Source organism: Xenopus laevis, chromosome 3L, assembly GCF_017654675.1.
Source record: "Xenopus laevis strain J_2021 chromosome 3L, Xenopus_laevis_v10.1, whole genome shotgun sequence".
Taxonomy (NCBI): domain Eukaryota; kingdom Metazoa; phylum Chordata; class Amphibia; order Anura; family Pipidae; genus Xenopus; species Xenopus laevis.
This window is the reverse complement of record NC_054375.1, coordinates 21,572,228-21,715,875: the sequence shown is the minus strand read 5'-3', so window position 1 is coordinate 21,715,875 and position 143,648 is coordinate 21,572,228. Positions and strand designations below refer to the sequence as shown.

The window sequence follows — 143,648 nt, the reverse complement described above, 5'->3', positions numbered from 1 at the left end:
TGCCATAGTATTGCTGGACTATATGTTCTATCGTAATGAACTGTTGGGCCAATTAGCAGACACATTAACATACAGACCTCTCCCTGGTGACCCCACTGGCAATTTCAAAAAGGAATTGGATGGGATTCTGTCCAGCGCCTTGTGTGCTGGGTGGATCGATCAGACCACCTTGGACTATCTTGTCACAGACTATCCACGTACCCCAATTATCTATACACTGCCAAAGATCCATAAGTCCCTATCAGCCCCGCCAGGTAGGCCCATCATCTCGGCAGTTGGCTCCCTCTACCAATCCATATCAACATTTATTGACCACTTTCTACAACCGATAGTACAATCCATGCCATCTTATACACAGGACTCTAGCCATGTAATTAGAAGACTTAAGGAGTTGGCTACCATCCCCCCTAACTGCATACTTGTGACTATGGATGTGAAAAGTCTATATACCATTATTCCACACGCTCAGGGGATCGCTGCCTGCAGGAGAGCATTGCTCTCACCACACTCGAGGACTGTACCCACTGAATTTCTCCTCCACTTGCTTGAATTAACTTTGACTCGGAATTTCTTTCGCTTTGAAAAGTCCTACTACCTCCAGGTGTCAGGGACTGCCATGGGAAGTGCACTCGCGCCTTCCTATGCGAACATCTATATGCTTGAATTCGAAACTACCCATATTCTACCGCTACTAGGGAAAGAAATACTCACATATTTTCGCTATATTGACGATCTGTTCCTAATATGGTGTGATACTGAGGAGTCTTTGCTGTCTTTCCACCAGGATTTGAACAAGTTGGACTGCCCAATCAAACTGACCATAAACCATGATAAAAACAACATTGACTTTCTTGACCTTAATATTTTCCTAGAGAATGGACATCTAGGGACCAGACTCTTTCGAAAAGCCACAGATCGGAATTCAATTCTGCATGCACGGAGTAACCATCCCCCAACTACCATTAAAGGTATTCCCTACTCACAGTTCCTGAGAGTAATACGTAACAACAGTTCCAAAGAAAACGCATTATTACAAGCACAAGAAATGTACTCCAGATTCCTTGAAAGAGGATACTCTGAGAAACTACTGAATACTCAACTTTCTAGGGCCCTCAAGAACTCGCAGATGACTTTGCTAGCCAAACAACCTGCAAAGGGTGATTCAGCCCCTCCATTAATCTTTACCACCACTTACAACTCTGCATCCCAACAACTATCGACAAGCATCAAAAGAAATTGGCCCATGCTCAATATGGATGAGACGCTAGCCCTGTATCATATGGATAAACCAATGATGGGCTATAAAAGAAACCGGAGCTTAAGAGACCTCCTAGTTCGCACTGACTTTTTGAAAATGTCACCTACCTCCACGAATTGGCTTAACAAACAAACAAAACTTGGCTGCTACAAATGCCCGAATTGTGTCACCTGTAGATGCCTACTCACGGGCATCGACTTCCCCCATCCCCACACAGGGAAAAGATTCAAAATTCTACACAGACTAAGCTGCACATCATCCTTTGTTGTTTACTTCATCACCTGCCCATGTGGCTTCTATTATGTTGGCAAAACAAGCACCACCTTGAAGGAACGCATCAGTAACCACAGATCGGCCATCAGTAAAGCACTGAAGGAGGGAATAGCTTCACAACCTGTTGCTAAACATTTCCTACAACAAGGACACTTACTACCTACCTTTAGATGCATGGCAATTGACTTTCAGCCACCCCTGGATAGAGGTGGGAACCGTGATCTGGCATTGCTAAGAAGAGAGTCCAGATGGATCCACAGACTGGACACAGTGACCCCTCGTGGTCTTAACGAGACTTTACCCTTAGGATGCTTTATGTAACATAACCTTCCCTTCTATGCATTACCCTCTAATGTGCCCCTCCGTTTGTGTATTGGGTCCCGTTTGTCATAGAAGATAACAGTCCACGCTCTTTACCGCTTTTATACTACAGCACTGTCATGCATAGGTGAAGCTATCAGGTTTGAGTTTGCCCCAATACCGATGCTTATGCTATTTGTGCCTTCAGCTAAAGCTTTCCATGAATACCCATACCCTATATGTGGATGTATTACAGCCTATGAGAGAGAGCGCATTTCCCAGCAATTGTTGTCTCCTTTTGCCCCCTTATTACTGGCATGGGCACAGGCGATATGGAGAAGGGCTCATGGCTTGCTTTAACTAGCAGACCGTGTCGCCCCCACTCTCCACCTTTAAGCCTAGCCAGGTGCAGTAGTGAAATACAGGAGTTTGGCGCTGACACGGGTTTTTCAGGCACTGGATGAGGAAGACGGTCAGCTTTAACTAGCAGACCGTGTCCCATCCATGCCACGCTAGGTACCCTCTGAGTTCGGCGCACCTGTACAACTGCACACCCTTAGGCTTCTGCCTTAACTATGGAGCAACCGCTGTCACGAGCGTTCCGGATCGCGTTGCCTAGCAACGCTACTATACGCTTTCTCTCTGCACTGTACGGAGCTTTAATCAGTTCCGGTCCACCGCTATGGGTGCAGGTCGGGTTGCGATTCCAGATCTTGGGGGCTACAATACTCACCGGCTTCAGAAGACTGGCAGACACATGTATAGCGGTATTGTTTTTAACGCTTTTCTATACACTTGGGTGCTTCTTGGTATACACTGTTCAATGTTTGGTGGTTGCTAGGCAAGTCTAGCAACCAATTTTGGCGCCAATTTGTGTTTAAATGAGCGCCATGTTTGTGCACTGTTTGGTTTCTGTTCCCTGAGGAAGGTTCTAATATAGAACCGAAACGTCGGATAAATTAAACCTGCTTTAATCAGCACCTTTGCCTCTTTGACCTTGATGTTTTGGGAGTGCCGACACCAGCGCTATTGTATATATATATATATATATATATATATATATATATATATATATATATATATATATATATACAGTGAGTGATAAAAATTGATGAGTGAAGCAAGGAGGTAATACGATGTGACAAGACACACACATGGATTATATTAGCTCATTGAAGCCTCATCAAGAACACTAAAAGTGTGCTGTAAGGAAATGTTCACACCCAGTGATTCAATGGACGAGGTGAAGTCTAGGTCCGGAGAACTAAATGTGCTGCTAGCTACAGAATTACTGCTCCAAAGACTATTAAAGGGGATGCAAACCTTCCCAACAACATTGCTCAACTATGGGCTAACTGCAAGGGCTGAGTTCTTGAAGGGGACCTGTCACCCTAAGAAATAATTCCAAATCCTATTTTATGATGTTAGTCAAGCAAAATACTCACACTATATAAATTATATAAATCTTGTTTCTTTTAGTCTTGGAATTCACAATCACTTGAAACAGGCAGCAGCCATTTTGTGGACACTGTTATTAAAGGGATACTGTCATGGGAAAACATGTTTTTTTTTTCAAAATGCATCAGTTAATAGTGATGATCCAGCAGAATTCTGCACTGAAATCTGTTTCTCAAAAGAGCAAACAGATTTTTTAATATTTTATTTTAAATCTGGCATGGGGCTAGATATATTGTCAGTTTTCCAGCTGCCCCTAGTCATTTGACTTGTGCCTGCACTTTAGAAGAGAAATGCTTTCTGGCAGGCTGCTGTTTTTCCTTCTCAATGTAACTGAATGTGTCTCAGTGGGACATGGGTTTTTACTATTGAGTGCTGTTCTTATATCTACCAGGCAGCTGTTATCTTGTGTTAGGGAGCTGCTATCTGGTTACCTTCCCATTGTTCTTTTGTTTGGCTGCTGGGGTGAAAAAGGGAGGGGTGATATCACTCTAACTTGCATTACAGCAGTAAAGAGTGATTGAAGTTTATCAGAGCACAAGTCAAATGACTTGGGGCAGCTGGGAAATTGACAATATGTCTAGCCCCATGTCAGATTTCAAAACTGAATATAAAAAAATCTGTTTGCTCTTTTGAGAAATGGATTTCAGTACAGAATTCTGCTGGAGCAGCACTATTAACTGATTCATTTTGAAAAAAAAATGTTTCCCATGACAGTATCCCTTTAATAAGTTAAGTTTTAGATCATGCTAAAATCTTGTTTATGCACCAGAATGGGGCACCTGATGTCCTTGCACTGGCTACACAATTAGATGGTGAGAAGGGAGGGGGAATGTGAGGAGTGCAATGCCATCTAGTACAGTGCAGAATAGAAAGTGAATGTTATTGGCTAAGGCATAGAGAAGGGGCACGCAATATATGAATGACAGCTGGGTATATAACAGGTAGAGATGTTTTCATAAAAAAAAATCATTTGAGTTTCATGTATGTTTAATTTTAAGAGGACTTTTATTATACAGCTTTTTATGTTTGGGTGACTGGACAGGACAGGTCCCCTTTAAAGCCATACTGAAAATACTGAGGCAGGCAGTGGGCTAGAGAGGGTGAACTTCCCAACATTCTGGCCCCCCTGTCCCCAACCCCAGTGCTTAAACTTTAAGTATACTATAGAATGGCTTATTCTAAGCAGCTTTCCAATTGGCTGTCATTCTTTATTTTATTTTTTTATAGTTTTTGGGTTATTTGTCTTTTTCTTCTGCCTTGTTCCAGATTTCAACTGGAGGTCACTGACCCAATCTAAAAAACAAATGTTCTGTAAGGCTACAAATGTATTGCTATTGCTTTTTATTGATCATATTTATATTCAGGCCCTCTCCAATTCATATTCCAGTCTCTTATTTAAATCAGTGTCAGGTTGCTAAGGAAAATTGGACCCTAGCAACCTGATTGTTGTAATGGTAAACTGGAGAGCTGCTGAATAAAAAGCTTAAAAACTCAAAAAACCCAAATAATAAAAAATGAAACCCAATTGCAAATTGTTTCAGAATGTCACTCTCTTGTCTACAGCATACTAAAAGTTAATTTAAAGGTGAACAACCCATTTAATGCCCAACGAATACTCCAATTAGAATCTCCCTATTCTGTGTACACCTGTATCTCTGGGTTTTTAGCTAATCCATATTAGTCATAGAACCTCTAGGACTGAAGATGGCCCACAGAACATGATTAGCGATGCTCCTTTGAGCTACAGTGGAACAGTGAATGTGCAGTGAAAATAAGTTATTGTGCTTAAACCTACTCCAGCACGTGATTAGAGATATGTCAACTCATAATAAAGCTACTGTTCAATGATTTTGACATTTTGGTTCCATAACCTTCAATGGTCCTTGTGTTCAAATGAAGTAGCTGATATTGGGATAAAAATATTTATAAAACTGCAGAGCAGGTGTTACTGGTTCGTAATGCGCAACTAAGATTCGCAATGCAATAAAAGGCTAACAAAGAATATTACATTGCGACATGTGAATTTTTATTCACAAAGTTTTTTTTCCACATATCACACAACACAGATACCTTTCTGTAGCCTCTACAAGCTGATATAGATCAAAAAAACATGGTGCAGGCTGGAGGAGCTTCCCACTGAGGCCCATGTGAAGAGATTTGTGGAGAGTCATGGGGGTGTGTTACTTGTGGATAACATGCCACAGGCCCTGTTCTTTTATAAAGCTTGCATTACAGCCCTACAATGTCAGTTATGGATTCTCAGAAGAAGCACATGCAATGCAAAGTATAACAGTCACATGGACTTAAATAACCTATAGACTTTTTTTAGTCTTATTAAATTATCATTATGACATTTCTGCTGTCAAGTCCATTATGCTTTGTTAATGTTTTAGCAACTATAACTTGCAATGCAGCTATGGCATTTATGGTATCAATCTGTCCTATTATATAGTACAAGAACATTGCTTTTATTTTACCTCTAGTGGCATGCTTAGAAGCTTAGAAAAGAGCAGAAAGGGGCAGCAACCAGGCAGATAAGCTTAACTAAACAGAAAGTGATACATGATGTGACATCTCTCTCTCTCTCTCTCTCTCTCTCTCTCTCTCTCTCTCTCTCTCTCTCTCTCTCTCTCTCTGTGTGTGTATATATATATATGTGCTGCAGCGACGGGCGCTGCTTTGATCAGCCAGGCGAGGTGCGCACAGCTTGGTGCGGATCCCGTGTGCTAGCGTCCGGTCCGGATGCCGACAGCCTGCAGGTGGTGTTGCCTGCTGATGGAAAACTGAGCACGGGGGGCGCGATCGGAAGTGAGGCATTCGCATTGGAGGTTGACGCATCACGCCCTGCTTTCTCCCTCTGCCAAGCCGGGTTAACGGATGTCACCGCCGGTTGCGGACATTGAGTGATATCGCGTCTGCAGATTGCGGCGCGCCTCCCTGCTTACTTCAAGTGGGGATAACAGCTGCGAGTTGAGGCTGACAACTGCCTTTGGGAGAGCGATGCCCAGTGCGGCCTGATTTGTAAACGGGAGAAACCCTAACCGACAGGCTGTTCAATCGTGACTAGCAACGTGGAGACACTTGTAGCTTCTATGGGTTTGGATTTTTTACCCGAAAAACAACAACAACTAGTGCCTTAGGACACTGAGTCCCACATGATTGGTGGTGTGAACGCAAGTATTACTTGCCAGTCATCTTTTGTTACGGAAGATATTAAATGTGGCAGTGATCTATAGGCTTTCTATGTACAAGTTATAAAGGGTCACAGTTTGATCCTTGGACAGGTGACCCATGAAGCTATGAGTCTATACTCCGTTTTATAGAATTCAAGTGTGCCTATAAGGTTCCTCTATATATATGAATATAAGTGAAATGGGTGTTTGCTTGATTGCATATCAGGTGACCGTTTAATTATCTACGCAGGGCCTGCTATCTGGGCCCCAACCTGTCTGGTTGACACGGACTGTTACAACTTGCTTGAATGATCTCTATTTTGTCTGTACTCTGCTAACACTGTACCCATTTTTATTTACAAAGTGTCAATATAGCACTGTATTACTTTGCGCAGCAAGCCAATGGATGAAGAAATAAGAGCCTCCTCTTTCGATGTCGATACCACCAGTGAATTTACATTCACACAGGAAGATGTGACTCGAATACTTTTCACGGATTCGACTGCCTCTGAAAGGGTGGGTAAGTTGCCCAAAGATTTATTTAATCAGTTGAATGGTCTCAAAAAGAGGGAAGTGGATTTTTATTTGCACGGTTTATATCTCTCTGATTACTACAGGCAACGTAAGATTCCAAGGGGTTTCAGGATTCGAAACGTACCTACCATTGGTCGTTCCAGCCCTGACTTTTGCAGCCGCTGGTGTGGCATTTTGAATAAATGCTCCTTGGATCTTATGTTGCTAGTGGTTGAACAGTCTGGGAAAGAACTCAAAAAGATAAGAGCTGAAATTGGTGAATTGGAATCAACCGCTATACCTTTAATGGTGGCTGACCAGTCCACGAATTGGAAAGCTAAATTAGAAACTAGCATTGAGAAATACCGACAGGAACTTATTGCATTCAAACAAACTAAAATTATCAAGGTGGACGCAGATTATAGGGATCGCCGTGTCTACGGGTGGCTAATAGGGAAACAAGACACTGAGAGGTGGTCTAGACGGAGAACACATAGGAGAAATTTCTCCACGGTAGACAGCTCTGGTGACTCACCCTCTTCGGACATTGATACACCGAAAGAGCCGGCGGCATGTGCCTCTCAAGAGAACACCCCCGGTGGAGTTGTCACCCGCACTCATTTTTTAGGGGATGCCAAAGGAAAAGGAAACATACCAGGAGGGGGGGTACAAACCGCCGAGGGAGACCACCGAGAAAGATGAACATGTAATATTCAATCTGAGTAAACACGTGCTGACACAGGGTGAGGTCTCTCTGCTGAGTAGGGGTTTATCATTTGTTCCGGTCCAGCGGACGGATGAATTTAACTTGGAAATCGATTTGTATCGTTTTCAGAGAAAATTGAAATTAAAGGACTACTATAAGGAGAGGCCCGATACTCAGCCTGAGAGATTTCGCCCTGTCAGCAAGTTTGATCCCCCCAACACACCGACCTCAGTGAAAACCTACTGTGGTATAGTGCAGAGAGATCTTAAAAATATCGTATCCAAACAAGAAAAGTTCTATTCGAACTTGAGTAAGTTAGAGAGGGATGCTATACAGACCCTCAAGAAGGACCCCGAACTCATTATTCGGCCGGCCGATAAAGGCGGTTCTATAGTTCTATTAGATCGCTCATTCTATAGAAATGAATTACTTGGACAATTGTCTGAGAAACATACATACATGCAATTACAAGGTGATCCAACTGTGAAGTTTAAAAAAGAAATAGATTCCCACCTTAATGCAGCTGTAGTGTCAGGATGGATCAGTGAAAAATGTTGCCAATATCTTTCCGTGGAATTTCCCAGATGTCCAACCATATACACGTTGCCGAAAATTCACAAATCCATCACTGCACCCCCTGGTCGACCTATTATTTCTGCACGTGGTTCTTTACTTTCCAATATTGCTTGTTATTTGGATTCTTTTCTACAACCACTCTGTCTAGCGATGCCGTCTTACATAGCTGACACCCCGGCCATACTTCAAATTCTTACTACACTTGGCCCACTTCCAGATGATACTATTTTTGCCACACTCGATGTGTCCAGTCTATATACCATCATACCACTTGAGCAAGGGGTCTCGGCATGCAGGGCGGCATTGATAAAGGGATATACTGGGGTTCCACCAGTTGAATTTCTTTGTTCTTTATTGGAAAGGGTACTCACCCGGAACTATTTCCGTTTTGAAAACAAGTTCTATTTACAATTGACGGGCACGGCAATGGGGTCCAACGTGGCCCCCTCTTATGCCAATCTATTTATGGATTTTTTTGAAAAGAAGCACATCCTCTCTAAGTATTCTGATCAACTATTTTTATATAAGAGATATATCGACGATGTGTTTCTGATTTGGCGGGGGGGCCACATTGGACTCCAAACATTTGTTGCCGAGTTGAATGCCCTAAATACTCCGGTTAAGTTCACACTAACGTTTGACCGTGATACGGTAGACTTTCTGGATATTCGTATTTTTCGCACACCTAATGGTGTGGGTACCACACTTTATCGTAAAGATACTGATAGAAACACCGTTTTGCATGCGCACAGTTTTCACCCGCCCTCTATTTTGAGATCTATACCATATACACAGTTTCTCCGAGTTTTTCGGAACAATTCTGATATTGGGCTGGCAAAGCAACAGGCGCATGAGATGCGTGAGAGGTTTTTACAGCGCGGCTATCAAGGAGAGTTTCTGGACACTGCATTGGAAAAAGCACTAGTAAAAGAAAACTTAGGTGCACCTAGAATGGCTCCAGGAGAACAGGATAAGGAAGAGACCTTAACTTTTGTCTCTAACTTTTCCCCTGTAAGCGAACAAGTTGGCATAGTGCTCAGAAAAAATTGGCCTATACTACAAATGGATAGCAGTTTACCATTTACCAAGGTGAAACCGCCGAGATGCGCATATCGCAAAGGTCGGGCTTTACGTGACATACTGATGGTCACGGATTTGCAGAGTGGACGGGAAACCCCTCCATCACAGCCCTGGCTGAAAGTTAATAAGCTGGGTTGCTTCAGGTGTAGTGGATGCATTACATGCGGGTTTCTGCTAACGGGTTCGCATTTTTCCCATCCACATAGTGGCAGGAGATACGAAATTAGGCATAGGTTAACTTGCCTGTCTGAATATGTGGTGTATTGTATTAGTTGCCCATGTGGCCTGTATTATGTGGGGAAATGCACTACAACTTTTCGGATCCGCATGAACAATCACAGATCCACTATACGTACCGCCCTGACCTCTGGCAGAGCAGAGACTCCACTTGCCAGACATTGTGTTAACTTTGGACACTCACTTCCATCTATTCGATGTGTACTAATTGATCATGTCCCTCCACTAAAACGTGGAGGTGACAGGGGAAGAATATTACTGCAAAAAGAGGCTAAGTGGATTCGGACTCTGGACACAGTGGCTCCTAGGGGCCTCAATGAGATGTATTCATTGGCTTGCTTCATTTAAATCATACATTTGTCTATTCTTTTTACAGGTCTAACCAGTGCTATACATCCGTGTAAGGATTGTTAGCACAACCTTTTTCTTTTCTTTTCCTTTTTTTGTTTTTGACGTTCTCTGACCCCTTATGGGTCAGTGGCAGTAGATTGGTTTACAAAACTGGTGTGCATTGGAAATGGATACACAAGGTCACATTTTTCTGAAAATGTTTTAAACACTCATGTAGAGTATACTTTGTAACTGTTGACTGTGAACTAGGTTTCTTGGGTGCCTTCAACAATTGACTCATTCGAGGAAGTTAGCCAAACAAGTGTGTTCAGAACTGACGAACATTGCCCCTGGCCCAAAAATTTCGTCACTCTATAGGCAACATGAACATATGTGAGAGTGACTATTTGACAGTCCTTTGTGGTATGTAGATGCAACTATGGGGTGTGAGTGTCCCAGAATTTTGACTTACAATTTGGTGGGTACTGAGGTTGATAGATATTGGGATTTGGACCGATCCATATCCTAATGTAATCTGACTCTAACGGGAAGGTCGTGTTTTATACACAGCTTCTATTTGTGCCACTAAATTTTAAATTTTAAAATCTGATAGTGCAGTCTTTTTAATGTCTTAAGGTTTTTTCAAAATTGCTTCAAGTTCCGTATAGCGCTATATTTGAATGGCACCCATGATAACCTTGTTCAGCCTTTTATTCCTTGCACAAAAGGTTTGCATGTAAATAATGTTCTGTAGTTTTACAAGTTTGCACTTTATAATTGCAGTTTTCAACAAGGTGGTTAATATTTTTACACACTTTTTTATACAATTTTAATTCACATTTATACTGTTTTTATCAGTATTACACTTGTTATTAACACTTAAATGTTGAACAGGTTTAATGTCATGAATATTTAATTGATGATCTACACTGATTGGTGGATTCCTGTATTAAAGCATCATGTGATGACCACTGGGTGCATCCTGACGACGGTTCTGAGGGAACCGAAACGCGTTGATGTGGGGTAATTTGTAACACTCCAATAAAAGACTTTTTTATCACCATACCCGTGAGTGCTCCTATCTGTACACATGTGTTTCCCCCTGAGAAGCACCCGGGATGTGATCAATTGAGGGTGAGTGCCGGAGAATCGTTTGACTATATATATATATATATATATACATACACACATACACACACATATATATATATATATATACAGTATATACAGTCATAGTAACATAGTAAGTTAGGTCCAAAAACGTCCATCAAGATCAACCTTTGACCAGTATTTTAACCTGCAAAACTGCTAGTTGATCCAGAGGAAGGCAAAAAAATCCATCTGAAGCCTCTCCAATTTGCCTCAGAGGGGGAAAAATTCCTTCCTGACTCCAAAATGGCAATCGGACTAGTTCCTGGATCAACTTGTACTATGAGCTATTTTCCATAACCCTCAATTGCTAAACACCATCCAACCCCTTTTTAAAGCTATCTAATGTATCAGCCTGTACAACTGATTCAGGGAGAGGATTCCACATCTTCACAGCTATCACTGTAAAAAACCCATTCTGGATATTTAGGCGGAACCTCTTTTCTTCTAATCGGAATGGTTGACCTCATGTCAGCTGGAAAGACTACTGGTAAATAAAGCATTAGAGAGATTATTTTATGATCCCCTTATATATTTATAAATATTTATCATATAACCCCTTAAGTGCCTCTTCTCCAGTGTGAACATCCCCAATTTAGCCAGTCTTTCCTCATAGCTAAGATTTCCGATACCTTTTACCAGCTTAGTTGCCCTTCTCTGTACCCTCTCTAATTCAATAATGTCTTGTTTGAGCACTGGAGACCAAAACTGTATGGCATATTCTAGATGGGGCCTTACCAGTGCTCTATACAGTGAAAGAATGACAGCTTCCTGCCGTGACTCTATGCCCCTTTTAATGCGGCTCAAAACCTTATTTTCCCTTGATGCTGCTAAATGGCATTGCTTTCTACAGCCAAATGTATCATCTACAAGGACTCCAAGGTCTTTTTCCATAATGGATTTTCCTAGTGCAGTCCCATGAAAGTCATATGAAAAAGTTTGGGAACCCCCTCAGCCCGTATAATAATTTACTCCACTTTCAACAAAAAAGATAACAGTGATATGTTTTTCATTTCCTAGGAACATCTGAGTACTGGGGTGTTTTCTGAAAAAAGATTTTTAGTGAAGCAGTATTCAGTTGTGTGAAATTCAATCAAACGTGAAAAACTGGCTTTGCAAAAATGTGGGTACCCTTGTAATTTTGCTAATTTGAATGCATGTAACTGCTCAATACTGGCGACACCAAATTGGTTGGATTAGCATCGTTAAGCCTTGAACTTCATAGACAGGTGTGTCCAACCTACCTGTAGGAGGGAGGTTTCTCAACTGGCTAGTGGTAGTTTGACCTGTTCCTGCCTTAAGTATAACAAGAAGGTGCACATGGTTCATACTCTTTGGTCTCAATTCATGGGTGGATGTGGTGGGAGCCTGGAGCAGAAGGCCCCAGTATCAAACTTTGAGCCTTAAGGTAATCAGCAGAGAACTTGGGGAGAAGGCGGCCCTGTAAATGGTGGTGATGGTGGTTTTTGTTAGCTTAATTATTCCTTAGACATTGTAAGATTAGGGTTTCCACCTTTTCTGAAAAAGAATACCGGTCTTCCTATATATTTATCTTTTTTCCCTATTATTAACATTGGGATCAGCCAACATGTTTACTGGCCAGGCTGGTAAAATACCAGCCAGGTGGTGTAAGGCTCTGCTGGGATTCTAAACAGGGACCTATGTGTTTCTGATTCAGTGTCTTTACCACTGGGCCAGGTGAGCAGCTTGCAAGGTTGCTCGCTATATATTACCTGGCCTTTGCAGCCCCAGCCCAGTAGCAGCCTGATTGGTTTGTAGTCAGGGCTGACTCTGCCCTATTTAAGGCCAGCCCACTAAACACTCATTGCTTGATTATTGTTTCCCAGACTATCAGTGTGGCATTGTTCTTAGCTAAGGGTTTCAGTTCTAGCCTCCTTTCCTTGCCTTGTCTTCTCTGAATTCTTGCCTGTCTTGTCCTGCCTGGCTCTGAACCTTGTCTTGTCTTGTTCTGCTTTACCTTCTTGTTCTGCTCCAGGCCAGCTGTAAACCTTGTTTTCTCCTTGCTTTAACCTTGTCTTGACCTTGCCCTGCCCAGCTTTCCTTGCTATTCCAAATTTTGCTCTCTTCCTCACTCCAAACCTGATCTTGCCTTAACTTTATTCTGCCTTGACCTTGCCTTCTGGTTCCTGCTTCCTGTTCTGACCTGTACCCTGTCTATATCTTCCCTCGTCTCGCTTTGCATCTTGCCCTGCCTTTTTGTCCTCTCTAGCTATCTGATCCAGTCCTCTCTCGCTATCCGCTCCAGTCTCCTTCTGCTCCAGTCTCCTTCTGCACTCTATCCCCAGTTTGATCTGGCCTATGCCCGCACCATCCTGTCCCATCCAGTCTGTTCCTGTTCCACTCCTGCCCCATCCAGTCTGTTCCTGTCCTGAGTCATCGTCCTCTTTTTCCTGCCTAGTCCAGTCCTGATCTTCGCACATCCTGTACTATTCTGCTCTGCACCTGATCCAGTCTGACTCATCGCCTCGTCACCCTGTTCCTGCCCTTTGTTTGTCTGTATCCCGTGGGTTCTGCCAGCCCTAGCCTGAAAGACTCGCTTTCCTCCAGCTGTCTCAACAGCGCCCCCTACGTTATCCCTTACAGATGGCAACCCTATGTAAGATATACAGGTCAGGTCAGTGTTTTTTCTACACTGTGGTATAGTGGTGTGAAGTTAGGATTCCCCAGGGGAAGTGGAAGTGTAGGGACCACAGTCCCTGAGAGGTGTCTGCTATTATTTGAAACTGCTTATTCTTGCTATACCACTACTCTTATTTGAAATTGCCTCATAACTGTTGTACTTAGGAATGATGAAACCATTGAAAACACTGCTATTTAAGTATTTTTACATATGTTATGTATTGTGGTAAAAGAAGGAAGATCATCCAACCCCCTTCCCAAATTCTACACATTACATGGTTACAGGGTGAGGGTGAGTTGCCAACCTAGCCTCAGGTGGCACTGTTGCAGGGGTGGCAAATAACTGCCCAAAGGAGTAGAGTCACAAGTGACAACCCCATCTACCAACACCATCTGAGACATCTCTTACCTTACATAGGAAAGTAAGTCAGGAAGTCATACATAGGGATGGGCGAATTTTTTCGCCTTGTTTCGCCGCAAAAATGACTCCCATAGACTTGTATGGCGTCGAAAAAGAAGACTCATCAAATGCGTCGAAAATAAAGACTTGTGTAAAAAAAAAATTTTTGACGCCCATAGCCGGCGGCGAATTTTTGGCGAAATGAAGTGGATCAAATTAACCCATCCCTAGTCATACAAAACATAACCCTTCCCTCCAGTCCCATTTTCACCCCTTTTAAAGTATGTGCCTCAAACTAAATCTTCAAGTTATCATCCTGCTGTCATCTCACTGTTATGTAAAATAGAGAGATAATTAAGTTAGTTCTGCTTTGCTGATAATATACCGGCAAGGCACTCCAACCTTGATGTTATTAAACAACAACTTGCAGCATGGGTCAGTCACCTGATATTATATTGGAATATTCTGGAATCTGAATCCAGCAAAATGTAAGTGGAGCAACACTGGGAGGTTTATGTTCCCTTTAATGGTGGCAGTGCCAATAGCATAATCAAAGAACAGGGAAATTAGTGTAAACTAGCCTGTATAGTTTTGTAATGTGGGATGAAACTGCAGTGCCACCCAATGTGTCACTTACATAAAACTATAAGGGAAAACAAAAACAAAGACATAGTGTTTTTTAATGAATAGGACTGCTGGCAGGTGAAAGCACCACAGCAGATAATATGCCATAATATTAATTTACTTTAAAAGGGATAGGCAGCCATGTGGAGGCTATGTACCTCTGCTGCCTTCATCCCACTATCTTGTGTAATGTTGAAAAGAAAAAAAAACAATATAATATATATATATATATATATATATACATATATATATACATATATATATATATATATATACATATATATATATATATATATATAATATATATATATATATATATATATATATATATATATATATATATATATATATATATATATATATATAGACAAAATGCAGGGATTGACAGCACTCCAAGGAAATACATCAAGTCAATAATTCAAATGAAAGTGGAGATTTATTGGTGATCCAACGTTTCGGCTCCGCACAGAAGCCTTCGTCAGGGAAAGAAAAGCAGTGCACAAGTGTTTGGGGGTTTAAATAGGGTAAAAAATGTTAGCCAATTGGTTTCTTTATGATCAACAAAGAACAACTTTCATCCAGCATCAGAGAACATTGGCCCATGCTGAGTATGGACGATTCGCTGTCTCTCCATTTAGCCCCAAGGCCCATGATGGGATACAAGAGAGACAAAAGCTTAAGGGACTTATTGGTCCGCACAGATTTCAAGGGACATGATCATAAAGAAACCAATTGGCTAACACAGAATAAAAAGCTGGGATGTTATAAATGCCCGAATTGTGTGACGTGTAGATGCCTGTTAATTGGACCAGATTTTCCACACCCCCATACTGGCAAAAGGTTCAAAATCCATCACAGACTTACCTGTACCTCATCTTATCTTATATACATCATTACTTGCCCATGTGGACTATATTACGTGGGAAAAACTTGTACGACTTTAAGGGAGAGAATAGCAAACCATCGGTCTGCCATCAGCAGGGCTCTTAAAGAGGGTAAGGCTCTACAACCAGTGGCAAAACATTTTCTCAATAAAGGACACTCTCTCCCTACATTCAGGTGCATGGCAATTGACCATCAACCCCACTTGGTAAGAGGGGGTGATAGGGACCAGGCCCTACTGAGAATGGAGTCCCGCTGGATTTTGAAACTGGACACAGTTGCTCCCCGAGGTCTCAATGAGACCCTGCCTTTGGGTTGCTTTTTGTGAAACAATATTGACTTTTACTACCTTGTATCCTGTTTTGTTGCCATATAGCTTGCTACAAATGTTGCTTTTTTGTCCAATTATGTTTATTGTCATTTTGGTTTACCCATTTGTCCTCCCCTTCTTATGTAAACACAGCGCAGTTCACTCTGACTATATGCATCTGTTATTTTTCCATATTTGCCCTGTCTGTCTGTTCCACTGATGACCACTGGGAGGTTAATTGGCTTAAGGACGCGGTGGTGCTTTAGTCAGTTCCCCTAACATAACTCTGCATGGCCCTAACGTGTTAGTACTACCCTGCCCTGCATGTGGGTCCCTATACCAAGGTGAGCTGAGCACAAGTAGTACGAAGGCCGGTGGCACCCATGTAACCCTAATGATGCGGCTGGGTAGAACCGCTGGCAGTAGGCAGCCGTTGGTTTCAGTGACTGCACACTCCACAAAAACCCTCCGCTAACATTCGCCCACAAGCGCTGTCCCTGCTGGCTCCCCTTTGCGGTTGCTAGCAGTTGAGTGCTCGGCGACGGACATGGGTTGCCTAGCAACTGTACAACACCGCTCACTGTGGGTTTGTGGTGCATTTCCAGCCCATCTATACAGGGCATAGGACGGGTAGCTCGCTACACATCAGAATAATGTGACAGAGTGGGGTAACAGTAGGACGCACCCTGTGTATAAGCAGAACTCTCCCATACAAAGGGGCATACCTAACATGGATAACAACATTTGCCTTTGTATCCACATGTATATACTACTTTGCATAACAAACGATGAGTGACAGGCATCGTATACAGGTGTCTTGGAGCCATTTTTTACCCTATTTAAACCCCCAAACACTTGTGCACTGCTTTTCTTTCCCTGACGAAGGCTTCTGTGCGGAGCCGAAACGTTGGATCACCAATAAATCTCCACTTTCATTTGAATTATTGACTTGATGTATTTCCTTGGAGTGCTGTCAATCCCTGCATTTTGTCTACATACTTCCCAGACTAGCACCCAGGTTTCTGCATACTAATGGTTGTGCATTCCATTCTGTTTGATTATATATATATATATATATATATATATATATATATATATATATATATATATATATATATATATATATATCCCCCCCCAAATAAAGTAACATGAATGAAATCAGACAAGGAGGCTCTGTTGTTGATGAAGGAATTCTTAAACCCAGGTCATGTATCTGATTTGAAGGACAAATGTTCTTGCTCCAGAGCTTTTCCTGATAAAATTATTGTTTCTTTCCATCCCATCACAGATCATTCCACTGAAAAGTATATTCAAAAAGCTAAACAGAATAGCTGATGCCTTGCGCTCCTGACACAACCAGTGTTTGTCTTCAAAGGTATGCGAGAGAGAATCACACGCTGTCTGGTGCACTCTGAGGCACTGAGTGCACTACAATGTGCTCTACTCATAGTAATAAAAAAACCTTGAATGGGATAAGACTCAAGCAAATCCCACCCATAAAGTGATGCAAGGGATGGGGGGGGGGAAATGCTGGCATGTTAAACATATGTTTCTAGGAGTTACACAGTTGCATTACTGTCTCATGCCTGATGCTGATAAATTGCTTGGCTCACTGACTAGGAAATGCCTTGACAGCAACCAAAACATTTTCCAAGGTATTTGACCAAGGGATTAGGAAGAGTACATTTGATCTAGAGCATGGACAGTTGACAGTGAAATGGAGGAGGAGAGAACGACACAGAGGAACATCTCAGGGGAGTTGAAGGATGAAGATGATGATTATCCCACCTGGGCGGTCAGCACTCTTACCACAATCCTGGTGGTCACCATTAGTGGAGATATTGTGGGTAACCTTCTGGTCATCACATCTGTCTTTAGGAACAAGAAACTTCGCAAAGCAGGTGAGAGAGGGAGACTTGGTGGGTGATTGTCAGTGGGTGTTGGTGCATATAGACTTCACAACTTGGAACAGTGATCTTCAACCTTTCATGGGAGGCTGAAGGTTGTAGGTTAGCAGCAAAGGGTTGAAGATCACTGTTTGCAAGCATAAATATCAATTTAATTATATGATAGAACTATAGAAGTGACACAGAACATTTCGCAGATAGGGAGGGGTGTTACTAGGACCCAGAGAGAACTTTCTATAGCTCAAAACACAAAAGGATGCAATCATTTCCTTCACTTATAATGCACACTGATCATTATTAAAGCTCTTCCAAACACAATTAGCTCCTTGCTAAAGCCCAGCACTTGCGGACTTCAATAGAATTCAAATCAGGTTATCTTCCACTTATTTCCCAATCCATAGGAAATGTAAGTTTGTACAATATGCTTATCAGGAGAAGGCTTTATTTATAAGTACTGCCTACTTTTTATTTTCTGTATTTCCCCTTGCATAGAACATTAATAAACATGGAATAATTTGTGCCTACAGATAAAGCTATTAGTGTATATTCTTCCTGGGGGCTGACTGACTTGTTACCACAATAGAGGAACCCTCCGTAGACTTTAAGAAAACATTCCATCTAGAAGACTACTAAAGGATGCTTTTGAAGTCTAATGGATGCTATTAAAGTGTCTCAGCTTGATACAAGCAGCATGGCATCTCCCAATATTTTAATTATACAAATATTTATAGAATAATGTTCTCTTCATAGAGTTAGATACGTGCCCCTGTTCCTAAATTGAAGATAATTTCCCCTTGTGAGTGGAGATTATTTTACAACCGTTTAATGCTAAGAAAGTTTAATTCACTGCACATGGAGTGCAGGTCCTTCTGAGCTATTTTTCAGGGATAGAAGAAACAAGAAACCTTTGTTCTTTTTCACTATTAAGTCTAAGTCTTGACAAAATCTGATACCACCCTGGGATTCGTTATCTGGAAATCCGTTATCCAAAAAGTTCCGAATTACGGAAAGGCTATCTCCCATAGACTCCATTATAATCAAATAATCCAAATTTTTTAAAATTATTTCTTTTTTCTTTGTAATAATAAAACAGTAGCTTGTACTTGATCCAAACTAAGATATAATTAATCCTTATTGGAAGCAAACCCAGCCTATTGGGTTAATTTAGTGTTAACATGATTTTATAGTAGTCTTCAGGTGTGAGAATCCAAATTATGGAAAGGCCCGTTATCCGGAAAGCCCCAGGTCCCAAGCTTTCTGGAGTCCCATACCTGTACAGTGTGCAAAGTGCAATTTCAAAGTGCATTCAAATCACTGTTTATTATATCCATAATGTTTCTTTTCCTTACCATAATTCCAGCATTATGCTGCCAGTTTGCCGCTATTGCACCTGATGTATCAAAGACCCAATTGCTCTTAAATTTTTATGAAAATCAGTAGCAAGCTGTGTCTAGCATTTTTAAAGTGGGGGTTGCATTACTCCTGGAGTGCCCGTTCGAAATTATGTTTGCGTCTGCTTCACTAGATGTAAGTCTGGTGTACCTAGCAACACAACATGCTGGTGGACCTACCTAGCTCCCCAGCGTCAATAGGTGCAGTTGTGCACCAGTCATCAGAATAGGCAGGGCCGATGCATTGGCAACCATGTGGAAGTGCAGGCATATCTTAATAAATGGCATTGATGCCTTCTATCCATTGTATTCATTCTGGAGCACCCATATTGGTAAATTACCCATTCTTCTTCTGTTACTCTACTTATGTTATCGGGTCTACTCCTACTATCTCAGTACTAAGGGAAAGGAAATAAACATTACATAAAATTAAAGAAGAAATATGCTTTGCTTTTAAAGGAAAACTATACCCCCAAACAACGTAGGTCTTTATAAAAAGATATTGCATAAAACAGTTGATATGTAAAACCCTGCTTCATTTAAACAAACCATTTTCATAATAATATACTTTTTTAGTAGTCTGTGCCATTGGGTAAACAAAAATAGAAAATTGCAATTTTAAAAAAGAAGGGCCGCCCCCTGGGATTGTAGGATTCACGGTGCACAAAAACAAACCTAACAAACCATACATGTTAGGTCACATTAGGTCACAGACAAAGTTCTGTCTTTTGCTTCCCACACTTCTTTCTGTTACAGTTGTAATATTTCTGGTCAGGTGATCTTTGAGGCAGCACAGAGACCATCACAAAATGATGGTTCAAGGCAAGAGATGTAAAATGGCAATATTTACTTAAATATATATACCAGTTTTCTAAGATGTTTTAATATGTCACTTTGTTTAATATAAACTATCTCTTGCTTAAATATTCATTTTGGGGCTATAGTTTTCCTTTAAGTAGGACTTATACTGTATATGCATAGTATATAGTTAATCCTGTACAGGAAACCAAATTTGCTGCCATAGTGGTTATAGCAGAGTCCCAGTTTGGCAACTTATTGTTAATAATATTATATTACATGGTTGCTTGCCATTCCTATATAAAATATAACAGTGTGTAACAGAGTACAACAAGTGTAGAAATAGTTAGCCTTTCAGGATGTCTGTTCCTTTTCGGTCTGTCAACTGCACCAAAAATGTAACGAAAAAAAAAGAAGAAAGATATTGCTACTAAAAAATAAATAATAAATAATACCAATATTGCCATTACTAAGCAGAAACTATGAAAACTAAGCATCTCTTCAATGTCACCATATGGGAATGTGTGTGGAGGCAAATAAAGGGACCTATAGGAGGGGGGATACAGGGGAATTAGTTAAAATTAACTTAAAATAAGGATATATTGGAAAGCAGTTTAATATATTAAAGTTGAACTTTAAAGTTTTTGTTGGGCACTATGATAATACTTCTTACTTAGACCATTGGCTAGTCTTTTCTGGCCATTTTGCACCCTAATATTTCCTATAATTGTATATGGGCTGTGTGTGTGTGTGTACAAACATTAGCTTTTATGTCACCTTTAATACAGAAGTACAGAAGTCCAAACACACGTTATGGGTGCAGAAGAGCACAGCTTACAGAGAAAATCCCCCTATAAGCAGAAAAGAAGATGGGAAGCTACTAGAGCATCTCTGGAGACACAGATCTTTACTGCTAAAGGGCTGTTTTGCCTTGGGCTGGTACAGAAAACATCATGTACAATATTTCTACCTACTTCTTTAGTTAGGCTTTAGTTCTCCTTTATGTTAAAGTCAGCAGAAAAAAGGGAAGCTACTGGGGGCATCTTCATAGGCACAGATCTTCACTGCTAAAGGCATGTGGTTGTCTTGGGCTCATACAAAAACCCTAAGGTGTAGCATATGTTGACCAATCCTTTGCTGAGCCTTAGTTAACTTTAAGCACTATCCATTTAGTCAATGACAGGTGTAAATACAGGGTCACAACATTAGCCAAGGTTCAAGAAATAGTTGCAACAGAAATATTGACCCTAGGCACTACATCAACAAGACACATGTGATTTCTGTATTGTATACACAATCTTTTGCCTGCCTACCTGACACTATGCCTGCTATAGGTGAGGCCCACTGTGTTAGTTTTCTAATTGTCAATGGGCATCTTCTGTAAGCCATGGTATGCACTGTTAGCTCCCATAAAATTCAACAGGAAAGAATATTACTCTTGCGGGGGTGCTGCTGTGAACAGGGTGCTTCTGTGCAAGGAGTTCTGCTGTGCAAGAGGTGTTGCTGTGCGTGGTTCACTGCTGTGTAAGAGGTGTTGCTGTGCGTTATTTGCTGCTGTGCAGGCTGCATGTGTCCTCAGTGCGAGAGCCTAAAAGTCATGGGGGTAAATTTACTTACCTCCGAAATTGCACTAGTGATGGATTCACTGGCATCACAACACTTCGCCAGGAGTAGATTCGAGAAGACAACGCTAATTCAGCAAAATCCGAAGTTGCGTCCAGGGTTCCGAATGCTTGTGAAGTTGCACTAGCGATAATACGTTAAGCAGTTCGAAGTTACGCTAGCGATGCCTAATTAGCATATGGCGTGAAATTAAAGGACAATGGACGTATATGTTGAAGTTTAACATAGAAGCAGGTTTATCATGACAAAATTAAAAAAGGTCTGCTTGTGTAATGAAAACAGTTAGTCAGAGGTTGTCCATGGCAGCAAAGAGAGACCAGCAAACAGCAACAAAAATGAAGAGGTCAGAAACTGAAGGCTTTCACATGGCAGTGCTCACCATGGGGCAAATTTACTAAAGGGCAAAATGACTAACAGTGGTGAAAATTCACCGATTTACTAACGGGCGCTGGCGTAAATTCGCTAGCTAAGGAGACAGACTCTAGCGCTACTTCACTCTCAAACGTCTGCCGAATTTGTGCTCTGGTGAATGGTTGTAACTACGCAAATTCACGAAGATGCAGATTTTACTGAACGTTACCTCTTGTGCCAGACTTGCCATTGCGTCCTCAGTCCAGCCGAAGTGCAATAGAGTAGATAGGAGTTCCTCAAAAAATAGTTGAACATTTTTCCCAGTCCCAAAAAACGCTAGCGTCCTTTTTCAGGGTAATAGGCTGAAAAAGAGGTAACCGGCTTCCCCCCTACATTTCTTAACATATGGCACATAAACTATACACTAGGCTCATGTGTAGGGCAATATAACAACTTTATTTTCTTTTATTAAAGGGATTAAAGGGATCCTGTCAGTTAATAGTGCTACTCCAGCAGAATTCTGCACTGAAATCCATTTCTCAAAAGAGCAAACTGTTTTTTTTATATTCAATTTTGAAATCTGACATGGGGCTAGACATTTTGTTAGTTTCCTAGCTGCCCCCAGTCATGTAACTTGTGCCTGCACTTTAGGAGAGAAATGCTTTCTGGCAGGCTGCTGTTTTTCCTTCTCAATGTAACTAAATGTGTCTCAGTGGGACATGGGTTTTTACTATTGAGTGCTGTTCTTAGATCTACCAGGCAGCTGTTATCTGGTTACCTTCCCATTGCTCTTTTGCTTGGCTGCTGGGGGGAAAAAGAGAGGGGGGTGATATCACTCTAACTTGCAGTACAGCAGTAAAGAGTGATTGAAGTTTATCAGAGCACAAGTCACATGACTCGGGGCAGCTGGGAATTTGACAATATGTCTAGCCCCATGTCAGATTTCAAAATTGAATACAAAAAAATCTGTTTGCTCTTTTGAGAAATGGATTTCAGTGCAGAATTCTGATGGAGCAGCACTATTAACTGATTCATTTTGAAAAAATGTTTTTTTCCCATGACAGTATCCCTTTAAGGTTTCCCGGGCTTGTGTAGTGTAATGTATTTACTGCAACATATACGTCCATTGAACTTTAACTTCCCGCCGTATGCAAATTAGGCAACGCTAGCGCAACTTCGCCAGCGTTTGGCGCCCTGGACGCAACTTTGGATTTTAGTGAATTAGCATTGACCTGGCGAATCTACGCCTGGTGAAATGTTGCGATGTGAGCAAAGCCATCGCTGGTGAATTTTCGGAGGTTAGTAAATTTTCCCCCATGGACTCAAGGTGACAAGTCTGGCAATACCAAATATTGGAATGTCCACCTGGCAGAATCAGCACCAGCAACCATACTTATGTTATAGAAACTCGTCTGACCCTGGAGCCCAGATATATCCACACGTCACTAAATGGCACTAATATAAGGACAATTAGTGAAAGACTGTATGTAATGAAAACTTCATAAAGCAATGGGGGGGGTTATAGAAACACACAGCAGTTAACTTAAAGGTGTAATTTGGGTGTAAAAAATTAACAAATCATATTTTGTTAGTTAAAGTGGGTCATTTATTGCCATATTTCACAGATTTGCCAAATTGTGTGAAGAAGATGGGAGTGTGAACTCTGCATTGGCAGTTCTAGATGGGACTGATCTCTCTAACAGCCTGGAGATCAATTTCTCAAGTAATGGTGGGGAAGAGAGTAGAGTCGGGTCTAAACATATCGTGGTTACAGGGAATTTGATTATTAGGAAACTGGATAGTGTAATCTGTTGTTCAGATCTCTACAACCAAACTGGCTAAAAGATAGATTACAAAGAGTGGTGGTAAATGGAACATTTTTTCATTGGACCAGTGTTATTAGTGGAGTATTGCAGGACTCTGTACGTGGTCCTTTGCTTTTCAACTTGTTTATTAATGACCTGGAGGTGGGCATTGAAAGTATTGTTTCTGTTTATACTGATGATACAAAATTGTGCAGAACTATAAGTTCCATGCAGGATGCTGCCACTTTGCAGAGTGATTTGACTAAATTGGAAAACTGGGCAGCAAACTGGAAAATGAGGTTCAATGTTGATAAATGCAAAGTTATGCACTTTGGCAAAAATAATATAAATATGAGTTACACACTAAATGGCAGCGTGTATGTGGGGTTTCTTTAATTGAGAAAGATATGGAAATTTTCATAGCTATTCCAGGCAGTGTCATTCAGAAGATACTAGAGCAAATAAAGTTCTGTCTTCTGTCTTAAGAGGGGTTGGATAATTTCTTGAACAAGCATAATATACTGTAAAAAACTATTTTGGTACTACAATCTACAGTTAGTATAGATATTGGTATATATAGTTTATGTGAGTGTATAGAGGGGACAATGTGAGTGTGTGTGCATATGTGCTCTGGGGTTCATTTCAACTTGATGGACTTTGGTCTTTATTCAACCCAACTTAACTATATAAATATATAATCCATCAAATTATGATCATTTTGCATTTATCACTTACAAGACCAACTTTTATAGATATAGTAGAGCAACTTACAGTGACCCAATTATGTGAAAAATCAGGGCCAATTCTGTTAAATTAATTTGCTGTGTGCACATATTGCAGACTGATTAGATTTGATATACACCAATTTGTGGCTGGATTTTCTAACAGCGACCCTCATGTTTCTATATAATATACAATCTTACACTTTCTTGATTTTCCCTTCAACACCAGTGCTGTCAGGCAGAAGAAAAACTAATCATTCAGTCAATTATACCCAGGCTACGCCAACGACTTTAGTTCAACAATAGGATACATTTCAATAAATCTTGTCATGCATTCCCATACACCTCAGTTGACCTAGGCAAAGAAAAAGGACTTCTTGTTAACTGATTATATGTCACTGACACTCTCAGCATTTTCAATAACAGTGCCATTTCACTGGGCAGGGATTCTATGATAAGCTCTTCTGTAATTACTTGGATTCTTACATTTGGCTACCTCTGGGCTTTTAATGGGCCAGGGGATGTTTACAGGGACCTTGGAAAATATAAACTATCAAATTTCATGTATAATTCTTTGAAAAGAAGAAAGCAATACTAGTAAATATATGTGCATCACAATTAAGGATGCACCAAATCCAGGATTCGGTTCAGGATTAGGCCAGGATTCGGCCTTTTTCAGCAGGATTCAGATTTGGCCGAATCCTTCTGCACGGCCAATCCTAATCCGAATTTGCATATGCAAATTAGGGGCGGGTAGGGAAATTTTGGGACTTTTCGTTACAAAACAAGGTAAAGTAAAAAATGGTTCCCCCTTCCCACCCCTAATTTGCATATGCAAATTAGGGCCAGGATTTCGCAAATGATTCAGGGGTTCGGCCGAATCCAAAATAGTGGATTCGGTGCATCCCTAATCACAATAAGAGGACATAATAACATAGAAGGATAGGGGTGTTTCTATAACAGCAACAGAATTGTCATTAGGCATAGTAAGATGCAACTGAATGGGATATTACAGTCTCACAATACATACCTACATATCCACCCCTGATAACTACAGCACTGCCAAAAGGCAGGCAGGGTTGTATTCATGGAGCTCTGCCCTGGAACAGAGTGCAGAGACCTGCAGAAATTCATATATAGAGGAAATCAGTCTTAAATGACCCCTAAGTGAAGTACTATAAAAGGTCTAATGCTATGATTGGATTGACTACAGGTTAAGCAGGCAATAAATGTGCAGATTTTATTATTTGTGCGACGAACACTCATTCGTTTCAGTCTAACAATCTACCATTATTCATTCAGATTTAAATAAGCAGAAAAAATAACAAATCAGATGATGTTCTGGCCATTAATTGACAGACAGCAATCATATCAAAGTTATGACCGACAAATAGTAGTGACAGTCACCCACTGATTTTGTCAATAGAGATAGGCAATACATGCAGAGATCTTATAGGTAGCTGATATAAATCTTTTAACCTGTCTGATCGACTGAAAGACTGATCGCCATGGTATGAAAAATATCTTGACACTCTACACCAGTGATCCCCAACCAGTAGCTCGTGAGCAACATGTTGCTCTCCAACCCCTTGGATGTTGCTCCTAGTGGCCTCAAAGCAGGTGATTATTTTTGAATTCCAGGCTTGGAGGCAAGTTTTGGTGCATAAAAAACAGGTGCACTGCCAAACAGAGCCTCAATATAGGTTGACAATTAACACAGGGGCTACAAAATTGCCAATCACAGCACTTATTTGGCACCTCAAGAACATTTTTCATGCTAGTGTTGCTCCCCAACTCCTTTTACTTCTGAATGTTGCTCATGGGTTCAAAAGGTTGGGGACCCCTGCTCTACACACTGTCTGAAAATGTACGAATCTGTGTTTCGTACGACAGTATGTTTGCGTCTATGGCCAGCTTAAATCTAGACCACTGAAATGTCTGAAGATCTGTTCAGTTACTGGTTGGTCTAGTTCTATGGATGCTTTAACGTGATTGATGATCTGGTTGGTTCCAGGGTGGTCTAGCTTAGAGAAAATGCTAATGTTTTAATGTTGCATGAAGGTGCTAGCACTGTGAAAGATTTGATGTCAGTTTTATGCACCAGTTCAAGATGCACAATGATTCATAAGAATAGTTAAGTAACACATAAATTAACATTTTGGGGGCAATATTCCTCTTCATCCTGCATGAAGGGGGCACAAATGACTGTGCACCTTTGCTTTAGCTCATGCCCTGTACTCTGGAACAGGTTGGCCTATCACGTTATCAGAGGACATTTCTATGAGCTCAGCCATTCAGGATCCCCCGGATAGTAGTTGAAGGGTGTACAAAAATTGTATACAGCTTGGTTCTACACATTTGCTTAGAGACTAGTGAAACACAACAAAATATTAAAAGGCTAGCATGGAGTTGACGACTTGTGTATGCAGGTTCTAAATTCATTGGAACTGGCCACAATACTGATGATGAGTACTAAGCTGGTCATAATATACTTATTGTTTATGTAGGAATCTGGTAAATTAGCCACCCTTGATAATGTGGACAAATCCTCAGTGTTATAGACACCTAAATGGGTCCTAATGGGGGTTCTATTTTATTATTCTGCCTTAAGCTATGCCCCTTGGTGTTCTCCTCGTGAGGCAACTTGATTTAGAAAATCGAAGCGCCGCGAGTGCCATTGTGATGGCGTTTTCTTATTATAGCAGACGGAAGGCAGTTCGGGGAGATTGTCGCCCCGCAGAAGAGGCGATTAGTCGCCAGGCAACTAAATCTCCACGAATCTGCCTGTGTGCCCCTGCCTTAAGACAGTTTAGATGGTGTTGCCACTAATGAATTATATCCTGATACTCTTCCATTCCATGTACATCCTAAACTGTAAATAACTGTATATCAGTCCATTGCTGGACTTCTGCTGTAATCTTGTTTGTTTATGTAAAACACAATAAAAATGCGTTAGATCTCTTAAACTTCTCAAGAGAGCACTAGTGAATCACTATATGGATGAGTAACCCCGTCACTTGTTTGTTTTTTTAAAATTAGCTTTTTAGGGACACAAGGCCATTTTAAGAAATCAGTGACCTAGATAAACGAATCCAAAACAATCAGAAAAAATTTATTATTTTAAAGAATAGTTCTTTGCCATGAGATACGAAACCAAAAACTATGCAAATATTGCCACAATTGTCACATATGGACTCCTTTCTCTACTCTATATTTTAGGTGCAACAGGCAAGCAAACATGAAAAAACATGAAATCCAGAATCCTGATAACGAGAAGTATTTAGGCAAATGTCATAAACTAAAGTCAAACATCATTTATGGCTAATTGGTACTAATTAATTAAAAGAGGCAAAAAAATCTATTTTGTAAGTAACAGCCTGTTGCATACTGAGAAAAGGTATTGTTAATTAACATGTAAAGCAATGTGCAATGCTTTTAACCTCTGCATGTGGTCTGTTTAATACTGAAAGAAAAAACCCTGATATATACATATTCCCATACTGCCTTTTGGTTACTCTGATTATATTTAACATTCAGCTCACTGGTCTAGAAAATGTAGCCTTTATTTCCTATACAATATTTCACATAATTATTCTCCTTTGAATGTAAACAACATTGCATCTTGCAATATTTATTCCAACCTGGACACAAAAAAATAAAAAAATTGGTATTTAGTGATGAGGGACTTTTTTGTCTCAGCGGCATTTTTGACTGTGACTTTTTTTTGTCATTAAGGTTCTTCTGACCTTAATGCTTGTCTTTTTAGAATGTAGCAGCTCACATGGGTGTGGGTGAAATTCCACGTGTTTCTTACCCTCACACTGAAACTCTGGAACATCTCTAGCCCTTGCTTGATGTTGCATTGACAGCTGATTCCATTCCTCGGCCGCACTATAAGAGCTTAGATTTAGTTCTGATGTTGCAATTAGTCTTCAAAGGCTCTGGATTAGTGGGAGACAAGTGTGCCTTAACTTTCTGATTTAATGGACAGAAGATTAGTCTTCCTTTAAGGTGCAATCAAGAATGTGATTTTCTGGCCACCTCTCCGGTAACAGAAGAATCCCTAACAAGCTGCCCTTCCCCTGATGTCAGAACACAAGCGCAAACCTCTCATCCTGTTTGTCATCCAGTTTAATTAAAGGTGGCAGGATCTTTACTCATTCATATGTAACAATGTATTTATATATGTAACAATGTATGGAGTTGCCCCTCTGGGAAAGAAACAATTCCTGTCTTTTTTATGTTCACCTTATTTGGCCCAGCAATCCTGACTGATATCCATGTTCTATGAATATAAGTTGGTTCGGGAACTGGGCAGTTTTGGAAATTTTCATATCATGATGCACCATTTTGGCTAGAGCAGAGACACTATGGCACCTCTTCTTCAGGGACACCATCAGAAAGGCTACATGGGGTATTGCTGTTAGGGACAGAGAGGGCACAAAGAGACATACAAGAGCAATTTGATGATCAGGAAAGGAGTGAAATTTGGGCAGATTGTAGGTGTGGTTTTGTCTTGGGGCTTGGATAGGTGGATCAAGGTCATGGTGGCACCCACAGGTCATATTTATTTTTTCATTGGAGCCCTATTTTACATTTTGGTAGGTGGCCAGTAGGTTGGAACTCCCTGGGGGAAGAATGCAACTTCAGTGTAATCCCCTGCCATGCAAAATAGGTCTTCATGAAACCCTTTTCCCAATGGATGTCAATTTTAGCATGCTCTCTTTGGTGTCAGCTAAGTGGTTGGCCTGGTCAATGGTCCAGTATTCTGCATAGCGAAATGTATGATTTAAAAAGAAGGTAAACCGCCAGTGTACACCTCCAACAACAACTGCATAAAAAAACCAAAACATGGAGCTGAGTGGTACATAAAGGAGTATTGCTTGTCCCTGCACTGCTGGTCTTGATTCTATGAAACTAGGTTTCTTTCAATGCTTTAAGTACTACTTCACAGATCTGATAATCAGCTTGCTTCAAAAGTCATAGCAATTACATTTACGAATATCTTGAATGTTATTGAAAATGTGCTTTAAATGACATTTTATTTTACATTAAGTAGGATAATATTTCAACTAAATTTCAATTCGATGTGGTCTTCCTGACAGAAATCTACAGGTATTTGTAAGCATTTTGGAGCCTATACCTTAGTGTCCATGTGCCGCAATACCCTCCAATCTAATTTGCCTCTTTTCCCTTTATCTAGGTTGCCAGGAACTTTTCAGTAGTCAATGTCTCGTGACATCACTGATGTCCTTGTGTGGAACAGCCTATGGCTAGATGATATATTAGTACAACAGTGTGGAATGGAGGTGTTTTGGCAACCACTTTGGATATTGCTGTGTGCATTGCCCCAAGACAAAATTAAACTACTATGTGCCCTAAAGGCTGATCTACCTAAGTAGGTAGAAGGAGACAATATGGTAGCTCTGCTTTCGAAGAACACTAATTGTAAAATGGCCCATCATGGGGACAGACTAAAGCAGTATTTATAAATATCTAGGAAGTTACTGGGTGCCCAATGGTTACCATGCTCAAGAGAAGACCATGGCCTGACTAGTATGGAGCTCGAACTTTGAATCACATGCATAATTATGTTCTGTAGAATTGCATTATTAGTAGCAATCAGCATGGCTTTATGAAGGATAGGTTATGTCAGACAAATGTGATCGCTTTTTATGATGAGGTAAGTAAGATGCTGGACAGTGGGGGAACAGTAGATGTGATCTATTTGGATTTTGCCAAAGCTTTTAATACAAAAGTGCCCCACAAATGACTGCTTTGTAAACTAAAGTCGTTTGCACATGGATAGGAAACTGGATAAAGCATTATGTACAGAGGGTGGTTGTTAAAGGGACCCTGTCATTGGCAACCATGTTTTTTTCAAAACGCATCAGTTAATAGTGCTACTCCAGCAGAATTCTGCACTAAAATCCATTTCTCAAAAGAGCAAACAGATTTTTTTATATACAATTTTGAAATCTGACATGGGGCTAGAGATTTTGTCAATTCCCCAGCTGCCCCTGGTCATGTGACTTGTGCCAGCTAGAGAAGAGATTTTGGTACCTTTTGGTCACGGTAGAATGTCTGTGTCACGGCCTCTGTCCCAGGTAGAGGCTGGTGCAAATGCGAAATCTTTAGAGTTGTGAACAAACAGGCTCCAAACTGCAGAAACTGTGCTGCAAGTTTTTTATTTAACACAACATGTTTCGAGCTGTGTGGCTCTTTTTCAAGTGTTAATCAGTGCAAATTACACACAAGGTTTTAAATCCAAAATGTCTCCACCCCCCTGACGTGATACGTTGCTGAAAAAGATTGACATCATGAGGTCACTGCGTTGGGGATTTCATCGCCTAACCCCACATTAGATTCTGTGTTCTGTGTAGACTGCCAAGTCCAATAAAAGTCCATAATGTCCAAAGTCCGCCAAATAGAAAAATAGAAAAATTGGCCCAAAAATATATACAAAAACAAACACACTTTACCCCTTGTATTGCGGTTAAGCCTACAAAAGAGTCCAAGTAGCTTCAAACCAACATTTCCTATTTCATTTATATGAACATCTACTTTACATAAGTAATCAACATATTACATTAGTAAATATCAACCGTAAGATTTTACATCAATTAATAGCGGTACTGCCCCTTGTATCTTACCCATCAGAGGTTCTGCTATTGTAGATACTCAATTCTATCTTACTCTCAGACAATAGGGCAGTCGCTTCAACTCTTGCTGAAAGGGAATGGAGAAACGGTTAATGAGGGTAATCTGTTGCACAGTTTATACTTTATAAGAAGCATGCGACGCTCCATTGATCATTCATACCCGCTGGAGTAAGGCTATTAAGTTTCTTAATCCATATTGCTTCTCTTTGTAGCAATATTTTCCTAACGTCACCACCTCTATGTGGTGATTCTATTACTTCCAACACCAACCATTTTAACTGAGATACGTGATGTTTGTTCGTATAAAAATGGCGTGAGACTGGAGTGTCAGTGTTTGTTTCTTTTTTAAAATTACGGATATCCCCCTTATGTTCTTTTATCCGTTCTTTTACTTTTCGTATGGTTTGTCCCACATATACTATGCCACACGGACACTTTAGCATATAAACGACATGCCCTGTCTCGCAGGTCGCATAGCTGTGTAGTTTGATGTTGTTGCCTTTAGTTGGGTGCTGTACTTTATCACCTTTTATAATGGAGGAACAACACACACAGTTTAGACATGGAAATGTTCCCACAGTAGGTTTACCCTTGAAAATTTTTTGCATCCGTTTTTCTCTTGGTTCTGCTGGACATAGCAGATCTCTTACCGTATAACCACGTTTATAGCAAAACAGTGGCATATCTGTAATGGTTTTGCTTATGATCTTATCATTCTGTACAATTGGCCAGAATTTTTTAACTATTTTTTCCACTTTCTTACTGTGTGTCCCATAAGTACTGACTAAGGGGATTCTATTTGGTTCTTTTATTTTAGGTTTCTCTATTAGCAATGTCTCCCTTGGGATATGTTCAAAACATGTTGTGTTAAATAAAAAACTTGCAGCACAGTTTCTGCAGTTTGGAGCCTGTTTGTTCACAACTCTAAAGATGTGACTTGTGCCTGCACTTTTAGGGCTATTCCACACGGGGAGATAGCCTTGCGTTTGCGGTCGCGGCGACAAAGCGCCGCGCCAGTCGCCGCGACCGGCGCAGGCGACAGTTTTGTATGGGCGCCTATGTAAAAACGCCTGTGCTAACCACACGAGGCGATGCGCTTTTCAACAGTCGCCTGAAAATGCCTCGCCAGGCTTTTTCAGGCGACTGTTGAAAAGCGCATCGCCTCGTGTGGTTAGCACAGGCGTTTTTACATAGGCGCCCATACAAAACTGTCGCCTGCGCCGGTCGCGGCGCTTTGTCGCCGCGACCGCAAACGCAGGGCTATCTCCCCGTGTGGACTAGCCCTTAGGAGAGAAATGCTTTCTTGCAGGCTGCTGTTTTTCCTTCTCAATGTAACTGAATGTGTCTCAGTGAGACATGGGTGTTGTTCTTAGATCTACCAGGCAGCTGTTATCTTGTGTTAGGGAGCTGTTATCTGGTTACCTTCCCATTGTTCTTTTGTTTGGCTGCTGGGGGGGGGGAGGGGTGATATCACTCCAACTTGCAGTACAGCAGTAAAGAGTGATTGAAGTTTATCAGAGCACAAGTCACATGACTTGAGGCAGCTGGGACATTGACAATATGTCTAGCCCCATGTCAGATTTCAAAATTGAATATAAAAAAATCTGTTTGCTCTTTTGAGAAATGGATTTCAGTGCAGAATTCTGCTGGAGCAGCACTATTAACTGATTCATTTTGAAAAAATGTTTTTCCCATGACAGTATCCCTTAATGATACATTCTTTACTTTGAATACAGTTCTTAGTGGGGTCTGACAGGGTTCTGTACTGGGTCCACTTTTATTTGACTTGTTCATTAATGACTTAGGGGAGATTGTAAGTAAAGTAAAGTGTTTGCAAATGGCACAAAATCTATCTAGGATGTGGAATCTTTGCAACATGATCTTGACAAACTAGCAATCTGCGCGGCTATGTGGCAGATGAGATTCAATGTTGATAAATGTAAAGTCATGCACCTGGGATGCAAAAATATGCAAACCACTTATTCCCTTAAAGGAAAAAGAAAGCTTACTTTTTAATCTTTTCCCAAAATGTTCATTAGGTGGGGCTCAGAGAAAACTTCACTGTGCATGCGCATGCCCAGATCTACCATTTTTAGTGAAGCAGAGGAAGTCACAATTTCATTTGCATTTTGCAATGATAATGGCCTTTTTATTGGCATTGTATTTTGACTTTCCTTCTGCACTAGGCAAATCCATAAGGACCTTGGAGTCCTTGTAGATAATAAACTTGGCTGTAGCAAACAATGCCAGTCAGCAGCATCAAGGGCAAATAAGATCTTGAGCTGTATTAAAAGGGGCATAGATTCACGGGAAGAAGGTTGTAAGGAACTTACCCTGGTGGTCTAGCAGCAGCGGGGTCCACGCAGCGTCCTCGGCGTGGACGCCCGTCGCGCTGCTTCCTTCTCCTGTGCCGGCTTCCTCTAGGGCGTGCGCCGCGCGCACGTTCATTATTTAAAGGTGCAGTCGGTATATAAAGCCCATTCAGATTACAGGACCTTGCCCGTTGTTAGGTTCAATTAGCTTGTTCCTGGGTGTTTATTGTGATTCCTGTCTGGATCTACTGTGTTTGACCCTTGCCTGCCTGCTTACTACGCTGACCTCTCCAATCCTGACCCTTGCCTGCTTGCTTACTATTCTGATCTCTCCAATCCTGAAACCTTGCCAGTTCTCCAACTATTCTACGATCTCTAATCCTGATACTGGCCTGTCTGACTATTCTACTGCTTGAGCTGGCCCGGCCCGCCTGTTCCTCGTGGCTTCCTATCTTCCAGCATCCTAGTAAACAGTCGTGCCCCATTGCCTGCCAGAACTTACGCCTTGCACCTCTCGTTAAGTCCAGGTGGCATCTGAGTAAGCCGAGGGCTCCTCCCGAGGCCAAAGGCGGTCACTTAACTGGTGAAGTACGAGCCGAGACCAGGGCGCTTGGCATCTGTTCTGGTATAGGGTGCCGACAAAGGTGTTATTCTTTCACTTTACAAAGCACTGGTAAGGCCTCATCTAGAATATGCAATGCAATTTTGGTTTCCAGTGCTCAAACAAGATATTATTGAGAGAGATCCCAGAGAAGGCCAACTAAGCTGGTAATGGGTATAGAAAGTCTCAGTTATGAAGACTGGCAAAGTTGGAGTTCACGCAGGAGAAGAGGCACTTAAGGAAAGATATATAGTAATAACTATATAGTAATAACTATGTATAAATATATAGGGGGATCATATAATAAACTCTGTAGTGGTGTATTTACCAATAGGTAATTCCAGCCAATATCAAGGCCTCCATTCCAATTAGAAGAAAGGAGGCTTGTTTTGCGCGACAAAAGAAAAAGACATGCAACAAATGCATATGCCATTTTATCCTTCCCCCTATATACACATAAATATATGGTTTATTTATTTTAATGTGGGATACACAGCACCCAGATATTATCTGTTGGTGGTCAGATGTATTATTAGTTGTGCCTGTGTTTGTAAGCAAGTTATATATAAACTATAGATGATACTTCTTGCTTAAACAGCAACATAGTGTAGTAGTAGGTACCATTACCAGTCAACCAGAGGTAATGTCAAAAATCACAGGCATGTTTTTAAGAAATTGGAAACACAGGAGCACTTTGTTCTATTGAAAACTCAGTTGTAGCCTAGTGGATATGAGATTCTATAACAATGTAGGGGCAGGGCATGTGTGTAGTAGTATACTAAGCAAAAAATACCTGTGATTTTGCTTTCCCAATTTTAATTGGCAGCCCTAAAGCAGAAACAAGGTGCCATGGAAAAATGCCTATAGACATTTGCAGTTGCAGCAGTTTGCTACAAAAATGACACGCAAAAAACAAGACAAAAGTTTTGCAAGTTTTTCAGTGAAGTGAAATGGGACAGATTTGCTCATATCTGGTCTAGAAGGGATTGGATGGCTATTTAGCAAGTGAGAAAATGTAGGGTTCTTAGAAATAGCTCTTAGTACAAAGTTGATCCAGGGACTGATCTGATTGCCATGTGTTTTGCAAATTTTTCACTGCTTCGCAACTTTTCTCATAGTTTCATGAATGTATTGGTGAAATGGGACAGATTTGCTTAGAACTAATAGGAACATAAAAGTTTTAAAGGGGGAGGAGAGCCGCAATTCTTTTAGGGATTTGGACTAGATAGCCCACAGGAGTCCATACAGAGGTATTTGGACTGGTTTGTCAGTCCAAATATTTCCATAAATAACCATCCCTATATATGTAGCATCTAACAATTTATTATAGACACAAAAATATTATTTTAACTATACATATTTTTTATCCTCTGCAGGAAATGCATTTGTGGTCAGCTTGGCAGTGGCTGACTTGCTGGTCGCCTGTTACCCATACCCCTTGGTTCTGTTGGCAATTTTCAACCATGGCTGGAGGATGGGCCACTTGCATTGCCAAATGAGTGGATTCTTCATGGGACTCAGCGTGATCAGTTCTGTATTCAATATCACGGGGATTGCAGTCAATCGCTACTGCTATATCTGCCACAGCAGCTGGTACAATCGCCTATTCTCTAATTCCAGCACAATTTGCTATGTGGGTCTTGTATGGGTGTTGGCCCTGGCGGCCATTTTGCCAAACCTCTTTGTGGGATCCCTACGATACGACCCTCGTATATTCTCCTGCACATTCGCTCAATCTGTCAGCTCCTATTACACCATTGCTGTTGTGATCTTCCATTTTTTTTTGCCTATCGGGGTGGTGAGCTACTGCTATCTACGCATCTGGGTGCTTGTTCTCAATATTAGGCACAGGGTCAAACCAGATAGGCACCTCCATCACCAGACATGGCCTTACAATATCCATGGGTTTATCACCATGTTTGTGGTGTTTGTCCTCTTTGCAGTATGCTGGGGCCCGTTGAATATCATTGGACTGACAGTGGCCATCTATCCACCCCTTGGAGATTCTATACCTCAATGGCTCTTTGTAGCTAGTTACTTCATGGCCTATTTCAACAGCTGTCTCAATGCTGTGGTCTATGGTGCTCTGAACAGAAATTTCCGTAGAGAATATAAGAAGATCCTGTTAAACATCTTCCAGTTGACCTGAAGAACTGTAAAACATTTAGCCTTTAGTTAATTTAACGGATGTATGTACAAAAGAAATTAAAAAAATTTTTGTATGTAAATAAAGATACCTGCACCTTCCATGAATAGCTGAGCGAGTCCTGAAAACGTTTTTGCACTATGGGAATAAAGCTAATTGCAATTCACTGAATACAACTATAGAAATGGTGCAATTATGGGATTAAATTCAGCATGCAGTCTTGCAAAGGACATTCACGTGCCTGTTTAGTATAAATTGACGGCTTCTCAGCAAATTCTTAAAATAACTTCTATTTTAGATTCATGGCATCTTGAAAAATATTCTGTCGTACATTATTGATAGGCTGGGGAGAAAGGAGTTTGGTCCAAATTACATTTAAAAAAAATTACATAGCACCTGAGGTTACATTTAAAGAAAAACTACATAGCACCTAAGGTTGAAAAGAATTGTGTCATTAGTCATGAAGAAACATAGAACTTCATAGTTATACTTCCTAACAGACACTACTTGGCAGGGATGTCTAGTCTTAGGGCATATAAGTAGTGAGATGTCCCCTGGGCCTTATAGTTTGGTGGAAACCTACACTGCAGGGCTTGTATGCAGAGGGAGAGTAAGGAAATTCTTTCAAACCCCTTCAGTAACATTTATTATTAAAATTACTGTAATTAACGATCAGAGCAAGGTCAGACTTTCTGATATATTTCCAGGTGGGCCCTGGGCAAGGTCTGAAGTGCAGAGGATTAACTCTTTAAAGGAGAACTAAAGCTTAACTAAAGAAGTAGGGCAGAAATGTATGTTTTGGGTTTCTGTACCAACCCAAGGCAACTACAGCCCTTTAGCTAGAAAGGTATTTGCTTTCAAAGATGCGTCAGTAGCTCCCCATCTTCTTTCCCGTTGTTAGTTACTCAGCTTAGGGGCTGTCGCACAATATATATATATATCTAAATGTCACAATATAAGACTAATTAGTAAATAATTCAGATTATTATTACATGTCATTTCCAAGATGGAAAACTCCTGTGACAACTTTGAAAGACTGAACCCTCACTAGCAGGGTGATTAAATTGCACAGTGTAAATAGGAAGCTTGCTAGTTGTTAGTGGCCCTTGGTATCAGGCTTTTTCAGTCTGATGCCATCAGAGTATTCTCTTCCCAGTACCTGATAAACTGTAAGGGTCAGGGCACACAAGCAGATTTGAGGAGATTAGTCACCATCCCCGGGCGACTAATCTTCCCGAATCTGCCAGTGTATCCTGACCCTAAGTATTGGTTATTTAGACTAAAGTATTCAGATAACAGCTTACAGTGGACGGAATCTTTAAATATTTAACAATTAAAGGGCAACTAATATTTAGACCTAAATGTTTTAAGGCATATGATTGCTGTGCCAATTGCTGCAGACAGGAGCCCTTTGTTTAAACTACAAGCACTTGATATCCTCATTCCTTCCCTTCAAGATTCTTGTTTTCTGAAGTATGGCAGGTTTACACCATCCTACACCCCAGCTTGCAGTGCCCCAGTGTCATCTGAAAGTACAAAATGGCAGTCTGGGCATGCACATGACATTAACAAGAGGGGTTGATGGGGACGGACTATGTTGTAACAATGGCGAAAGAAAACAGTAAAGCAGCTATACTTAGTACAAATAACAAAGCTTTACTTGATCTTTAAGAATACAGTGCTCTTCTTAAAGGCAGGAACAATAAATGTATATTAAAGGGGAACATTCAATATATTCTACCTCTAAATATCTTTATTTGTATATATGCGTAAATATTACTATATTTATATATACATGTGTGTGAGTGTATGTATTCCACCACACAAATACATACATGTGCAACCACGTCCTAGTGGGTTAATAATAAATCTGATTTACAAATACCTTTAGTCTTCATCGTTTCGTATGGGTTTTTTTCTGTTTTATGTATGTAAAATAAAAACTGACTATAGGGGTCATTTAATTAGACTGCAGACATAAGTGCAAGAGCACCACGGGGCACAAAACTGCACTTCTCTCAATGTATGGCTGTATTCTGCACTGCCTGAGGAGCATGTTTGGATGCAAAGCAGTCCTGTAGCTATGCCACATGTCACGCAGGTTAGGAAATAGCCAGGGATGAGTGTGGGTAGTTTGGGTTTGTTCCCAACCTTTGCTTCCTTACCACTGGCACATTAACCCACCTCTGCTTGTGCCCGTCCACCCCAACATCAAAAAGTGCTGGGGAATAATATATCTGGAGATTTTCACAACTCTTTGAATTGCTAGTCCCCAGTGTAGAAAAAAGCCAGTGGGTGGGATGATGCCCCCAAAATTACAAATTTATTGGCAATGTAGTTGCTGGTAAATTTTCAATATCATCTTGGAAGGGTTGGAGTGCTTTTTAGCAAGTGAGGGAATACAGGGTTATGGAAGATAGCTCATAGTACAAGTTGATCCAGGGACTGGTCCAATTGCCACCTTGTAGTCAGGAAGGATTTTTTCCTGCAAATTGGAGAGGCTTCAAATGAGGTGTTTGCCTTTTTCTGGATCAACTAGCAGTAAGGCAGGTTATATATAGACAAAGTTGAATGTGATAGACGTGTGTCTTTTCAACCAAGCTTACTATGTTACTATGTTGTTCTGCCACCTGGCCTGCCCAATTAATGCTCACCTATTTTCTGCTAGTTGGTGAAAAATCTTGTAACATGTCCCATTACTAGTAATGGGCGAATCTGTACCATTTTGCTTCTCGGAAAAATTTGCGAAAAAACGAAACATTTGCGAAATACATTGAAGTCAATGGGCGTCAAAATATTTTTGACACGTGACAATTTTGACAATAGCGACAATTTTTACACGCAACTCTTTTGTCCAAATGCATCAAAGTCTATAGGTGTCCGAAAAATGTTGATGCGCTCCAATTTTGCAGAGCGACAATTTTTTCTTGTCGCTGCCAATTTTGCGGGTGGTTAATTGGGAAATTCACAGAAAATCCATGCCTGGCGAATAAATTTGCCCATCACTTCCCATTACCATTCCTACTTTTGTCATTGTTTTTACCAATGATGTCACTAGTCACCCCATAACATAAGAAGCAACCCTCCCCACTGGTAAGTTTGAAGAAAGGTGGCAACCCTAGCTCTATAGGGTGAAGGTAGCACAGAGACCTATATCATGTTGCAGAAACTGCATTCTTCATCATAATTTAAATTTACTCAGAAGTGTCAGAATGACTCATTTTTGATGTATAGATATGGGACACATTATCCAGAATGCTCAGGACCTGGGGTTTTCCAGATAACAGATATTTCCGTAATTTAGATCTTCATACTTCAAGTCTACTAGAAAGTCATGTAAACATTAAATAAACTCAATAGGCTGGTTTTGTTTCCAGTAAGAATTAATTATATCTTTGTTTGGATCAGGTACAAGGTACTGTTTTATTATTACAGAGACAAAGGAAATCTTTTTTAAAATTTGGATTATTTGGTACAGTGATTTCCCCCCAGGGTTCAAGAAACGGTCATTTCAATGGTGGTCTGACAATGGCCTATGCAATATTTATTCTATGTCTAAGTCAACACCTCCTAACATGGGAGCAACTCCAAGAGAAGCACAATATTCCTCAACAGGAACTCTTAAAATATTATCAAATACGCCATTACATACATTCTCAATGGAAAGAGAAAAAATTCTCCAATCCAACAATGTTTGAGAGAATGTGCTTACAAGACATCCCTCAAAGAAGATCGATTTCAATTTTATATGACCAGTTAAACCATTTGTCACTGTTAAAGTCACTGAGATTTGTGGCACTTTGGGAAAAAGACCTACGGATCTGTATGGAGGAGGACCAATGGTCTGATATTCTTAAGGACACTGTACATTGTTAATATCGCAATCCAAGAAATATCTCAAAAAATTCTACACCAATGGTACCTAGTTCCCACCCGACTAGCAAAATGGTATCCAACAAGCTTCTCATTATGCTTCAGAAACTGTGGCCACCAGGGAAGCTTCCTACATTTCTGGTGGGAATGTCCAAAACCTGTCAGATTCTGGATCCGGATCTACACACTAATCTCAAGTGTTACAGGATTGACACTCCTGAAAAATCCAGGAGAAGCTTTAATACATAAAAGGATATCAGGTGGTACTAAATATCTCAGTAAATTGAAAACACATATCTTCTCTGCAGCAAAACAGGTCATTGCATCTTTTTGGAAATCACCAGTACTAGACTTTCAGAAGGTAAAAGTCAAACTGGACAATGTATTAGTCTTGGAAAAAATGACCAGTTTCAAAACAAACTCTCAAAAGCATTTTATTAAAATTTGGACCCCATGGATGGCCTATAGAAATGTGACCCCCGGGTGATAACTACTTCAAAAAGGGGATGACACGAAGTGTTTGATTTTATTTTTGCTATGGGCTTTTCTCTCATATGTTCCCATCAATTACCCACCTCGAGACCTACCCCACACCTAAATTCAAGGTTTACATCAATGCAATGCACGAATGACAGTAAACTCATAGGCTGTGATATTAATGGTTATTGTTTATTATTGTTGTTACATGGTTCAAGGAAATACTGAACATTATCTTTGCATTTTCATCCTGCGAGCTGGGACAACCCCAGTACTCGCAGTCTTGACACCATGTCTGTGTATATTTTGTCTTTTTTTTCTCATGAAAATAAAAAATATTATAAAAAAAAAAAATGGATTGGATTATTTGGATAAAATGGAGTCTGTGGGAGACAGCCTTTCTGTAATTCAGAACTTTCTGGATAGCGGGTTTCCGGATTTAATCCCACACCTGTAACACATTGCTTGGCCTATTTAGCTTTTTTAATCAACAACAAAAATATGAATAACTTAAATGAAAACCATGTTCATTTTGATTCTGAATTATTTTTGTGCTTCATATTCTCGTTTGAATTTGTTTCTAATTGATTTTTATGAAACTTCATAAGGAATAATCCACTTTTCTGGCTTTAAATTAAAAAAAAAATAAAGGTTTCTGCTTTAAAACCTCAAGGCAAAGAACTGGTTAGCGCTACACATGGAATCAATGTGTCTCTTAGTGCACCGATTAAATACCTACAATGTTAATTAGATTAGCACTAGGGACAGAGAGAGCTGAAATGTGTGTTTATTCATCAGAAAATCTATTTCTAAGGAGCAAAGGAATTAATAATGAATCTCATTATGACACTTTCAGATGCGAGTTCTATGCAGTTTAACCCTCTCCTGGCTGAAACTTGAAGGCTGGAAACCCACCTTTAGAACCTGCTACATTCACTGGCTGCCAGGGGTGCTTTAGTTCAGGGGGCATGGAATCCATATAAATTGTAAAGTCAACTGAAAAGATGTGAATTTTTTTACCCTTAATCTCAAAATCCAATTCTGAAGGTGAAGCCGTAAAATTAATTCAATGACATTCTTGCGCATTCGCTAACAAAGATCCTTCTATCCTTTCAAGATAGGACAAAATGCAAAAGAAGAGAATGAGATCAAGCAATTAAAATAAAAAATAAATGGTAAATTGACTCTCTTGAACACAGCTTATTAGTCTGTACTTCCCTTGCTGTATAATTATATGGAACACAAGAAAAATAAACATAATAAAACATTTTTAATGAAAATACATCCTGCCTGTTCTTTTAATTTTAAAAAGTCAGATTTCCTTTATTTTTCTTGTTTTTCTTTGACACTTACCACCTCCCTGTTATTATCTGAGTTAAAAACAAAAAGAATGGAAATTACATAAACAAACCCTTTGTAACTGGTTTGGCTTACAGAAAAGTAGAAGCCAGAAGCCAATCGATTTACGGTGCTTGCTGGAAGGACTCGAGACTGGTGCAGTTTTCTGCTGATAGGAGCACCGGCCCGGGGTGTGAAGTAAGTAAATACAATCACTTTGGGGTGCCTACATTTTGAAAACCCTAGTAAAGAGTGCCTTTCCTTCTTCTTTAACACCTGCTCAGCAGTTTTGTTAAATCATTTATCCAAAAAATGCCTGGCAATTTGTATGTTTGCAAAAACAATTTTGTTGTAAACTTTGTGAGAGGTCTGAAATCGATCAAAAAGGTCGCAAGTTATGAAAATAACATTCACAATGGCCTTGGCAAACTTTTTTTGCACTAACACACATTACATTCTCCCCATTAGTCTCACCTACAGTATAATCCAGTTAAGAAGTAGATCAGATTGATTGGGGACTGATTACAACATTCAAACTACTTGGTAATTTCCTAAGTGCCCATCCATTAATAGCGGTGGTAAGGTTACTTTATATTGCTAATTCATCGTTCCTTTGGTGGAAGGTTAACCCTGCCCTAAACACATCTCCATATTTACTAAAAATAATAAGTTCACTTCACTTTAGAGAATTTTCTGTGACAAATTTTCACCATGGAGACAAGTAGCATGGAAAAGTCAATGTTGATTGCAATTTTAAAGTGGTTGCTCTATCTTTATAATAGTTCACCAGCCTGAACTTGGCGAAATACACTTTAGTGAAAAGGGTAGTGTTCTCTGGAGGAACAGTGCAAAAGTGCTCTAATGCTGAGGTTTTTCGCTTGTTTTGTAAATAGGCGATGTCGTGGTGAATTTTGGAGAATTTTCTCTAAAAATCCACAATTCGCCCTTAAGTAAATGTGCCTCTTTGAATCTGGTCCAAGGTGCAGTCTGCACCAAAATGTCATGGGCACAAGAACTTCATAAGCTACCCCTGGTGTGGGTGGCCATATTGTGGCACTGAGAAAAGCGCCAGAGCTTTCACTTGTTATGTGCATTTATATGACTTGCATCCCACTAAACATGGGAGTTCCTGGTGTGGGCACTGGGCAGCCTAGCATTTCATTTTGGGATGGCAGGTGCCCTTTTTGAGGTATACATTTGCACCCTTAGTGTTACAGCAATTGCACCAATTAGTAAATGTGTTGCTCTAGAAATGCTGTAGCATGAATGGTAGCCATGCCATCACTACTGTTTACAAATGTGGAGCCAAAATAAATTTTAGCATCACAGGATACAGAAGTAGTGACATCCCCAGAACTTGAACTCCAGTAGGCTGAAATATAAATAACGTAGCCCGAGGGTACCATTGGGTCCTAGATGCAGCAGCCTCCCCCCCATTAGAACCAAGGGTTGAACAATCATAATGACTTGTTTACTTCTTACATTTATTTCAATAAAACATTGAATAAAGTAATTTGTGCACAAAATAAAATGGCAACACAGCAAAATACAATTACCATAACAAGAAATAAACCACAGATTTGTTTCATTTCATTCATCTCATTCATGCACCTCTCTCCACTATATAAATCTGAACAGCTACTCTTGTAGTTCACTTGTTTAAATAATAGCTCAAAAATAATCACTGGATGAGAAATGTAATGAAGCTTTAAGTGCAACATCTGCCATGAACACATAGCTCCACTGCTGGTCTGTGGGGTGGGGTGTAAATCAAATTGCTTTCATTATATACATCATGTACATCCAATGTTTCGGCCCACATTAGGGCCCACATGTGCGCCGAAACAGCTCATGTATAAGATGTATATAATAAAGTCAATTTTATTAACCACAAACTGGAGTGCGGGTCCATGAGAAGATTTTTGTATATTTTGTATATATTCAGTGGGAAGGACAAGAACTGAAATATAGGGAAAAATTAGATGGTGGGCAACCTCTTGGAAGAGGCAAGAACTGGGTGGGGTGATAGCACCAGGAGTGTGTTAACACACTGAGGGGGATGAAATTGAAGATAAAACCAGGTCTCAGTTAGGGCAAAGAGCTGAAGAAGTGAATTAGTGGATTTGTTAGTAAAAGAGAGGGTATTAAGAAGCACACAAGAGAATGGGATACATGCAGAAGGGAGAGTGGGAATTTGAATAAGGTTAGAAAAGTTGTGGTTTGAACAGAGCATAATGTGGGAGATGACAGATAGATATATGGCGGAGATTAAGAGAAATATCACCTGCAGAAAGTAACAACAGAAGAGCAGTAAGTAGTGAAACCCCAACACACAGAATACATGCCACTAACCAAAAAGCTTTAATAGATCATATACTGTATATTTTAAAAAGTCGCACACACATCTCACTCAGCAGGAAAGGTCAAAAGTTTATTCAAGCCTTTGGTTGACCAGCAGTGGCCTTGCTAAATGTCAATTGAATAAACTTTTGACCTTCACTGAGAGTAAGATCCCTGAGTGCAGATTCTGTTTAATTGATTTGATCTTAGTGTGTGCCCAGATGTTTGTAACCCTTTGTGTACCAGCCCAGGAAGGCAGAACTGGCATCAATCATCTAGCACCACTTTTTTCCTGCAGTCTCATTTCCCCCACCAACACTCTCACATAAAGTTGCCCATGATTTCCAGGGACAAATATCTGTGTCACACAATATTAATTTCCAATTGCATTTTGATTAATTGAAAGTGTCAGACAATAAAGGCAGAGTACCAGGATCGGGCTATAATTTACCGGGAGGCACTCATTTCTCATGCAGTAATATGTTAGGTATACCTACTTATGATGTAAAACATATTTGATAAGGTTTCATGGGTTTCCATTCCGCTACACTGCATATAATTTCCTGCTCTCAGATCAAAGCCATCACTTCCTTTCATTACTGACAGATGGAGGCAAGATGGTAATTTCACATACAGGCTGTTTATGGAAAACAAAGTAGTAGATTCCCTGTCAAAAACGATCATGTCCAACTAACAGATATGGAGTAATTCCATATAATGATTTTTATGCCCCTAGGTAGTGCAAATAGTTAACAATACAATAAAAATAAAACACTATATAGACCTGACACTTATGCATGCAGATAGTTTTGTCAACTGCAGGAAATCTCTTCTGCTGTGGTGTCCATAGTTTCCTTTGGTGAAATCAGAAATAGGAGCCAGTCTAAAACTGAACTAAGCTGGGGGTGTATGCCATCTGGCCCTGGCGCCTTGTTTACATTAATTTTTATTAAATCATATCCTGAGTCAGCCACTGATGTTTTGTATTATGCCTTATTGAATAAATACTTGGTTGTAGAAAGCAAAAAGTGTGAACTCTACACTCTACTTTACACTTTTTTTGGATTAATATAAATATGAATATTTAACATTGAGCCAACAGCGCATGCTATGATTTGAGCCAGGGATATCCGACTCCTCTATTGTATACACTGAAGAAAAGAACTGATTTAGCACATTTGTATCTTTCTGTATCTGTTACAAACATACTGGTATCATTGAGAGCAACACTCTCAACCCACATCTTTTTACTATTGATATACTTAAAAAACTTTTTGGGATTAGTCTTTGCCTCAGCCACAATGCACTCTTCATTTCCTATCTTTGCCTTCCGGATGGCTGTTTTACAATTTATTTACATTTATTATAGTTCTTATATTCATTAAATGCAGCTTCTGTCTAAACAGACTTGTAGTTTTGAAATGCCTTTCTCTTCTTTACTATTAACATTTTTACTTCTATATTAAGCCACATAGGGGGATTCTTAGCGATTCTACATTTTCTCCTTAAGGGAATAAATTGAGAACAGTAACTAATTAATATAATTTTAAATGACAACCATTTCTGTTCTGTGTTTTTTGATGAAGATATAATGCCCTAATCAATGTTCTGAAGGGTAGCCCTCAAGGCATTACAATTTTGAATCTTTTCTGAAATTCATGGTTTTTGTTGTCCCAGTGTATATTTGTTTTTTGCACCAGACATTAACTGATATCACATTATGGTCCCTATTACCCAGGGGTTCAATTACCTGCACACTTTCTGGGTCATTAGAAATCACTAGATCCAGTATAGAATTTTTTCTTGGCTCTTCAACAAGTCGTGCCATAAAATTGTCATGCAACAAGTTTATAAACTTGTTCCCATTAACTGTCCTGGCAGTACTGTTGTGCCAGTCAATATCCGGATAATTAAAATCCCCCTGGTCCATCCCTGGTATACCTAGTCTATACTTTGCATAGACTCTAATGTGTACATACTTTGCTGCCTATGATACAGATATCGTCAAACTAATGGTAAACTCTTCCCGGAATGTATCTAGCCCAAGGTTGGGCAGTTGTTATTGAGGTAATAGCTGTAATGACAGATCTGTGATACCCTTATAGCCATGACCTGGATCATTGGGATACCAGGAGAAATCATGATGGGCCCTGGGTTTATTCTAGTTATTTATTGGTAGGCTTCATTGGTAGGCTTCTCAAAAATGAAATCATAATCCTTCAATGCCAGATCACAACTCCTTGACAATGTAAAAAAAAAAAAATTTTTTAATGTCTCCTGAAATAAGTTTGAAATCAATAATTTAGAAAAAATACTAGGGATGCACCAAATCCACTATTTTAGGATTTTGCTGAATCCAGAATCCTTTGTGAAAGATATGGCCAAATACTGAACATGAAAATTCAAATTTTTCAAGATTTATTATACCCCAAAGCTATTAAAAATATGAATGCGAAAATGCTCATCTAACTAATCTCAAACCTGACAAGGTCATGTATAAGTCAATGGCAGATGCCCCTGAAGTTGTTTCTTGACATTGTGATCTGCGCTGGATAATCTGAAAAAGTCTGGGTTTTCGTCCAGTAATCTGAAAAGTTAAGTTTTCAATGCGAAAATTCAATAAAACAGAGTTTTTGGAGAGTTAATCATATGATACAAATTGATGCTCGATTTTGTTACGAATTGATACTCGATTTTGTCTTGACATTTTGTCACTCTTGAGAAAGATTATTGATAAGTGAGAAGGGAGTTTGGTCGGATTTTTTTTTCAGAAAAGACAAAATTAGATTCATTTGAGTTTTAGTAAATCAGCCCTTAGTGAATAGGCATATGTTTGTTAATATACAGTATAACTGTGATGATTTAAATAAACACACTGCAAACGAGTATTGTACCATTTACATTTATTTGCACATTCCAGATGTTGTAACGGGGGCCTGATTGCAAACAGGTACAGTACTGTAATTATTACATGAAGAAATACCATCACAAATTGTAAATTAATGGGCAATGCCTGTTACTTAAAGTGTAAACTTGAGTTCTATTACCGGTATAAAAATAGCCTGAGCAGCAGCTGTGTGGATTTCAGGAGAAAACAATACAAAAGCTGAACACAAAAAGCAATGGTGACAGTATTATGCCAGGGTGGGTAAAGTGAAGAATATGGTGTGGCACTATAAGCATGCATTATTCTTTTATTTGGCAGTGGTTTCAGAATGCACTAAATACCAAATATGACTTTAAAGAGCTGAAGGAAACAAAATTGCTCTTCAGAGATGATGATGTTTTGTCAGTTTACATTCCAGTCTGAATATGTAAATTTGACTCAATATTCACCCGATTTTAAAATGAATGGATTCTGTGCATTCCCATTTGGAAAAAATCAGGAAACGCAGAATACTTTTTGTTTTTTTAAAAAAAATGTATCTTTAAAAACAAACCAAGGTATTTTTTTAATGCAGAAATTCTAGAAAACAATCAAAATTGTCCTGTAAACATCTAGAAAGACTGATTACTCGTCCAGCAGTGGCATGCTTGCCATACACTCAATACAGGTATGGGACTTGTTATAGAGAATGCTTACTTGCACCATATTTTTTATAGATTTCAAGTAAAGAACACAAACATGAAACTAGTAGAAGGAATACCTGCCAACACACAGGGCAGGACAGGAGAAATTACAGTCACACACATACAAATGAACAGGACAAAAAGTCAATTGACCACTGTGCATTAAGGGAAAATGCACTTGCCATGACTAAAATAGATAATCCAGTTAAGTGAAATGCAATGATGTGCATAAGGCAAACCAATGTAAAGAAATCTAAAAGAGATTATTCCCTTAACATCTCTTTAAGCCAAAGTGGCCTAGTATGTACCGCAATATCATCTTTGCAACCATTTTGGAAGTTTGTGAAAATACATTCATCCCCTGAATACTAAGGTACGCTATGAGCAATTCTGTTTCTCTAGGAAATACTGAGAAATCTTCATGGCTACAAGTACATACTTCAGGGAAAAAAACAAGAGAACAATTGGCTTTTGGAACTCCATAAGATAACACTGCTGTCCAAAATCTCACTGCACCACAAACAGAGCCGTTTCATTCAATGCTGGTGACACTTCAGGCACTATTAGTTCCCACAGTGCTACGTATGTCCCCAACACAAATCCTAGAAAGCCCACAAGGCTGATAAAAATGTCCTTGGCGATAACCCAGCGGCTCAAGCCTTCAGTGTAATATGTCAGAATTTCCAGCAGGGGAGGAATGATAAGGGCCAGGGCACTGCTGCTAACTGATCCCACCAACGAGATGACAAGGCCCAGGTGAGGGATGAGGATAGCAAGGACACCTAATGAACAGGAACAAAAAGATAAAGGTTAAGGTTAGTGTAATTAGGAAATCACATGATCCAAACTGCTAGAAACTTTGAGATAAAGTCCATATACTGAGTCTGTTTTAAGGAATCAATTCCATAAATGCAAAGTTGGGCATAAATTATATAAACTGTTTCTAACTCAGCTTCATTTGCAGATACAGTGAATTCTCCAAACTTTGGACCAGAATTTGTTGAACTTTCAGTTCAATCTCCCCTTGTAGGTAAAACCTTTGGTCAGGGCCCTCCTTAGGAGGAAAACTTGATAGCAGAATTAAAGGGGAACTATCGCAAAAATGAAAGTTTTACAAAAGCTTCGTCATACTGAAATAAGAAGTTTTCTAAATATAAATCAATTAAAAATTATGACCTGTTTCTGAAATAATCAAGTTACCCTTCACTCTCCCCCCCCTCTTAGCATCTGACTCTCTTTATTAAGGAGATGGGAGTCTGATTCTGAATGACAGTTAGATCCAATTTATCTTTTAGGGATGGGCTTCTTTTGCCTAGAAGATGTATTAGAGCTCACTCTTTCAAAATCTGTGCGCCTCCATCCGTGCGCGCTCGGCGCTTCATAGTAGGGGGGCGGGGGTCGACGGGGGGGGTCGGAGGGGGCCCTGGACATTAGTCCCGATGGGCCCTGGGCCCCCCAGTCCGACCCTGAGTATGATGAAGCTTACATTAAATTTTCATTTTAGCGATAGTTACCTGAGTAGTAATTGCCTGTATCAAGTAAGGGCCTGGGCATAGAAACTCTGTAGGTTGTAGGGTGTAGGACCTGTACAAAAGGTGGCAGCAGGAACAAGCTGAGTAAACCCACTCAGCTCATACAGATATAGGAAAATATCATAGATTGGCATTCAAGGAAATTATTAAAATATAATATAAATATATTCTTTTAGGCATTTAAAAAAAAATAACTAAGAAAAATAAAAAAGCAAAATAGAAATAATGTAAATCAAGGGTTCATTTTGGGATCCAATCAATTCCGTAGTGTTCAATGTTAATGAATTTGAACCCTTTAAGAAGAAGGGAAATTAAAATCATCCCCCCCCCAGCAATTATAATCACTTATCTGATACAGGCTGGTGCTACTGTTAGCAGCAATAACATAACTACCCCCCACGGGGCCCAGGTGCAGGCCATCCAGCTGGGCACCCTCCAAAACCGATTTTGGTGGCTTATTCGACTTATGGGAGGGTATTGTAAGTAATGTATCAATGTTTGCAGATGATAAAACTATCCAGCCCAATTAATTGCATCCAGGATGGGGTCTCCTTGCAACAGGATCTTGACAAACTGGCAATCTGGGCAGCTAAGTGGCAAATGAGATTCAATGTTGATAAATGTAAAGTCATTCACCTGGGATGTAAAATATCCAAACCACTTATACCCTTAATGGGACTGCACTAGTCACGCAATTTCCCTCCCTGCCCCTAATTTGCATATGCAAATTAGGATTCGGTTCGGCTGGGCAGAAGGATTCCACCAAATCTGAATCCTGCGGAGGAGTGGGCGGAGTCAGGGCAGGGAGTGGTAAGGGTGGAGGTGGAAGAAGGAGGATGGGGGTCGGAGTGCGCAGGGCCCGCAGGGGGGCTCGGCATACTCTAGTTACGCCACTGCTAAAATTTTAAGATAAATATCAGGATTCTGATTCAGCTTGGAAATCAGCCATTTCTTTTTTATATAATGGGTGGAATGTGGCATCTTTCAGATAAGGTGAAGAACAAAAGAGAAAGTGACGTTAAACTGCCCATTCACACACAGAATTGTGCATGTATGGTGCAGCTGCTCCTGACTGATATCCATAAACCATAGATATCAGTCCATTAGGGTATGGGCATGCCTAAAATTCTTATGTGTTTAAGCATCATGTCATCAGATAAAGTGAAGAGGAGCCACAGCTCATTTTCACTTTCTGCTGTTCCACATTTTTTCAGGCTGTTTTGGAACAACTTAGCATATTAGTAAAATGTACATGTTATTCAGTTGGAAAGGATTTGTTAATCAGAACATGATTTTTTTCCCTAGGCCGAGGCATAGGAAAATGTCATGAAGTGTTCATAGATTTAGTAATTCAACTGAATGCCACTGCTGCTACTCTGCACACATCAAGGGTAGTGACAACCCACCAGGGATAACTGATTATCCTTGATACGTAACATGTGCTCAATGAATTGTATTCTTTGGATGACAAAGGGGATAAAAAGACTCATAAAACCTCTGAGCATTAAGGTTTCCCCTGATACAGACATCCCTAAGGGAGATTGAGACTAATCAACTGAAGTGAATTACCAAGTACCGCAAGCAGTTTGGTAAAAAGCAAGTATTTATAGATACTGGATAGATGGGATGAGCTGCAGAAGAAGTACATGCCTTTCTGGACATCTCAGAACAGAGATGTGACAAACTGAACGTGTCATGAACCTTAAAAGAACAGTTCAGTGTAAAAATAAAAACTGGGTAAATAGGATAAAAAATGTTTCTGATATAGTTAGCCAAAAATGTAATCTATAAAGGAGTGAGCGAATGTCTAACATAACCCAGCTTCCTGCTTTTCATCTCTCTAACTCTGAGTTAGTCATCGACTTTAAGGGGGGCCACCTGGGACATAACTGTTCAGTGAGTTTGCAATTGATCCTCAGAATCAGCACAGAATCAAAAGCAACCGGTTATGACCCATGTGGCCCCCCATCAAGTCACTGATTGGTTACTGCCTGGTAACCAAGAAAGCTGCAAAGCAGGAAGTAATGTTCAGTTATGGTAGACATCCAGTCACTCAAGCCTTTACAGATTACATTTTTCGCTAACTAACTATATTGAAATTTATTTTGCCCAGCCTATCTATTAACCCAGTTTTTATTTTTACAATGAACAATTCCTTGAAGTAGCTGAAGGCACAGCAAGTTTCACCACAACCAGTGGTGTAACTAAACAGGGGGGCCTGGACAGTGGGGTCTGCTTCCTCATAGATAATTAAAAAAAAACCTCCTCCCCCGCTGCTGTTTTACCTGCAGCAAAGCAGGGGGACGCAAGTCGGGTGGGAGTGGGCAGAATTAGGTGGGGGGTTCGGAGGCAGGACATGTGCGGGGCAAAGGTTGGACAGGAAGTTTTTTTTGCAGGGGGTGCACTCTAGTTACACCACTGACCACAACAAGAAATGCGTAAAACAAAAATTTGCCTGCAGTAATGCATTTCTAGGATGACATTTGTTTACTTGGCACACTACTGTAGACAACAAAATGTTCATTATATAATATTATAATATATAGTCATTATGCTTCACAAATGATCAGAAAACTGTATAAAACAGCGTAAACACTCCAACACAGCCAAGTTCCAAACTCCTCTGGAAGCATTTAATGGCAAGTATGGCTTTACTAGCCTAAAATTGATCAATATTGGACTCTGGAACAGTAAAATCATGTAAAAATGGTCTTAGGGGTGATAAAAAACAATGCACCATTTGGAAGTCAGATGAGGGTGGAGTTGGCGGATGTCAGGAAAACTGTACCTGCCTCAATGCAAAATGGTTACCGTAAAGGTTGGTAGAGGAGAAATACTGATTTTTTCCATGGTTTAGGGTAGGGCCCAAAATATGTTTCCCCCACCGTTGGTATGGATTAAAGGAGAAGTAAAAGCACTCTTTACTTGGAGGTACCAAAAGTTAGGCACACCTAAGTGATTGTATATACTAACCTCACACCCCGGGCCGGTGCTCACAACCCAGACCAGTGCAGTTTTTACCAGCGCAGAAAACTGCACTGGTCCGGGGTCCTTCCAGCAAGCACCACTAAGCGTTCGGCTTCCGGCTTCTTCTTACTCCGCAGTAGTGAAAAACAGCTGCAAATTGTCTCAGAATATCACTCTCTACATCATACCAAAAGTTAATTTAAAAGTGAACAACCCCTTTAATAAATTCCACACTCCTGTTGGAGGAATTTATTTTTTAAAATATCCCCTACAATTACATGATTATTCCAATTAGGGATGTAGCGAACTGCCGATTTGGTGTTCGCGAACGCCGTTCGCGAACACCGGCAAAAAATGCGAACGTTCGCGGACAGTTTGCGAACTTCGAACACCCGCTAAAATCGTTCGATTCGAACGATCGAAGGATTTTAATCATTCGATCGAAGGATTTTCATTCGAATCGACCGATCGAAGCCATTCGATCGAAAGCTTTTCATTGAATCGAATGCTTACAATTGTTCGAACGAATGGAAATCGTTCGATTTTAGCGGTCGAAGGAATGCAAATGGTCGAACGACTTGTATTCGAATCGAACGCGAACTCAAAATGCGAACGTTCCCAAACGTTCGCGAACATTCGGCGGACGCGAACGGTCGAAGTTCGCGCAAACTAGTTCGCAGCAGAACAGTTCGCTAAATCCCTAATTCCAATTTCTCTATGGCTTCAGTATCACAATGTTCACAAGACAGAGATGGTTTTCTTACCGTATGTACTCAAGTATAAGCCGACCCGAGTATAAGCCGAGGTACCTAATTTTACAAAACAAAACTGGGAAAACTTATTGACTCGAGTATAAGCCTAGGGTGAGAAATGCAGCAGCTTTCAATGCTTTCTTTAACTGGACTACAGCTCCCAGCATCCTCCAGCGACCATTCAATTATCAAATCATAGGGGGCACTAAGTTTGGAAGTGAAAGGTTGGGATTAAGAAGCTGTGCTGTGAGGGGAGCTGTGGACCTTTTTTGGAGGAAAGAAGATTTGAGTGGGGATTGGTGGGCAGAGGGTAAAGGCCATAATGTAGGCTCTCATACACACAAAGGCCTCTTCTCCAAAACTTAAAGTTACCCCCTGCCTCTTGTACTCACTTTGCCTGGGCTTCGTCAAGGCTCTGGTCATGATCTGTTGAAATATGTTGCCGAAATCCTGTTTCCCCATTGTCTGTTGGGGGGGTCGTGCATAGGATGAGGAGTGAGAGTTTGGGGTCCCCCATGGATGGGGAGTCCTGGAATCCCCATCCCCCTGGCCTGCATCAGCCTGCCTTGTTCATCCATCTGAGCAGCAGCTGCGAGGGATCGCTCTCCTGTTTTTGTGTGTTTCTCACTCTGTCGCCTCTGTCTCCCCTGTCCTTCATAGTTCTGGTACTCTCCTTCTCCAGCCCGAGTCCCGTCCTGCTCTATTGCTCGCTTCCACCATGCGATCTCCCAGCAGCACCAATGTGGCCAGTGCGGAGCAGTGAGGAGCGCACCTGCGATGACGTTACACGCATCGCGCCTGTGGTGACGTCACACGCAGCGCACCTGTTGTACATGTCACACGCAGCGCGCACACAGACTCCATCAGCCAGTCCAGAGTAGCTGCGCGGGAGGGGGGCATGTCCCGCGGCACCGTGACTTTACTCCTGATGTTCAACAAGGCAACGGATCGTTTTGTGTTGGGCTGCATGGATCTCCATGCCGGATCAGCTAGGTACATAGGAGAATTTTTGTGCAAGCAGGCCTGACTCGAGTATAAGCCGAGGTACACTTTTTCAGCATATTTTGAGCGCTGAAAAACTCGGCTTATACTCGAGTATATACGGTATATGGAAGATGAAGATGTTATACAGGCAAATGTCTGTGTATTTACTGGTAACATTAAAGGAGTTGTCACCTTTGAGTTAACTTTTAGTATGACGTATAGAGTGATATTTTGAGACAATTGGTTTCATTTTTCAATATTTGTGGTTTTTGAATAATTTAGCTTTTTATTCAGCTGCTAGGGTCCAAATTGCCCTACCAAACATGCATTGATTTGAATAAGATACTGCAATATAAACAGGAGAAGCATTGAATAGACGTAATAAAAGTAGCAATAACAAAACTTTTGTAGCATTACAGAGGATTTGTTTTTTAGATGGGGTCATTGACCACCATATGAAAACTAGAAAAAGTCAGAAGAAGGCAAATAGTTTTAAAAACTATTAAAAAGTAAATAATACAGACAAATTAAAAGTGGCTTAGTCTTAGCCATTCTATAACTTACTAAACTTTAACTTAAAGGTGAACCACACCTTTAACCATTGTATTGCTTACCTTTTATGGTTTTGTACAGTGGAACCCAGCAGACTGCAATCATTTTATCATTACATTCCTACTAATAAACTAGAAAGTTCAAGTGGGGAGCAATTACATAGGTTGCAGCTGTCTTGGAATTTAAATTTTTTACTACAATTTTAATGATGCAGTCCCTAGTTCCAATTAGAGTTTGCATTAATATGCAGTAGTTGTTTTTTGTAGCTCATAATTATATTCTATTTTTATCTCTTCAGCTTCATCTTTGATTTAATTATGCCTCAGATAACACGAACGCTACTCACACTTTGCAACGTCACATGATTTTTTAAATTGATCCGATTCATTTTAAATCAGTATTGCTGCTCTCACAATTAATTTGTTTTATATAATTTAATTTGCATAAATTCATCCTCATCCATCCTATATTTGTGGCAGATTGCTGCTTTACAGCCTTTGGGTCCTGGGTATTATGTTTACAGGGGATTGTTGGGGATGTCCTCCTAAATCCATCCTAAAATTGCTGCAAGCATACAACTGGCTGTGACTGCATGGAGCTTAAAGAAGCTGTAGGGTCACATGTCTAAATCTGACTCTAAAATGTTTTAATACACAAGCAGCGCCCCAACGTCCACCTTTGCTCTTACAACAGTGGCCATCATGTTACATTGGGAGAGAACACAACAATAGATTATCAAAACATGAGTAATAATTTCACACCTTATCATAGGGTGTGGAAAATGAGGAAAGACTGGCCAAGTTGGGGTTGTTCATGCTGGAGGAGAGGCACTTAAGGGGGATATGATAACTATGTTTAAATATAGGGGTTCTTCCAGCTGACAAGAGGGCACCCATTCTGATTAGAAGAAAAGAGGTTCCGCCTAAATATTCCGAAGGGATTTTTTACACTGAGAGCTGTGAAGATGTCATACATTTGATAGCTTCTAAGAAGGGGTTGGATGGCTTTTTAGCAAGTGAGGGAATACAGGATTATGGAAGATAGCTTATAGTACAAGTTGATCGAGGGACTAGTCCAATTGCCATCTTGGAGTCAGGAATAAAAAAAATCCCCCCCCCTAAGGCAAATTGGAGAGGCTTCATTGTTTTTTTTCCCAACTAGCAGTTAGACAGGTTATATACACACTTTAGGTTGAACTTGATGGACGTGTGTCTTTTTTCAACCTAACTCACTATGTAAAAGTTATTATATTGTATTTTAGCTGCAAAGACCATTTGGGACTATCCAATGCCTAACGTTAGCAAGAGAGAGTATGACCTATAACCTCATCTGTTGGTCAAGGCAGGCTGTGTTAGGTGAGGCTAAGAAATTACAATAAGAAAACTAGTACCTCCAAGCAGCCTACACAGGCATTACAACAATACGAATACTGAGATATACAGGTACACATCCACTCACACCCCAAAAAATATAATAGCTACAGACAAAGACACGACTTAGAACTGTATATAATGGAACACTGGAAGAGGTGGGCTAAAGAAGAACATTTCTGCAGAGATATACATGAGAGCAAAATATTGATAAAGTGAAGTATAGAAGATGTGCAAGGAGGAATAATGTCAGTGGAAGAAGTGAAAGCCAGGATGAACCCACCTCTCGGGGCGAGCATTCAATTTATACATCAATTTGACAGCCTAATAATGGGATTAATTTAAATTTAGAATACAAAGATAGGTTAAACGTGACAGGTCAGAGCACTGTTGAGTTTTAGAAATTACTCTTCATAAGAAAATGCTGGCAATTGACTTAGAAATGCTTTCACGTAATATTCAATGTCCTTTAGCACTTTCTGGGGAAATTATATTGAGAAAGAGCGGTCACCGTGTAACCACATTATTATGCCTTGAAAGCAGCAGAGGAGAAGTCAATGTGACCAACAATCTGAGATCAAACTGTCAAAAAATATGTAACCTTTGCCCTCAGGAAATTGGTTGGGATTGTCTAAACCTTGATGTCCCCCCAAGCAAAATGTTGTCATAGAACAGAAATTTTGATAAAGAAGATAGGAAAAAATGTTATGGATAAGAGGGAGTGTGTGTGAGAGACAGAAAAAAATAATATACACCCTGCTGTATTAAGGCATAGGACCACAGTTTGAGCAATACAAGCCATGGAGCTCAAAGGTGTCTTCTACTGTCCGTATAACAAGGGGCATCACCTTATTTATGAGGATATATATAGTTTGTTCATTGGCACTATACTACTACTTTGGGCACTAAATTTTATTCTATGCTCCATTGCATTGGGAATCAACTTGTTTAAAACTTTTTGCTTTCAGTGCAGGGTTTAATTGATAGCAATATATACGTTTTGGCTGCATTTCACAAAAATATAGTAGCTCAGCCAATACTTACATTTTCAATAAAGGTGAGCCACTTCTGTATGATTAAAAGTTTGGCTAATAAGTGTTTGCGATTTTGAGGACAGCAATCTTTATGTTACAATAAGATTATTAGATTCAAGCAAGCCTAAATACTATAGACCAGTGGTTGTGGAGGTTTTTAGTTCAAGCCTTTTGGAGTTCTGCCTTTGGTCTATGTATCAGTCATTTATCCAGAGTTCCAGACTCTAACTCTCACTGTATCGACCCCCTTTAAAATGGGCTTTCAAGTATAGATAGGAATGCAAATGGGGGGGGCAGCCCCATAGTTGGTAACCACTAATCTAGATACAGTACCTCTTCAACTTCCACTCCAGATTAACACTTAGCCTTGACTTGAAACATAGCCCTAAGCAGCCTGGTTTCATAATCAATCAATTGTTTTGGGCCTGTTTATTATCCTTTCATTCTCTATAAGAAGTATTCAGTTTACTTTGATAAACACATCTCCTTAGAATAATGGGACACACGGCTTTTTGTTACACAAACTAATTCTAGAAAAGTAGCTAATTCCAAGCCACTTCCCACTGTAGACAATGGAATACAACTGTTACTTGAAAAATCATCGCCTTACCTTTAATGGGAACATTAAGCAAAGGAACACTGGCACCATTATTGCGGTCACCCCCTCTCCAATTACAATACATTACTAATTAATCATTAACTCATCTGCCCTATACATAATAATTGCCATATGACAACTCATTTTCTGTTTTCTATATCGTGAAAACCTCCACGCTGGAGAAATGTTGCTTTATATAGGTAGTGGTTTATGAAGGGTCACATACAGAACAAATTACAAGGAATATATACGCTAAAATATAGGTAAGGTTTCCTAAACCGACATAACTTATCTTAATCACAGTTTATGACTCTGTTGCCCATCTGTATTTATACATACGAGTGCCACCAGTCCCATATTGGTTAGATTCTCCAGAGAACACCACAGCATTTATGAATAGATGGAGAATTTGCAATTACCATCTACAGATTAGATGTTGTACCTCATCTCTTACAGGGAAAATACACTGATAAATAAGACATGTGTTTCCTTAAAGATAGCGCAGGCTATCAAACATAAAAGTACTGCGAAACAGTCATTCCAGCCCACTAAATTATAGCCTAGACAGAAAGAAGGATAATATATAGAAAACAGAAAAGTAAGTAACAGCCTCCTGTCTCTCTAACATACTAGCTAGAGTCGGGAAGCCTCTTATAAGGATTATAGCCTGTTTTTTTTTAAGAATTTTAACACCAAAGATAGATCAACTTCAGGGTTACTAAAGCTAACCTATTGGCCTGTATCTCTATCTTTGTGTGGCCTGCACACCCCTGTGACTTTAGTTCTGATTGGCCGGTAACTGTATAGTCTATGCTGCAAGTTCTAAATGTACAGAATGGAAAGTTTCACTGGACAGTGCAAAGAATCATACAAATGGTGATGATTCCTGATACACTATAGCTATTTACCTGGAATATTTGATCACAGAAGCTGGAATGTAATTTAATTTTCAACATTTAGGGGCAGATTTATTAAGGACCTTGAAATTATCTATGAAAATCTAAATTTTCAAGGTTATGTTTTTGGTCAAAAATTAATTTAGAGATTTATTATACCCGACCCTGGAAACAGCTTGAATCTTGAAATCTAAAACCTGTTGAGGTCATGTAGGAGTCAATGGCAATCAATGAACCAGCCTTGAACCATTTGAAGATGTAAATAACCTTCATGATGTTTGAGTTTTTTCAGAGGGTTTTTGCCTGAAAACTCAATTAACTCAAGTCTGCGTGTTGTTAACCCCAAACTTGCTGAATTTAGTTTTTTCCATTCAAGTTTTTACTTAAATAAGAATCCATTCGAGCTGTGAGTTCATTGGAGGTATAAAAAACTTAAAAGTTTGACCTGTGATAAATAACCCCTTTATTTACAAAGAAATTAAATTGTGTCTATAAAAACTGGCACCTTTGCGTTTCACATAGTACATTAGTTCTGGCAAAAGATTGTGGAAAACAACAGTAGTTTGGTATTCACAGTGGATCAACATAAAAAGTAGAAGAAAAAATTATCAGGGTTGGACTGGGCCGGTAGGACACTTGGACAAAACCCCAGTGAGCCCCGTGTACCTGGGGCCGTACCCTTTAGTAAACATAGCAGCTGCTCACTGACTTAGAAACCAGGTGCATGTGTGTGGGGACCATGTGTGGGAGGTTGTGGCTGGGAGTTGGCTGTGCAGCGGGGGTTGTGGCTGTGGAGGGGGGCAAGTGTATTGGGGATGTGGCTGGGATAGGGGGCCCAAAGACGGAACCCCTGACGGGCCTGGGACCCTCAGTGCAACACTGAAAATTATTAAGCCATGTTGTTCTTCTTTAATTGTAAGCATTGAGTTGCAGGTAATAAGAAGCACACTTCAATTCAGTTTGGATTTTCTGTGTGCCCCACAATGAACACAAGAAGGCAAGAAAGAAAAGAAGAAAGAGACAAGAACAAGCATTGCCTGAGGAGGTGAGAAAGAAATGTTTAAAAAGCATAATCAATCTCAATACTAGAGACTTTTTTAGAGACTTGTCTGCGTCCACCATATGCAAAGCTATCAAGATATCTGATGCCCATGATACTGTAGCCAATCTCCCTAGATGTGGAGAAAATGTGATTGCAGAGAAAGCTAGTTGGAAATGTGGTGAAAGAATCTCAGTCAAATGCCAGACAGATTCAAACTGCCATTCATACATAAAACAGTTTAACTTGTACAATCAGTCACCAATTCAATGAAGAAGGTCAAGCAAGACCACACTGCTTACAAAGAATAATAATAAAGCACAACTAAAGTATATGCCACAACTCACGTATTAAATAGAATCATTAGTTGCTAGGAGCACAGCTGCATAGGAAAAGTAAACTTTATGTGTAACTTACAGACAGAACTCCATGTGACAAGTATCAAGTGGTTAGCACTTAACAAAGTTAAGAGATTTGCCTTGACAGGACTGGTGCTTACTCAGCTGCTATATATTATAAATAAAAACCTCATCCAAAAAAACAGGACCCACCCTGGATAGCCTTCTGGATAATAGATTCTATGCATACACGAGGGTGAACATTTATATAGCCTACTATAGTTGGTAGGTTTACCCAAAAATAGGAGAACTAATGCATTTATGATACTGTATATTAAAGAAAAATGTAGAGTCTCGGTAATGCACGATGAGCAGAATTGCAGCATGTGTTTAAAGATAAAGCAAGGAAAATATACATCTTTTCAGGAATATCTAGCGTAAAATACTGGCTTTGATGAGAGAAGGCTGAGAAAAATGAAAGAGGCACCAATCGAACCCAACCAGGTGAAAGGAATCTTTCACCTCTAAGAAATGTACTATCCCCAGGGAAGAGCAGCAGTCGAGCATTGATACAAGATTCTTAGCTATTACATAACTATGCATCTTGTGACTGAATATCGGAACTGGAAAGGCTATTGGGAGTCAAGGCAACATGCAACACAACTCAGATATATAGGTCAGCCTGTTAATGTGAGAAGAAGAGTCCTTGTCTTTAGTGATAGTAAATCACTGATCATTAATAACATTGAGTAACAATCGTGGAATTTATTTCAACAGGCCCCATGGTATTTGGCATTGTGCGTTTAGGTTTATTTATCTATACTCCAATAGTACGTCTACTATCTTATTGCATAATTCTCCCTCATTACATCATTAACATATATATTGTAAGGGTTTTTCTGAGGGGTATTAGAGTTGGGTGTTATAATTAGCCCCAATGGTGGTCAAGTGAATTAAACAATTACAGTAGGTTTAACTATTTTAGAATACTTGCAATACTTGCTTTACATAGAGCAGGTGTATGAACGAAGTGTAAAATAGTCCTAGTGGCTGGGTGTTTCAAAAAGTAGGAAGTATATGGAATCCTTTAGTTGACCTTTAAGAAACCTAAATTGGTTCATCTCTGATGGTCAAATAGCATTGTGCCTTTTGCCTCAGTGGCCCAAGGAAGAGGATCTTAATGAACATAAGAAAGATCTGTGGCCAAATCCATCAACTGTGGCTAACTGATACAAATATTTCAGTTTGCAAAGAATGACTGCAATAGCATTACATGATATGAAAAAGACCCCCTAGGTGCCATGCATGTCTAGATGGTTGTAAAGTGTGAAAACATTATTTAGTGGCAGTAATTGGTCTGAACATCAAGACCATGTGAACTGCTTAAGGCCCAGGTTCCCAAACTTGCAGTGGCGGAACTACCGGGGGAGCAGGGGGTCCGAGTGGACCAGGGCCCACACCCCCTCAGGGCCCCCCGGCAGCCTGCTCGCCAGTGAAATCCATCGTGTACAGAGGGGGCGGCGGGGCCTGGCTGCGCGTCACGCACCAGGGCCCGCCTCCCTCTAGTTACGGCACTGCAAACTTGGTAGTAAATAACATATATTTAACAGTTACAACTTGTAAACATAAACCTATCGCTGAGTTTTTTCGCTAGCAAACTGTCCACTTTGTCTTTTAGTAAATTGCCATTTCCCTGCAAATTGTAATTTTGGTGAATTGTCACAAAAAAAGCCCACTTTGCCCTTTAGTAAACTGCTCCATTGTCTCCTCTGTAATATTTTGGACCCCACATTCTAATACAAAATACTTGTTTTTAGTGTAGTATACTTTTCTATGAAGAAGCACAAGGAGCAAGAAGTCAATTCTATACCAAAAGTTCTAGTTATGCGTTAGACTGAATTCACTGTTTGAGAAACACTGGTAATTAAAATGACGAAGGGACAGCTCATATACATATATTGTACATTCCGTTAGCTTCTACTTACAGTAAACAGTGCATATTAATGTCACATTTTTCCCATGTAGGTTACATGATTTATTTTTCATTTTTTAGACCAGAAAGTTTTTTCAGGTACTGATGCTTCAGAAATGGTTAATTATTAACATTGTGCAGTGCTCGCATTGGACAGTTGCCCTAGTAATCTACCTGCAAGCAACTACTTGCATGTAAGCTCTTCAAACTTTGCTTTTTTTACAAAACCTCTTAGCCGAGTCTGAAGCGCATATATCTCCAGAGAATAATTTATAAGCAATGAAAAATAATTTATGACATAGCTTTTACACACTAAATATGTCTCCTGCTGCTTATTTAACTCATAAGGCTGGCATGTGCTTTAGGTATTAGACCAGGGAACAGGCAAACCTATAGGAATACAATTAAACAAATCTAAACACTAGATCACATATAAATGTATAAAACCTTCACTTTAGACAATATGTTCATATAATAACTCACATTATTGCCCTTGCTAGAGAGGGGCCCACCTGTCAGATGATATCATTTTTTCCTGTGCATTTAGGGCTCCCTTGATGTTTGTATTTCAGGACAGAGGAGAACTGAATCAGTGAGTTACTGAGGGAAATTAGAACATAAAGTTGGTGGTTACACGCCTGAAAGGACGGAGCAAGAGTGAAGGTTTTGCTAACAAACATGAGCAAGATCTAATGGAAAGGCCATGATGTGATGCACTAAACATCTCAGCTGTGCATCTTAATGGCTTCAGAAATTAAGTTTCAAGTATAAATGGTTCACAATGCAGCAGGTTAATGCCTCATCAAGACATATAGCTTCTGCTTGTGGATAATCAGCCAGTTACCGCTCAATATATATCACTGTGCTGGATTTCAGTCTTCTCAATTCTTCCCAAAAGTAACAAAACAGGAAAAGTGTCAGCAAAAAAACCCCCAGATGGTTGGTTTCTAGGGTGTTCCTGTAATAGACCTGTTGCCTCTTCTTTTGAAATCACATTCTCCACATACAAGATATTAGTATAGTCTATTCAGAATCTCTGCAGTAGCCAAGAAATAGATTTTCAGTAAGATTCAAATGCCGGTCTAGACAGAAAACAAACACCTATATAAATATATATCAAATATTGTAGAGCCCCGGGACAGAATTTGTGTTGATTTACTGTCTGAATTATATGCCTCTCTAGCTGGAAAGTTAGCATCTTTATTATTTTGCCATTCAGCTGTAGCTACAGATAATTTGATGCATCTAGCATAATATTTATACTAGAGGTATCCAAACTATGGCCTGCGGGCCAAATGCGGCCCGCAATCCATTTTTAATTGGCCCGCAGCAGGTAATGATGAGCTGCTCTCGCCACGCCCCCTGCCTTTCAGATCTAGGGTGTCTGGCTGAGCTGCTCCGCAGAAAGTGCCTCCTTCATTAAGGACCAGCGGAAAGTGCAGAAGCTGCAGGACTTCGTGCGGTTGTGTCAGAGCAACCCAGTAGGGATGTAGCGAACCGCCGAGTATGTGTTCGCGAACGCCGTTCGCGAACACCGGCAAAAAATGCGAACAGTTCGCGAACTGTTCGCGAACTTCGAACATCCGAAAATCGTTCGATTCGAACGATCGAAGGATTTTAATCGTTCGATCGAACGATTTTCGTTCGAATCGAACGAAAATCGTTCGATTTTAGCGATCGAATGGTCGAACGATTTTGACGCGAACGCTTATTGGCGAACGTCGCGTGACGTTCGCGAACTTGCGGCGGACGCGAACAGTCGAAGTTCGCGCGAACTAGTTCGCCGGCGAACAGTTCGCTACATCCCTACAACCCAGACATTTTGCACTGCCCAGAGTTCAAGTTCTTTACGGATTGGTTCATTAGGTAATGGCTTGCAACTGGGGTGCCACTTCCATACTGGAAGTTTCGTTTCATTTACATCGGCTGCAGCATGGAGTCTGTACAACTAGATTCCCTGGTCCCATTCCTAATGTATACAGCTGCCTTTCATTTCTCATGCAGGGGCTGTCATATATGGTGCCCTCCAGCTTCAGAAAGACCTTTAGTGGCCAGTAGTATGGTATTTAGTACGGTATTAGTTCTTGTACTTCCACCTAATTTAGAGGGCTGGACTTTTGGCACTCCTGCCCCGCCGTACCCCTCAGTTGTCAAGCCACTAGATTTTTTTTTAGCATATATAATTAGTGCCACAGGCAGTTCATAGCAATTACATAGCTACACCAAAAGGGTAACATACCCTTCTATTGATGCACATAGTTGGATAAGACTTGCAGCATGTGGTGGTGGTGGCAGCCTTTTAACGCACTATATTATGCACTCTTTCTTCTAAGGCGGACTGGGGTTCATTTAGGGCCTAAATCACTAGTTAGCTACCTCGGAAGGGATATCGGTGTCAGGCTGAATATCAAGCTGAATGGTCGGCTCCCGCATATTTTCACCTCACCAAATCTGGCCCTCTTTGCAAAAAGTTTGGACACCCCTAATTTATACCAACAGGTATATTCACCTCTACTTCCCTTAATACTTAGGGGTTATTAATCAAAAGTCAAATGTTTAGATTTTTTTTTTTTACTTCGAATTAACTCAAATGAATAACTCGAATGGTTTCCATTCTAGAAAAAACTGGAATGGAAAAAAACTTGAATTATCGAATTCAGGGTTAACAACCCGAAAACCAAAATTTATTGAGTTTTCGTTGAAAATAAACTTAAATTGTTTGGACTGATCAAGTTTTTGGGCAAAATCCTCTGAAAAAAAACTCGATCATCATTCAAATGGTGCAGGGGACCTCTGCCATTGACTCCTACATGATCTCACCTCGACAGGTTTTAAATGGTGTATTTTCAGATTCAAGCTATTTCCAGGCTCGGGGTATAATAAATCTAAAAAAATATGTTTGTTTTTTTCAAAAACCCGAAAAGTTTTTGACCAAAAAAATAACCTTGAAAAATCTCCCCCTTAATGAATGACTAGAAAAAGTAGTATTCTATTGCTTCTCACTCAAAACAGAGAGCTCGAGATAGACCCCAGGGAAATGTAGAATAAAAGTTCACAGACCATGACATGCACGGGAATGGATCAGGTTTTCAGTACCTGGAGTATCTGGTTACAATAAAACCTAGTCTAGGCAGGCGCTAATTGTCTAGGAGATTTTTGGACATGGTCTCTCAGTTCAGCAATTGACTGACCAGTTAAACAGGGTGAAATATATCATGCCTAGATGTACACTCCAAAGTAAATATAAGTAGAGCCATAAGGACTTATTTGCGAACGCAAATACACTGCGTCGGGTGTGCTCAAATGGCCCCAGGCCTCTGTGATTAATTTCAGCAAAAGGCATAGCCCCCATCAGGGCCCTGCCCTTACCTTATTAACAGTCAGTAACATTTTAGAGTTTTGTATTTTATGCCACACATCCAAACCCTTGCTAAATCTTGTCACTTCCATTGGCACAACCTTGTCTGAATATGCTCGAACTTTAGCTCAGAAATAACAAAAACCCTAATTTTGTCTCTTACTATTTCCCCAGTTGACTAATGCTACCTTGCAGGCACTCCAGCTTGCAACAGAACTTCTTTCACAGTTTTAGACTGTTCTAAATGCCACCATTAGACTCATCTCAGCATTCCATATCAGCAATGAGTAATTCTTATGTCTAGGCTATCATCTCAAAATACACTCCTTCATGCTCTCTAAAGTCTGCCTCTGCATTGCCTCTCTTCTCCTCCCATTACTTCTTCCCATTCCCCTTTGCAAGACAGCTCTCAAACCTCTACTTGTCTCTGGAATTATCTACCATGACCATTAAAACCAACCAATTTAGATAAGGTACTGTATATTTAATCGAAGACAACATCTTATTAAGAATCTGACTATGAAGATTTTCATTCATCCAGATCATAGTATATCTAGTATAGGTCAATTTAAAAACAACTGGACTTGCTGAGTAATCAATGAAGACGTTTCACTACTCATCCGAGCAGCTTCTTCAGTTCAACTGACTGGTGTGGGAAGTTCTCGGTATATAAACTCTTCCACTAATCCATTTACAATGGCACATTGTAACTCTTCAAAGAGGTGACATCTGAAGAAATTCACAGAGGTGTTGATTCTGTGTAGTTGTGATAGGATTATCCAATGTGTCATGCAACTCCTAGATACAGGTGTTACTTGTGAGAGTTGCATGAATGGATGTGTGAAGTGTTCTGAATCCGCCGGGGTACAGATGTTAGAACAGCATTGTATGTAGCAGACAGGTGGTGTCGAAGGCCCCCGCCTCTGTTCAGAGATGGTCTCTCCACCTTGACATGAATCGCCTCTTTCACGCCTCGTTCAAACCAGCGGTCTTCTTTATCCAAGATTTGGACCTTGCTATCTTCAAAGGAGTGTCCCTTGTCTTTTAAGTGTAGAAAGACAGCTGAGTTTTGCCCTGTAGAGTTCTCCCTCCTGTGCTGAGCCATTCGCTTGGAGAGCAGTTGTTTTGTCTCCCCAATGTATAGATCTGTGCATTCCTCGCTACACTGGACTCCGTATACCACATTGCTTTGTTTTTCTTTTGGTGTTGGATCCTTTGGGTGTACCAGTTTTTGTCTCAGTGTGTTGCTAGGTTTGAAAAACACAGGGACATGGTGTTTGTTGAAAATCCTCCTGAGTTTCTCTGACACTCCAGCTACATATGGGATGACTATGTTTCGCCTACTATGTGTCTCCGGGCGGTTATTTCTATTGGTGTTCCTGTTGGGCTTGGTTGCTGCTGTTTTGACAAAGGCCCAGTCTGGGTAGCCACACGCTTTCAAAGCTCCTCTGAGATGTTTTTGCTCTTTGTCTTTGGACTCTGTATCAGTTGCCACACATTCCGCCTGGTGGTGCAGGGTTCGAATGACACCCAGTTTGTGTTCCAGTGGATGGTGGGAATCAAACAACAGATATTGATCCGTATGAGTGGGTTTCCTGTATACTTCCGTCTTCAAGTTACCCCCCTCTTGGATACATATCAAACAGTCCAAAAAAGCAAGTTTGTTCTCGTGGACATCTTCCCTTGTGAACTTGATGTTATTGTCCACTGAGTTAATGTGTTCTGTAAAGGCCGCCACTTCATTGGATCTGATTTTAACCCAAGTATCATTCACATACCTGAACCAGTGAGTCGGTGTAGTTCCCTGGAATGTAAGTAAGGCCCTCCTTTCCACTTCCTCCATGTACAAGTTTGCTACAATGGGAGAGACTGGAGAACCCATTGCACAGCCATGTTTCTGTCTATAAAAAAGGTTCTTGTACTTGAAGTATGTGGTGTTAAGGCACAAATCTAGCAACACACAAACTTGGTTGGGACTGAGGTTCGTTCTGCTGCTGAGGGTGTTATCATGTTGCAGTCGATTTCTTACAGTCTCAATTGCCTCTGTAGTAGGTATACATGTGAACAATGAAGTGACATCATATGACACCATTGTTTCTTCTGCCTCTAGTGTAACACCGTGAATCTTGGTTACAAACTCTTTGGCATTCTGGATATGATGCACTGTATTGCCTACCAACGGGGCTAAGATGTTAGCCAAGAATTTTGCAATGCTGTATGTCACTGAATTTATGCTGCTGACAATGGGTTTTAGTGGGGCTCCTTCTTTGTGTATCTTGGGGAGTCCGTATAAGCATGGTGTGGCTTCCCTGGGATACAGACGGTGGTATAAAATTCGATCAATGGCTTTCTCCTTTTCAAGTTGTTGTAGGCAACCTATCACCTTTTTCTTGTAACCGTGAAAGAGGCGATTCATGTCAAGGTGGAGAGACCATCTCTGAACAGAGGCGGGGGCCTTCGACACCACTACATACAATGCTGTTCTAACATCTGTACCCCAGCGGATTCAGAACACTTCACACATCCATTCATGCAATTCTCACAAGTAACACCTGTATCTAGGAGTTGCATGACACATTGGATAATCCTATCACAACTACACAGAATCAACACCTCTGTGAATTTCTTCAGATGTCACCTCTTTGAAGAGTTACAATGTGCCATTGTAAATGGATTAGTGGAAGAGTTTATATGCAGAGAACTTCCCACACCAGTCAGTTGAACTGAAGAAGCTGCTCGGATGAGTAGTGAAACGTCTTCATTGATTACTCAGCAAGTCCAGTTGTTTTTAAATTATTAAGAATCGTTAAGTCTTTACTATCCTTATGCTTGAAGTGTTCGCTCATCCTTTACATTGTGAGCAGGGCCTGCATTGCGTTATTTTAAAAAATATGTTTGTTATAAATTGGGCTTAAAATAATTATATATACAGATGGTGATAAACAGAGGTGACTGTGTGTATACTCACACAGAAGGTCCTGTAGAAAGTCAGAAAGTCCAATTCCCCTTTCCACCTTTGGCTGCTTTCCATGCTTTAGAGGGGCACTATAGCCTTTTTTGCTCACTACAGAATAATATCTATGCTACAATAGACTGACTATTTATCTTTGCACACAACATAAAAAAATGTAAATGAGCTGTTACCATCCACTAACAGATCAGTAACACTTTCATTCAAAGAAGCTAGTAAAAACCAAGCACTGGTCTAATGGTTTTTATCATAGTCATACAAAAAAAACAAGTAATAGGTATTGCTGAAATAAAATCATTAGAATGCATGCAAGTGTAACTTAGTGGAAACATGTAAATCACGATCAAAAAATGTAAACAGTCTACAAGTGCATTGTGTTACATTATTCCATATATTATATATACACACCATTCTGTATTAAAACTCATACATTTTTAAATTCACAGATGTTGCTTTAAAAATATATATATATGCTTAAGCGCAATGGCATACAGGATACCCACAGTTATTTGCCATCCAAGCAATTTCCATCTCAGATGGACTTTAATATACTTGGAATTTGGCATTAATGGTAATAACCTGGGCCAAGGCTTCGAAAATGCCCACTACCCCTTTTTTTTTGGATCAGTAATAGCCTTAGATCCACAACTGCACAGACAGAATCCAGGAAGTTACTATCAGAATAGATAGAGGGGCAGTTCCCATGCGGGAAACCACTCAAGCAGGAAATATTGTAAAATAGCCTTAAGATTTTGAGGACTTTAGCTCATTAAATTAATTATATAAGACAACATTGCAATATCAGCCATTCATCCATAGTGCCAACGATATCTAGAATATTAAATATGTATTCCACAGATTTCATCCTAACTGCACTTCATTATAAATTAAGGTTACATGACTATATATTGCACCAAAGGAGATTTTGCATTAATAAAGTTCATCCCAACTGGCATTATATAGACCAGATGTTATCAAAGTGTAAAATGAAGTGGATTACCAAAAGAGCCAAAGATTTTCCCAGCTTTGGTTATATTATTAGCAGCAACATATTCTGAATGTCTTAACAGACATTAAACATCATTTACATCCCAGTGGAGCTTACAGTCTAAAGTCCCTTTCACATTCACACACACTATGGCCAGTTTTATCAGGAACCAATTAACTTGAATGTTTTTGGAGGATGGAAGGAAAACCAGAGTACCCAGAAGAAACCCATGCAGACACACAAACCATACATACTCCTCGGACTGACTGGAATCGAACACAAGACTGTTTGGCAGCAATGCTAACCTTTGCACTACTGTGCTGCCCATGTAGCAGCTGTGTGGAAGCCAGTCAGTGCTAATGTTTGAACTGCGACTAGGACTCATCTATTCTATAGGTGTGACCAGTGCACATGGACAGCAGCTAAGCACAAATGATTAATATGTCATATGAGGGCACCCATTTTGATTAGAAGAAAGGAGGTTCCGCCTAAATATTTAGAAGGGGTTTTTTACAGTGAGAGCTGTGAAGATGTGGAATTCTCTCCCTGAATCAGTCGTACAGGCTGATAGATTAGATAGCTTTAAGAAGGGGTTGGATGGCTTTTTAGCAAGTGAGGGAACACAGGGTTATGAAAGATAGCTTATAGTACAAGTTGATCCAGGGACTCTGAGGCAAATCGGAGAGGCTTCAATGGGGTTTTATGCCTTCCTCTGGATCAACTAGCAAAGGCAGGAGAAAATAGAGTTAAGAGGTTGAACTTGATGGACGTGTTTTTTTTCAACCTAACTTACTATGTTACTATGTTACTATGATTTACAATACACAAGATTAAGGCTCAACTGGCAGCTACCTGTAAGGGCTAAGAAAGCTATGTTAGCAGAGGTAGTTGTAAACCATCAAATATTTTTACTTTAAAATAAACGTTTCAACAAATTTCCATTATAAAATGTCTGTTTTTAACAGCAATTACATTCAGTGAAATCTTGCAGTGAATGTATATTGAAATGTTTCTTAGGATTACATTTATTTTCCTTAGGTAAAACGTTATTTGAAGTTTATAACCCTCTCAATGTTTGCATTGGGCAAATACAAAGAATACATTTTACAAATAAAAGACTTACATGTGAGACAAACCAAAGCCGCCCTCACTGTTAGATCCATGCAACGTACCCAGCGATCATGCACATGTAAGGTGACTGTCGGGACTATAATCTCTGCGGCGACGTAGAACTGCAAGGCGAAGGTGATAAAAATGCCGAACGAGTAGAGCAGTTTCACCGACTGGTAAAACCTGTGCAATAGTTAGAAACACCGGTGGAGTGTTACATGGTACAATAAAAAAGGGTGCTACCTATTATTTTTTCATGTAAAGCCAAGTAACCTTTAATTTTTTTGGTCAGGTATGTCAATGTCTTTCAAAGCAGATCTACCCTGAACAGTTACAATTTGTATGAACTTGTCAAATTTAAAACAGTGTTTTATATACTAAGGGACCAATTAAATGAACCAGGTAAATGTGCTACCCTTCCATTGGACTGTACCTTAGTATTTACTCCTTTCCCTTTTTTTCTGCCAACTTTGATCTCCCTTTGCATCTACATTTTATTCAGAATTGTATTATTTTGTCACTTGTACTTCTGGTTTCTTATGCTCTTATCTATTCTCTGCTCTCTGTCCCTTTCTTTAAACTATGCCATTATCTTTTATACATTCTATTCTGCTGACGAACCACTTCCTGCTTTTAACATCTAGTCTACGCAGGGGTAGGGGGAGGGATTTTTGCGCCTAGGGGGTTGAATTCTCCTTTAAGATTTTCCCTTTTCTGTTTTGTGATTTTTAGCCACTTTCTCATTATGCATCCATCTTTTCATTTTAATTATTTTGTGCTCTCCCATCACCCCCTCTCTTGTGACCCACATACATCCTCCCCTTCAAACTACCTTCTTTCTAAGACACCAGTGCATGATGTGATTTAAGACATATACCTGTTGCTTTGGAGAGGGAGGTACACATGTACATTACAAACATTTATGTGTGCTATCAGGTACTGTGTGTATGCTATTATTTATTACATATGTGTATCAGTCACCTCAGCTGCACCGTGATTGAATATCCTGGAATGAAATTCAAAACTCTCGCTCCAAGTTATCCAATCCCGCACAGTTGAGGTAGGTAGCCAAAGCACAGAGGCAAATAAAAATGGTTTAATTTAAAAAAACAACAACAAAAAATTGTACACCTAATCTGCAACAAAACATTTGATATTCCTATAATTAATTGTTGGCATAAATGTATAAATTACTTCTATGGTAGGCAATGCATCAGTTTCTGGACATATTTAAGTGATATAGGCATTTTACAGCCCAAAATATATAAGTGATGGACATCATAGAATTAACAGTTTACATATACTGCTAGAAATAACGGTTATTAACCAATGGTAATATATCCTTTGTGTGCAGCAGGTCCCTTAAAGGCCCTGGTACTTTGAGATGTTATAAACTTACCAGCAGTTGGGTAAATTGAGCGTGATGCTGGCCTGTATGCTGGAACCAAACCTTAAGAATCCCAGGGTACCCATGCTGATGTATAGGATTGTGACAATGCCCATTCCAACATACAACACTACAGGGAACTGATGAGGGATCTTCATTTTATTCTCCAGTGGAAGGACCTGAAGAACAAGCAAATTTAAACCATGGTAAGATATTTATAGACTGTACACGGCAGAGAGAAAAATAGAACATACAGTATGTAGATCTAGATACATAATTGATAGGAAAAAAAGCAGCAGAACAGCAGACAAAGCCTGTTCATTTAAATTAAAGTTCAGAGATGTCAAACCGTACTACAAAAGTAGTATGTGGCCCTTTACAGTGTTTTATGGTTACTTGCTTTCCTAAAGACTCTATAGACGTCTTATATGAAATATGAATATAAACATACTATCAAACCATTATTAATTAATTGGATAATAATCCTAATTAATAGTAAATAGTGGTGGGAGAATAAATTCGCCAGGCACGAATTTGCAGCAAATTTCCGTATTTCCCTGCCAGCGAATACATTTGCGATACGGCGAACAATCCTCCGCAACAACAAAAAATTGTTGCACAAAAATAGACGGCAGCATAAAATTTAATTATTTAGACTCCCATTGACTTTAATGCCTTTGGACAAAATAGCCACGTGTATAAAAGTTGTCGCTCGCGGCAAAATTATTTTGACGCTCATTGACTTCAACGCGGTTCGCAAATTTTTGCTCTTTCACAAATTTTTTGGTTAATTCGCGGCACAGATATGTCCATCACTAATAGTACATTAACTCTATTATCTTAAAATCACATCCATGTACCCCAACTGTACCCATGTACCCACTATTTGCTGCCAACAATATCGGTACAAGTATTAGATTAAAGTCGGCAATTATGGAATCCTGCAGCCATTTGCAGCAGGACACAACTATCAATTATGCCAGCATAATACCCCTGTATTATGCTGAAATAATTGAAAGTTGTGTCCTGATAGCTGATAGTACAAGTTGACCACGCACAAATGCCACATACTCAGTACCACTAATTACAAAATGAAGTGCATTGTGTATATTCATCATTAAGTAAACCTTATTGAATAGGGGGTTATTTACTAAACTCCGAATGCAAAAATCACAAAAAAATTGTGATTTTTTTTAATATAAAATCAGACTTTTAAAAAAATCACAAATTTTTCAGAATTTATTAAACCCCAAGGATGGAAAAGTCTTATCTGAAAATCCGGCATCTCAGCCCTGTCGAGGTTTCATGTAGACTTTCATCTAATTCCTATTCATCATTCCGTGTGGCATTCACCTGTGGCTTCTATTATGTAAGCAAGACAATCACCATGTTAAAAGAATGAACTGGGAGTCACTGGTCAGCAATCAGGCTATTTGGAAGGAAAGGCAGAGCAACCTGTTGCCAGTCACTTTCTATCTATGGGCCCTGCCTATTTTTAAATGTATGGCAACTGACTTCCAACCACTCTTCACTAGAAGGGATAAAAATGAGGTGGCATTAATACAGGGAAAAACTTGAAACTGTTGCACCTTGGGGACTTCATAAAACATTACCTTTAAACTGTTTTGTTTGAATTGTAACTGACATATTTTTCCATTAGCATTTACTTCTGTTTTTATTATTGTTCTATTTATCCTATATATGTATTTGCTTTCTCTATTTCCATTTGACAGTCCTGGTTACTGTGGCTTATGCCTCAGTGGTCTGTAATACACTTGGTCTTCCTGCAAGTGGGTTTTGTCAAAATGTAAGTGCCTTTGGGCACATTGGCCTATCGAGTGCAGCCAAGCAACATTGCCTATTGAATGTAGCCAGATGTGTATAACCATACATTATGGACTCTGGATGTGTGTGTGTGTGTGTGTGTAAACAATCACCAGTACACGATTGACTGCATGGTGTTGAGGCTGGTTGATGAGGGGGAACAGAGGCTCTGCAGCAGAGAACCTCACCCCACAAGTTATCAAACCGGATGCAAATTCCTAACAGCCTGGAAAAGAAAATATGTGGAAGAGAAAAATGTGGAAGAAAAAAATGTGAAATATGTGTAGAATATTTTCCTTGTCAATGTCTGTCCAGCATTGGCTAGAGGTTTCTGCAAATGCGCTACATTTACGTAAGAGCAGTTAACATGCAATATTCGCTTTTCATATTGCTAAGCCAGTCCTTCAGAAACACCAGCAAGATTAGCAATACGCTGCTCTATCATTATTTACCAGTTTCTCCCAATCCCTTTGAATAACCTTTATCAGGAGCCGTCAGTCTGAAAGCGGATAAGCAATGTCTCATCCGAAAGGGTACCTATAATTATACTTATAGATGCACTTACTCTCCCTATGGGGGAACATGAATAAAAAAACACACATATCTATATTTTCCATTGAATATGTTGTCCTTCACAGGGGAATTCTACTTGCCAATCATCCATTTAATTATATGCGGAAATCCAAGCAACAAAAGGAAAGCAAACCAGGCACAGCTTTGTATGAGATAAAATATAAATATGGAGGTCATTGTAGTGTTGCTTCTAGTTTAACCACCTCAGAGCCAAAACAATCCCAACCTTGCTTTTCAGGTCCATAAGACTTTCAGAACTTTACATCTACAATCTTGACATCCAATAATTTACTGTAACACTTTATATAGTCTGAAAAAATTAATCAAAAGACTACAGATTGGGCAGGCAAAGGGGAAGCCCTCATACATGACCTGCTGCCAACTTGGTCTTGAAAGGCAGTGTATGGTCTGCTTTACCTAGAGGAGTGCTACTGCAACTACTGCATAGTTAACAGAGTAACATAGTAAGTTAGGTTGAAAAAAGACACACATCCATCAAGTTCAAACTTTGAAGTCTGTATATAACCTGGCTAACTGCTAGTTGGTCTAGAGGAAGGCAAAAACCCATCTGAAGCCTCTTCAGTTTGCTTTACAGTGAGAAAAATTCCTTTCTGACTCCAAGATGGCAATCATATCAGTCCCTGGATCAACTTGTACTATGATTCCATAACACTGTATTCCGGCACTCTTAAAGGAGAACCAAACCCTTAATTATAAAAACCCTACATAGACCATGTTCCTGCTCCCCCCAGCCTATAGCTGTTACCTTCAGTAAATGCCCATAACTCTTTACTTAGCTCTCTTTGCAGATTCAGCGCAGCAGAGCTCATGGGCTCCAAGATGGCAATCATATCAGTCCCTGGATCAACTTGTACTATGATTCCATAACACTGTATTCCGGCACTCTTAAAGGAGAACCAAACTCTTAATTATAAAACACCCTACCCCCCTACCCTACATAGACCCCCTTCCTGCTCCCCCCCAGCCTAGCTGTTACCTTCAGTAAATGCCCATAACGCTTTACTTACCTCTCTTTGCAGATTCAGCGCAGCAGAGCTCATGGGCGCCCCCCCCTCCGCAGCAGTGGAGATTTTTCATACCTTTTACCAGCTTAGTTGCCCTTCTCTGTACCCTCTCTAATTCAATAATGTCCTGTTTGAGCACTGGAGACCAAAATTGTATGGCATATTCTAGATGGGGCCTTACCAGTGCTCTATACAGGCAAAGAATAACCCCTCCTCCCGCAAATTTTTGCCCCTTTTAATACAGCTCAAGACCTTGTTTGCCCTTGAAGCTGCTGACTGCCAATGCTTGCTACAGCCACGTTTATTATCTATAAGTACTCCAAGGTCCTTTTCCATTATGGATTTGCCTAGTGCAGTCCCATAATGGGTATAAGTGGCTTAAATATTTTTACATTCCAGGTGCATGACTTTACATTTATCAACATAGAATCTCATCTGCCAATTAGCCGCCCAGATTGCCAGTTTATCAAGATCCTGTTGCAAGTATGCACATCCTGGATGGAGTTAATTGGGCTGGATAGTTTTGTGTCATCTGCAAACACTGATATATCACTTACAATACCTTTCCATAAGTCATTAATGAACAAAGTTAAATAAAAGTGTGTCAAATATAGAGCCCTGAGGGACCCCAGTATGAACCTTACTCCAAGTAGAGAATGTACCATTAACAACCACCCTCTTTAGTCACTTTTCTATCCATCTGTAAATGACTTCATTAAGCACCACAGCCCTTAGTTTAGAAAATTGTCATTTGTAGGGCACTGTATTAAATGCTTTGGCATAATCCAAATACTGTAGATCACATCTACTGCTCCCACACTGTCCAGCATCTTACTTACCTCATCACAAAAAACAACCCAATTTGTCTGACATGCCCAATCCTTAAAGCCATGCTGATTACTGATCATAATGCCATTCATTAAGACAACATTTAGAATGTGAACCCTTAACAAGCCTTCATTCAGTGAGGAACAGCACCATTTCATAAGTTAAAAAGCCACTATTGATCCATGGCTTAGACCCGAGGTAAAGTTTCAAGCCATTCTCGGCTCTTTTTTATACTTCAAATAATTTGCCCACATGGATGCCAAATTTACAGGCCTATAATTGCCAGGCTGAGATCGTAATCCCTTTTTTAAATATAGGAACTACATCAGCTTTCCTTCAATCCATAGGTACCATACCAGATGAAAGCGAGTCTGAGAAAATCAGAAATAGAGGCCGGTCTAAAACTGAACTAAGTTCTCTTAGAACCAGTGCCAGGTGTATGCAATCTGGCACTGGCACCTTGTTCACATTAATTCTTAGTAAATCTTTATGAACCATATCCTGAGTCAACCACTGACTAGATTGAGCTGAGCCAACAGTGCTGCTGTGAGGTGGCCACACTCTAAACCCGCATCTTTTTACTATTAGTATACTTAAACTTTTTGGGGTTAGTCTTAGCATCTGCGCTATGCGCTCCTCATTTGCTATCTTTGCCTTCCAGATTATTGTTTTACAACATTTATTATAGTGTTTAGATTTATTAAATGCAGCTTCTGTGCCCACAGACTTGTAGTCTTTAAATACAGCTTCTGTCACCACAGACTTGTAGTTTTTAAATGCTTTCTCTTCATTCCTGTTAACTACTTTATATCCATATTAAGCCACATGGGGTATTTCTTGGTGCTTCTACATTTAATTCTTAAGGGAATAAATTGAGAACAGTTTTTTTTTTTTAGCAGAAAACATGTCCCAATCTATGCTCTGAAGGGCAGCCCTTAAAGCGGCTAAAACTTGCTTTTCTGACATTCAGGGTTTTTGTTGTCCCAGTGTATATTTGTTTTTTGGCTCCTCAACAACCTGTGCCATAAAATTGTTTATAAAAAAAAGTTTATAAACTCATTCCAATTAACTGTCCTAGCAGTAATGTTGCTTCAGTCGATATCTGGGTGCCTCTTAAATATTCTCAACTGTAAAATAACAGAAACAATGGTCTATGAGTCCTATGACATATGGTGGTGTGGCATTTCCATGATATCAACCCCAGGGGATAGACCTAACACCTGCCTAGGGTGCATTGCTCAGAGGATGCAATACCAAGTTCCAAAGTGAACAACCAACAGGGAGACAGGGCGCAATGTCAGCCAGGAGGGTAATCGACTGGTTAAGGAGGTGTGTGGCAGCAATGTCAGCAGTGGAGGAGGAATGAAAGTGCAAGGTAGTTATGCTTTGGGCACCAATATTACTTGACATGGCTCTGCCCACAAGCACCAACAGCGGTCCACACCATGCAGCCAGTTATTATTACTATTTTTATTTATATAGCAACAACTTATTCCTGTTCCTATGCCAGAGGATATTACAATCTGAGTACCTATACCATCAGAACCCAATTAACCTGCCTATATATCGGGTACGGAGGGTGGTTGTTAATGGTACATTCTCTGCTTGGAGTAAGGTTCTTAGTGGGGTCCCTCAGGGCTCGGTAATGGGTCCACTTTTATTTAATTTGTTCATTAATGACTTAGGGGAGGATATTGTAAGTAATGTATCAGTGTTTGCAGATTACACAAAACTGTCCAGCCCAATTAATTCCATCCAGAATGTGGCATCCTTGCAACAGGATCTTGACAAACTGGCAATCTGGGCAGCTAAGTGGCAAATGAGATTCAATGTTGATAAATGTAAAGTCATGCACCTGCGATGTAAAAATATCCAAGCCACTCATACCCTTAATGGGACTGCACTAGGCAAAACCATTATGGAAAAGGACCTTGGAGTCCATGTAGATGATAAACTTGGCTGTACCAAGCAATAGAATCACTGGCACACGTGGCAATTCAAGTGCCGGGTTACCCCGTGCTCTTTATTGTGCGGACGTGCAACGTTTCGGCGTCACCCCGAAACGTTGCACGTCCGCACAATAAAGAGCACGGGGTAACCCGGCACTTGAATTGCCACGTGTGCCAGTGATTCTGTTTGTTTTGTACGTATTCCTGGGGGTTGCCGTGCCCTCTACACTGTGCACCGGGCTCAAACTGCCAAACTGTGAGGAGAGTGTGCGCTGCTTCATCCGAGTTCCTGTACCAAGCAATGCCAGTCAGCAGCATCAAGGGCAAATAAGGTCTTGAGCTGTATTAAAAGGGGCATCGATTCACGAGGTCTTTCACTGTATAGAGCACTAGTAAGGCCCCATCTAGAATATGAGGAAGTGTGTGAACACGAAACGCGTCAGACCTCAGACGCTTTTTAGCCTAATGTTCAAATAAAATTTATCTTTTTAACAAGCAACTGCGGTGTTGGTGACTATTGAATGTGGTCTGGAGTGCGCTGCCATACATCAATAATCCCATCTAGAATATGCCATACAGTTTTGGACTCCATCATTCAAACAGGACATTATTGTATTAGAGAGGGTACAGAGAAGGACAACTAAACTGGTAAAATGTATGGGAAATCTGAGCTATGAGGAAAGACTGGCCAAATTGGGGATGTTCACACTGGCTTATGGAGTCATATGATAACTATGTATAAATATATAAAGGGATCATATAATAATCTCTTCATACTTTATTTATCAGTAGGTCTTTCCAGCTGACACAAGGTCACCCATCCGATTATAAGAAAAGAGGTTCCGCCTAAATATTCGGAAGGGTTTTTTTACAATGAGAGCTGTGAAGATTGATCCAGGGACTAGTCCGATTGAAATTTTGGAGTCACAAAGGAATTTTTCCCCCTCTTAGGCAAATTGGAGAGTCTTTAGATGGGTTTTTTGCCTTCCTCTGGATCAACTGGCAGTTAGGCAGGTTAAAAAAAGTTAAAAGGTTGAACTTGATGGATGTGGGTCTTTTTTCAACCTAACTTGATACTATGATACTATGTTATATTGCAGAGATAGTGTCTAGTCTGAAATAGAACCTAGGACCTGAATATCGCAAGGCAGAAATGTTGACCATTGTGCTGCCCCGTCTGATTGTAAATGGCTCTGACTGGCTATAGGTTGGTTCCAACTCTGTGCAGTTAAAGGGGTTGTTCATCTTTAAATTGACTTGTAGTACCTGAATAATGTAATTGTTTTCATTTTTTATTAACTTTGGTTTTTGAGTAGATTTTTATTCTGCAGTTCTTCCGTTGTAATTCTAGCAATGTAGTGGCTAGGGTGCAAACTATCCTGGCAACCATGCACTGAATTTAATAAGAGACTGGCATATGAATAGGAGAGGGCATGAATATAAACAAGAGTAATAAAAAGCAACACAATGTGTAACCTTACATGACATTTGTTTTTAAGGTGGGGTTTTTCAACCTCCATTTGAAAACTGGAAAAAGTCAGAAAAAGAAGAAAAATAATTCAAACACTATAAAAAGGAAAAATTGAAGACCAATTGCTTGGCATTAGCCATTCTATAATGTATGTGTGTGTCTGTGTGTGTTTATATCTCAGTATAGTGAAGCATAGTATTTCAGTATTTTCAGGGTACAGTTGGACTAAACAGAATGATAACATTGCTGTGCAGTGTATTTTACACTGAAGCTAAAATTACATACTTTTTCCATTAGACCCCAATTTTGGGTTCAAACTGGCATGAAATGAAACAGAATACCAATTAAGCCTTGATTAATTTCTGGCCCAGGCATGACTGTAATTTAGAAGATGAAGTGCTTTTTCTGGGATCACATTTCTATATCACAATGTAATTTACATATAGGCAAACATACAGTATAGGCTGAAAAATTAACCAATTGTATGTTGCATCTTACTAGGGGCACACCAAATCCAAATCATAAACCAAATCCAAAACCTCATTTGAATATTTACCTTTTTTAAAAAAAAAAAAAAATGCAAAATCAGTCATCCAGAGCATTTAATAGAAGTTTAGATTTAATTCAGCATTCAGCCCAATCCAAAGAATCAAAAAAGGTGCTAGAGCTTGGTCAAATCCTTGATTCAGTACATCCTTACATGTTACCTAAGGTGATACTTGACCCTAGCCAGTGCCGATGGGTTCCTCTGGATCTTAAGCATGAACCCAATGCACTCTGCTGCTGTCACAAATGGGTGGATCAAAATTGTGACATTATCAGGGAAAGAGTTAAATGCTTTACTTACAGAGCAAGGCCCTTTATCTGGCCCATCGGCAGCCTGGGGCTTGGATTTCCAGCTATACTGGAAATACAGGTTGGTTCTAGTCCCATCCACTATTTTATTTTAAAGTAATTTTTCATTAAACCAATTATCTGGGTTCTCTCCAGCAGATCAATGGGAGGAAAGGATGACATATCAAATGGAAGAAACCTATCACCATGGTCTCTGTGTTCCCCAATAATATATATATATATATAATCACGGTGGTTACAAACAGATATCTAGTGTAAAAACAGATAAAGCCATTAACACACCAATGACATTATGGCCATTCATGGTCTTATATAAGCACAAGGTCACTGCAGCCATTAACCAGTCAATGAACTGGGGGATGTTCATAAACTAAACTAATTGTTTTCACATTATGAATTTAGTTATAGGCATGCTGCAAAGATCTTGATAATATCCTGCGCTAGAGTGTTTTGCACACAGCAGCCAACACCTAACTCATATGAATAGCAGCCTTGTATAAACATAGCAAGGTTAAGTACACTCGCCAAGGTTTGCAATGAAGCAATACAAGTCTATGAGATGTCACTGTGACAATGAGAAGCTTAATTAGAAGCTAGTTCCTAAGAACTCAGTGAATGTGAGTGAGGCAGCATTCAATAGCCAGAAGGCTTTACAAAGAATAAAATGGCCTCCTACACAACCAAGAATCTACAATTTAATTAAAGGCTCAAGTAATCATGGCTTTGAACTGGTATGTAGTAGACATTCCGTTCCACGTGTGAAACCACTTGACCCGAAGTCCTTATCCCTAAGGAAACATTAATGGAATGGCACGACTTGTAAAGGAGGGGTTAATCCCCAAATGACCAGTGCAGAGCAGAAACAACATATTTATGGATTGTTCTTCCTTCAGATTAGGCATTCATTAATTTATTTGGATTGTTCTTCCTTCAGATTAGGCATTCAGTAATTTATTTGGAATTCCAGCCACAACTAATTGAATCAGAATGCAAGGACACCCTTAATTTATTCATTATTCTGATTTCCACATTTTCTGGTATTTCTTGTTTCTAGAAGGGCTGCTTTGACATTATGCTTGGACATTTACGTGCCTATTTATGAAGCATCAACATTTTTAAAAAAATGGCTTGAGATTGAAAATATTGCCAGTGTTTACCGTTTCATTTACTCATAAAACATTTGTTTAAAAAAATATGTATTTGTGTATGACTGACACATGTTCTACTTCCCCTTACTTATAAGTGTAACATCCTTGGCAACCAATATATTAGTTAGTTATACTTGCTCGCCAGAGACCAAGCAAAATTATTCATAAATACTGCAATAAGCAGAAAAGATTAACACTTCAACATTATATAAATAAGGTCTTTAATTATAAGGGTAGCGTGGCATATTCATTGAGGGTGTAGGATGAGCTAGAAATCTCAATGGAACACAACAACTATTACCTATAAGTTTAAAATACCTGGTGCCACCTATTATATGTAATTTATATGTCATTCAAATGACAGAGTTAGGAGTGCAGTGAATGTAAACCAGCAAGCAAATACATTTGCAATTAACTTCAATAACACTATAAAGCTAAAACTAAATATATTGAAAAGCTGTATTGTCTTTCATTATGCAGAAAAACTGTTTTTGCTTGAAGATCCCCTTTAAGGAACAAAAATGTACATTGTTGCCATTTAAAAAATGTATTTTGCTTTTTTAATTTTTTCAAATTCGAATCAAATTTAGACTATTCCCCTAGTCAAAGTACACAAAATATAGCTTGAAATTCTAATTTTTTTCATACGAAAATTCGCTTTGACCTTTGATAAATGTGCCCCTTGGGAACTCTAGGAACCAAGCATTCTGGATAAAGGATTCTGTACCAGACAATCAATTTTACTTACAATAAAAATCCTGTGTACTGACTTACCACTCCAATGCCCTCAAAGGCAAAAATTGCAGTTCCAAAGAAAAGAGCAAAAGACCTCCAACTGGATACATAAGATAGATGTGTGGGATCTGGGATATCCTACAAGAAGTAAGCAATAGTGAGAGCAGGTCCTCTAATTCTGTCATGATTACCTGCAAGATTTAATGAATTTGCCAAATGTTCACAATATCTTTACAGTATGTAAAATAATAAAACTAATAATAATTATATCTGAAGAATATGGATAAACAAAATACAGCTAAGGTTTTTTAGATCAACAAACTGACTTATATCATTGATATTCATTATTTGCCCAAAATATATAAAACTACAAATATGATTTTATATGTAGATGCATGGCTACCCTTAGTGCCTTGTGTCCTACCCATGTTCAGTCTCTGCGACAGTTTCTTCTTAAAGTATAACTAAAGCTTAACTAAAGAAGTAGGCTAGGGATGTTGTAGATTATGTTTTGGGCTTGTGTACCAGCCCAAGGCAGCCATGGCCTTCACTGCACATGCTCTGTGCTGCGGTCACTTACGGAGCTTAGGGAACCATTACAATATACAGTACACATAGAATATAAATGTCGTAATATAAGGCTGATTAGTATTTAATACAGATAATTACTACATGTCAGCACAGAAACCAGTGCAACTAGCATGATAATTTAATAATCAGCCCTCTAGCATCAGCTTATTTTACAGGCAAATCTCATTTTCTGCTTGGTAACTTGTGACGGCCCCTAAGCTTAGCTTCGCAACAGCTGCTCAGAGCCCACTGAGCATGTGAGTGTCACAGAGACTTTCCAAAATGATGACCCCTGTGACAGGTTCGAAATCCTGGATCATTGCTGCTATTGAGAAGCGGAAACTTTAGCCTGATTCAATAAGGTCATTATAAAAAAATATGGCATTTTTATCCATATCAATTTTTAGGGTTTAGTTCTCATGTTACCGAACTTAGACAACAGCTATACCTGAAGTCATTTATAACAGACATCTCAACAAAAATAAAAAAAAGGAAGACTGCTCCCCAACCCTCTTACCCTGCCAATATACTGGTAGATCATGATAACACTCCCCAGCATGGACAGATTAGCCAGCAATGAGAAGATGGACAGGTAGCGCAGGTTCGTAATGAAGACCAGCAAGATGAGGAAAGGCAGGAATGATAGAATGTACAATCTGGAATCCATACTTTCTACCAGCACCACGGTTTCATTGGCACTGCAGTCATTCGTTGTGCCATTAGCTGCTTCAACCACCTTTAAAGGCACAAAGAGAAATAAGCAGTTATGGAATAAGGAAAAATCCATGGCTGCAGAATAAAACATCTGAAGAGGTTTATGCAAAGATACACTACAAAATTATACACTAGGAATGTAAGGAAAAGAGAAAAAAAATTACTGATAATTTTTATCCCTTTCTTCTGGTTCTGACTCTTATAACAAAGAAGCAGGAGTGTGTTCTCCTACAGGTCTTTTTAACCACTGGCCTCTCAGTTTTTCAATTGACAAAGTTAGGGAGTGCAGTGAATGTAAGCATCCAGCAAGCAAATACATTTGCAATTAACTTCACTAGCACTAAAAAGCTTAAACTAAGATATATTGAAAAGCTGTATTGTCTTTCATTATGCAAAAAAAACAGTTTTTGGGTGAAGATCCTCTTTAAGGAACAAAAATGTACATTGTTACGATTTAAAAAAATGTATTTTGCTAGCATGATCCCTTTAATCTAAGTACTAAAAGGGACTATGTTAAGGACCTTCCAAGTTAATAATGAACAGGACGCTTCCTACTGTTAAGTCTAATAAGCAGTTAGAGCTGCATGCTATTGGAACAGAAACACAAGGCCACGTAAAGGCCGAGTATTATTAAAAGATAATGTGATTGATGTTCATATAACTGAATACTAGAAACTTTATTGTGTGGAAGAAAACTTGGATGGATTGCATTCACAGGCACTAGTCAAACCGACAAGCTGTGCAAACACAATTAAATAAAACTGCACAGAGCACCCAAATTATGTATATTTGTAGTAAGCCAACAGAAAACACAATAATTAAGTGGTGCTTGCACTTCCTTCATAAATTGGTGAGTATGAAAGTTTAACAAAGGGATAATGACTATGGTTGGTAAGGTCAGAATATTGCATTAGCAAAAAAGGGTAAAAACAGTACCGACTAGACAGAAGCATCCAGAGATTGATTTGAGTACCTGCTTGATATTGTCAGCCAGAAACACAAAGTAGACGCAACAAAAACCCAGTTGTGTGAGGATCAAGAAGAATCCAACAATCCATCTGAAAGTATAAAGGGAAAATAAATCAGTTTTTTACATCAGAAATTCTGTTTCTCTCAGTGATTGCTCCAAAACATAAAGTCATATTTATTATGCAATGTAAAATGAAATTCGCCAAAAAAACTGTGTAGAAATATTATATAAAATATTGCATACTGTGTTATATCTACCGTACTCCTGCAATTTACTTCTACTGCACTGGTGGTGCTGGTCCTCCGCTGATACGGCAAGGTCCCTTTAGCAACAGCAATTTTGATTTAAGGATCCGCGCACACACAATTCTCTGCAGTCAGGGACGTGGCCCCTCTTTTATTGTTATATCGTCAGCAGTATCAACGTTTCGGGGGGGTTTAACCTCCCTTCATCAGGATACAATCCCAAGTGCAACAATCACCTTTATGATCATAGCCTTTATGATCATAGCCCCACCTCTTTTCCCACAGTGGAAACAATTTTGTAACCCATTGGTAATTCCAATTTCAAAAAAGTCTTGCAGATAAAGTGCAAGTCCAGTTTCAATAAAAACGAGTATGTCAAATTTCAGTAGACAAGTCTTTCCATAATATGTAGTGGAGGTCCACAAATTCAATAGTTCTTTCATTAATAAATAGTAGAAAATGACATCAAGCATAAGATAAGCAAATTAATTACACATGATTCAAAAGAGTTGCTCACTACCAGAAGAGTTGTTACTACTACCTCACTCTTTATATATCCCCCAGACATTTCTCATCTGTAAAGAAAAGAGGAAAAAAAGGGGGTGAATAGGAAGGGAATCAAAATCAACATATAACATTACATACATTGCCATTTGCAAAAACACATGTTAGGTTAAAATTCTCATTAAGGCCCTTTGGAAAGAGCTTTTTAATTGCCAAATCCAGAAAGCCTCACGCTTAAATAAAGATTTCTTTCCATCTTTACCTACACCTTAATTGAGAAATATTATGTTTTGTATCGAAAAAAACACTTTGCTAATAAAGTGTCTTTTTTTGTACTTTTCTTTTCCTTTCTCTTTATTTCTGTTGTTACCAGTATTTTCTCTATTAATCTCAGCCTTATAATTCCTTATTACACTCTTGTGTTGTTCAGTCGCACTTAAAGAGCTCTAGTCTGACCCACATACCCGAGTCCACATGGACACTTCAATAAAATATCACACCATCTATGTCAGAAGTTGCAAAATGCTTAAATTTTATATCATAACCTTGGCTAGGGTGTTTACATATTTTCCCTCTAATAACGCTATTACAGTGTCCACAATTGTGGCATTGGTAGGTGCCTATTTTACTATATATTTTCGGGACTGGTCTCCCCTTATAATCAGTTCTAATAATTCCATCGGATATAGTTCTTCTATAGCTAAAGAGGGTATTTTTAGTGAGAGTTTCCCATGAATTTTATCTTTTTGTAAAATGGGCCAGTGCTGCATTATAACTTTCTTAAGAAAGGCTTGAGTGGCGACCGTATGTGGTTACGCAAACTCTTTTTTTTCAGTGCTTTACCCTTTTCTTTAGTTTTAAGGAGATCTCTCCTGTTAATACCCATGACCTCTTCCTTAATGCCTTTCAGTTCTCCCTTATCATATCCCCGTTACTGGAACTCATTAACCAAATAATCATCTTAAGTTTTATAAAGTTCATCTGATGAAGTAATTTGTCTAGCTCTTATAAACTGGCTTTTTGGTAATCCTCTGGTGACACCTGCTGGATGAAAGCTATATTTACGGAAAAGGTTATTTCTGTTTGTGGGCTTCATATGCAGATCTGTAATAAACAACCGCAGTGTCGGACTGGCCCACAGGGATACCAGGAAAACTCCCGGTGGTCCGAGGTGTCAGTGGGTCCTCCAGCTTCAAAACATTTGGCATATTTCATGGCCATTCCCTATTTCTATGATGAGAACAAAGAGACTAAATAGATTGAATAATAGATTAAAGCATGTAAAGAAAAGATACTAGCAGAATAGAGGTTGCATGAGAAGAGGAATTATAATAGTACTGAGAGTGGGCCCCTGATCTAAGGTCTTTTGGTGGGCCCCTGGTCTAAGATATTTTGGTGGGCCCCTGGTGTCCCAGTCCGACACTGAACACCCCATCATTTAGCATCACCTGTGCATCTAAATAGTATCCCGTCAGTGGACCCATGTCCATAGTGAACTTTATGGTATCATAAATAGTATTACGGTATGTGTAACAACAGTATGTATGGGTGACACTGTATGTGTGACAACAGATCCGGGGAACCTGTCCAAACTAAGAACATATTGTCCACGTAATCTCACCTCACTGCAATATATTGCTTAAAAATTGGATGATTCAATATGAATGTGTGTTCAAAATGATGCATGTAGATGTTTGCATACATTGGTGCCATATTTGCCCCCTTACTCGTACCCTGTACTTGCAGGTACAAATTAGAATCAAAGTGGAAATAATTCCGTTATTCCAGGCAATCACATAAAAAATTCACCTCATGCAATGGTAATCTTTCTTTCAATAAATATTCCCTACAACAATCTATATCCTCATCATGTCTTATCGAGGTGTAAAGGTCCTTTACATTGATTGGGCGGACAATGGGGTGATATTATTCTTATGTCCTCCAGGGAATTAAGAAACTGTGTAGTGTCTTCTCAGACATGAATCTAAAAGTATCTACATAGATTGCCAATGGTTGCAGTAGTGAGTCCACCCCTGACACAATCGGTCATCCAGGGGGGTTTACCAAGGTTTTATGCACCTTGGGTAGAAGATAAAAAAATGGTACCCTTGGGTTTTTTTTTTTTACTAAAAGGCCTTCGATTTCAGGGATGATATTCCCTGACAAACATGCATCATTAAAGGGGTTGTTCACCTTTGAGATAACTTTTAGTATGATGTAGAGAGTGATATTGTGAGATAATTTGCAATTTGTTTTCACTGAAGGTTTTTGAGTTATTTAGCTTTTTATTCAGCAGCTCTTCAATTAGCATTTTAAGCAATCTTAAAATTGATTTAAATAAGAGACTGGAATATGAATAGGAGAGAGTCCGAATAGAAGGATCAGTAATAAAAAGTAGAAACAACATTACATGCATTTGTTTTTTTAGAAGGGGTCAGCGACGCCCATTTCAAAGCTGCAAAGAGTCAGAAGAAAAAAGGCAAATAACTATAAAACTCTAAAAAATAAATAATGAAAACCAATTGAAAATTTGCTTAGAATTGGTCGTTGGATAACATAATAAAAGTTAACATAATAAAAGTTACTTTAAAGGTGAACCATCCCTTTAAGAAATACTTGTATATCTGTTTTCAACCTTCCTGTAGGATTACATGTTAACTCACAGTAATGCTCAGTTTTGGAGAGTTGACGCTTTACTTCTGTTAATCCGATGGGATTATTAGAACTAATTATAAGGGGGCGCCAGTTCGGAAAACAGCATATAATAAAATGGGCACCTACCCTTGCCACAATTGTGGACACTGTAATAGCGTTATTAGAGGGGAAATATATAAACACCCTAGCCAAGTTTATGATATAAAACTTAAGCATTTTGCAAGCTGTGATACAGACTGTGTGATATATTTATTGAAGTGTCCATGCGGACTCGGGTATGTGGGTCAGACATCTAGGGTCTTTAAGTAATACTGAACAAACACAAGAGTGTAATAAGGAATTATAAAACTGAGATTAAAGGACAAAATACTGGTCCCGACAGAAATAAAGAGAAAGCAAAAGAAAAGTACAAAAAAGAGAAACATAATATTTCTCAATTAAGATGGCAGATTTTAGAGGTGGTGCAGAGGGAGGCAGGTAATGGTGGAAAGAAGTCTTTATTAAGATGGGAGGCTTTCTGGATTTGGCAATTAAAATCTCTCTTTCCAAAGGGACTTAATGAGAATTTTAACCTAACATGTTTTTTATAAATGGCAATGTGTGTAATGTTAAATGATGATTCTGATTCCCTTCCTGCTCCCCCATTTGTTTCCTCTTTTCTTTACAGATGAAAAATGTCTGGGGGATATTTAAAGAGTGAGGTAGTAACAACAACTCTACTGGTAGTGAGTAACTCTTTTCAATTAGGTGTAATTAATTTGCTTGATGTAATTTTCTACTATTTATTAATGAAAGGACTATTGCATTTGTGGACCTCCACTACATATTATGGAAAGACTTGTCTATTGAAATTTGACGTACACGTTTTTATTGAAACTGGACTTGCACTTTTTCTGCAGGACTTGAAATTGGAATTACCAAAGGGTTAAAAAATTGTTTACACTGTGGGTGTTGGATCGTGGGAGAAGGGGTGGGGCTATGATCATAAAGGTGATTGTTGCACTTGAGATTGTATCCTGATGAAGGGAGGTTAAACCCCCAAAACGTTGATACTGCTGGTGATATAACAATAAAAGAGGGGCCACGTCCCGACTGCAGAGAATTGTGTGTGCGGATCAAAATTTCTTTGTGTAATTTTACACCATGTGAACGCCAGGTTTGCTCTATTATCTTACATTGCTTCCAGCAGAAGTCACTCTAAAAAAAAGTGCAAACATTTTACACAGTTTTATAAACCGTTTTTTACATTATAAAGCCTGGCGATGTGTGGTGCATTATCCCGCTTTTTTTTTAAACGTTTTATAATAAATATGCCCCATAGAGTGGAAAATATAAAGTTATGTGGAAAAGGAAGACATTTTCCTATGAAAATACACTTACAATGAAAAGAGAATGTATTCACACTGTTTAGTAGAAATAATTGCATGTAATAGAGAATCCTTAGGGTAAGGGCACACGCTAAGATTCGGGGAGATTTAGTCGCCCGGCGACTAATCGCCTCTTCTATGGGCAACTAATCTCCCTGAAAAGACTCACGAGGAAACTTTGGACAACTTCGGAAAACAAAGTGCTCCAAGTGCCATCCCGTCGGCGATTTAGATTCTAAATGGCTTTTCGGGGAGATTAGTTGCCTGAAGAAGAGGCGATTAGTCACTGTGTCTCTGTCCTTAAAGGGATCCTGTCATCGGAAAACATGTTTTTTTCAAACACATCAGCTAATAGTGCTACTCCAGCAGAATTCTGCACTGAAATCCATTTCTCAAAAGAGCACATTTTTTTTCTATTCAATTTTAAAATCTGACATGGGGCTAGAATTTCCCAGCTGCCCCAGGTCATGTGACTTGTGCCTGCACTTTAGGAGAGAAATGCTTTCTGGCAGGCTGATGTTTTTCCTTCTCAATGTAATTGAATGTCACAGGGGCTCATTTATCAACACTGGGCAAATTTGCCCATGGGAAGTTACCTATAGCAACCAATCAGTGATTAGCTTTTTAAAGCCAGCTGCAAGAAGAACAATGAATGCAGCAATCTGATTGGTTGCTATAGGTAACAGCCCATGGGCAAATTTGCCCAGTGTTGATAAATGAGCCCCACATGTCTCAGTGGGACATGGGTTTTTACTATTGAGTGCTGTTCTTAGATGAACCAGGCAGCTGTTATCTTGTGTTAGGGAGCTGTTATCTGGTTACCTTCCCATTGTTCTTTTGTTTGGCTGCTGGGGGGGGGGGGGGAGGGAGGGGTGATATCACTTCAACTTGCAGTACAGAACTAAAGAGTGATTGAAGTTTATCAGAGCACAAGTCACATGTCTTGGGGCAGCTGGGAAATTGACAATATGTCTAGCCCCATGTCAGATTTCAAAATTGAATATAAAAAAATCTGTTTGCTCTTTTGAGAAATGGATTTCAGTGCAGAATTCTGCTGGAGCAGCACTATTAAATGATTCATTTTGAAAAAAAATAACTAAAAGACTAGTTACCAAATACAGGTATGGGACCTGTTATCCAGAATGCTTGGGACCTGCAATTTTTTGGATAACGGATCTTTCTGTAATTTGAATCTTCATACCTTAAATCTGCTAGAAAATCATTTAAATATTAAATCCACCCAATAGGGTGGATTTTTTATATTCTAGTTGGGATTAAGTACAAGGTACAGTTTTATTATTACAGAGAAAAAGGAAATCATTCTTAAAAATTTGGATTATTTGGATAAAATTGAGTCTATGGGAGATGGTCTTTCCAGATAATAGATGCCATTACATACTTGGAATTTGAAGAGCTCATTTATAAAATAAGTAAAAAGAAACGTTTTTACCCACAGAATGACCACAGAATTTGTGCTATGCAGTGAATTGTTCACATCTGAGTGCAAGTTGTGCTTATCAAGCAAAAGGCAGCATACAAAGGTACAAGGGTGACCACTTGGGCATCACTCAGTAGTGTCATATTCAACAGGAGGCACAGCAATTGTCTGTAGGTGCAATAGAAGTCAACCCTTTTGTTAGGCTTAGTAACACCAGCACGGGGAGCTCCTATAGTGTGCAATTATGCCCCCATTATTGGGCAACCTTAAAACCTAAAATAATAATTTATATATATATCTGTAGTCTATAATTGTACCTACAAAATTCCAAATGCTCTGCTGTATTATCCATAGAGGTATATGGATTATGCAGAAATTTACAAAGAAAGCAACTTCAGTAGGGATGATTTGGGCCATTCTACTCATTCTGCCCAATGTTATTTCTAACATTAAACCTAACTGCTGAATAGTTGTTATGCCCATGTTACTAGTTAGGCAAAGTAGCTGAGCTACATTTATGTAATAGCTGAAGCACAGCCTGCTATGTGGCACATACAAGAGCCATCTACATGTAGTTCTCAGATCACAGTGACATTTTACATCTGTGCAGGTGACCATGGGTATACAGGTTAACCAATATTTTCATCTCCCTAAACATAAATTTATAGAATTATGAGGCAATCTACCGCTGGAAGAGCGGGTGTATCCTACAGAACTATATTTCTCTGTGTGCTGTAATTTGCTTCTGTCTGAATAAATACAATCTTGTCTCACAGACAATGTCTTCATTCACTTGCTGTTTGCAAAAAGACCAAAAGCAACTATATTACAGTCATTTGTTTGTACCCAATTCCTTTGTATTATGTAAGATCATGACAAGCTTTGATCAGAATGGACACCTGTCCTGTTATTTCCAGTGCAAGAGCTTTGAACCAGGGTATTAGAGTGAGCTCTAATGCTGCTATGGCAAATGCCCAGACTTGGGTCACTTTGATCTGTACCACAGATAAATCAGGTAAATGTGCAGTTAACTCATTCATCCAACAGTACCTGCAAGGCCTTTCAGAAATCAGTAGCAGCAGGTAGGGTTAAACATTATGCCACCGCTGAATGGTACATCAATGGCAATTAACCAATTAGAAAGTTTGTAAGCCCCATCAAATGGTTAATCTTCTCCAATAATGGACATATAGATACATGCTCTTTATTCAAATGTTATACTTTGGTTAAGGTAATGTCTTTCACTTGTGCACTTTTCTCCTCCAATTTGTGCCTTTATGTTATTCACAAACTTAGATTGTAAGCTCTACGAGGCAGGGTCCTCCCTCCTACTGTCTCTTACCACATGGCACTTAAGCTCTGTGTACTTTGGATCTTCATACCTTAAGTTTTCTAGAAAATAATTTAAAACCCAAAAAACTGGTTTTGCTTCCAATAAGTATTACATTATATCTTAGTTTGGATCAAGTACAATGCATGGTTTTATTATTACAGAAAAATTATAATTATAAATTATAAGAAAAATACATTTTTAAAATTTTTGATTATTTGGATAAAATGGAGTCTATGGAAGGTGGCCTTGCCGTAATTCGGAGTTTTCTGGATAATAGGTTTAACAGATCCCACCAGTGGCATAACTACCAGGGGAGCAGGGGGTGCAATTGGGCCAGGGCCCACCCCCTCAGGCCCCCCCCCGGCAGCTCGCGAGCCACTGAGTTCTTTAGTAATTGCAGCCGTACGGAGGGGGGACGGGGGCCCGTCTGCACGTCCCGTGCCAGGGCCCGTCCCCCTCTAGTTACGTTACTGGATCCCACACCTATATATTATATAATACACAGCACTGCAGGTTCTTATACATGTATACTTTTTGATGTCATCAAAGAGTTTGTTCACCTTCCAACACTTTTTAAGTTCAGTTGGTTTCACATCACCAGAAATAAAGACTTTTTCCAATTACTATCTATTTTTTATGTGTGTCTCTTTTAATATTGAAGTGTAAAGTTTCACCTTTTTTTGTCTGTCTAAAGCAGCTCAGGGAGGAGTGTCGCTGACTCTGTAACTGTTCTAAACTGATATAAGAAATGTATCAACTAATTGTCTTTGTCCCTGCAGACCAGAATCTTTGAGTTCCTTAAAAGCAGCTGTTGAAATTGATACAATAGTTGCTAATAGTCCAGAGATGCTGCAGAGAAATGTTTCAACTAAATGTTGCAAAATTGTAACAGTTTAGAGTCTGTGCCTGATTCACTGAGCTGCATCTCAAACATCAGAGAAACGGACATTAAACTTTAAACTTATATTTTGGAAAAACAGCAAAAAATACAAAATGGCAAACAACTGAAAAAAGTCTTTACTTGTGGTGAACAATCTGAAAACAACTGAAAAAGTGTTTGGCAGGTGAACCACCCCATTTATAAAATGGGGTGTTGCAGATTTACCACAAAGGATCTTAAATCTTCTGCAGTTTGCATGTATGGAAAAGGTCTACAAATTCACCTGAATATATAACATGATATTTGGAATGTCATGTGGAGAGATAAGTTAAAGGTAGCCCAGAAATCCTAGTGTAATGCTGTAGGGTTGTACATATACAATATATACACATATAGGCTCTTAAAAGGTAACAAAGTGTAAGTACAGTGGCGGAATTACAGGGGGTGTGAGGGGTGCGACTGCACCAGGGCCTGCTGGTGATCCACAGACTTGTGAATCTGCCGCAATGTCTGCTTCTGGAGGGGGGTGGGGGCCCAGCTGCATAGCCGGTACCCAGGCCCTACACTGGGTAGTTATGTTACTGTGCAAGTAGTTACATATGTGTAAAGGCATGTGCAAAAATTCCTCTTAGCGATTACAATTACATTATATTTACCATTACAACACAATACCCCTACATGAAGCAATATCTGACAAATGGGGTAATGCCAGCTATGCTTGTTCTACTCTGTGTTTTACATTATATATATTAATATTAATATATACAAATTAAGCCTTGCCCACGTGCACCCAATAAGAAAGGTGAGGAGCGGCATTTCAGCTTGTTTCATTTTAAAAAACTATTTTTTGGGGAGGTGGCTCTCTCCTTAAATGCTCGCTCTCCCAACCCCCGGCTAATAGTGTCTTTGAAAGAGCTCATGCTAAATAAAGAGAAAAGCAGGTATGGTCTGTCTCCCCCCAAAGGTAACCCTTTTATTTTCACTTTTTTCACATGGACACTGCCTTGACAGGGCGCATCAGCTTATGCATGCTTTGTACAAACTTTGTAACTGAAAGTGTCTTTTTTAAGAAAGTTACAGTTCAGTTGTGCAAGAATATTTTTTTAGTGGGTTATATCTTGAGAGTGCTGGGGCTAACTTGTTTAGGACTTATGGAGAAAAAAAAAAGGGTTTTATTTTAACAGAAAAAAACTAGAAGGCTACCTCTTCCATTGACTTATACAGTAATACAGCAGGCTTTACGTGGTGACTAATTTATTCGAGTTAAAGGGCCAGAGTATGATAAATCTCAAAATCTGAATTCAAATTAAAAGTCAAATCGAGTCTGGATAATTCACAATTCAAATTTGAGAGTTTCGACCAAAAAAAAATTCGATAATAAATAGGCCCCGTAATGTAATATTCTTTGCGACAGCCATTGGGCATGTTTCCATATGTACCATCAAATAAAATTTGAGGTTTGCTAAATTTTTGGTTCGGTTGTGTAATGGCAACACATCCAATCACTCAGCAATCACAACAGATTGTAATAATGAATAACAGCATAATGAGATGGTGGTATAAAAGGAAAGGCCATCCATAAGGAGGCAAAGCAGGAACAATTCAGAATGTATTTTGTGCTTATTTACCTCCCCCAAACAGAATTTCTCTGCAGCCACTGGCTGGGGCAGCCCTGCATACCATACATCAGTGCATCTCCGTAGTCCACAAAGGGTCGCTGTTCCCTTAAGAAAGAAATAAAAAATAATTTGTTTTGGTTAGTGATCTTATTTTTGCTATTTATATGCTTATACCTCTTTGCATGTCTTGCCCTTGCCACTCTGAAATAACTCCCATTCACAGGAGCTTTGTGCAATGTGACCAAGGTCACCTGCTGGGTGAGCACTGAATCAATGCACTGATGCGTTCCTTACCCACCAGATTTCGAACGTGCCCAATAGATATCTGCTTGATTTTCAGCCTCGGCCAGATATAAACTGGGCTTATGCAACTATGATGTGGGGGGGTGTCTTTTATTTGTGGTGTTGCAAACAGTTAATTCCTGTTATCAGTGTCAATTTATGCTTTGGAGTGGTTATGTGGGCTTTATAATTATGATAACTGACCTTACCTTTGACAAAGGTGATGGGCACATTTAACCAACAGGTCCATACAGTGAACAGCAATGATTCCCATAAAAACCAGACTCAGTGGGCCTAGCTACAAAAGGAAGACAAGATAAAATTAAGTTACTTTTATTGTAGGAGATACCACTAATACAATTAGAATAATAAAATGTGATTTATCGAATTCAGTTCAAGTTACTATGAGTAATATTCATTTGGTGCATGTCGAAATGTTGACTTTGAAAAAACAAGGTCATGAAAAATAAAGAATTGGTAAAAAAAATAAATAAATAAAGTCTGTTTACAAACGATGGTCAGATTTGCCCTGGGTCTTAAAATCACTGGTTGCTAAGAACCTTGTAGTAGTAGAGTGCCATGTTATTTAAATAAAATAACTTATTCTTTCAACTACCTCCAGCCATGGGAGCAGGCAGTTTTTGTGTTGTAACACCTGGCGGGCATGCATACAAAAAAATGCTTTCTTATTTTGATACAACAGCATGTATCAGAACAGCTCTGAATAGAAGTAGGTGAAGTTCTGCAACTTCAGTTCTGTTAAATTCCCGTTTTTTATAGGTATGTGACGCCAACACATTATACATAATATAAAACAGGACTTTAACTGAATAACCAAAAGCCACACATTGATTTCAGTACAGTGAGATAAACCTTTTTTAAAGAAATTATCTCTATTTTACTAATGTGGTATGATGTGTTTTGCTCCTAGTGCACCTTGCCCCTGGGAGCTGCACTTGCCACTATAAGATGCAACACTTTGTGCCTTCTCTATGGAGCTTGCAGTGTTGCACATACCATGTAAAAAGTACAAATGTGAGTGGCTGGACAAGACATTGTCAGCCAAGATTCCCTTTGATGAGGAGAAAAAGGTGAAAATATTATGTAATAAATATTATGTACTGTTGCTATTCATTTGTATAAGTTATGTGTTTGCTGTAAAAAGAGAACTATAGTTTATGTAAATATGCTATAGTGTAGCCATGGGACAGCCATTTAAGCTTAAAAAGGTGAAAAGGCACAGCATACTTAACAGATAAGTCCTACAGTGTGCATCTGGTATCTGCTATGTAACCAATGCTTTGTGGCTGTCTCCATGGCTACACAGCAGCTTGTTTATATAAACTTTAGTAGTCTTTCTAAAGCAAGTACATCAGTTGTACCAGTGCAGAGAAACAGTACAGGTATTGGACCTGTTATCCAGAATGCTCGAGACCTGGGGTTAACGGATGTTTCCATAATTTGGATATCCATACCTTAACTCTACTAGAAAATCATGTAAATCATGTAAATATTAAATAAACCCAATAAGCTGGCTCTGGCCAATAAGGATTGATTATATCTTAGTTGGGATTAAGTACAAAGTACTGTTTTATTATTACTGGAAAAAAAACAGTGAAAGCTTATATGTTCAATTGAAGGTAAACTGCACTTTCTTTTCTAGAAACTGAGGCCACGCATGAAAGCTTTCTGCCTCCCAAGCCAAGCTTGTAGGATGCTTTGAAACAAATGGCATGCAGAGATCAGAATAAAAAAGCAGCTCAGGATCAGGATTGTTTGAACATGAATCTGTATGAAAAAGAAAAATTGGACTTAGATGCTTTCAAAAGAAGGGGCAACTCCATATCTAAACCTCTCCAAAGACACAGCAGAAAACAAATACCAACTAAAATACAATATGTGCATGTAAACCGTTGTGGTGCTTTCTATTGCCCTATTGTTCTAGCAAAATAAGCCAAACCCTGAAGGATAATTTCACACCAAGAGAATTTATTGCATCTCTTTCTGCACGGCTTTCCCCTTTGTGTTCCACATTACCATACAATGATAGATGTAAGACAAACAGGTACAGCTTTCCCATTTAAAAACAGTACAATGACAATTTTGTCACTCCATGGACGACTCTTATGGAAGTGCAAGAAAGATCCCTCTGATTGTCAGTGAATAATATAAATTGTCATTTTAATATATATGGACCAACATATCATTTGTGACTTTACAGATATTAATTGATCACCAGCGTCAGTTCCTGGTCCAGTGGAGAAGACAAGGTAACTTCCCTACCATGGTGCGAACACAATTTTTAGAATCGTTGGTGTTGAAAACACAAAATGATCGAAACAGCAACTAGTGAAGAGGAATTACAACTATGAAGGGTTAAGCAATAACATGTCAGCAGACTTGCTACAGTATTGTAATCTATTTTCCAGAGTATAGGGTTGTACACCTTTTAGTTCACCAAATGTGTACAATATTACAATAATGTAATATTAATATTGTAAGCCAAATGTCATACCAGCAGGTATAGCTAAAAACGTTCTCAAAAACATTCCTAAAACCCTACTGAGCATCACATGTCTGTCCAGATATATCCACATGTATGAAGAGTAATATTCATACCACAATCCCAGCATTCTTCACTGCCAGAGGAAGACTCAGAAGCCCTGTTCCAATGTTTCCTTTTAATAAATGGATTAATGTCTGATACCACCTGCAAACATAAAGGAAACAAGAGGCATGATGACGCAAACAATATGTCTATTTAAATAGTTGTACAGTCATCTATAAACAGTGATCTTCAGCTTGTAAGACACACATTGAAGATTTCTTATTTAGAACATGAGTGAGAAATGGAAGGCAAAAGCTCTGCAAATGTGTATAGGAAAAATGTAAATGTATAAAAATTCTCCAATTTCACCATCGATGATGGGTGACAATTCTGACGAGTGACAATTTTCACCTCAGTTTGGCGAAAATTATTCGCTGGCAGCAAAATTCAGAAATTCACTGCAAATCCATCCCTGCCAAACATTACCGGGCCATGCTGGGCAGGCGCCCTAGGCAGGCCCGGCAGTCGCGGTGCCTGCCGCGAATTTGCACGTGCCTACTCTGCCTACCCCTATTTCCCGGCCCTGCTGCCAAATTTATTCGCCCATCACTAGTCAAGAGTAATGTATCTCACTTACGTGGTGCTACTGTCTTCTCCCAGCCTCTCATACTGCCTTGGCCTTGAAACATTGTTACCGATGGTTCCTGGAGAGTTTTCCTCACTGGGACTGACCTCTGTGGAGCTGTAGTCATTGTACCGATCAGATGTCAACCTGGATGTATCCATCGCTTCTGGGGAAATCAGTCCTATTGATAAGAAGGTATACATTTATAGATTGACAAGCATTGATATGTACCATATTAAAAACATTTGAGAATCCATCGATATAATAACAGTTCAAGCTAATCGTTCTTATAAGCAGAAAAGGACCCTTGCCTATCATTTTTCTAGTCTATCATTCAAAGCACTGCCTTGTTGCTCTGGTCAGTTGGACCCTAGCAACAAGATAAAATTCCAAATTGGAGTCATTTAACAAAAAGCGAAATCATCCAGCAAAAAAAAATAAAAAAAAAATATGAAAGACCTAACACATACTGGATATAAGGCAAGGAGATGGCAGACAAAAGAGAGATCCTCTGGGATTCTGGTTGACACCGGTAAAATACTAGCCAAGGCCTGGGCTGGTATTAAAAATTTGCTGCCAATGTAACTTTGTAATCTTTGTGGTTCTCATTCCAGCCCACCCCAGTTTCCTGACAATCTCCCTCTTTCTGCTCCTCCTCTAACCACTTCTACAGCTTGCTAAGCCTTCCTATTGGCCTACTCTCTGCCCCCCTCTTCAGTGGCAATATCATATTCCCACCCTTTTTACATCATAGAGGTTCCAATAGGTTTTCACTGCAGCTATTGCAGATCTATGGCTCAGTTAGGGACTCGGAATTGTTCCATAGGAACCAGAAGGTTCCTTATATAAGGGCTAGGGTTGCCACATTTCCCCGCCGCTAACTCTGGGCGGGGGGGGCGGTGATGTAGCAGGGACGGGCCAATAATGTGGTGGTGTGGTGACATCAGGGGCGGAGCTATGACATGGTGATTGGTTGATTGCTGCATCAATCTCAGGGAATCATGCCTGGTGTTCTTAATTTGAAAAACTGGGCAGACAGTTTTACCCAGACTGCCCTTTAAAAACTGGACAGATGGCAGCCCTTATCAGGCCACTTCTCTGATCCGAGTAGATGAGAGCCCCTGGTTATGGTACCCATTAGGGCTCAGCTAGTGGCCAAGTTCCAACCAACAGGAGAAACAGGACTAAATAGCAATGGACAGTGCCATCCATTGGAATACCAGATGGATCTCAATGTATCACAAACCAAATTTACTGAATTTCATGTATGTAACACCATCCACAGATAAGTGCAGATCAACATAAAGTGTACACAGCAATCAGGCCTGAACTCTCAGTTATATGTGGTGTTGCACAGGGGTTAATACATTGTGTTACTTTATAGCTTTGTTCTCTAGTGACATTTTTTATATATGTTCGTTTATGGTTCTTATATACATGTTCTAGCAAAATAGCGAGTTCTGCATTCACAATCATTATAAATACAGCAAGTATGTTTTTCTTACTCTATACCAGGCTTTTTAGGAATGCATACCTTGCCAGGCCACCAAGAAGGTAACAGATAATTCGGTGCATTACTAAAACCTAATTTAAAGGTGACCAACCCCCTTCAAGGAGAACAAAAATGAATAGGGCTAAAAATGCAATATTTAATTTTTTTAACCAGCCTAAAGTTTCAGCTTCTCAATAGCAGCAATGAATCGGGACTTCAAACTTGTCACAGGGGGTCACCATCTTGGAAAGTGTCTGTGACAGTCACATGCTCAGTGGGCTCTGAGCAGCTGTTGAGAAGCTTAGGGGCTGTCACAAATTATCCAGCAGAACATGAGATTGTTCTGTAATATAAGGTGATGCTACAGGGCTGATATTTAAATTCTGATGCTAATTGCACTGGTTTCTGTTCTGCCATTTAGTAATTATCTGTATTAATTATTAATCAGCCTTATATTGTGACATTTCTATTCTATGTTTACTGTTTATTGTGAGTGGGTCCCTAAACTCAGTAAGTGACCGCAGCACAGAGCATATGCAGTGAATCAGTAGAAAAGAAGATGGGGGGCTACTGGGGCATCTTTGGAAACACAGATCTTTACTGCTAAAGGGCTGTGGTTGCCTTTGGCTGGTACAGAAGACCAAAATAATAAAATATAATGTACAACATTTCTAGCCTACTTCTTTAGTTAGGCTTTAGTTCTCCTTTAATGCCATATGTGCAAAACAGTGGCGGTACTACCGGGGGTGTAGGGGGTGCGACTGCCCCAGGGCCCGCAGGCAGTTAGTGAGTGAGTGAATCCACTGTGAAGATTGATTTTGGAGGTGGTCCTGCACCCGCGTGGGTTACCTGGTGCAAAATCTATATGGAACAAAGTTTATAGAACCAGCATGGAATGTTAGAAATAACAGTGGATGAATAACCTCTCCACAGTTCTGGAATCAAAAGCCACATACTTCAGTCTGTTCTATTCTAACCAACTAGTCAAGAAAAGCAGGTACTTCAACTGGTGACCAATAAAAAGTCAAAAATATAAATAAATATTTACCAAACTGAATGTGTAGTAAAATCCTTGTTCTGAACAATTTTAAGGGCAGGATTACACAAAACAAACAAATGTGAAATGGAATGAGAAGTAGGTTCCTCTTAGTATCACGCGGTTTGTCTAGTGCTTAATCAGCAAGTATTAATATTATAACAGTGCCTTGTAACATTCTGCATATCCTGTACATTTTTGTCACTGCCAGCATAGCAAAAAGTCTTTCATCTGGTAAGAGTAACTAAGCCAACAGACAACATTAGTTATAGTGTTATGAGTAATACTTAGTGCTATTCGGCTGATTCCTATGCTATGCAGCTATGTACAGCAAAAATAATGTCAAATAAAGTCAAACTTTTCCCAAGGGACCTCTTTATCTAAATTGTTACAAAGTATCTTATTTGCACCTGTTAGCTGTTCTGGGCTCTCTGCCAAAAGCCAATTACGTTAGAAACTTTGTTTCTTTTTCTGGCTGTTCAGTGCAGAGAAAAACGGGACTTTCCAGTACAAATGTGGGGCTGCGGGTTGAGCTGTCAAAAGTGGGACTGTCCTGCTGAAAACGGGACAGTTGGGAGGCATGCATTGGAAATCTAAAAATGACTCAACACACTGAAAACAATTCAATGTGTAGTAAACAATATATTGTGTCAATGATTAACATATCATACCTCCCACCATTTGAAAAATGGAATAAGGGACAAAACATTATACCACACCCCCTAAATACCATGTCCATTTTACAAAATTTGGCAGGCCATGTTTTATGTGTTATTACAGTTTTGCTTATGAAGGTGAAATTGCACTTTAAGATGTAACGGTGGCCATATACGGGCCGATAAAAGCTGTCAACAGACCGAGTTGGCAGCTTATTGGCCCATGTATGGGGCCCTCCGACGGGCTTCCCCGATCTATATCTGGCCCAAAATTGTCCAGATGTCAATCGTGCAGGGCTAAAAATTCCATCAGATCGGGGGCCACATCTGTTCGTTGATGCCGTCCCGCGATCTGACCGCCCGTACTCCTGCATTATGATTCCGATCGTTGGGCCCTAGGGCCCATTCACTGTGCTTGTTTCAGCCAGTACTTGACACATCACTAACCTGCTTATCTTATTAGTTACAATTATATCAAAGTACAGGTGGTGCCAAACGCCTCTTATTTAATTACATTTCAGAAACATTGTCTTTTTTTTTTGGAGTCAGTGCAGGAGATGAAAGGGAAATGCAGGACATTGCAGTAACAAACCAGGACTATGGACTGAGCTGTCAAAAAAACGGGAGATATAACAAACTGTAAAGCTAAATGCTGAAGACATCATTCACTTTCTGTGATCAGACTGAGTTGTACACCTGAACAATAAGTGAAAGAGTCTAGCTGTTGCACAAATGCTCCTTAAGGGGTTTTCGAGTTATTAAGCTTTTTATTCAGCAATCTGCTTGCTAGGGTCAAAATTGCAACCATGCACTGATTTAAATACAAGACTGGAAAATGAATCGGAGAGGGTCTGAATAACAAGATGAATTATAAAAAGTAGCAATAAAAATAAATGTGTAGCCTTACAAAGCATTTGTTTATTATATGGGGTCAGTGACCCCCATTTAAAAGCTGGAAAGAATCTGAGGAAGAAGGCAAATAAAAAAAAAGATATAAAAAAATTAAATCATGGCCAATTTAAAAGTTGCTTAGAAGTTAACTTAAAGATGAGCCACTCCTTTAAATCTTGTTCAATCTATGTGTCTAATAAAGGTTTGCCCTCCTGACATATTCAGGTATCATAGGTAGAGCACATTGTATTTAATGTTCATTAAAAAGTCTGCAAATATGTTGCAGCTTGACTATGTCTAGGGGTTAAAAACCACAGGCAGATAGGAGGATAAGTGGAAGGAGTTGTATTGCACAAGTGAAAATGAAAATATATTAAAAGGAAGTGTATCAGACTTTGTCCCCAACACAATCACAGACGAACCTATACCCATGATCTCAATATACAAACACAATACCTGTTTTTGCCTACCCATGGCCAGAACTAGGGGTAAGCAAAAACTCCATGTGCCTAGGGTGCAACTAGGGGGTGGGGGCTAGGGACATAATTCCACTGCATTCTCTTAAGAATTAGGGCATGGAGTAGGATTGGTTGAGTCAGTGGGGGGCAAATGACTAAGCACCCTTGATTTGGGGATCTGGACCTCCTTGCCCAGTTCTGCATTTAGGCAATGGAACATTGATTTGGGGCATATTGCCAACAGCATTTTTTTTGTAGTACTAGTAGTCCAGAAGAGTGGGGTAAAATGTCCAAACTATTGCTCCACCACCCTCCAGAACTTGTTCAAGGAGTGCAGCCCCTTAGGCCTTGCTCCTCCTGGCACAATCCTGTTGTGTTTATTGTAGTTTATTAACACTCACCTGCCTTACCATCCAATGGGCCAGCAATGGCTTTATAAATCCTTGTGGCTGCAGCAGCAGACCAGGTTAGGAGAGGTCAAAGATTGGTTAGCCAGTGCATCACTAATTCAAAACACAGATAAAACCTTACCAACTCTACCCTATATGCCATTTTAAGGGTAAGATCCATGTTTGTAAGCAGCTCAAAAGATGCACAAAAAAAAGTGCACCACTCCCACCAATTTGCAGGCAAGGCCAAATAACCCAAACTACCCTGCTGACTTGCATTGTAATGTAAAACCAATATCCCTCAAGATCCCCTATACAATAAAAGCCATATGTGACCTATTCAAAGACTTATCTGCCCATAGGCCATCAGTTTTATTGACTTCCATGAATCAACTTATTCCATTCGCTCTGCTTCTCCTACATTGTACTAATCATCTGTGTCACTCAAAACAACCTTGGTACATACTTCTTTACATACCTACTACAACACCCAGTAACCAAGGTGTTTCTACTATGGTCAACATAGGTAGAATTATATTTCTAGACACAAATTAATTTGTCTTAAGTCCACTCATAAATTTGTATTTTTATTTTGCCTCCCCATACAAGTGCTAGATAGAAATGTGGGGAGGCACTGTCACTGCAACCCCCCCCCCCCCCTCGATTATACTAAGCACTGGCCATGCATATTTACCTGCAGTGTGCGTGGCCACTAACTTTTTTCCAGCTTACAGTGTCAATGCAAGCTAGGTACAGGGGCAGCCTTTGAAGGTTCCTAGGTGCTCATGCACCCTGTCCCGGTGGTGCACATGACAGCTGGAAACCTGGGGCATAAATGTTGTGGCTTGCCAGACTCAGGGCAGGACTTAATAGATTATAGTCACTGGCATCCTCCAGTGATTTTAATTTTACTTCTCGTTTAACACTAAAAAGTCATACTAACACTTTCCTATGACTGATACCAACATGTTACTCTCACAAGTAAAGGACAAGTGGCTCAGTGTCCTGCACAGAAGTTACTGTGGGTGGCAGAATGTTTTGGAAAAAAAAAACAATACAGCAGCTCTATATATCCCCTCTCACACACATAACAGTTAAATAGGACACATTCACATCCCCAGACTGCAGCTTTAGGCTATTGACACACAGGCTGTTGTCAGCGGCTGTTTTCAGCCTGTGTAATTGGGCTGACCTCAGCCTGCGTGTGACCACATACAAGTCTTATCAGATTCAAATCAATGGAGCAGGGGCACTGAGCAGATCTGATTCTCTCAGCCTGCAAAATTACTCACAGCCTGTGTGCCCATAGCTTTATCCTTATGTAATAAAAATGTTAGCTGTGACTTACCGTCAAAACCGGGCTACTTCCTTCTCAGCTCTGGCTCCTTCTCTCCATATTGTATAGTAAGCACAGTCACATGAGCCACCCACATCTCATGTCACGTGAGCCACTGCAGCTGAAAGTCTCCATGGGAACTAGAACTCACTTGCCCAGCAATATTTTTCTTTTAATGGAAATACCCAACTTTACTATTTGGCTGCTAACAAAGCATACTTTGATCATGGAAAGAGATCAGTGATGAAAGGCTGTTTAGATTAAAGCAACATGCTGCCTCTTATTGTTTATTATGGGTGTTTTTCAGTCCTGGTTCAGAAAATTATATTGTATCATTCTCCTTGTTCTCCTTGCTCCCCTATAGTGCCCTAGAAAATCTAATTGGATCTCTTAAAAATGTAATTAGATCAGTGTTGCAAAGAAATCCTCTCAGCTCTGTTTCTGCGCTGAAATGAGAGCTGTATGCCCTTTCATTCTTTCACAGGAAGTGGTCATAAGTAGCACTCTGCAATAGCAGCTAGAATCCCGCCCCTATGTTTCCAGCATGACTATAATGTGTGACTGTGTGCTCCTACTCGTGCTGTGCAGTGGAGCTGCTGCTTTTCCCTGAACTCTAAAGTGCCGTTGCACCCCATTATCATATAATTGTACTCATTACCAGTGTCTTTATTATATAGTGAATAAAGTACCCCCTCTTGTAAAATATAAGGATATTATAAGTTACCGAGGAGTTTCATGACCATATAAAAACACGAGGCCGAAGGCCGAGTGTTTTTATACAGGTCATGGAACTCCGAGGTAACTTATAATATCCTCATATTTTACAACTGGGGGTACTTTATTAATTATAATACACAAATTTTAGTAAGTCATGTGACAGAAATTACATCACTACTCACCGTTTATAACTGATGACATCACTAGTCACCGTTTATAAGGATATAATTTACAGGATATTCATGGCTTTTGTGTATTATATAGTTATTATAGTTCTCTTCAACTGCGTATAAAAGTTTCCTGCTGTCAGCCACAACCCCTGTCAACCTTAGTTTGATTAAATGATAATTTACATATCTACCACAGTAATGAGGTGACACTTTAGCCAGTGGTGTAACTACAGAGGAAGCAGGGGGGGCCCAGGAAGTATAGGGGCCCCATGAGGCCCTAATTAATGAGCAATTTTAATATATATTGGTAAAACAGGACATTTTGGAAGCCCTAAAATTGATTTGCTGTGGGGCCCAATGACATCTAGTTACGCCACTGAATTTAGCCATGAGTGGCTGCAGGAAATGTTCTGGGGGGCATAGCATAATGAGTGGGGATGTTAGTATAGTATGTAAATATAAAAATGTCTGGCACTATGTTAAGTAATAATATTAGAAAAAAGGCTCCATCCTTATGCCCCAGTACTGTTATTCATGGGAGCCCAGGTTCAATACTCATATCAGCTCCTAGGGAACTAATATGATTCACTACTTATGACACCTGCACATAGAGTGTTAGCTGTATGGGGGTAACTCTAAAAATTACTGCATATGCACAGCGTTGGACTGGGGGGCCCCCCACACCAACCCCCATCTGTAAAGTCCTCTCTGATGCCGCCACCCCCCTTCCCCCCGTGGATGCGTACTTTTTACATCAGAAGAAGAAGTGCAAGGAGCCAGTCAGGGCCAGTGGGACCCAAAAGAGCCGGGGCCCACCGAGTTTTTTCGTTGGCCCAGTCCAACCCTGCATACACATAATAGTATAAATCAGAGGAAAGCTGCAGAAGTTTGGTACTTTGGTGATAATTATTTATACATTAATTAATTATATTACAGTGGTTTCTAGGACAATGTTTCGTGTGGCTGTAACCAACTTTTGGTGGCCACATAATCAACATCCAGGGGCTACTGGGGCAGGGATAGAAAACCTCCTATGGCCATATGATCAGGTTAAAGATACTGTACATCATTTAAGCACTTTATTGAGAATAAGTATATTGTATTTACAATACATCAATCAACAGAGAGTAGAATTAATCACGTGACATGTGGAAAAACGGCAAAAAAAAAAAATGGAAAGCAATCGAAAAAAGTCTTTATTTCTGGTGAACACAACTGAACTGAAAAAAGTGTTTGGAAGGTGAACAGCCCCTTTAATGCTTTATTTGGCTTTCCCAAACGTTCAAAAAGTGCACTATATGGGATGTACGAGAGATAATTGATGGTTAAAGGAAAAGGAGAACCGGATTCACAGAGGCAAATATGGGAGGTACCTACCCAGCAAATTCAGTTGTTAATTTTTGCACTGTGCCTGCATTTTATTTACTTTTCCTAGGCGCTAAATTACAATGAATTAGGAATTCAGTTAGTCCTTGCTTACTGGCAAAGGTGTAATGACCAGTATGGCTCACTGATGCCACCCCTCATGACACCTCTCAGCTATAGAGTGGCCAGTTGAAAGTTTACAGTTAAACAGATTCAAAACTGATTATTTGCCAGCTCTAGATGTGTGAGATTGGGATCTAAGACTACCATTTCCCAAACTCAGAACAGTAGGCAGTATTTTCTGGTAAGACATGGTTTCAGGTAAACATCAGTGTGCTAGAAGCTACAGGTAATGCGAAGGAGTGCTCCCGGGTTGAATGGACATTCCCAGGTACACTATAAAGTGGATTTGAAGAAAAAACAGGGCTGACCGTCACTCAAACAAATCCGGAGGACCAGTGAAGATTCGCACCCACCCAGGACGCTTTATCATGGGCTCATACTATAAAGTGGACCTTTGATCAGGAGCAAAGACAATTAGTTAATCTTAAACCAGTCTTATACAGAAACTGAAGTCACCTCAGTTTCCATCAGTAAGAGGTTTTCAGATACTTTTTGCTCACATCGTTTTGTACTCACACATTCACAACCAGGGACAACAACTGCAACAGTAATTATAAAATAATTGTCATGAACTATCAGATTTTTTCTGTGATGCATCCCGTGAATGGAGTTATGGCCATGCAAACAATATACCAGACTGCTCATGTCAACCATTTAAGGACTGAATTCATTCAGCCAACAACTGAGCATGCAGCTCCAGAGACAGCCTACCCAAATCTAATTAAAAGGGAAAAGAGGCCATGTTATGAGGAACCACAAACACTAAATGAGGCAGATATGAGAGATTTCTATCCACAGTACCCACCTCTGTCTGTAAAGAGAAGATGTTATGCCAATGCCGTGAACAATGAACCTTTTTACTCTGTGATGGCAACTCAACTTTACAACAAACAAATTAGCCGAATCCCTGTGAAGGGAACTAGCACTGTGTCTCCATATCATCTAACATTCCAATCAAAGTGTCCTGTGATCACCACTCAACATTCCAGCCAAGAAAATAGTCAGATCCCTGTGCTGGAGAGTAGCACTTTGCCTTCTAATCATATGCCTGCAACTCCAGTGCCTGCAACTTCAGTACCACATATTTATCAGGCTTGTCTCTGCCATGAACCAAATGTATATTTTTTCAGCACCTGTCATTTCATTGACCCTCTGCCTAGCTCTGAAGGTGTCTCTGCTGATTTGAGGGTAGATCTTTCTGCAGATTCCCCTCAAGATCTGTGTGCATTTTTTCCTGTAACCAATTTTGCTGAATTGCTATTAGACTTTATAACCGAATTGCCTGATGAGATTTTGGGAGATTTGCCTCAAGAAGTTTTTGACTATTCTCCTAAAGATTATGATGTTGATCATCATTTGACTGAAGATTCTTCTTCTGCAGATTTCCCCCAAGATCTGTCTGCATTTTTTCCTGAAACTGATTTTGCTGAATTGCCATTAGACTTTATAACTGAATTGCCTGATGAGCTTTTGGGAGATTTACCTCAAGAACTTTTTGACTATTCGCCTAAAGATTATGATGATGATCATCATTTGCCTGAAGATTCTTCTTCTGCAGATTCTCCTCAAGACCTTTCTGCAATTCTGCCAGAACATAATTTTGCTGAATTGTTTTCAGACTCTAAAGCTGAATTGTCTGATGAATTTTCAAGAGATTTAGCTCAAGAACTTTTTGATGATTCTCCTAAAGATGGTAACGATTATTTGACTGATTCCACTAAAGGTCTTTCTAAAGATGTTGTTGACTTGCTTGCAGACTTTCTCACTGACTTTTTTGATTTTCCTACAGCGATTGTAGATTTTGACTAGATGTATCTGATGATTCACCAAGTGATGACTTCACTGATTTGCTTGCAGATTTCTCTATTGGTTTAATTGAATTTTATTATCCTTAAGTAACTGTATCTTCAACAGCAACATCCTTCTGCTTTGGTTTCTGCATAAGCCTTGTCAAATGATAAATAAACACAAGCATCAAATTTGCATTGTTTTCTTTATTTAAACTGTTTCTCTATTTTATGTTTTATTATTCTTAATAGAAGGTTCGCGAAGGTCATCTTCTTTAAGGGTATGGCAGAAGGGGCATTTGTTTGGGACTCCACCACACCTTGGTGATGGGGGGGGAATCATAGATACAGGGAATAATTCCCACACACACATTGTAAAGTAAAAGAATTGTGCTGTCGGTGGTGATCGCTCATTCGCACTGCACGTCTTTCGTGCATGCGCACACTGGGGTAGACTTTGGAGGTCGGGAGTGGGCCCCCTGACACTGCTAGGAGGGCTGTTCATTTTGCAGCCCTGGAGGGCCCCAAGGCTCCTGTCCGCCCCTGGGTATTTGTTTATTCTAACGGGGTAATGTAATAAAAGGCACTGAGTTCGCCCAGAAGCAGTAAGCCATAGCAACCAATCAGCAAGTAGGATTTACTAGTCACCTGTTTAAAAGCAAACTTCTTATTGATTGCTCTGGGTAACTGCTCCTGGGCAAACTTTGTGTATTTTTACATATTACATATGGGGGTAAATGTTTTAAATTGCTTATTAGTATTCTACACATCATCCTCAATAGGTCTACACACTTTCAAAAAAATTTGAAAAACTCAAACTGAAAAAAATTGCTTTGCCTGGGATAACTCCCATTGACTTCTACATGAACTCGAGTTTTACTTCAAAAATTTGAATCGCAGTAAGAATTAATCAAAATTTTGATAAATCAGCCCCTTAGTATCTGTAAACACTTGATTCTGCCCAGTGCAGCTTTTATTGGCAGTAGAGAGAGAGCTGAAACAATAACAGCTACTTACAATAAGCCTCCATAGTGTGCTTTTGAGGACCCACAGCCACACGACTCCTTGTGGGTCCTTACTGGGCCCCCTATGTTGGCAATAGGGTTGCCACCTTTGCTGATGGCTAAACAGGAATTGGAGGTGGGGCAGTGATGTAGGAACAGGTATAATGCCATCAGAGGTGGGCACAATGATGTTGGTGGAGTTATGACACCGGGGCAAGGCTATTGCACTTACATGCAACTGGTTGGATTTCTATCCAGTTTTCACAATGTTGTTGAAGCCCAGTTCAAAACCACACAGTTAGCAAACCTATCTCTAGCTATATTCTGTTTGATGAGTAAGCCCAATGCTTTAATTACAGGTATGAGATCTATTATATAGAAATCAGTTGTCCACAAAACTCTGAAATACAGCAAAGCTAATTTAGTTAAAAAAAATCTTATTTTTGATTGATTTGCTTTTTTTTGTACCTTTAATAATAAGAAACAGAACTTGATAGCAACTAAGCAATGTTGAGGTGAGTATCTTAGTATTTAAATATTTTTTTTGTATTGGCCAGATTATTGTTCGGGTTTCATAAAACTAAAACCCGAAAAGAAAGTTAAGTCCCGAACAGGCCTTACAAAATCCAAACTGTTCAGGTCAAAACTGAACAGATGGCTACCCTAGTTGGCAAGCCACTGGCAGGGGACTGCTCCCAATTAGTTACACTATTGTCATCATTATTTGTGGTAGTACAAAGGAGAAAATAGTCTGTGTAGTTCTTTGGAGTTCTTGCACACAAAAATATACTGTCTTTAAGAGGTAGTTTAATATTACATTTTAGAATGACAGACACAGTTGTATTCAAATACATTTTCCAATTAATCTTCATTCTTCATTTACATTTTTTTATTATGGAGCCGGGAATTTATCTTGTTTCTAGGCTTAAGTACCCTAACAACCAGGGAGTAGCTTGAAGGTCAGAATGGGATGAATGGAAAATAAATGTATACACATATATGGAAAATAAATAAGAATAACAATAAAGCTTAAAGGAATAGGTCCGTATTCCAGCGATTCTGAACTGTATGAATCAAATGAATAGGGCATTCGATCTAACTCGATTTAAAGTTTTTCCTAAAAAAAAACACCAATTGACTCCAAATAGGTTCTACGAGGTCGCCCATAGGCTAAAACAGCAATTCAGCAGATTTTAGATGGCAAATAGTCTAAGTCAAATTTTTAAAGATGCAGTACATGATAAATTGCGATAATTGAATTTTCAAATTTCGAATTTGGACTATTCCCTAGCCGAAGTATTATTATTATTATTATTAACATGTATTTATATAGCGCCAATATATTGAGTAGCACTGTAAAGTAAATGTGATTATACAACTAAATGACATGAAATATATACATAGAACATATGGAGTTACATACATCACAATCAATACAGGTACAAAAGGTGAGGAAGGCCCTATGCATAGGCATACACTCTAAAGGGAAGGGAGTAATACACAAGGTGTGGGATAGGGCAAGATCGAATTAAGTGGGTGAGAAATGTGGTACTGTATGTGGCGTTGCGTTTGGTAGTTAAGCAGAGTGAGGGTAGGCTTCTCAAAGAAGTGCATTTTAAGAGATTTCTTGAAAGCAGAAAGGTTGGGAGAAAGTCGAACAGAACGTGGAAGAGAGTTCTAGAGGAGAGGTGCAGCCCTTGCAAAGTCTTGAATGCGAGCATGTGAGGAGGTAATGAGAGAAGAGTTGAGTAGCAGGTCAGTAGAGGAGTGTAGTAAGCGGTTGGGTGAGTATATAGAGATGAGTTCAGAGATGTAGGGTGGGGCAGAGTTATGAAGTGCTTTGAAAGTCAGTATCATTAATTTGAATTTGATTCTGAAAGGTAACAGAAGCCAGTGCAGGGACTGACAGAATGGCGAGGCAGAGGAGGAGCGGTTGCTGAGGTATATGAGCCTCGCAGCAGTGTTCATTATGGACTGGAGAGGTGACAGTCTCTGGAGGGGAAGGCCAGTTAAAAGGGAGTTGCAGTAGTATAGACGTGATATGACTAGAGAGTGAATATGAATTTTGGCAGCATCTTGAGTGATAAATGATGGTATTTTGGATATGTTCCTTAGATGACATGATTTAATAAGTGTCTGGATATGAGGAGTGAATGACAGGGCAGAATCTAGGATAACCCCAAGGCACCAGGCCTGGGGAGAGGGGGTGATAGTGGAATTATTAACTATGATGGATACTTCCGGGATGTTACTGGTGTTAGTTGGAGGAAAGAGCACCATTTCAGTTTTGGAGAGGTTTAATTTAAGGTAGCGTTGCGACATCCAGGTAGAGATAGCGGACATGCAGGAGGAGACGCGAGTTAGGAGTTCTGGGTTGAGATCAGGAGATGAGAGATAGATCTGAGTATCGTCAGCATAGAGGTGGATGTGGAAACCATAGGAGTTGATTAATTTGCCGAGGGAGGAAGTATAGAGGGAGAATAGTAATGGTCCCAGGACAGAGCCTTGAGGAACTCCAACAGAAAGAGGTAGGGGAGAAGATGCTACTCCATTGTAGGAGACACTGAAGGAACGATTGGTGATGTAAGAAGAGAACAAGGACAGGGCTGTGTCACGAAGGCCAAGCGAAGGGAGGGACTGGAGGAGGAGAGGGTGAGCTACAGTGTCAAATGCGGCTGAGAGATCAAGCAGTATTAGTAGTGAGAAATGATTGTTGGCTTTAGCAGTTAAAAGGTCATTTGTTAGTCAGGGCAGTTTCAGTGGAGTGTTGTGTCTTAAAACCAGATTGTAGCTGGTCCAGCAGGTTGTCAGAGAGGAATGAGGTTAGTCGGTTGTAGACTAGGTGCTCAAGTAGTTTAGAGATGAAAGTTAGCAGAGAGATAGGCCGGAGGTTGTCAAGATTGGAGGGATCAAGAGAGGGTTTTTTCAGAATGGGTGTGACAAGAGCATGTTTTAGCTGAGAAGGAAACAGTCCAGTTGAGAGCGAAAGATTAAATAGGTGAGTTAAGGCTTTGATTAGACAAGGATTGGTATTGCAGAGAAGTTTTGAGGGAACTGGATCAAGCGGGCAGGTGGTAAGGTGAGAAGAGTCTAAAAGCTTTGAGACTTCCTCATCAGTGACAGGGATGAAGGAGCACAGGAGAGACTGGGGAGTGTGGAGGGAGGGTGGTGGAAGTCTAGGGGGGTTGAGTAGTGTAATGTCCCTTCTGTCAATTTTGTTTTTGAAGTGCTTAGCAATATCTTGAGCAGAGACAGATGTGCATGGAGGGGGTGGAGAAGGGTTAAGGAGAGTGTTAAAGGTGGAGAAAAGTTGTGCTGGTTGTTTTGAAGTACACAAAAATAGCTCGAAACTCGAATTTTTTTCATTCGAAAATCCACCTCGACCGTTGATAAATCTGCCCCTCAGAATCAGTAATAAGCTTTGTATATGATTGTTAGACTCCAATGTCTCCTCCTAGCTGTAATCTTGCACCTGGTTTTAGCAGTCTCTTTATAATGTGCTTAGCTATAGTTCAACTACTACATAATAGGTTTAGCCAGAGATGTGGGACTGCTCTATGGTTTTAACCTGTCCAGATTTCACTTGGACATCCTGGTTTTTGGAAGGGCTGCCCGGTTGAAAAGTCTGGATTTCCAAATTAGTAAATCAAAACAGAACACTGAAGTATAATGACAATCGCTGATTGACACATAATCAGTCCCGCCCCTGATGTCTCCTGCACTGCCCCCTACATCACTAGCCTACCCCATGTCCATTTTTGCTGAAAAAAAAGGTGGCAACCATAGACTGGAAATATGCCACATATTCTGTAGAGTATAATGAGTGGGTCTTATGAGATGTCTCTAGTTAGCTGTAGTTCAACTACTGCATAATAGCTTTAGATACAGATGTGGGACTGATCATGTGCACACATATTCTGTATAGTATGATGTGTAGGTCTTATAGGAGCCACTCATAATACATATATAATATTTTCCTTAGTGTGAGTTTTTGTGATTTTTGCAACAAGACTGTGCTGCTGAACTCCATCCGCCAGTGGGTCACTCAGCTGCTTTACTGAGCCACATATACCAGATTAATCCAATGGGAAACATTCACACATGGGTAGTCTCTGCTCACTCACAAACTGTTACACTGCTTTTGACAAAGCTGCCATAGTGATGAAATTGAAGTTATGTAGTAGTTAAACTACAGCTAACTATGTGACTAAGAAACTGCTTATAAGGGCCACACAACATACTATACAGACTGTGTTTGTATCCCCAGTGCAGGCCCGACTGGCAATCAGAGGGGCTGCTATAAGGTCCCATAGAAAGTCAGTATTTAGTGGGCTGGTGGGGGCTGTTTGGGCCTCTATGTGGGCTGATTGGGCCCACATAGTGTACCTGAAATGCCGGGGCATATTTAAATTCTCAGTCCGGACCTGCCCCAGTGTCTGGATTGGCTGACTAAAGGTGGACATACCCTGGCCAATAAAAGCTGCCAAAAGACCAAGTGGTCCCTAGTTCCCACAAACGGATCAGACGAACATCACCCAGTGGCCATACTGGGGCAAGATCTGCTCGTTTGGCAACCTCTCCACTCCAGACTCCAGTCTGTATAGTATGAGTAGGATTATAAGCAGTTTCTTGGCAGTTTCCATTTCATCACTATGGCAGCTTTGTCAAGCAGTGTAACAGTTTGTGAGTGAGCAGAGACTACTCATGAGTGAAGTTTTCCCATATGGATTAATCTGGTAAAACAGCTGAATGACCGACTGGCGGATGGAGTTCAGCAGCACAGTCTTGTTGAAAAATTCTGAACTGACTCTAAGTAAAATACTGTTTTTCTAATTATATTATTGTATGACATGCACCTGGATTGCTGCTGGGCAAGGAACTTCGCAGTTCAGATTTGACAGTATTAATTATACAATGTCCCTAATTAGTGATGGACAAATCTGTGCCTTGAAATTCTCAAAACAGCAATGGGCGTCAAAATATTTTTGCTCTCAGCTTAGACAGGAAAAGGGAAACAGGAGCAGGAGTTAATCATAAGACAATGGCAAAACAGCAGGAACGCCCTTAACCAAAATAGCCACACAAGCAGGTTACTAGCAGCCATTTGGAGCAGAGCTGGCAACTTCTCATCTTGTTTGTTATATGGCAATAAGCTTTGTTCTTATTGGTTCAGGAGTGTGACTGACAGTGTTGCTTCACAGAATGGTTATTTTATCTGTTTTGTGAAACAAAACTTTCATTTTGTGGAAAGAATGAATCCTGTACTATAAAATTTTGCTTTCAGTCACAAATATCTATTTTGTCATTCAAATCTAGCTTGACATGCACTAGTTAGTTACACTATTATATATTATGTCCAAGTTTTTTTTACACAATTCATTCTGTAAGTAACTTTGCACATAAGTAAGTCTGTTAAATGGAGGTTATACATTTGTGAGACAGATTGCTTGTTAAATGTACAGAATGGAGTTTGTGATATAATGACATCCTTTTTTGCACAAACCCGATTTTGTTCTCATTCTTTAATAGAAATAAGTCTTTTGTATATTTTTTTTATCTGTGTGTGGTCACAAATACTTATATACCATGAGAGACATTCATTCTGTGTATTAGGGATAGTTTTGCATACAGAATGTATTTGGGACAAACAGCACCCCATAGTTAACAGGCAGTAACTAATCAGTGACTTGGGGGGGTCATATGAGTCATAACTGTTGCTTTTGAATCTGAGCTGAATGCTAAGGATCCATTGCAGACTCACTGAACAGTTATGTCTCATGTGGCCCCATTTGAAGTCACTGACTGACTCAGATTTAGAGAGCTGCAAAGCAGGAAGTAGTGTTCTGTTCTGTTATGTAAAACACCCCGCTCACTCCAGCCTTTATATATTGCATTTTTGGCTGACTAATTATATTGAAAACGGTAATTGGAGAAAGGCCTGACCAAGTAGCGGCTTTGCAGATGTGGTTTGACGAAACCAGAAGACACAACCCAGGACATTGCCATTGCCCAAGTAGAATAGGCTTTAATGAGATGAGGCAGCAGTGTTTTGGGGGCTGCTGCCGTTTGAGGCACTCCAGCTCCACACTTTGAACTTTTAGCGTCGGAGCGGGTCCAGGGGGGGCGCATCGCTAGTGTAGTGAGTTCTATTGGCAAATTTCTGTGTTAAAAAATGGAAATTCGGATCTTAAAGTTACTAGAGGTGGCTTTTTGCCAGGAGAGTTAGAGGTTAACACTGCCAGGAACAACCAATCTTCTACATACAGTATCACACATGCCTTCTTGGTGAAGGACCCCTGTAACAGATGTGACTACCTTTGTGAACACCTTAGGAGCAGAGGTAATATTAAAGGGCAGGAAACTGAAAATGGTGAGACTGATCCTTTTGGAAAACTGCCTTTCTTAGAAACTTAATGTGAGCAGGAAAAAGGTATATGGATATGGAGTCTTTCTAGTCCAAGAGTGCAAGGTAGTCCCCTGGCTCTATCATCTGCAGAGTCAATTTTACTGTTTCCATTCTAAAGAAGAACTTTTTCCAACACCCTTTCTGCACAAAATAGGTACTTTGATTTTGTGGAGAATAATTTCTGCAGGTAGGATGGAATCTTGGAGGGGGAAAAGCAAAAAAATGTATTCTGTATCCTCTACCAGCTGAAGAACCCATTGGTCTGAGACACAGTGGTCTAGAACCAGTGGTCTAGAAAAAAATCCAGTCTTCCACCCACTGGAAAAATCCAGACGTCAAAACTCTCACTTATGGCTGATGACAGGGACTTTCCCCTGCCCCTTTGAGCCCTAGTTGGTCCACACTGTGATCTGATAGAGTGGGATTTATCCTTCTACTTTTCACCATACCTTTGTTGCCTGAATGTTACTGGAGTTAACTTTTGCTGGCAAAAACAATTACTCCTTACACTTCATCTTCTGCCTGTCTTGAGGCAGGGTCTTATCCTTCTCATTAGACATCTTCTCCATGAAAGTGTCTAATTTGGAGCCAAAAAGGAAAACTGGCTCAAAGGGCATATTAAACAGACTAGTCTTAGATGTGGTGTCAGCGGACCATGGCTTAAGCCAGATAGCTCTCCAGGTTGTGGTAGAAAAGGCCAAATTCAATGGAGGCATCTTAAGGCTCTACAAACTGCAGAAGCTGCAACCAGTGGCTCAAAGTGTAATGTAAAGTGTAAATGTGTCTCAAAGAACACTCTACCCTGTGGTCCATTATGTCTTTAAGACCAGACCCATCTTCCACCAAAATGGTAGTGCTTAGAAAGATGAGCCACCGCTACATCTACCAAAGGAGGGGATTTCCAAGCCATAGCTTCCTCGTCAATAAGAAATAATGACTTATATCTCTTATTTATAACAGGCACTTTGTTGGGATTTTTCCACTCAGACTCTATTAAATCCTTTATGACTGGATGTACAGGAAAGATTTTAACCCTTCTAACTATATCTTGAGATTTCTCAGTATCTTTATTTTCCCCTATTCAGCCTCAATAGCTCCTCTCACAGCTTGAAAAGGGGAGGTATCTACTATTTTTTCATCGGACGAGGAAGAAGGGACTCCACTGATGAGGAGGTAACCTCTGTTATTGGTTTAGTGACCTCCTTTAGAATGGAATGCTTAACCTCCATAAAAGTTTGCTGCAATAATTCTTTGAACCAGCCCATAGAGGGCTCAGACTGAGGGATGGGAGCGGTATTCTTAGATAGGCAGTCCTCATAACATCCTCATAGCAAAGCCATCCAGAAAAGGTCTTTGACATTCTCTACAGGCAAGATACCTAGTCTAAAAGGTCCTTTTCCCTTTAGAATGCTCCAAATGGCTGGATATCTATGGAAAAAACATACAGAGAAAACAACATATCGACGGAGCAGGGGCGATCCTGGTAATTTTGCCGCCTGAGGCGACCTTCCTTTTGCTCTCAACAGCACTCACCTCTTCAGTGATCGAGGGGGTCGGGGGAGGTTCACGTTGCACCGGAGGGGTCGGGGGATTGCGCTCTTTGCACTAGAAGAGCCGAATTTCCGGGTTGAAAAGCGGACATTTGGCTCTTAGTTACCAGGAGATCCATTTTTTCTGCCGTCTGAGGCCAGTGCCTCAACTCGCCTCATTGGTGGAGCGCCCCTGAGAAGGAGTAGAAAAAGGGAGTAAAAGCATAGTAAAATCTACTATTAGTAACTTGAAATGCTTTGCTGGCACCTACAGCCCTAGAGAGCAGAATGCCAATTCTGCCGGTAAAGGCAGAGTGTAAGGAAGCAGCAGTAACTTTCATACCTGACAACATCAGTTCGTACCCTACCGAAGCACATACATGCGTCACCCACGCTAATGTCTGTCTGCTGAAGCCGCAATCTGCGATCAAGTTAGAGGCCCAGTTAGGAAGATTGCTATTCAAGAAGCCCCCAAATGGTTTGTCAAGTCAGCTAAGGCCCTGGGGAGGTACTACACAAAAACACTTCTCATCACCACGTCTCACTCCCTATCTTAAAGAAGAAGGAACGCTAAAGAGGCCGTTTATTGCCAACAAAACTGCAAGCTATAACACTATATTTATTCTGCAGAATGCTTTACCATACCTAAGTAAACAACTCTAGAAGCTATCTCTGTTTGTTTAGGATACTGCTGCCATATTACTGTAGCTTGGGGTGACATCACTTCTTGCCTGCGTCTCTCTCTGCTTTCTCAAAGCTCTGGGATCAGATTACAGCAGGGAGGGGAGGAGGAAAGGGGGATAAAAGAGGGGGCGAGAGGAGCAAACTGAGCATGCTCATGCCGTGCCCTGGAGGTTTAAGATGAAAAAGGAAGTCTGATACAAATGCCCATGTATACACAATAGAAGGAAAGAAATACCAGCCTTCCTATATATTTATCTTTTTTTCTATTAATAACATTGGGATCATCCATCATTTTTACCGGCCAGGTGGCAACCCTAACTGGTATATTTATATACACCTTTCTGATAAAGCTTACTTAATTTTAGCCTTTCCTTCTCCTTTAAGGAGGTAGGAGGAAAAAAACATGCATCATAATTAACTCTCACTTGTCCTTCCAGACAGGAAGGGGGGATTTACCCCTTATGTGCTGTTTTAGGACATGAAGGAAAGTAAAGATTATGTTTAAAAATTCAGACTGCTGGGTCTATTGCTAAATCAGGGCCAGAACTAGGGGTCAGCAGCGGATATAGTGGATTCCATTCTAGTCTGCCCTGCCTTTCTGTAAATTACTTAAAGAGCAAGCGGGATCGGTGGTGGTAGGGGGTTGCCACAAGGCGGTGGGCAAATGAGAGCAAGCACAAAAGGTGACTTAGGTGCAAGTACCTCTTGCCTTGCACCATGTAAAATTATGTAAAATTATTTATTACATGTTAGTTAGGGCTAGGGGTTCATTGTAAAATGAAGAGATGTTTGTTCTAGATGCCCGAGGACCACAGTGCACCATTTGTATTCCCTGTCACATCCTAATTAAAAGAGTGCGACACCCTCTTGGTGACCCCCTTGGTGCCAAGGTTGTACCGTCTTACCAACTCAGGTCATGAGTCCCCTTTGCAAGGTGAAAGGGTACTGGGAAGTCCCTCTCTTGGCAGTGCCTCCACCTAACGGGATCCGGGAATACACCTGTGGCCCCATTAGGAAAACATTCAACACACACTTTGCTGTATAACAATATCAACTTTATAATAAAGAAAGTGCAGATTAAAGGCAAAGTAAATATTCACAGTACAGCATTTATATAGCATGACCCACATGACCCTGGGGAACCTGTGACAGTCCAGTCCTGACACCTCCCTGCCAGGCAAAGTCCCACACTACTCGTTTGCAGACAAAGAGTCGAAGTCCCTTTTCCCAAAAGAGCACACTTGGTCCCAGGTAGCGCGCTTCTCCTTTTCCTTTTCTCCACCCTCCCCAGGCAGACTCACACGGGGGGCTCACACAGAGCTGCACAGAAAGGGGATTTCCACCATGTGGTTCAGACCATAGGGGAATTAACCCTACTGGTTCCTACATGAGTAAAAAGTAAAAAAATGAAAATAGTCATCTTTAATAAGTAGGTACAGCAGTCCTTTGGCATTGCAAAATATTTCTCAGTAATGCATTAATGCCTTCTCCAAAGCAGTAGTAGTGGCTGATACAGTAGATCAATTCAAAAAAGTTTTGGATACCTCCTTTTTTGCAAGACGCGTATTTTTTGTACTCTACTCTGGATAAACTAGAACTAAATAGATTAATCTTATTTAATTTAAAGGGATACTGTCATCGGAAAACATGTTTTTTCAAAACTCATCAGTTAATAGTGCTACTCCAGCAGAATTCTGCACTGAAATCCATTTCTCAAAAGAGCAAACAGATTTTTTTTATATTCAATTTTGAAATCTGACATGGGGCTAGACATTTTGTCAATTTCCCAGCTGCCCCTGGTCATGTGACTTGTGCCTGCACTTTAGGAGAGAAATGCTTTCTGGCAGGCAGCTGTTATCTTGTGTTAGGGAGCTGTTATCTGGTTACCTTCCCATTGTTCTTTTGTTTGGCTGCTAGGGAGGGAAAGGGAGGGGGTGATATCACTCCAACTTGCAGAACAGCACTAAAGAATGATTGAAGTTTATCAGAGCACAAGTCACATGACTTGGGGCAGCTGGGAAATTGACAATATGTCTAGCCCCATTTCAGATTTCAAAATTTAATATAAAAAAATCTGTTTGCTCTTTTGAGAAATAAATTTCAGTGCAGAATTCTGCTGGAGCAGCACTATTAACCGATTCATTTTGAAAAAAATGTTTTTTCCCATGACAGTATCCCTTTAAACTACTGTGCTATGTAGCTGTGTAATAAAATAAACTTTAAGTGAGGATGAAGCAGTTGACTGGATTTTTTGTGATAAGCCTCTGTCAGCTTCAGATACTGATTGTGGTCAAGACTACTTGTATCCTGACAGATCCGATGCTGTTTCCCTCACGTGCTTGCCTATTATGTGCTTGAAGCGCGCGATAGTGGGCTAGGATAACTAGTCTCAAATGCGCAACTGATCAAGACTAGGAACATTATTATGGCAGCACACATAGGTAGGGATTTAATCACTGAAGCTGCAGTTGGAAGCCTGCATACAGCTTGAAAACTGCCAGATACCACGCTGAATCGCCTATTTCAGTAGAAGTTGGCAAGAATAACATCTGCATGTCACAATGCCAACAGTTCAGTGGCATAGAATACTCATCTGTCCAGAAACATATCAAGGTACTTAATCAAAGTGATATTATATAAGCAAATAAGCTTAAAATGCTTAAAATGCACCCAAGCTATTGCATTCGGCATACCAATGCATATAAATATGCCAGTACAGGATTTGTTCAGGAAAGTTCCAAAAAACAGGAAGACCATCTGCCATAAACTCTATAATAATAAACAATACCTTGTATTTGATCAATCTTTATTGGGGGCAAAATAATCTTGTTGGGTTAAATTATGTTTAAATGATTTTTTTAGAAGATTATAGAAGGACCTCTTATCCAGAAGACCCCAGGTCCTGAGCATTCTGGATAACAGGTCCCATACTTATACATAAAAATATCTGTTGACTGCAGATCTTCATTAGTTTATGCACACATATAACTATGGCTATATATTAATCACTGCATTGCGTCAAGAAGTACACTGATCAGTAGAAAGCAGAGATGTAAACTAATAAGATTTATTTGATTGACTGCTATCTTTCACTTTTGATTCAGAGCAAGAAATTCGAGCTTTAAAGGAAAACTATACCCCCAAAATGAATACTTAAGCAACAGATAGTTTATATAAAATTGAATGACATATTAAAGAATCTTACCAAACTGGAATATATATTTACATAAATATTGCCCTTTTACATCTCTTGCCTTGAACCACCATTTCATGACTCTGTCTGTGCTGCCTCAGAGATCACCTGACCAGAAATACTACAACTAACACTAACTGTAACTGGAAGAAGTGAGGAAGCAAAAGGCAAAACCCTGTCTGTTAATTGGCTCATGTGACCTTACATGTGGTTTGTATGTGTGCACAGTGAATCTTACGATCTCAGGGGGCGGCCCTTATTTTTTAAAATGGCAATTTTCTATTTATGATTACCCAATGGCACATACTACTAAAAAAATATATTATTATGATAATGGTTCATTTACATGAAGCAGGGTTTTACACATGAGCTGTTTTACTCAGTATCTTTTAATAGAGACCTACATTGTTTGGGGGGTATAGTTTTCCTTTAACAGGATTCCTAAAGGACCGGTCCATTGCAAGAATGTGTTTAACAAGGCTATTAGTAAATAACACAGCTGTACAAAAGGAAACATTCATGTAACCAGTGAAAAGTACCACAATCTGTATGCAGACTGCCATGTTTTTTATCCAAAATGCCATTTTATTTCCCAACTTTCACAGTGGTGCAACTAGCCATGGGTGGGCCAAGTGTAAGATATACAACGCTCCCCTTCAATGCGTACCAGCATGTTCCTGGCACGTGTGTTGAAAAATTTCCCTCTGTGCTGCTGCAATATGAACCAAAGCTCTGGCAGGCCTTAAAGGGGTGTGGGCCCGGACTAGGGTTGCCACCTGCCCAGTATTTTACCAGCCTGGCCGGTAAAAATGATGGTTGATCCCTATGTTATTAACAGGAAAAAAAGATAAATATATAGGAAGGCCGGTATTTTTTTCAAGAAAAAGTGGCAACCCTAGCCTTGACAGGGTTTGACAGGACTGGTGGGACACCAGCACAAAACCTGGTGGGCCCCCGGACTTCGTGGGCCCTTGGCATTCATGGGTTCTGCCGGTCCAGACCTGTTCCCGGCACAATGACACTTCTGACCTCCCTACCTGGCCCATGGCTGCAAGAAGAAAAAGTTATGTGCGGGGGGACGGAGGGGGTTGCAGCTTGGGAAGGGAGTCAGAGGGGGCCTTTCCGGTTGACGCTGGGCCTGGGTGTGATCACAGTTATGCCACTGACATTCAATTATAATTTCAAAGTAGTGCATACTGCAACTAACATGCAATTCTTATCTAATAAAGTGGGTGTAAATTGCACTATTTAGTATGTGGCAATGCTTTAGCATAAACATTTGCAAGTCAGTTGCATGCGTAGGTGCAACTTCCTGAAAGTAGCACAGGTTAATTTACATACATGAACTTTGTACATGGGACATTCACTATGATTTGTTGTTGCGCCAGCGTCCGCTTCGCCGCACTTCTCCAGGCGTATTTTCTCCAGCGCTACGCAAATTCACTAAAATCCAATTCACAAAGCAAAGCAAAGTTACACTAGCGATGGTTAATTTGCATACGGCGCCAAATTCAAGTTACAATGGAGGTATATGTAGCAGCACTACACAAGCCTGGGAAACCTTCAAAACAGCAAATAAAATTTTTATTTTGCCCTACACATGTGCCCACTGTATAGTTAAGGTGCCATGAGTTAGGAAATGTAGGGGGGAAGGAGGCTAGCCCCAAAAAAATTTCTGATCTTTTTCAGCCTATCACCCATAAAAAATGAAACAACACCAGCGTTTTTTGGGACTTAGAAAAAATGTTTCCTTTTTTTGAAGCAATCCCTATCTACTCTATTGCACTTCGCCTGGTCTGAGGTGGCGAAGGAAGTCTGGTGTAAAAGGTAGCGTTCAGAACATTTCGCGCGTCAGTGAATTTGCGTAGTTACGTCCGTTGCGCAAATTCGCCAGGCATAAGGATGCGAATTAACACTAGCGAAGTTATGCCAGCGTCCGTTAGTGAATTGGCGAATTAATGAAAATGCGCTATGCTGGCGCATTCACGCTAGCGTTAGGCGCTTCGTCGTTTAGTGAATTTGCCCAATTGTACCTTATCCAGCATAGCAGAAGGTATCTGCTTTTTAGAGGAGGATGTATTGATTCAAGTACCAATAGTATTTATATAGCTCCAGGGTTGGACTGGGTCAGAGGGACACCAAGAAAAGGCCTGGCCAGATCCCTACCGGGAACTGTGGGTACTCCCCTCACTCCAATATTCATGGCCACCGAAGATATAAAGGTACGTGGGGGGAGGGTCGAGGAGCTCACATAGTTACATAGTTAAATTGGGTTGAAAAAAGACAAAGTCCATCAAGTTCAACCCCTCCAAATGAAAACCCAACATCCATACACACACCCCTCCCTACTTTTAATTAAAATTCTATATACCCATACCTATACCAACTATAGAGTTTAGTATCACAATAGCCTTTGATATTATGTCTGTCCAAAAAATCATCCAAGCCATTCTTAAAGGCATTAACTGAATCAGCCATCACAACATCACCCGGCAGTGCATTCCACAACCTCACTGTCCTGACTGTGAAGAACCCTCTACGTTGCTTCAAATGAAAGTTCTTTTCTTCTAGTCTAAAGGGGTGGCCTCTGGTATGGTGATCCTCTTTATTGGTAAAAAGGTCCCCTGCCATTTGTCACGACTGGGACAAGGAGGGCCATGACTAGTGAAGGGGACCCGCAACTGTGGTTGGGGGCCCCTGAGTTGGTAGCCCTGGTGGGCCCTGGACATCATATTCCGACACTTAATAGCCCAGATTTTGGCACATTGCACTGCATATATAAATGAGCCCTAAACGTTGAAAATCAGCTTGTGCTCCAAGCAGCACCTACATCAGGAGTGCCCATAGGAGGTCTGCTTTTAATGATGTTGTCCCATTATGATCTACAGCCATAAAATATTGTTAGCATCTGTTTCATGGACATATTACTTAAATATTGATTTATGAGAAAATGTATATTGCTATGTTAAACAAACAACTATTTTTTATGTAATCTTAACATAATAAAAAATATCTGAATGAAAAGCGTGAAACAGGAGGGTAATTCAGAAAAGCTGTTTTCTCTACTGATCACCAGCTAAAGGTCTATTGGTAGATCCCGATCTACCTTTTGGGCACCCCTGACCTAGATCCTAGATCAGAACCTTCAAGATACTCTATAATGTATATTCAATAAAAAAGAATATTTTGAAAGCCAATTAGGCAAAGAATTACCCTATAGAATTTTATTAATTAGCTATGGCCCATGTCCGTAAATTCATCGTATGATGAGTAAATCTGTAGTAGAAGTTAGGTGAGTGACATCAGGGGGACAGGGTTGATCTTTTTGGGGTTGCACATCTTTTTTTGTTTCTCCACAGAAGCACCAGTTGTCTTCAAAACGACCAGGATGAGGATTCCAGGGAGAATGTGAATTTGCCACAGCCAATCTCCTTGTTGTCTGCAATTAGGACACCAGTGAGGCGGTAATTGCCGTTGGCAAGCCAAGATGGGAGATCCACCTTAGGTAAAGTCAAAGTGGTGTCAGGGAGGGAATAAACACCCTGAAAAGAAAAAAATATATAATATTTATTAGAGGCGAAACCCAACTTCCTTCCCATTTTAGTGAAAGATGGAAATCCATTTATTTGTAAAGGAGAACATTTTTAAATGATTATTTCTATGTTGACCATTTTAGTAGCAACCAGGCTAGTTAGCTGCAGGAAGAATAATGAGGCCAAGCATTGAATGCACGCAGGCGCAAGTACTAGCACACGCACCCGCAAGAACGAGCACGCCAGTGTAGCATCTTGAGAAACTTCCAAATGTAGACCAAAACGTCCAACACACAGTAAAGATTTTTAGTTTTTTACAAGTTCCTATGAGTGCTGGCTTTTGTCAGTATGGTTTGTGCTGAACTACAATTCGGCAGCCAGGTTTTTTTTTTTTGTTTTTTTTATGTTTTCCTCTTTAAATATATGATATATATATATATATATATATATATATATATATATATATATATATATATATATATATATATATATATATATATATATATATATATATATATATATATATATATATCAATCAGGAACCGCTTGCACAGAATTTATGGTGAAACACCGTCTGCAAAATCATCTGCAAATTTGTTGCAAATCCATGCCTGCTGAATAAATTCGCCCATCACTACTCAGTTACACTTATGGGAGCTTGATCAAGGATTCATACAAACTTTCAAAATGGACCAGCACACCAATTCTTGTGAATATATCAACTTTTATTTATTCAACACTGTCTCCTTCTTGTCATTCACTGCATTTAGACTGCACTTAGTATTCCCTTCTCTCAAAAGATTTGCATGGTGAGAAACATTTAAACATGCAACAGATGTAACTTAAAACAAATGAATGGGATACTACCTGCAGGATCTTTACATTGCAAAGAAAAGGCACCATCCTATTCTCAGAAGGAGTGTGAGAATTCCTGATGACCTAGTGGTGCAGCGGGGACACCTGCTGCCTCCTCTTCTGTTGCGTGCCGACAAATACAAGAGGTCCTCTGCACTCAATCCATTATCAATATATTTAAGACATTGAGACATTTTGTGCATACAGCTACTAAAAAATGCCTTACCATTTAAACAAAACAGGGATTGTTTGTTCATATATTGCAATATATTTAAGCTGTTGCGCGCCGTTTGTATGTGATGTGTGCTCATGCCACTTCTGGGTTTTGACACATGCACTGTGTCTGACGTCATCTTGCTTGTCACGAATTTCAAATATTTAAAAGCACCACGTTCCTATTCTAATCATCAAACGTGGGTCTGTTTCCTAATAGTTCCTGGGTGCTTTTATTGTTCTGATCTCTGTTCTTTGACCCTTAACAACCCCAATCTTGAAAGTCTACCTTCATAGTTTACTACTACCAAATCGCATGACCCAAAACTGCAATGCATAGTCAAAGAGAGGCCTAGCCAGGGATGAAAGGTCCATTTTTCATATTCAGGACTTTTCTTCACAGCAATTATAAAATTAGACCCATAATCAAAAAAACATTCAGTGTTTCTTTGATCCTATCATCCCATAAAACTTACTTCTTTAAAGGGACAGTGGCAGGGAAGGCCATAGGTATGCAGAGGCTCTGGACATTGTTGTCCTGGTGGAAATATAGTATCAATCAGTTCACAGACATTGTCATAGGTGCAGCTCCCTATGTTGTCAAGGCAAGGGACCTTCATCCATTCACCCAGTAGCTCCTTTTCGGCAGTGATAATGACCTTGAGTTGGGAAATGGAAAAATTAAACAAAGGTTAAATTGGGAGGTAACAAATATTAAACAAACTACAAAATGTCATAAGATAACCCAACATTTTAGTTCCTCATTTAGCCATGAGATCAGTGAAGTAAAATGTATTAGGAGATGGCAATCGCCAAGTTGCCTATCGGCCTTAGCAGGATACATGGACAGTGCTAACAAGTTAATTATGCATTTTGGTAAAAAGAAGACATCAGGACAAAAACTGCAATGGGCTCTGTTTTACAGCATATTATTGAGATTATTATTGTGTTGGGGGACTTTTCCTCTGTGTAAAATTATCACAATGACATCAGCCTGCAATAGCCATATTGTCAAAGTCAGGTCGGATGGGGAGCACAGTGAGAAGATGGTACTCCTACCATTTCTTATTTTCCAGGGTCATCAGCGGTCAACATCGGAAAAATCCTGTCCGACAAGGACATTGATGCAGTCCTCATCTATCAGGTCTCAATAGGCTTAATCTATGATCCGAAAATTGGCCCTAGGTTCCAGATCCATGTGTTTGGAAGGGTCATTGATGACCATCTTAAGGTGAGACTACAAATTTTCTACTCGGTAATTAAAACCACAGAGTAGGTACTAACTTGAGCCTACTAGATTAGAACAGGGACTCCATAACTTTTTCTTTTGCTTAATAAGGTCAAATGTTTGGCAATGAATTATTCTGATTTAGATATTTTTTCATGGAGGCAATAAAACACGTATAGAACACTCTCTGCAGACAACTGTAAACTAATCTCTAATTTTAGAAGGGATTTTTTGGACCTAGGTCATGACTGTGATTAGCACCTGTGTGCTATGTGCTAATAGCACACAATGGGGCTCATTTATAAACACTGGGCAAATTTGCACCTGGGCAGTAACCCATAGCAACCAATCAGTGAGTGGCTTTTTTTAGCCAGCTGCAGGTTGAGCAATGTAAGCAGGCCTCTGATTGGTTGCCATGGGATACTGCCCAGGTGCAAATTTGCCCAGTGTTTATAAATGAGCCCCTATGTTTTTTATCAAGTCAAACCAATTATCTTCTTCTTTTTCTCTATAAAAATACATGTTCAGTAAAAGATACATGTTCAACTTTTATTGAACATGTATTGGCCAATGTAAATTAGGTAGAAGCAGGCAGTTCCCTGATCTTTTTGTGTAATAATGGCACAACGGCCAGGTTTGTGAGGATTCCCTCCTTTCCTGCAAGTTTATTTATTTCTGGTGCTATGTTCTTTTTCTGTAAAAAGACTTTAGAAGCAGTGTCAGGTCACCCCGGCAGTCCTTGAACACTGCTGGCATGTAAAGTAGTTTGAGTACTTATTCCTGCTCTTTTCAACATTACCTTTATTGGGGAAGTCAATGGCACTTTGGTTTCAAGAACTGTAGAAACAGTCAGGTCTCCAGGGATGTTAATGGGGTCGGGAATAAGAGAGAGGCTTTTGATTTTGGCAGAAAGGCTTTCTCCATCACAGTTGGACCAGGAGAAACCATTGACCTGCAAAGAAAAGAGAAAAGGGTAGGGAGGATAAGAAATACAGTATGACAGACTCAAGGCTGTGGTGCTTGTTATTCTTCAACTCCCAGTATCACCAAAGTAGCTGTTTGTGCTTTTTGATCATCAAACTCAGGATAGTATTATTCTTGGCTTTATCACTCACTACTGTGTATGGTATTATCAGATCACATTCCTAACCATGATGTCAACAGTGCAAAGAAAATTTCTATGCAATCCCTTTTGAACAGTCCACGTGTTGGAATATAAAAGCAAATATTTAATACACCAGGGTCTGTATTTTCAGACCTCGTTTCAATAGTTATATAACTAACAAAACCAGCCCCTTACAAACACCCTCTGCCAAAAAATTTTCACAAACGTTGTAAAGGAAATGCTTAACCATTTGGGGGTGTCAGATTGTTAGGCAACCAATAGCAATTACAATAACTAACCTCAGACCCCAGCAAGTTCTTCTCTTCTCTTCTCTTAGGTATTACTTACCTAATGGTGGTGCTTCCTACAATTGTACTCTATGCCAGTGCAGTTTTCAGTAAAGAGGAGCACTTGCCCAGAGATTAAAGTTAGAAATTATAACAACAACAAATTGGCACTAGAGATGTCGCGAACTGTTCGCCGGCGAACTTGTTCGCGCGAACATCGGGTGTTCGCGCTCGCCGGAAGTTCGCGAACGTCGCGCGACGTTCGCCATTTTGGGTTCGCCATTGTTGGCGCTTTTTTTTGCCCTCTCACCCCAGACCAGCAGGTACATGGCAGCCAATCAGGAAGCTCTCCCCTGGACCACTCCCCTTCCCTATAAAAACCGAAGCCCTGCAGCGTTTTTTCACTCTGCCTGTGTGTGCTGAAGAGATAGTGTAGGGAGAGAGCTGCTGCCTGTTAGTGATTTCAGGGACAGTTGAAAGTTTGCTGGCTAGTAATCGTTTTGATACTGCTCTGTTATTGGAGGGACAGAAGTCTGCAGGGGTTTGAGGGACATTTAAGCTTAGGTAGCTTTGCTGGCTAGTAATCTACCTTCTACTGCAGTGCTCTGTATGTAGCTGCAGTGGGCAGCTGTCCTGCTTCTGATCTCATCTGCTGACTGCTGCAATAGCAATAGTCCTTGTAAGGACTGCTTTTATTTATTTTTTTGTTGTTTTACTACTACTACTACTACTACTACTACTACTACTACTATAAGAGCCCAGTGCTATTAGTCTAGCAGTGTTGGGGAGTGGGACTGGTGTGCTAATCTGCTGCTCCTAGTAGTTCAGCAGCACCAACTTTAATTTTTTTTTTTAATATTCATTCTTTTTTTATTTAACTTTTTTTTATTTTACTATCGCTGTAGTAGTGTATAAGTTGACCTTTTAGGCATTATTTGCCCTGTAGGCATTTTTTGCCCAGTGTGTTATTCAACCAACTGCTATCTAGCTGTGTGCCCGTGTTCACATTCTGTCTAAATATCCATAATATTACCGTCTCCAGAAAAAACACCGGAGTGACTTTTTTCAAGCAGCCATAATAAATTTTACGTAATCCGTATCCATCGCTGTAGTAGTGTATAAGTTGACCTTTTAGGCATTATTTGCCCTGTAGGCATTTTTTGCCCAGTGTGTTATTCAACCAACTGCTATCTAGCTGTGTGCCCGTGTTCACATTCTGTCTAAATATCCATAATATTACCGTCTCCAGAAAAAACACCGGAGTGACTTTTTTTCAAGCAGCATTCTTATATTTTACGTAATCCGTATCCACCGCTGTGTATACGTTGACCTTGTAGGCATTATTTGCCCTGTAGGCATTTTTTGCCCAGTGTGTTATTCAACCAACTGCTATCTAGCTGTGTGCCCGTGTTCACATTCTGTCTAAATATCCATAATATTACCGTCTCCAGAAAAAACACCGGAGTGACTTTTTTTCAAGCAGCATTCTTATATTTTACGTAATCCGTATCCACCGCTGTGTATACGTTGACCTTGTAGGCATTATTTGCCCTGTAGGCATTTTTTGCCCAGTGTGTTATTCAACCAACTGCTATCTAGCTGTGTGCCCGTGTTCACATTCTGTCTAAATATCCATAATATTACCGTCTCCAGAAAAAACACCGGAGTGACTTTTTTTCAAGCAGCATTCTTATATTTTACGTAATCCGTATCCACCGCTGTGTATACGTTGACCTTTTAGGCATTATTTGCCCTGTAGGCATTTTTTGCCCAGTGTGTTATTCAACCAACTGCTATCTAGCTGTGTGCCCGTGTTCACATTCTGTCTAAATATCCATAATATTACCGTCTCCAGAAAAAACACCGGAGTGACTTTTTTTCAAGCAGCATTCTTATATTTTACGTAATCCGTATCCACCGCTGTGTATACGTTGACCTTTTAGGCATTATTTGCCCTGTAGGCATTTTTTGCCCAGTGTGTTATTCAACCAACTGCTATCTAGCTGTGTGACCGTGTTCACATTCTGTCTAAATATCCATAATATTACCGTCTCCAGAAAAAACACCGGAGTGACTTTTTTTCAAGCAGCATTCTTATATTTTACGTAATCCGTATCCACCGCTGTGTATACGTTGACCTTTTAGGCATTATTTGCACAGTGTTTTCTTCAAACCGCCATCTAGCTGTGTGAGCTTGTTCACATTTTGTCTAAATATTGATAATATTATCGTCTCTAGAAAAACCACTTGAGTTACTTTTTTTCAAGCAGCATTCATATATTTTACGTAATCCGTATCCACCGCTGTGTATACGTTGACCTTGTAGGCATTATTTGCACACTGTTTTCTTCAAACTGCCATCTAGCTGTGTGTATTATCGTTTCCAGAAAAACCAACTGAGTTTTTGTTGTTGTTGTTTTTTTAAAAATAATGCCAGGCAAAGGCAGGCCGCCACGCAGAGGCCGTGCTAGGGCCGTGCTGCTATGCAATCCTGTGGCCCTAGCAAATTGCCCAGTTTTAAAAAGCCAATGACCCTGAACTCCCAAAATGCTGAAGAGGTAGTTGACTGGCTTACACAGCACACCCCATCCTCTACCGTTTCTAACTTTACCACAACATCCTCCTCATCCTCCACTGCTATGGCCACCCCACGTAACACTTCCTCCACCACCGGTGCCCCTTCTTCACTGGGGTCAGAGGAGTTATTTTCCCATGAGTTTCTTGAACTGAGTAATGCGCAACCATTATTGCCAGAAGAAGATGAAGGAGATGAGGACCTTACACCAGATTTAATTCTGGCAGAGAACACGATAGAGATGGACATAATGAGTGATGAGGAGGAGGTCCCCGCTGCTGCTTCCTTCTGTGATGTGTCAGAAGAAATTGATGCATCTGAGGAGAATGATGATGAGGAGATTGATGTTTTGTGGGTGCCTAGTAGAAGAGAGCAAGAGGAGGGTAGTTCAGATGGAGAGACGGAGAGTCAGAGAGGCAGTAGGAGAATAAGACCTAGAAGAAGCAGGGAGGACAGCCCGCAGGGATCAGTAGGGCAACAACATGTATCGGCACCTGTGTTCAGCCGGCCAACGCACCCGCCATTGCCGCCAATACCGCCAACTCCGCCAACTTCTACTGTTACCGCCAGATCGCACACTTCCAAAAAGTCAGCAGTGTGGGATTTTTTTAATGTGTGTGCCTCTGACAAAAGCATTGTAATTTGCAATGAGTGCAGTCAGAAACTGAGCCTTGGTAAGCCCAACAGCCACATAGGTACAACTTCTATGCGAAGGCACATGAGCGGCAAGCACAAAGCACTTTGGGAGCAACACCTCAAAGGCAACAGGCAAACTAAAAGCCACACTCCTTCTGGTCCAGCATCTTACTGCTCTACCTCTGCTCTCCTTGACCCGTCTGAACCACCCTCCACTCCGCCTTCCACCTTGACCACCTGTTCCCATTCCCAGTCATCTGCCACCAGCCAAGTTTCTGTGAAGGCCATGTTTGAGCGTAAGAAGCCAATGTCTGACTGTCACCCCCTTGCGCGGCGTCTGACAGCTGGCTTGTCTGCACTCTTAGCCCGCCAGCTTTTACCATACCAGCTGGTGGACTCTGAGGCCTTCCGCAAATTTGTAGCAATTGGGACACCGCAGTGGAAGGTACCCAGCCGCAATTTTTTTTCTAAAAAGGGAATACCACACCTGTACCAACATGTGCAGAGCCAAGTTACCGCATCTCTGTCACTTAGTGTTGGGCCAAAGGTCCATATGACTACTGACGCATGGTCCTCCAAGCATGGTCAGGGCAGGTATGTCACCTACACTGCCCACTGGGTGAACTTGGTAATGGCTGGGAAGCAGGGAATGGGTAGCTCAACAACAACAGTGGAGTTGGTGTCACCGCCACGGATTGCACGCGGTTCTGCCACCACCTCTACTCCTCCATCGCTCTCTACCTCGTCTTCTTCTTCTTCTTCTTACTCTGCTGCTGGGTCCTCCTTCTCCTCCTCCACACCTGTGCACCCCCAGCTCCCCCTAGGCTATTCGACGTGCCAGGTACGCCGTTGTCACGCTGTCTTGGGGATGACGTGCCTGGAAAGCAAAAACCATACCGGATCTGTACTCCTGTCATCTCTGCAGTCACAGGCCGATCGGTGGCTGACCCCACACCAACTGCAGATCGGAAAAGTGGTGTGTGACAATGGAAGCAATCTGTTGGCAGCGTTGAGACTAGGCAATTTAACACATGTGCCCTGCATGGCACATGTGTTAAATTTAATAGTCCAACGTTTTGTCTCCAAGTACCCAGGATTCCAGGACGTTCTCACCCAGTCCAGAAAGGTGTCGGCCCATTTCAGGCGTTCCTACACAGCCATGGCACGCCTTGCTGACATTCAGCAGCGCTACAACATGCCAGTCAGGCGTTTGATTTCTGACAGCCAGACTCGCTGGAATTCAACGCTCCTTATGTTGGAACGTCTGCTGCAACAACAAAGGGCCGTCAACGAGTACCTTTTTGAACTGGGTGGTAGGACTGGATCTGCACAGCTGGGGATTTTTTTCCCCCGTTACTGGGTGCTTATGCGCGATGCCTGCAGGCTCATGCGACCTTTTGAAGAGGTGACAAATATGGTCAGTCGCACCGAAGGCACCATCAGCGACCTAATACCCTTCGCTTTATTCCTGGAGCGTGCCGTGCGACGAGTGACAGATGAGGCTGTAGACCAGCGTGACGAGGAGCTGGAAGCGCACGATTTCTGGTCGGAATCACCAGAACGAACCCAGGCACCTGCTGCAACGCAGGGAGAGGTGCCAGAAGTGGAGTCAGAGGAGGAAGGTGGCTTTGTGGAGGAGGAGGAGGAGGACCAACAGGAGCAGGCTTCCCAGGGGGCTAGTGGTGACCTTTTGGGGACCCCTGGTCTTGTACGTGGCTGGGGGGAGGAGACCGTGGATGATGCAGTCCTTGATAATGAGGAAGCGGAGATGGATAGCTCTGCATCCAACCTTGTGAGAATGGGGTCTTTCATGCTGTCATGCCTGTTGAAGGACCCCCGTATCAAGAGGCTTAAGGAGAAGGACCTGTACTGGGTCGCAACGCTACTAGACCCTCGGTACAAGCATAAAGTGTCAGAAATGTTACCAACATACCACAAGTCCGAAAAGATGCGGCATTTACAAACCAGCCTGCAAAACATGTTGTACAATGCTTTTAAGGGTGATGTCACTTCAGGAACTCATCAACATTCCAGGGGCAGAGGTGCCAGTAATCCTGCCACGAGCACACCTGCAAGGACAAAGCCCTTTGGCCAGTCTGTAACGTCAGACATGCAAATGTTTTTCTGTCCAAGGCAGCGCCACAACCCTTCTGGATCCACCCTCAAAGAACGCCTCGACCGGCAGGTAGCGGACTACCTGGCATTAACTGCAGATATCGACACTCTGAGGAGCGATGAACCCCTGGACTACTGGGTGCGCAGGCTTGATCTGTGGCCAGAGCTGTCACAATTTGCCATGAACCTCTTGTCTTGCCCAGCCTCAAGTGTGCTCTCAGAAAGGACCTTCAGTGCAGCAGGAGGGATTGTAACTGAGAAGAGAACTCGCCTAGGTCACAAAAGTGTCGATTACCTGACCTTTATTAAAATGAATGAGGGGTGGATCTCGGAGGGTTACTGCACGCCGGAAGACTTGTTCTGACTTCTATGCAGCTGTCCTTCTCTTCAAGCCTCATGACTCCACACACAGCTGTCCTTTAGCGTCCTCCTCCCTCCGCCACCGTTACAAACTAGGGTGCAAACCCTACTGGTTTAATTTTTTCTGGCCTCTGTGCTTCAGTGGCTGCAACCAAAAAAACTGGGCAAACAATGTCTACAAGGTCAACGTATGGCGAAAAATGACTATTTTCAGCATTTATATGGCATATTTTTTCTGGCAACTGTGCTTCAGTGGCTGCGTCCAAAAAAATGCATATTTTCTGCATTTATATGGCATAATTTTTCTGGCCTCTGTGCTTCAGTGGCTGCAACCAAAAAAATGCATATTTTCTGCATTTATATGGCATAATTTTTCTGGCCTCTGTGCTTCAGTGGCTGCAACCAAAAAAATTTATATTTTCTGCATTTATATGGCATAATTTTTCTGTCAACTGTGCTTCAGTGGCTGCGACCAAAAAAATGCATATTTTCTGCATTTATATGACATAATTTTTCTGTCAACTGTGCTTCAGTGGCTGCAACCAAAAAAATTTATATTTTCTGCATTTATATGGCATATTTTTTCTGGCAACTGTGCTTCAGTGGCTGCAACCAAAAAAATTTATATTTTCTGCATTTATATGGCATAATTTTTCTGTCAACTGTGCTTCAGTGGCTGCGACCAAAAAAATGCATATTTTCTGCATTTATATGACATAATTTTTCTGGCCTCTGTGCTTCAGTGGCTGCAACCAAAAAAATTTATATTTTCTGCATTTATATGGCATAATTTTTCTGTCAACTGTGCTTCAGTGGCTGCGACCAAAAAAATGCATATTTTCTGCATTTATATGGCATATTTTTTATGGCCTCTGTGCTTCAGTGTCTGCGACAAAAAAAATGTATATTGTTAGCATTTATATGGCATATTTTTCCTGGCCTCTGTGCTGCAGTGGCTGCGACAAAAAAAAAATAATATTGTTTGCATTTATATGGCATATTTTTTCTGGCCTCTGTGCTGCAGTGGCTGCGACAAAAAAAAATTAATATTGTTTGCATTTATATGGCATATTTTTCTGGCCTCTGTGCTGCAGTGGCTGCCACAAAAAAAAATTAATATTTTCAGCATTTATATGGCATATTGTTTCTGGACTTCTGGTTCAGTGGCTGCGACAAAAAAAACATAATTTTTCAGGAAAGTACACATGCCTAATTTTTCAGGGTTCTGCAACAGTGGCAAAATCGCATCTTTTATGGTCACCGCAGGTGATCAATAAAGTAGACCAAAACTGGGCCCACACTGCAGAATCTGTGTTTTTTGGTTCACTTCACTGTACATTGAATTACCTCTGCCTGACCGTGCACGTGCGCACAAGCACGGTGACTGCTAAACACACCACTACAGAAATATTGCCACCAACAGGACGAACATCCTGGAGGTGACAAGCAACTAGTAATTAAAAACTATTATTTGCTCACTTGACGGTATCATTCATTAAAGCTCTTTGCGTCTTTTTGCGTTGCAGTAAGCACCGCGTTTCGTCTTTGCGTGTGAACAGGCTGTAACTTTTACACGACTTGATTGGCATGTAGACGCCGGACGTTTTAAAGCATTTTATTACACAGGTTTAGAAATGTAGTGTGATTTCTGCCCTTTACAGCACAAAACGCAGCGCTGTGTCAACAATGGATTTTTTAGAAACATTTTTGCCCATGATCCCCCTCTGGCATGCCACTGTCCAGGTCGTTGCACCCTTTAAACAACTTTAAAATCATTTTTCTGGCCAGAAATGTCTTTTCTAGATGTTAAAGTTCGCCTTCCCATTGAAGTCTATGGGGTTCGCGAACCGTTCGCGAACCGCTCGCATTTTTGCGCAAGTTCGCGAATATGTTCGCGAACTTTTTTTCCGACGTTCGCTACATCCCTAATTGGCACCCCCCCTGATAAGCATTTCTTTGTTCTTAAAATAAAAGAGACTAAACTTAGAAATCAATGGGCACACCAAGTTGTTGGGCTCCAACCAGAGATTCTCATTGCTCTGCCCATACTCCTCTTCCTTAAAAAAACAAGAAAAAAGAAAGGTACCACCCTAGTGTATGTTTGTTGTGAGTGCTGCTCTACAATTTTTTAGCACCCACTGGCCACCCTGTGAATGGGTTTAGAATCGGTACAGGCATTAACTGCATGGTCGGGAAAAGATGGCAGTATGGTGCACAGTATAAAGTATTCCTCCTGGCTGGTATAGAAGAGAACTGTCCCAGGGTACAAGTTGTGGTACTAGAATCAATAGGGAGTGCCCAACTATTTTCCACGCACCCAGGGATTTCAGGTTTCCTGCTCCTATACAGGGGGAGCAGTTTAATTAAAAAAAAAAAAGTCCAACCAAACTAGAATCCACGATTGAACCTTATTTATTAGAAAAGCATGATTTAATCAGATCAGGGACAAACAAGGAAAAATTGAGCAAAAATCCTAATTGTATGATATTCTCTGAGTTTTTTCCAGAATCACTTGATTTATTTGGGCTTTTTCCCGAAAAACCCACATTTCTGATTTTTGCCCGAAAAGTCTGAAATAGTTGGATTTTCTGGCTAATTCCAGCGCAGACCACCAAACTTCCAAATAGGGACCTTTCCCATTGACTCATACAACCTCGGCAGGTCTGAGATGCTGGATTTTTTGAAACCTTGGGGTTTAATAAATCCCAAAAAATTTGAGGTTTTTCCCCTAATAAAAAATTGGATTTTATAGTTAAAAAAAACCTAAACATTTTCGAGTTTTTGGCATTTAGACTATAATAAATAACCCCCTTAAATGTTTGCATTGCTGTGCGTGACTCCCTGTATTTAAAGGGTTCATTGCTTGAGGCATTAACCCTTTCCGTGCCATATATCATCAAATCTACAGAGCTGGCACAAATATACCTTCATTCCAGTGCAGTAGAATTTTTATGTTTCCTGTTCTAATTTAATATATTGCAGCACTTACCGAGAGAAGCCTCCAGTCGTACAGTGATCCTGCTGCTGCTGCTTCTGATGTGAATGGTTCCAGCGCTGCAAAGGTTAACAGGAAGCAAAACAAAAGCTGAGCCATTTTTTCAGCAGCAAGTCTGGTCTAGTAAGGGAGGGAGTAATGTTCAGCAGAGGGGCTGCTGCAGTTTGAACCTGTTTCGTCTCTTTTGCTGTTGTAGGTTTCTCCTTATTTATACACAAGCTCCTGTATTTCCACAGCAAATAACACGGCCACTTATCTGCTGATGAGGATGGAATAACAGCCTACAAGGAGACAAACAACTATATACTGCAGCCAGGATTTTCAGGCATCAGCCTATCCCCAGTGGGACGATCACATGACAGGTTTGTCAGGCAGACTGGATAGTAATATTGTCATCATGTGACCAGAAGAACTACAGCTCTTCTAAACTTAGAGTGCACTATTGCTGCTCTCTGCTGGTAGAAAAAGGGTTGATTATTTTATATGTTGCCCATAATATAGTGAATAAATTACCCCCTCTTGTAAAATATAAGGATATTATAAGTTACCGAGGAGTTTCATGACCATATAAAAACACGAGGCCGAAGGCCGAGTGTTTTTATACAGGTCATGGAACTCCGAGGTAACTTCTAATATCCTCATATTTTGCAACTGGGGGTACTTTATTTATTATAATACACAAATTTCAGTGAGTCATGTGACAGAAATTACATCACAACTCACCGTTTATAACTGATGACATCAGAACTCACCGTTTATAAGGATATAATTTACAGGATATTCATGGCTTTTATGTATTATATAAATATATTGCAGTATTTTAAAGGGTGGTCCACCTTTAAGATAACTTTTAATATGTTATAGAATGGACATTTTTAAGCAACTTTTCAATTGGTCTTCATTATTTATTTTCTATAGTTGTTTTTATTTATCTGCTGACTCTTTCCAGCTTTCAGATAGGGGTCAGTGACCCAATCTAAAAACAAATGCTCTGTAAGGCTACACATGTATTGTTATTGCTACTTTTTATCACTCATCTTTCTATTCAGGCCTCTCCTATTCATATTCAGTGCATGGTTGCTAGGGTAATTTGGACCTATTTTTTGTTGCTGAAACTGCAAATGGAGAGCTGCTGAATAAAAAGCTAAAAATTAAAACCAATTGCAAATTGTCTCTGAATATCACTCTCTACATTATACTAAAATTTAAGTCAAAGATGAGTCATGCCCTGTTAAAAGAATGACGCGGTTAACTGCATCATCTCCAGGAACATCCCTATTGGGTTCAAGCGTCTACCACCTCAGATCCAGGTGAGGGAAGTTTAAAGTACTGCTACAGCGGGAATTAGACGCTACTGCTAATAGGATTACTGCAGATCTCACTAAACAAGTGGCCAAGCTAGGCCAACGCATTAATGATGCAGATGCTAAAATTGATGACATTATTACTGTAATAGACTCCCATGAGCAGGATGTCATTTCTCTTCAAACCCAACTCAAGGAGGCATTAGATCGGATCGAAGATGCCAATAATAGATCACGATGCAACAACTTGCGTATCAGGGGCCTTCCGGGAATCTATAGTGGACCTCATTCACAGAGGTCATGTTCATCTCTGACCTGAAGATTGGTGATTTTTATCTGCCAACTGGTTTGGAGTCCTAATCGGCTCCGGATATCAGATGAGGATTCCCAATGTGTCTACTTCTCCACCACAGTTTAATGTTGGAACGCTTAGTTCTCATTTTACCATGCTTTTATATGGTCTCTACAGTTGAATTTACATTTATCCTTGACTAATTCGGAGATGGGCTTTTCTTATCCTAGTAACTCACATGGACCGAGATCAGCACTTTCATCATGTCTACGGGCTGGTTTATGACTTCCCCCCCTTTGGAAGTGAGTCCTTCAAGGCCTAGTGTGTCGGACCCTGGTAGGTCGGCTGAGGAAGACTCATTTTTCCCTGAACGCAATCAGGCAAATTTGGCTGCATTATTGTTGTTTTTTGTTCAGTTGTGTATTTTATATTGTTTTGACAAAACCTTAGTACTTTTGTTCAGCTGCTTAGTACCTAGTCAGGGGTATAGTAGGCATTTACTGTTTACTGGAGGATGTATATTTCTAATGGGTTTGGCAAGGGCACTAGAGGTTTGGGGTAGAATGCTACAGGTAATATCTTTAGCTATATATATGGAGGTGTCCAATGGCGCTTAAAGTATTGAGTTTAAATGTCCAGGGGTTTAACTCCCCAATGAAAAGGTCCAAAGCTTTTTCTTATTTCTCTTCCCAGAAAGTAGATATAGTCTGTCTACAGGAGACTCATTTCTTGCATTCATCCTATCCGAAGTACTTACATAAAAGATTCCCTAATGTATTGTTAGCTACCAGTTGTACTAAAACAAAAGGAGTTGCACTGTGTTTTCACTCTCGCTTAACTGTTTTGGTAAATAAGACAATTATTGACCCTGATGGTCGCTATATCATAGCTTTGGTTCATATAGTGGAGATACATTTTATTGTAGTGACCTATTATACACCAAATACGGACCAGCTACAATTTTTATCGGCCTTACTTGATCTTTGTTCTCAACACCAACAGGGTCAAATGATCATCTTGGGAGATTCAAATTTAGTTTGGGACCAACATTTAGACCGGTTATTTATAGCTAGATCCCCAAGTACTATCCGACCCAGGAAAGATTCCATTGCTCTTAAGAAGCTTCTGGAATCTTATGGTCTAATTGATGCATGGAGGGAATGTAACCCGAATACGTGGCAGTTTTCCCATTATTTTGCCCCGCATAAATTGTCGTCTTGCATCGATCACATCTTTCTGACCCCGGCCCTCCTACCATCCCTTAGGGCAGCTAAAATTTATAATATAAGCTCGTCTGACCATTGCCCAGTAAGCCATAATTTTTCCATATTATTGGACGGCTCCAGTACCAGAGTCTGGAGGCTCAATGAGTCCCTTTTGAGTATGCCGGCAGTGGTGAAAGATGTTAGGGAGTCTCGGAATAATTACTTTAAAGAAAATATTCACTTAGTGACCTCTGAGGTTACTCTTTGGGAAGCTCACAAATCAGTGATTAGGGGAACCTTTATACAACAAGGTTCTCAGATTAAAAAAGATAGAGTGACTGCTATTAATTCTTTAACCCACGAACTTGACAGTTTGATATCAATACAAAAGAATCTCCAGAAGTTGATTATTCCACCCAAATCAGCCATTTACGGAAAGAACTTGACCTACTATTAACCTCATATGCAGAGAAAAAATTGCGTTGGACAAGACATAACTTTTACTGTAATCTAGATAAACTGGGTAGGATGTTAGCCCGGAAATTAAACCAAAGATATAAACCTCCTGTAATTCATAAAATTAGAACGGCCCAGGGCCCATTGTCGTGGAATCCAATTAGCATAGCTAACGAATTTGCTCAATTTTATCAAACCCTTTACTCTAAACCACCTACAGTGTCTACTAGGACAGTAGAAAAAAAATTCTCTACCTTAGATCTTCCTCAATTGACTACAGATCAGGCTCAATTGGTTGATCGGGACATTACCATGGAGGAGGTGTCCTCAGCAATAAAATCATTATCAGCTGGCAAAACTCCTGGTTTAGATGGATTATCTAATGTATACTATAAGAAATTCTCTAGGGAATTATGCCCCTATTTGACTACTATGTTAAATTCCTTGAAATATTATGGGAAATTTCATCCAGAAACCTTGAAGGCCAAAATTTCAGCTATTCCGAAGCCAAATACAGATTTATTTGAATGTAAAAATTATCGTCCCATCTCAGTTCTAAATACTGATATTAAGCTATTGGGGAAAATATTAGCAAATAGGATAAACTCCTTTTTTCCACAAATAATTCACAAGGACCAGGTGGGTTTCGTCCCAGGACATCAAGCATCAGATGCAATTAGACGTCTCATTCTCCTGATGCAGGTGTCCAAGAATCAACAATGCAAAGCTATGCTTCTCAAACTGGATATTTGTAAAGCATTCGATTCCCTTAATTGGGATTATTTATATTTCACTTTAGAGAAATGGGGTTTTGGTTTTGGTTTTTTGAGTTGGGTTCGTTCCCTATATTCGAACCCTATGGCCTTGGTATATATGATGGGCTCTTTCTCTAGGGCCTTTCCTATACACCGAGGTACCAGACAGGGGTGCCCCTTGTCCCCTATTTTATTTAATTTAGAGATTGAATCCAATAGCATTGCCCATTAGAGCAAACCCAGACATTTCAGGTATCACAACTGTTAGCACTCACCATAAGGTTTTTGCGGACGATCTCACATTAATGCTCTCTAGACCTTCCCTAATTTATACAGTCTGTTGGATAGATTTGGTACCCTATCAGGTCTGAAAATTAATCACGGTAAAACAGAAGCTCTTAATCTATCCCTCTCACACCAAGAGGTGAAATTGTTACAGCTTAATTTCGAATTTGGCTGGCAGCCTCATTATATATCAATGTTGGGGGTTAAGCTTACATGTTCTTATGACACTCTCTATAAGTTCAATTATCCTCCCTTATATAAGAGCTTGTGTTCTACTTTGAGTAATTGGAAACACCGCCACATCTTTTGGGTTGGACGTATCAACTCCATTAAAATGATAATAGTCCCGAAATTGTTATATATTTTTTGGCTCTCCCGATCCCAATTCTCCAGGAAGATCTGAATAGGTCCAATTCGAAGTTGGGACGATTTATTTGGGCTGGGAAACTTTCTCGAGTCAGTAGGATTACCTAAAAACAGTGGGGGCCTGGGGCTTCCTGACCTGTCCTTTTATTATAAAGCTGCCCAACTATCGCAAATTCTTATGCTTCATACAACGTTAGATAGCCCCCATTGGGTACAACTTGAGACTTTACTCTCTTTACCATTTTCACCTTGGTGCCCTTCTAAGACTAGACCTAAAATCGGTAGTGTTTGCTTGCAACACACACTTAAGACTTGGGACACTGTATGTGATCGATTCACCCTGAAATCTTCAATGTTGCCGGCTGCCCCTTTATTTGGAAACCCATTGTTTCCTCCTGGTCTTCACCAAACGGCCTTTAAGTGGTGGATTGATCAGGATATTTTGACCACTGGACACTTACTTTCCCTGTCTGGCCCATATACCCCACAAGATTTAATTACTAAATATAATTTTCCTTTATATGAACGTTTCAGAGCATGCCAACTCTTACATTATGTTCAATCTTTATGGGACTCCTCTAAGGAAGGGATTCGAACTCGAACCTTTTTTGAATTTTGGTGTTGTAAAGCTCCTAAAGCACGCAAAGTAATCTCAATCCTATACAGTAATTTCCTTAAACGTACAGATTGCCAACAACTAACATACGTATGTACAGGCATGGCAAGGATATGGACTATCATATGAGTCTTGATGAATGGGAATCAATATGGAGTAATGTACGAAGATCCTCTAGAAACGTTACTTTATTAGAAGCCAATTATAAAGTCTTGTTTCGCTGGTACTTGGTTCCTGCCCGAATAGCACAATTCTTCCCTACGGCAACAGACAGATGTTTTAGAGGCTGTGGCCAAAAATGGACCATGTTTCATGTATGGTGGCAATGTCCAATAGCTCAAAGATACTGGACTAGGTTCTATAATATGATTTTTTCAATTTTCAATATTTCCATCCCTAAACATCCTAGTACAGCCCTTTTGTGTAAAAAGCCAGATTCATTGACCCATAGTCAATTTCAATTAGTCCTTTCTATAATGACTGCTGCAAAACAGACGATTACAAAGTCATGGAAAACCAAACAAATTTCCTTTGGTGCTACTAAAAATAAAGTTGACTGGATTATGGGTCAGGAGAAACTATCCAGTATCTTATTGGACTCCCACCAAAATTTTTTATGGGTTTGGTCTCCTTGGCTGGAATATAGGTATGGGGCGGACTCTCCAGTAGCTCTTTTGAGCATTTAAAGGGGACCTGTCACCCAGACACAAAAATCTATATAATAAAAGTCCTTTTCAAATTAAACATGAAATCCAATTTCTATTTTTTATTAAAGCATTCATAGCTGTTGTAAGCTCATTTAAACATCTGAGCTGTCAATCAAATATTGTCTGCCCCTCCTCTATGCCAGTGGCATAGAGGTGGGGCAGAGAATTACTTTCACTTTCCATTCAGCACTTCCTAGATGTCACTGCTCTCCCCACATTCCCCCGTTCTTTTTACCATTTAATTGTGTAGCCAGTGCATGGGAATGGACATTGGGTCCCCCATTCTGGTGCACAAACAAGATTCTGAGATTATACAAGACTTGTCTTAATAACAGTGTTCACAAAATGGTTCCTGCCTGTTTGCTATCATTTTGAATTCCCAGACTGAAGGAAACAAGATTCCAATAATTTATATAGTGTAATTAAAATTCATTTTTCTTGGCTAATATGATAAAATAGGAGTTTGAATAATTTTTTTGGGTGACGGGTCCCCTTTAAAGTACTACTTTACCGTGTTACTCCTCTAGTGTATGAACCTTATAGTTTCAATACTAGGTTTTGTCAATTTGTAAGAGTGAACGTTTCATTGATGTTTCAATAATGAAGCGTTTGGTGCAAACTGTTTATTGTAATACTAGGTTATGATGGGATCTGTATAGAAAATGATTTGTGAAGTAATCTTCCCAGTATGCT

At 40.1% G+C, this 143,648-nt stretch overlaps 3 protein-coding genes across 3 annotated transcripts; 1 reads left to right on the top strand and 2 right to left on the bottom strand.

Annotated features, from left to right (window-relative positions):
• The first annotated feature begins 17,445 nt into the window (after positions 1-17,445).
• Positions 17,446-36,561, top strand: mel.L (clone X2.0 melatonin receptor L homeolog). The gene is made up of 2 exons (XM_018251947.2): positions 17,446-17,810; positions 35,458-36,561. Exons 1-2 carry the CDS (start codon positions 17,627-17,629, stop codon positions 36,228-36,230), a joined length of 957 nt encoding a protein of 318 aa, XP_018107436.1. The 5' UTR covers positions 17,446-17,626; the 3' UTR covers positions 36,231-36,561.
• Positions 36,562-47,141: 10,580 nt separating this feature from the next.
• On the bottom strand, positions 47,142-104,203 carry slc36a1.L (solute carrier family 36 (proton/amino acid symporter), member 1 L homeolog). Its single transcript, NM_001091410.1, is given in 11 exon segments — positions 47,142-48,607; positions 70,300-70,469; positions 71,686-71,852; positions 82,121-82,219; positions 83,169-83,387; positions 84,339-84,423; positions 94,386-94,481; positions 94,868-94,956; positions 97,278-97,368; positions 97,844-98,012; positions 104,102-104,203. Coding segments are annotated over 10 exon segments (1,440 nt in total). The 5' UTR covers positions 97,993-98,012; positions 104,102-104,203; the 3' UTR covers positions 47,142-48,332.
• Positions 104,204-120,663: 16,460 nt separating this feature from the next.
• On the bottom strand, positions 120,664-137,194 carry gm2a.L (GM2 ganglioside activator L homeolog). Its single transcript, NM_001096779.1, has 4 exons — positions 136,964-137,194; positions 127,696-127,848; positions 126,145-126,327; positions 120,664-124,609 (listed from the first exon to the last, which is right to left on the bottom strand). The coding sequence occupies exons 1-4, from the start codon at positions 137,066-137,068 to the stop codon at positions 124,442-124,444; spliced, it is 609 nt and encodes a 202-aa protein (NP_001090248.1). The 5' UTR covers positions 137,069-137,194; the 3' UTR covers positions 120,664-124,441.
• Positions 137,195-143,648: the final 6,454 nt, after the last annotated feature.

Bases quoted from the DNA above. Each gene is read 5' to 3' on its own strand.
- mel.L (XM_018251947.2), top strand. From the start codon at position 17,627: ATGGAGGAGGAGAGAACGACACAGAGGAACATCTCAGGGGAGTTGAAG. The intron at 17,811-35,457 runs GTGAGAGAGGGA...TATCCTCTGCAG, and splicing joins CAAGAAACTTCGCAAAGCAG to GAAATGCATTTGTGGTCAGC.
- gm2a.L (NM_001096779.1), bottom strand. From the start codon at position 137,068: ATGGCTCAGCTTTTGTTTTGCTTCCTGTTAACCTTTGCAGCGCTGGAA. The intron at 127,849-136,963 runs GTAAGTGCTGCA...TTTTCTTTGCAG, and splicing joins ACGACTGGAGGCTTCTCTCG to GTCAATGGTTTCTCCTGGTC. The intron at 126,328-127,695 runs GTAATGTTGAAA...TCCCAACTCAAG, and splicing joins CATTGACTTCCCCAATAAAG to GTCATTATCACTGCCGAAAA.